A 135922-nucleotide genomic window follows, 5' to 3' on the forward strand; every position below is an offset into this window, starting at 1 on the left:
AACAAGTTTTGGTGTTGGAGAAGACTCATTAGAGTCCCTTGGACTGTAAGGAGATCCAACCAGTCCATTCTAAAAGAGATCAGTCCTGGGGGTTCTTTGGAAGGACTGATGCTAAAGCTGAAACTCCAATACTTTGGCCATCTCATGTGAAGAGTTGACTCACTGGAAAAGATTCTGATGCTGGAAGGGATTGGGGGCAGGAGGAGAAAGGGGCAACAGAGGATGAGATGGCATCACCAACTCGATGGACATGAGTTTGGGTAAACTCTGGGAGCTGGTGATGGACAGGGAGGCCTGGCGTGCTGCAATTCATGGGGTCGCAAAGAGTTGGACACGACTGAGCGACTGAACTGAACTGAACTGAAGTTCATTTGTATCTTTTTTTTTTTTTTTTAGATTGCACATAAAACAATGTGATAGTTGTCTTTCTCTGTATTCCTTATTCACTTAGTATGATACTGCCAGGTTTATCTGTGCTGCTGCAATATTTTGGAGATTAATCCCTTGTCAGTTTCTTCATTTGCAAATATTTCCTCCCACTCTAATGGTTGCCTTCCCATTTTGCTTATGTTCTGCTTTGCTGTGCAACAGCTTTTGAGTTTAATTTGATCCCATATGTTAGTTTTGTTTTCATTTCCATTACTCTAGGAAATAGATAAAAAAAAAGATATCATTGTAATTTATTCAGAGAATGTTTTGGTGTTCAGTCTTACATTGGTCTTTAATCCATTTTGAGTTTATTTTTTTGTGTGATGTCAAATAATGTTCTTTCATTCCTTTACATGTATTTATCCAGTTTCCCCAGTGCCACTTATTGAATAGCCAGTCTGTTCTCCATTGTAGTCTTGCTCCTTTGTCATAGATTAATTAACAATAGGTCTGTTGGGTTATTTTTGAACTTTCTATCCTGTTTCATTGGTCTATGCCTCAGTACCATACTGTCTTGATTCTGTAGCTTTGTAGTCTGAAGCTTTGAGCCTGAAGTCAGGGAGTCATCTTATTCCTCCACCTCTGTTTTTCTTTCTCAAAATTGCTTTGACCATTCAGGGACTTTTCTGTATGTATAATTTTTTAAATTGCTCTAGTTTATGAAAAATATGCTTGGTAATTTGGTAGGGATTGCATTGAATCTGTAGATTACCTTGAGTACTATAGTAATTTTGATAATATTGATTCTTCCAATTCTTTCCATCTTATTGTGTCATCTTTATTTCATCAGTGTCTTATCCTGTTCAGAGCACAGGTCTTTTGCTTCCTTGGTAGGATTATTCCTAGATATTTTATTCTTTTTGATGAAATGATAATGGGATTTTTTCTTTAATTTCTTTCTGATCATTCATTGCTGGTGTATAGAAATACAACAAATTTCTGTGTGTTAATTCTGTATCTTGTTTATTTAACAAATTCATTCCTAAGATCTAGTAGCTTTGCATAGCATCTTTAGGAGTTTCTATACATAGTATCATGTTTTCCATAAACAGTGATAGTTTTATTTCTTTTCCAAAATTTTTATTGGTGTATAGTTGTTTTATATTGTTGTGTTAGTTTTTGTTGTACAATAAAGTGAACCAGCTATATTTATACATATGTTCCCTCCCTCTTGGACCTCTTTGTGAACCCCCATCCCACCATCTAAGTCACAGCAGAGAACCAAGCTGACCCCCCTACACTATACAACAGGTTCCCACTATTTATCTGTTTTACACATGTTAGGGTACATAAGTCAAACCCAATCTCCCAATTCATCCCCCTCCCAAGTCCATGTGTCTATTCTCTATGTCTGCATCTCTACCCCTGGCCTGCAAATAGATTAATCTGTACCATTTTTTTTTTTTTAGATTCCACATGTATGCATTAATATATGATATTTATTTTTTCTCTGTATTACTTCACTCCGAATGACATACTCCAGGTCAACCCACCTTTCTACAAATGATCCAGTTACATGTCTTTTTGTGGTTGAGTAATATTCCATTATATATATATGTACCACACCTTCTTTATCCATTCATCTGCTGATGGGCATTTAGGTTGCTTCTATGTTCTGGGTATTGTATTAGTAAATAGTGCTGCAATGACATTTGAGGTGCATATATCTTTTTCACATATGCTTTTCTTAGAATATATGATCAATGTGGAATTGCTGATCTTATGGGAATTCTATTTTTAGTATTTTAAGGAACATGTATATTGCTCTCCATAGTGTCCGTATCAACTTACATTCCAACCACAGTGCAAGAGGGCTCTCTTTTCTTCATTCTCTCTCCAGCATTTATTGCTTGTAGATTTTCTGATGATAGCCATTCTGAATGGTGTGAGGTGATGCTGTTTTTCAGTTGAGCAGTCCTGTCTGACTCCTTGCAACCCCATGAACTGCAGCACACCAGGCCTCACTGTTCTTCCCTATCTCTTGGACTTTGCTCAAACACATGTCTACTGAGTCACTGATGTCAATCAGCCATCTCATCCTCTGTCACTCCCTACTCCTCCTGCCCTCAGTCTTTTCCAAAGAGTAAACTCTTCACATTAAGTGGCTAAAGTATTGGAGTTGCACCTTCAGCATCAATCATTCCAATGAATACTCAGGGTTGATTTCCTTTAGGTTTGACTGGTTTTATCTCTTTGCTGTCCAAGAGACTCTCAAAAGTCTTCTCCAGCACTAGAGTTAGAAAGCTTTCATTCTTCAGTGTTCAGCCTTCTTCATGTACAACCATGCTGCTGCTGCTAAGTCCCTTCAATTGTGTCTGACTCTGTGCGACCCCATAGACGGCAGCCCACCAGGCTCCCCCGTCCCTGGAATCCTCCAGGCAAGAACACTGGAGTGGGTTGCCATTTCCTTCTCCAATGCATGAAAGTGAAAAGTGAAAGGGAAGTCGCTCAGTCATGTCCGACTCTTAGCAACCCCATGGACTACAGCCCACCAGGTTCCTCCATCCATGGGATTTTCCAGGCAAGAGTACTGGAGTGGGGTGCCATCACCTTCTCCAGGGACAACCATAGCTTTGACTATATGGACCTTTGTCAGCAAAGTGATGTCTTCACTTTTTAATACACTGTCTAGGTTTGTCATAGCTTTACACTCAAAGAGCAAGCATCGTTTAATTTCATGACTGAAGTCACCATCTTCATTGATTTGGGAGCCCAAGAAAATAAAATCTACACTGTTTCCACTTTTCTGTTTGAAATGAAGTTATGGGACCAGATGCCATGATCCTAGTTTCTTGAATGTTGAGTTTTAAGCCAGCATTTTCACTCTCTTCTTCCACCTTCGTCAAGAGGTTCTTTATTTCCTCTTTGCTTTCTGTCATTATGAGTTAAAACTTAAACAGAACTTATATTTTATTAAGCATAGTGAGGAAATGAAAGCATTTATAGCTTGTAAATCAAAATTTCTCAACCATTATAGAGAGTTTGTAGAAATAAACTTTCTTTATAAAATATTATACACATGGAATGAATATTTTCTCTATGGATGGAAAGAAATCCTGGTGAATCTGCATCAATATAGAGGGCACTTACACAGCTGTTGTGGCTTCCCTCCATGAAGAATCATGGTTTACATCTGAAAATTACATTAAGTGTGAAAGGTAGATAACTGAATTTCATGGTGTCATTTTGACACTGATATTATATATGAAGGAAATACATCTAACTGTATGAAGGACTATTTTTGGGGAAAATAAATGGCAGGAACTGAGAATGAGAGATAGGATCTCAGTATATCTGGCAAAGTTTAGAGAAAGAATCTAGAACCATGGTAGAGCTGGAATGAGATTCAGAAGCAAAGAACCTGGGGAGAAAATAAAATTGAAAAGCAGAGGAAGGTAGGCAGCAATTCATGTACCCTGCAGAACTTATGTTTTCTGCTCTACAGGCAGCAGATCCTTCTAAATCCCAACTCTATTACCATTTAGAATATCACAGTTGATACTCCCATTAATTTAGGCAATATGATCGATCTGAGTCTGCAGGTAAATTATCTTTGGTAAAATATATAGAACATAGTAGAAGCAAATATTTCCCTTATCATAAAAGGCAAGTAAGTTTAACAATCAAAGCATGACACTGCATGAATAACTTTTTTTATAGCATATACAGCATGATCTTGTGGTTTTATATATATATATATATATATATATATATATGTGTGTGTGTGTGTGTGTGTGTGTGTACACACAGGAGCAAAGAAACTTGTGTCTACCTATTAGCATTTTAGATTATCATGATCCAGAAAAACTTGAGCAGGATTTCATAATATAATCACATGTGAATTGTTAAATAAAGATATTTTAAAGCATGTGACTTTAACTATGAGAGCCAGAGGTCATGAAACTCCAAATAAATAGTTTTTATTAGCACTTAAACTTGAAAAATGTAAATTTTACAAAGGTTTAGCCTTTGCATACCTAAAATTATTGTCAGATTTTTAATATAATGAATATAATGATGCATATATATGCTAAGTCACTTCAGTCATGTCTGAGTCTTTGCAACCCTGTGGACTATAGCCAGCCAAGCTCTTCAGTCCATAGGATTCTCCATGCAAGAATACTGGAGTGGGTTGCCATGCTCTCCTTAAGGCAATCTTCCCGACCCAGCAATCAAACCCATTTCTGTCTCCTGCATTGACAGGCAGGTTATCTATCACCAGCACCACCTGAAAAGCCCCATAATGATATATCAAAAAGTAAATATTTGTGTTTAAGAAAAGCTTTGGCTAGAAGATAGAATATATGCATTTAGTTGTCAGAGTGATTCTTTTGAATAAACTCAGAAAATTCAGAAAAGAGGTATCTAAATCCTGAGTTACTTAAATTCTTTTATGTTAACACTATTGTATATTAATGAAAAGCAAAGAGATATCTTGAGTTTGGCATAAAATGACCAAAGATTAAACTATGATTTAAAGGCTATTATAGAGATGGAGTACAAGATGGAGGAGGAGTAGGTAGGCGAGGAGTACATCTCTCTCCGTAGTACATCAGGAATGTACCTTCAGACATGGCAGTGCATGCAGAACACCAGCTGAGAGTGGACAGGAGTACCTGACCAGAGGGAAAGAATATATAGAACCACGCAAAACTCGGTAGGATGAAGAAACTAGGGAGAAAAACAGGAGTGTTAGTAGGACTGCGCTTGCCCTTAGTGGGTGGAGGAACTGAAGCAGGGGTCTGATCCCCACAATTGTCTGGGTCGGAGGAAACATATTTAAGGCTGAGAGTGAAACAGCTGATCTGTGGCAGCCTAAATGGAATGAGAATCAGACAGCCCTTGCTGCAGCCATACATACCCAGACAGGGATGCAGGGCCCCTGGAAGGTGCAGCGGCTGGGAGATGGGGTTTAGGGATTGTGGAGCAATCCCAGGGCTAGGGTTGCTGTTGACTGTGGAGAGATTGAATGAGGGGATATGAGGGAGGAGATTGTGGTGGGAAATGCCTGTGGAGGAAAGCCGGGCAGCCATGGAAGCAAGGCGATACTGCTGGATCATGCATAGGCGGGTGGAGCCATCACCATAGCTTCTCTCTCCCCACATGCCAGCATCAGCAGCTAAACAATAGAGAGTCTGTCACATCAAATGCCTGATGCACTGAACTACAGAGTAGGATCCCACCCAGGGTGCTCCTTTGAGTGATGCACCGAACTATAGAGTAGGAACTCACCTAGGGTTCCACTTTAAGTGCCTGATGCACAGATCTGCTGAGTAGGACCCCAGCCAGGGGGGCCACTCTATGTGCCTGACGTGTCAAACAACAGAGAAGGACCCTAGGCAAGGGAACCCTCTAAGTGCCTGAATGGACAGAGCTACAGAGAAAGACTTCTGAGGCCTTCTGATCACCAGCTATAAGAGGCTCTAAAAAACACTCTGATGGGGCCATAACTCCAGTGGCGGAGGCAGTCCATGTCCCTGCATACTTGGTGCCCCCTGGGTCCCTGCAAACTAAGCAGCTGTGCCACCTTTATGCTTAACCCTCACTGAGGCACAGCTGTCACAGGCAAAAAAAAAATCTTGTGTGTATGCACACAGTGTTGCTTTGGTTGTCTCCAACTCTTTGTGACTCTGTGGACTGTGGCCTGCCACACTACTCTGTCGGGGTTGGGGGGAGGGGGTTCTCCAGGCAAGAATCCTGGAGTGTATTGGCCAATACTGGTCGCCATACCCTTCTGCTACTGCTGCTAAGTCGCTTCAGTCGTGTCTGACTCTGTGTGACCCCATAGACAGCAGCCCAACAGGCTCTGCCGTCCCTGGGATTCTCCAGGCAAGAACACTGGAGTGGGTTGCCATTTTCTTCTCCAATGCCTGAAAGTGAAAAGTGAAAGTGAAGTCATACTCTTCTAGAGCATTATATTTCCTGCTTCCCTAGCCAGCAATTCCCCTGCGTACCTGCTGCAGCCAGAACCCCAGCAACCCAAGCAGCAGCACTGCCTCCACACCTGGTCCTCATGGAGGCAGACACAATCCTCCAGGGAAGCCTCAGGAGCAAACTCCAGTGGCTGACCCACATGCAGAGGTGGAAATAAAACCACAGTTGAAACCCAGGGGGTAGTGTGGCTAAGGAAGAAGGCCCAAAACCTTCCCACCAGCTGTGCAAATGCCAGATTAAATCCACACGATCAACTAGGCAGACTCTGTGTCTGTGGAATATATTAAAGGACATTGAGAGCTCCCACAAAAGAAAATGCACTAGTTCTGATAGCTGTGGACATTGGAGGCAAGAACGCACAGGACTGGTACCAGATTAGAATCTGAACTGCCCCCACAGCAGGTCCAGAGACCAGCACAATGTTGGAGAGCACCCTAAGAAGGTGAGTTGGACTGTGACTCCCAGCAAGGGAAAGGAGTCCGGCAGTTATTGGCACTATGAAATCTAATTAAGATTTTGAGCTTTTTAATGTTTTTTTTTAAGCCACATTTTTTTTTTTTTTTTTTTTTATTGCTGGTATAAAACTCTTCTTCTACATTGGGCTTTTGCAGTTCTGTGGAGCTTTCCTTTTTTGTTGTTTTCTTTCTTCCTTTTTTTTTTTTTTTCTCTCTTCTTTAATTTTAATTTCTTAAATATATATTTTTTACATTTATTTCTTTGTTTGATTTTCTATTGTTATTTTCCCCTTGCAGTTAATTTTTAATGTATACAAATCTTTATCTACCTCTATTTAACTTTGCATATCTATTCTTTCTTTCTCTTCTTTCTTCCCTTTCCTCCCAACATATTTGTTAGTTTTGTATTCATTTATTCCCCTCTTGGCACCTTGCTTTAGTTTTGCTTTCCAGTTTGTGCTTTATTTAGTTTTGCTCTTAACTGGTAGATGTAATTTTTAGTTTCCTTTGTTTGCTGGGTCAATCTACTGTACTTTATTTAGTTGGACTGTTTTGATTTTGCTTATGGGTGTATATGTATATATGTATATTCCGTTATTTTAAATATTATTTGCCTGATTTTGTAACTGCCATCCATCAGGGATTCATTTTTTATTTCTTTTTTTTGGGTATTTGTTTTAATCTTACTTAATGCCATAACAAACCACTTGTGGAATCTTCATTCCTGACCAGAGATCAAGCCCTGAGCCTTTGGAGTGGGAGCATTGACTCCAAGACCCTAGACTACCAGAGAACTAACCTTAGGGAGTTTCAAATAGTGAGAACTCACACAAAGGAAACCACCTGAATGCAAGACCCGGCATCACCCAACCACCAGTAGCACCCTGTACATCTAAACAACAAGCAAAACAAAAATACAAACCCAGTCATCAGCAGACAGGATTAACACCTCCCTCAGCCTTGTCCATCAGAGGAAAAGCAAACAAACCAAAAAACAATTCAGCACAAATCTCACTCTATAAGCTTACACAAACCACTGGACCAAGCCTAGGATGGAAGAAACCAAAAGGAAGAAAGAATTCAATCTTGAAGCTGGGGAAAAGAAGACCTCAAACACAATGAGCTAAAAAAAGAAAAAAAAGAGGAAAAGGCAGAGAAATACTACACAATGAAGGAAAAAACTAGAAACACAGAAGTCCAAATAAATGCTGAGGAAATAGGCAAACTACCTGAAAAAGAATTCAGAATAATCAGTAAAGATGATCAAAAACGTTGAAAACAAGATGGAGAAAGTAAAAGAATCAAATAACAAAGAACTAGAAGGATTAAAGGATAATCATACAGGGAAAAACAGCACAATTACTGAAATTAAAAATATTCTAGAAAGAATAAATAACAGAATATCTGAAACAGAAGAAAGAAGTAGTGAGTTGGAAGGTAAAATGGTGGAAATAACTTCTGAAGAGCAGTATAAAGTAAAAAGAATGAAAAGAAGTGAACATTCCTATACATTAATAATGAGAAAATAGAAAGAGAAATTAAGGAAACAATTCCATTCACCATTGCAACAAAAAGAATAAAATACTTAGGAATATATTTACCTAAGGAAACTAAAGACCTGTATATAGAAAACTATAAACACTGATGAAAGAAATCCAAGTGGACACTAATAGATGGAGAAATATATCATGTTCATGGATCAGAAGAATCAATATAGTGAAAATGAGTATACTACCCAAAGCAATCTATAGATTCAATGCAATCTATATCAAGCTACCAACGGTATTTTTCACAGAGCTAGAACAAATAATTTCACAATTTGTATGGAAATACAAAAAAAAAAAAAAAAAAAAAAAACAAAACTCAAATAGCCAAAGCAATCTTGAGAAAGAAGAATGGAACTGGAGGAATCAACCTACCTGACTTCAGGCTCTACTACAAAGCCACAGTCATCAAGACAGTATGGTACTGACACAAAGACAGAAATATAGATAAGTGGAACAAAATATAAAGCCCAGAGATAAATCCATGCACCTATGGACACCTTATCTTTGACAAAGGAGGCAAGAATATACAAAGGAGAAAAGACAATCTCTTTAACAAGTGGTGCTGGGAAAACTGGTCAACCACTTGTAAAAGAATGAAACTAGAACACTTTCTAACACCATACACAAAAATAAACTCAAAATGGATTGAAGATCTAAACATAAGACCAGAAACTATAAAATTCCTAGAGGAGAATATAGGCAAAACACTCTCCGACATACATCACAGCAGGATCCTCTATGACCCACCTCCCAGAATATTGGAAATAAAAGAAAAAATAAACAAATGGGATCTAATTGAAATTAAAAGCTTCTGCACAACAAAAGAAACTATAAGCAAGGTGAAAAGACAGCCTTCAGAATGGGAGAAAATAATAGCAAATGAAGCAACTGACAAACAACTAATCTCAAAAATATACAAGCAACTCCTATGGCTCAATTCTAGAAAAATAAATGACCCAATCAAAAAATGGGCCAAAGAACTAAATAGACATTTCTGCAAAGAAGACATACAGATGGCTAACAAACACATGAAAAGACGCTCAACATCACTCATTATCAGAGAAATGTAAATCAAAACCACAATGAGGTACCATTTCACACCAGTCAGAATGGCTGCGATCCAAAAGTCTATAAGCAATAAATGCTGGAGAGGATGTGAAGAAAAGGGAACCCTCTTACACTGTTGTTGGGAATGCAAACTAGTACAGCCACTATGGAGAACAGTGTGGAGATTCCTTAAAAAACTGGAAATAGAACTGCCATATGACCCACCAATCCCAATACTGGGCATACACACCAAGGAAACCAGAATTGAAAGAGACACGTGTACCCCATTGTTCATCGCAGCACTTTATAATAGCCAGGACATGGAAGCTACCAAATGTCCATTAGCAGATGAATGGATAAGAAAGCTGTGGTACATATACACAATGGAGTATTGCTGCTGTGTTGCTTCAGTCATGTCTGACTCTGTGCGACCCTATAGACGGCAGCCCACCAGGCTCCCCGTCCCTGGGATTCTCCAGGCAAGAACACTGGAGTGGGTTGCCATTTCCTTCTCCAGTGCATGAAAGTGAAAATGAAAGTGAAGTCACTCAGTCATGTCCGACTGTAGCGACCCCATGAACTGCAGCCTACCGGGCTCCTCCGTCCATGGGATTTTCTAGGCAAAAGTACTGGAGTGGGGTGTCATTGCCTTCTCCAAAATGGAGTATTACTCAGCCATTAAAAAGAATACATTTGAATCAGTTCTAATGAGGCGGATGAAACTGGAGCCTATTATACAGAGTGAAGTAAGCCAGAAAGAAAAACACCAATACAGTATACTAACTCATATATATGGAATTTAGAAAGAAGATAATGACAACCCTGTATGCGAGATAGCAAAAAAGACACAGATGTTTAGAACAGTCTTTTGGCCTCTATGGGAGGGTGTGGGGAGGTGGAGATGATTTGTGAGAATGGCACTGAAACATGTATAATATCATATAAGAAACGAATCACCAGTCCAGGTTCGATGCAGGATACAGGAAGCTTGGGGCTGGTGCACTGGGATGACCCAGAGGGATGGTATGGGAAGGGAGGTGGGAAGGGAGTTCAGGATGGGGAACACGTGTACACCTGTGGCAGATGCATATTGATGTATGGCAAAACTAATACAATATTGTAAAGTAAATAATAATAAATAAATAAATAAAAGAAAAAAGAAAAAAAAGAAGTGAGGATAATCTCAGAGACCTCAGGGACAATATCAAATACACCAACATTCGAAGTAAAGGGGTCCCAGAAGAAGAAGAGAAAAAGAAAGGGTGTGAGAAAATTTTTGAAGAGATTATAGTTGAAAATTTCCCCAACATGGAAAAGGAAAGAGTCAATCAAGTTCAAGAGACACAGAGTCACTCAGGATAAACCCAAGGAGAGACATGCCAGGACACATGCTAATCAAACTAACAAAGACTAAACACAAAGAAAGACTATTAAAAGCAGCAAGAGAAAAGCAACAAGTAACATACAAGGGAAATCCCATACATTTAATAGTTGATCTTTCAGCAGAAACTCTTGCAGGCCAGAAGGGAATGGCAGGATATATTTAAAGTACAGAAAGGTAAAAACCTACAGCCAAGATTATTGTACCTGACAAGGATCTAATTCAAAATTGATGGAGAAATAAAAAGCTTTTTAGACAAGCAAAAGTTAAGAGAATTCAATAGCACCAAACCAATTTTACAACAAATGTTGAAGGGACTTATATAGTCAAGAAATACAAGAGAAGAAAAAGATCTACAAAATCAGCTCCAAATAATTAAGAAAATGGCAATAGGAATATGCATATCAATAATTGCTTTAAATGTAAGTGGATTAAATCCTCAAACCAAAAGACACAGACTTTCTGAATGGATATAAAAACAAGACTCATATATATGCTGTTTACAAGAAACCCACTTCAGATCTAAAGACACATATAAATTGAAAGTAAGAGGATGGAAAAATATCTTCCATCAAATGAGAAGTAAAAGAAAGCTGGAGTAGCAATGCTCATATCAGACAAAATAGACCTTAAAATGAAGAATACTACAAGAGATAAGGAAAGACACTACATAGTGATCAAGGGATCAATCCAAGAGGAAGACATAACAACTGTAAATATCTATGCACCCAACATAGGAGCACCTCAATAAATAAGACAAACACTAACAGACATAAAAGGAGAAATTGAAGTAACACAATAGTAGGAGAATTTAACACCCCACTCACACCAAAGGACAGATCATCAAAACAGAAAATTAATAAGGAAACATAAGTCTTAAATGATACATTGGATGAGATGGATCTCATTGATATCTTCAAGACATTCCATCCAAATGCAGTGCATGTGGAACTTCCTCCAAGTGCACGTGCATCCTTCTCAAGTGCACGTGGAACATCCTCCAAGATAGAGAACATCTTGGGTCACAAATCAAACCTCAGTAAATTTAAGAAAATTGAAATCATATCAGGCATCTTCTCTGACCACAGCACTAAGAGACTAGGTATCAATTAGAAGAAAAAAGCTGTAAGAAACACAAACACATGGAGATTAAACAACACGTTTCTAAATAATTAACAGCTTACTGAAGAAATCAAAAGGGAAATAAAAAAAATTCTAGAAACAAATGACAATGAAAACATGACAACTCAAAACCTATGTGATGCAGCAAAAGCAGTTCTAAGAGGGAAGTTTATAGCAATACAACTGTACCTCAAGAAACAGGAAAAACATCAAATAGACAATCTAGCTTCACACCTAAAACAACTGGAAAAAGAAGAAGAAGAAGAAGAAATTAATAAAAGGAAAAAAATCATAAAGATCACAACAGAAATATGTGAAAAAAAACATGAAAGAAACAATAATAAAGATTAATAAAACTAAAAACTGGTTATTTGAGAAGATAAACAAAATGACAAACCTTTAGCAAGACTCATCAAGAAAAAAAGAGAAGAATCAAATCAACAAAATTAGAAATGAAAAAAGAGAGGTTACAACAGACAATGCAGAAACACAAAGGGTTGTAAGAGACTATTAGGAACAACTATATGGTAAAAAAGTAGATAGTCTGGAAGAAATGGACAGATTCTTAGAAAAATTCAATCTTCCAAGACTGAACCAGGAAGAAATAGAAATTATGAACAACCCCATTACAAGCACTGAAATTGAAGCTGGGATTAAAAAAAAAAAAAAAAAAATTCCCCAAAATCAAAAGCCCAGGACCAGATGGCTTTACAGGAAAGTTCTATCAAACATTTGAAGAAGAGATAATGCCTGTCCTCCTAAAACTCCTTCAAAAAATTGCAGAGGAAGGACCACTTACAAACTCATTCTACAAGGTATCACCTTGATACCAAAACCAAACAAAGACAACACAGAAAAAGAAAACTATAGGCCAATATCACTGATGAACATAGATGCAAAAATCCTCAACAAAATTTTAGCAGACAGAATTCAGCAAAATATCAAAAAGCTCATACACCATTATCAAGTTGGGTTTATTCCAGGGATGCAAGGATTCTACAATATACAGAAATCAATCAATGTGATACATCATATTAACAAATTGAGACATAAAAGCCATATGATAATCTCAATAGATGCAGAAAAAGTCTTTGACAAAATTTAGCACCCATTTATAATGAAAACTCTTTTAAAAATGGGCATAGAAGGAATCTACCTCAACATAGTAAAGGCCATATATGATAAGCTTATAGCAAACATTGTTTTCAATGGTGAAAAACTGAAAGCATTCCCTCTAAGATCAGGAAAAAGAGAAGGGTGTCCACTCTCATCACTATTATTCAACATAGTTCTGGAAGTCCTAGCTATAGCAATCAGAGTAGAAAAAAATAGATAAATAAAAGGCATCCAGATCAGAAAAAAAGAAGTAAAACTCTCACTGTTTGCAGATGACATGATACTGTACATGGAAAACTCTAAAGATAGTATCAGAAAATTACTAGAGCTAATCAGTGAATTTAGCAAAGTTGCAAAATCAATACACAGAAATCATTTGCATTTTATGTAATAACATTGAGAAATCAGAAAGAGAAATTAAGGAATCAACCCAATTACCATTTCAACAAAAAGAATAAAATATCAAGGAATAAACTTACCCAAAGAGACAAAAGAACTGTACACAGAAAATTTTAAGACACTGATGAAAGAAATCAAAGATGACATAAATAGATGGAGAGAAAGTCCATACTTCTGGATAGGAAGAATCAATATTATGAAAATGACTATACTACCAAATGCAATCTACAGTTTCAATGCAATCCTTATTGAATCACCAATGGCATTTTTCACAGAAAAAGAACAAAAAAATTCACAATTCATATGGAACCACAAAAGACCCCAAATAGCCAAAGCAGTCTTAAGAAAGAAAAATGGACCTGGAGGAATCAAGCTTCCTGACTTCAGATTATACTACAAAGTTACAGTTATCAAGACAGCATGGTGCAGGCACAAAAACAGAAATACAGACCAATGGAACAAGATAGAAAGCCCAGAAATAACCCATGCACATATGGGTACCTTATTCTTGACAAAGGAGGCAAGAATATACAATGGGACAAAAACAGCCTCTTCAATAAATGGTTCTGGAAAAACCGGACAGCTACATGTAACAGAATTAATTTAGAACACTTTCTTTTTTTTTTTTAATTTTATTTTATTTTTAAACTTTACATAATTGTATTGGTTTTGCCAAATATTGAAATGAATCCGCCACACATAAGCTCAAAATTGGTTAAAGAGCTCCATGTAAGACAAGAAACTATAAAACTCTAAGAGGAAAACATAGGCAGAGCCTCGAATACATAAATCAAAGCAAGATCCTCTATGACCCACCTCCTAGAGTAATGGAAATAAAAACAAAAGTAAATAAGTGGGACCGATTAAACTTAAAAGCTTTTGCACAGCAAAGGAAACTATAAGCAAGGTGAAAAGACAACCCTCAGAATGGGAGAAAATAATAGTAAATGAAACAACTGACAAAGGATTACTTTCCAAAATATACAAGCAGCTCATACAATTCAATACAAGAAAAACAAACGACCCAATGAAAAAGTGGGAAAAAGACCTAAAGAGACATTTCTCCAAAGAAGACATACAGATGGCTAACAAACACATGAAAAGACGCTTCACATCACTCATTATTCAATACAGTTCAGTTCAGTTCAGTTCAGTCGCTCAGTCGTGCCCGACTCTTTGCGACCCCATGAATCGCAGCATGCCAGGCCTCCCTGTCCACCACCAACTCCCAGAGTTCACTCAGACTCAAGTCCATCGAGTCAGTGATGCCATCCAGCCATCTCATCCTCTGTCGCCCTCTTCTCCTCCTGCCCCCAATCCCTCCCAGCATCAGGGTCTTTTCCAACGAGTCAAGTCTTCGCATGAGGTGGCCAAAGTATTGGAGTTTCAGCTTTAGCATCATTCCTTCCAATGAACACCCAGGACTGATCTCCTTTAGAATGGACTGGTTGGCTCTCCTTGCAGTCCAAGGGACTCTCAAGAGTCTTCTCCAACACCATACATCAGAAGCATCAATTCTTCGGCACTCAGCTTTCTTCACAGTTCAACTCTCACATCCATACATGACCACTGGAAAAACCATAGCCTTGACTATATGGACATTTGTTGGCAAAGTAATGGCTCTACTTTTCAATATGCTATCTAGGTTGGTCATAACTTTCCTTCCAAGGAGTGTCTTTTAATTTCATGGCTGCAGTCACCATCTGCAATGATTTTGGAGCCCAAAAAACAAAGTCTGACACTGTTTCCACTGTTTCCCCATCTATTTCCCATGAAATGATGGGCCAGATGCCATGATCTTCGTTTTCTGAATGTTGAGCTTTAAGCCAACTTTTTCACTCTCTTCTTTCACTTTCATCAAGAGGCTTTTTAGTTTCTCCTCAGTTTCTGCCATAAGGGTGGTGTCATCTGCATATCTGAGGTTATTGATATTTCTCCTGGCAATCGTGATTCCAGCTTGTGTTTCTTCCAGCCCAGTGTTTCTCATGATATACTCTGCATATAAGTTAAATAAGCAGGGGGACAATACACAGCCTTGATGTACTCCTTTTCCTATTTGGAACCAGTCTGTTGTTCCATGTCCAGTTTTAACTGTTGCTTCCTGACCTGCACACAGGTTTCTCAAGAGGCAGGTCAGGTGGTCCAGTATTCCCATCTCAATGGCCATCATCAAAAAGTGTACAAACAATAAGTCCTAGAGAGAGTGTGGAGAAAAGGGAATGCTTTTGCACTGTTGATGGGAATGTAAATTGAAAATCCACTATGGAAGATGGTGTGGAGATTCCTTTAAAAACTAAGAATAAAACCACCACATGATTTAGCAAATCCACTTTTAGGCCTATATCTTGAGAAAACCAAAATTGAAAAAGACACATGTATCCCATTGTTTATTGCAGCACTATTTACAATATCTAGAACATGGAAGCAACCTAGATGTCCATCAACAAATAAATTGATAAATAAATTGTGGTACATACACACAATGGAATATTACTCATCCATAAAAAGGAGCACATTTGAGTCAGTTCTAATGAAGTGGATGAACCTAGAGCCTATTCTTCAGAGTGAAGTAAGTCAGAAAGAGAAAGATACATATCATATTCTAACACACACACATATATATATGGAATATATAAAAAATGGTACTGAAGAATTTGTTTGCAGGGCAGCAATGGAGAAACAGACATAGAGAATAGACTTATGGACATGGGGAGAGGGGAGGAGAGGGTGAGATGTATGGAAAGAGTAACATGGAAACTTACATTACCATATGTAAAATAGATAACCAGAGGGAATTTGCTATATGGCTCAGGAAACTCAAGCAGGGCCTCTGTATCAACCTAGTGGTGTGGAATGGGGAGGGAGATGGGAGAGAGGTTCAAATGGGAGGGGATATATGTATACCTAAACCTGATTCATGTTGAGGTTTGACAGAAAACAACAAAATTCTGTAAAACAATTATCTTTTAATTGAAAAAATAAAGACTATTATAAGAAAGGTCATTATCATATTTTCTATGATAATTAGGATTATGGTATATTATTGCTTTAATTGCATGCATAATATCTTTAAGCAAGTTCCATCTGCACTTGCATTTTTAAGCTCTATTCCTTAAAGCAATATAATTATTTAATTATTCAAAACTTCATAAAATTGAGAAAACATATTTTTAGCTCCTATATTTAACTACTCAGCTAATAATAAATTATGATTACTTTGTTCTAATACCTGTAAAAAGACAAATAATTGCCCAAATCATTTCTATTTATCCTGATAGTTTTATATTTGCTCTATTTTTATATTTGGTAGACATATTTGTTCTTAGTTATTTTCAGTCTATTTTTTAAGTTATAGATATCAAAGTCCGTGGTAAACTGTTACTGAACTTGGTTAATACATAACATCATCTGAGTTAGAATGAATTTTTTTTTCTTTGTCAACAAATTATTGGAAAGCATATTGAAGATAGGTTTTTTAGAAAATAAATGAAGAGATATTTTTAAGCGGAGAATTTGGTGGAATTTCAAAGCAAAGACATGAGCAGAACCCCCCGCATTCACCTACAGGATTACAGAAGGAAAGAAAAAGAATATTCTGTTGTTAGACACAACTTTACTTTTTAAATTCAACTGTCTTCATATTTACTGCAGGTTTCAGGCTGATGCTAGTTGATAAGAAGCCAGTACTTGTGCTTAGAATAGTGCTCACAGAACAGGTCATGAGAGGACCAGGAGAAATACTGAGACCAAGGAAAAGAAAGAAATGGATGAACTCTTGAGTTTCTGATGGAGAAATCAACCCCATAGAAAACAGCATTTATTAGAAGTGCATTTTCTGTCCAAAGTATCTGCAGTGGAAACTCTAAACAATTTGCTTCTTCTTTGCAATATTTATATTGTAAGTAAAATTAATGAAGGATTAAAATTAAGTAATTTTTTGTGTGTGTGGTTGTTCATGTCCAACTCTTGTGACCATATGGACTGCAACACATCAATCTCTTCCATCCTTCACTGTTTCCCATTGTTGTTGTTTGGTTGCTAAGTCATGTCTAACTCTGTGCAATCTCATGGACTGTAGCCTGCTAGGCTCCTCTGTCCATGGGATTTCCCAACAAGAATACTGGAGTGGGTTGCAATTTCTTCCTCTGGGAGATCTGCCTGGTGCAGGAATCAAACACAAGTCTTCTACATTGGCAGGCAGATTCTTTACCACTAAGCCACCAGGGAAGCCTGATGGCTTACAAAAATCTTACAGTGTTTTCTCAAATTTATGTCCATTGAGTCAGTGATGCTATTTAATCATCTCATCCTCTGCCAACCCCTTCTCCTTTTTCCCTCCATCTTTCCCATAGTCAGGGCCTTTTCCAATGAATTGGCTCTTCTTACCAAATGGCTAAAGTATTGGAGATTCAACTTCAGCATCAGTCCTTCCAGTCAATATTCAGGGTTGATTTCCTTTAGGATTGACTGGTTGGATCTCCTTGCAGTTCAAGGGACTCTCAAGAATCTTCTCCAGCACTACAATTCTAAAGCATCAATTCTTCACTGCTAGGCCTTCTTTATGGTCCAACTCTCACATATATGCATGCCTATGTGGAAAACCTGACTACATAGACCTTTGTCTAGGTTTGTCATAGCTTTTCTTCTGAGAAGCAAATGTCTTTTAATTTCATGTCACCACCAGCAATGGTTTTGGAGGACAAAAAAAAAAAAAAAAAAAAAAAAATACTGTTTCCACTTTTCCTCTTTCTATTTGTGTGAAGTGATGGACCAAACGCCATGATTTTCTCCTTTTTTAAAGCTGAGTTTCATGCCAACCTTTTCCTCTTTCACCCTCATTAAAAGGGCCTTTAGTTCCTTTTTACTTTCTGCCATTAGAAAGGTATCATCTGTGTATCTGAAGTTGATATTTCTGTAGTAATCTTGATTCCAGCTTGTGATTCAACCAGGCCAATATTTCACATGATGCACTCTGCATATAAGTTAAATAAGCAGGATGACGATATACAGGCTTATTGTACTTGTTAATTTAAAAGTGTAGGTATTAAATTCAAGTTATTTACTTTGACCCATCATCCCAATAGCCATGCCAACATGCAATAAACAGCTAGATCTCTGCAGCCAAGAAGCATTACAATAAAAATGAAGTACTATCATTATTAATATCCAAAGGAAGGATAGTCTTCAAATGAAAGACAAAAAAATAGTGTTTTATATTCCAAGAAGGAGAAAGTCTAATGTGTGATATGGAAGAAAATTGGTGGTGTAAAATGTGCTTTACAGCAGAGTAGAAATCCTAACAGGCTTCTGGTTTTCCTGACTGGTAAAGAAGCTCTGGCTAGAGTGTGTTCTACATTAGTTCTTGTATAGTTCTTTTAGAGAGTATGAAATAATTATTGCATATTGAACCCTAAATTATGTTAGATATTCAGGAAATATTCAACTTGATCAGTATGGAAATAGAATTAATCATTATGTTCCTGAGGCCTCAAACAACATCTCAACTGGTTGAACTAAAAGCAATGAATAAAGGAAAGCACTAAGTTTTTAATGGTAACAATTTCCATATGTTTATTCATTTGTCATATCTTTTTAAAGAATAGATTATTTTAAACCTTAATTCTGAATCATGTGGTAAATTTTTGGAGTGAGTATTTGATCTTTGACATGATAATTTTAGGAATGGACAAGAACCCAAAAGAACAGGAGAGAAATCTTTTCAAATCAGTGGCTGGATTATTCAGATGGACTCTTTCAAGGTTTCTAGCACTGGGATGACCCAGAGGGATGGTATGGGGAGGGAGGAGGGAGGGGGGTTCGGGATGGGGAACACACATATACCTGTGGCAGATTCATGTTGAAGTATGGCAAAACCAATACAATATTATAAAGTAATTAACCTCCAATTAAAATAAAGAAATTTATATTAAAAAAAAAAAAAAAGCAGAAGGCTACTCTCTCTTTTTCTTCTTTGCAGTCTTACCAAACTTCCAGCAGCAAAACAGGCAACATTTAGTGACCAGGAATGCAACAGTTGCCACACAAGCTAGCAGGAAGCCAATCACATCCAAAGAGTGGTACTGGAACCAGTTGAGGTCATGGAAAGCTGGTCGAAGGTGCTTGGCTCCTTTGTGGTGCATGACAAACTCAACCCAGAAGACTGCTTGGTCCAGGGGTTTCACAGGCTGATCATGGTGAATTCTTGATAACTTCATCGCATTCTCTTTATAGCTAAAATTGAATATATAAATAGCAACTTATATTTTTAAAAATATATTGCATAATTAATTATATGATAAGTTGTGTCATAAATGATATCATCAAGAATATGAAAAGCGTATGAAAACTTGTTTCCTCTTGAGATATTTCTAGCTGTGATGGTTCATCAGTTTGAAAGTGTTGGACGCTTTATAGTCTCAGTAATTACTAGAAGCGGGAGAGAACAGAATTACCAATTGAAAATAGCATTCTGAAAGTACAGAAATAGGATTATTATTAGAATGTGTAGCTTGAGAATACAGAATTTTGATTTAACTTGCTGAGTGTAGTATTGGGAACATGATAGTAAGAGCAAGCAGCATGGAGGGAAAGGTCTATGAAAAAGGAACTCTTTCCCCACTCCTTCAATCTTCCCCAGGTTTGGGATGGAGTGTCAGTGTTAACAAGACTTCAGCAGTAACAGGAAATGGTTTCAGTCTGTAATCTTCATGGTCCTGACATGTCAAATGAAAGCAAAAAAGATTCATGCAACCCTCTGGGCAAGAAGTAGGGCCTGAGACTGAACAGATGCTGGCATTTTTGCCTCAGGCTAAAGAGGGCTGTGTGTTGAAAACCAGAAACATTACTCTGCCAACAAAGATCTGAATAGTCAAGGCTATGGTCTTCCTAGTGGTTCCATACCATTGTGAGAGCTGGACCATAAAGAAGGTAAAATGCCAAATAACTGATGCCTTCAACTGTGGTGCTAGAGAAGACTCCTGAAAGTCCCTTGGATAGCAAGGAGATCAAACCAGTCAATCATAAGGCAGATCAACCCTGAATATTCACTAGAAGGACTGATGTTGAAGCGGAAGCTCCAGTATATTGGTCATCTGATGAGAACAGACAACTCATTGGAAAAGTCTATGATACTGGGAAAGATTGAGGGCAGAAGGAGAAGAGGGCATCAGAGGATGAGACAGTTGGATGGCAACACTTAAAATGAACATGAACTTGGGCAAACTCTGGGAGATGGTGAGGAACAGAGAGCCCCGGTATGCTGCAGTTCATGGGGTTGCAAAGAGTAGACACGACTGGGTGACTGAACAACAATAACAGAGGGCTGCACATGCGGTGGTGAGATGGGAGGATGGCAATGCATAGAACACTACCCCTTCTAACTTCTGTCAAGGAACAGAAGACCCCACCAGGATTTTGGTTGAAGGCTTTGAATGGCTGACTTAGAAGCAAGATTTCCTTGGTATTGTGAAGGAGGGAAGTTATTTACCCACACCAAAGTGCAGTCATCATTGATAGAGAATACAGAACATTATATTGTAGAAAATCATGGGAAAGTATGTAAAAAGTTTTGAGGAGGAGAACTATACAACATAAAAAAATAAACAAAGCCCTGCTTCCCTTTCATTAAAAAAAAAAGGCAAACCTTTCCTAATACACAGGAATATAAGGAATAAGTACCTCTGAATATATCTCAGGAAAACAAATAATACTGACAGAAGTTCCAAGACAGATGCAGAAACAAAATATCAGATAAAAATTCAATAAAAGAAATAGATATACTCTATTAAAACATAAACTGCATCATTAAGTACATATAAATATGAAATTAATGCTAGATGATATTGGAAATTGTGGTCATGGACAAGATAAGTACATTGTAAGCTTTGATAACATTGCACTGATAATAGAGCAAAGAAATAAGATGTGATGTTTAAGAGACACTGATGGAACCTGGTGCTTATTTAATTTCATGGCTGTAGTCATATCTACAGTGATTTTGGAGCCCCCAAAAATGAAGTCTGTCACCATTTCCATTGTTTCCCCATCTATTTGCCATGGTCCTTCTAGTGAAAGCTATGATTCTTCCAGTAGTCAAGCATGGATGGAAGAATTGGATCATAAAGAGAGCTGAGCACTGAAGAGTTGATGCTTTTGAACTGTGGAGTCGGAAAAGACTTGTGAAAGTCTCTTAGATTGCCAAGAGATCCAACCAGTCCATCCTAAAGGAGATCAGTCCTGGGTTTTCATTGGAAGGACTGATGTTGAAGCTGAAACTACAATACTTTGGACCACCTGATGCGAAGAGCTGACTCATTAGAAAGACCCTGATTCTGGGAAAGATTGAAGGCAGGAGGAGTAGGTATGACAGAGGGTGAGGTGGATGGATGGCATCACCGACTCGATGGACATGAGTTTGAGTGAACTCCAGGAGTTGGTGATGGACAGGGAGGCCTGGTGTGCTGCCGTTTATGGGGTCACAAAGAATCGGACATGACTGAGCAACTGAACTAACCTGAACTGGTGGTGAAAATAAAGTCCAATGCTGTAAAGAACAATATTGCATAGGAACCTGGAATGTTAGGCCTATGAATCAAGGTAAATTGGAAGAGATGGAACAGGAGATGACAAGCGTGAACACTGACATTTTAGGAATCAATTGACTAAAATGCACTGCAGCAGGTGAATTTAATTTAGCTGACCATTACATCTAATACTGTGGGAAAGAAGCACTTAGAGAAATACAATAGCCCTCATAGTCAACAAAAGAGTCCAAAATGCAAAACTTACCTGTAATCTCAAAAATGACAGAAAGATCCTGTGGTTTCGAAGGCAAACCATTCAAAACCATAGTAATCCAAGTATATGCCCCAACCAATAATGCCAAAGAAGCTGAATTTGAAGACCTACAATACCTTCTAGAACTAACACCAAAAAAAGATATCCTTTTCATCATAATGGACTGGAATCCAAAAATAGGAAGGTAAGAGATACTTGGAGTAACAGGCAAGATTGTCCTTGGTGTACAAAACAAAGGACAAAGGCTAACAGGGTTTTGCCCAGACAATGCACACTGGTCATAGCAAACACCCTCTTCCAACAACACAATTGACAACTCTACACATGGACATCACCAGATGGTCAACACCAAAATCAGATTGATTCTATTCTTTGCAGCCAAAGATGGAGAAGCTATATACAGTCAGCAAAAAACAAGACCAGGAGGTGACTGTGGCTCAGATCATGAATTCCCTATTGCCAAATTCAGACTTAAATTGATGAAAGTAGGGAAAACCACTAGATCATTCAGGTATGACCTAAATCAAATACCTTATGATTATACAGAGGAAGTAAGAAATAGATTCAAGGGATTAGATCTGGTACACAGAGTGCCTGAATAACTATGGACAGAAATTCATAACATTGTTCAGGAGGCCATGATCAAAACCATCCCCAGGATATAGAAATGCAAACAGGCAAAATGGTAGTCTGAGGAGACCTTACAAATAGCTGAGAAAAGAAAAGAAGTGAAAGGCAATAGAGAAAAGGAAAGATATATCCATCTGAATGCAGAGTTCCAAAGAATAACAAAGAGAGATAAGATAGCTTTCCTAAGTGATCAATTCAAAGATAGAGGAAAACAGTAGAATGGGAAAGACTAGAGATTTCTTCAAGAAAATTAGAGATACCAAGGGAATACTACATGTAAATATGGGCAAAATAAAGGCAGAAACTGTATGGACCTAACAGAAGCAGAAGGTATTAAGAGGAGGTAGCAAGAACACACAGAAGAATTATACAAAAAGGATCTTAATGAACCAGATAACTACGATGGTGTGAGCACTCACCTAGAGCCAGAAATCCTGGAGTGCAAAGTCAAATTGGTCTTAAGAAGCATCACTATGAACAGAGCTAGTGGAGGTGATGAAATTTCAGCTGAGCTATTTCTAATCCCAAGGAGCCTGGCATTCTATAGTCATTGTGGTCACAAAGAGTCAGACAAGATTGAGCGATTAAGCACAGCACAAAAGATGATACTATTAAAGTTATGCACTTAATATGCCAACAAACTTAGAAAACTCACCAGTGGTCATAGGACTAGAAACGGTCAATTTTCATTCCAATCACAAAGAAATAAAATGCCAAAGAATGTTCAAACTACTGCAGAATTGTACTCTTCTCACAATTCTACCAAAGTAATGCTCAAAGTTCTCCAAGCTTGGCTTCAACAGTTTATGAACCGAGAATCTCCAGATGCTCTAAATGTATTTAGAAAGGCAGAGGAAACAGAGATCATTGCTAACATCTGCTGGATCATAGAAAGAGCAAGGGAATTCCAGAAAAACATCAATTTCTGCTTCATTGACTATGTTAAAGACTTTACTGTGTGGATCACAAGAAACTGTGGAAAATTCTTAAAGAGATGGAAATACCAGTTCACCATACCTGCCTCCTGCAAAACCTATATGTGGGTCAAGAAACAACAGTTAGAACCAGACATGGAATAACAGACTGGTTGCAAATTGGGAAAGTAATATGTCAAGTCTGTATATTGTAACCCTGTTTATTTAACTTGCATGCAGACTACATCATGAGAAATGCCAGGCTGGATGAAGTTCAAGGTGGAATCAAGAGTGCTAGGACATTGTACAGGAGACAGGGATCAAGACCATCCCCATGGAAAAGAAATGCAAAAAAGCAAAATGGCTGTCCGAGGAGGCCTTACAAATAGCTGTGAAAAGAAGAGAAGCGAAAATCAAAGGAGAAAAGGAAAGATAGAAACATCTGAATGCAGAGTTCCAAAGAATAGCAAGAAGACATAAAGCCTTCTTCAGTGATCAATGCAAAGAAGTAGAGGAAAACAACAGAATGGGAAAGACTAGAGATCTCTTCAAGAAAATGAGCGATACCAGAGGAACATTTCATGCAAAGATGGGCTCGATAAAGAACAGAAATGCTATGGACCTAACAGAAGCAGAAGATATTAAGAACAGGTGGCAAGAATACACAGAAGAACTGTACAAAAAAGACCTTCACGACCCAGATAATCACGATGGTGTGATCACTCACCTAGAGCCAGACACCCTGGAATGTGAAGTCAAGTGGGCCTTAGAAAGCATCACTATGAACAAAGTTAGTGGAGGTGATGGAATTCCAGTTGAGCTATTCCAAATCCTGATAGATGATGCTGTGAAAGTGCTGCACTCAATATGCCAGCAAATTTGGAAAACTCAGCAGTGGCCACAGGACTGGAAAAGGTCAGTTTTCATTCCAATCCCAAAGAAAGCCAATGCCAAAGAATGCTTAAACTACCGCACAATTGCACTCATCTCACACGCTAGTAAAGTAATGCTCAAAATTCTCCAAACCAGGCTTCAGCAATATGTGAACCGTGAACTTCCTGATGTTCAAGCTGGTTTTAGAAAAGGCAGAGGAACCAGAGATCAAATTGCCAACATGCACTGGAACATGGAAAAAGCAAGAGAGTTCCAGAAAAATATCTATTTCTGCTTTATTGACTATGCCAAAGCCTTTGACTGTGTGGATCACAATAAACTGTGGAAAATTCTGAAAGAGCTGGGAATACCAGACCACGTGATCTGCCTCTTGAGAAATTTGTATGCAGGTCAGGAAGCAACAGTTAGAACTGGACATGGAACAACAGACTGGCTCCAAATAGGAAATGGAGTATGTCAAGGCTATATATTGTCACCCTGTTTATTTAACTTATATGCAGAGTACATCATGAGAAACGCTGGGCTGGAAGAAGAACAAGCTGGAATCAAGATTGCTGGGAGAAATATCAATAACCTCTGATATGCAGATGACACCACCCTTATGGCAGAAAGTGAAGAGGAACTAAAAAGCCTCTTGATGAAAGTGAAAGTGGAGAGTGAAAAAGTTGGCTTAAAGCTCAACATTCAGAATATGAAGATCATGGCATCTGGTCCCATCACTTCATGGGAAATAGATGGGGAAACAGTGTCAGACTTTATTTTTCTGGGCTCCATAATCACTGCAGATGGTGACTGCAGCCTTGAAATTAAAAGACGCTTACTCCTTGGAAAGAAAGTTATGACCAACCTAGACAGCATATTAAAAAGCAGAGACATTACTTTGCCAACAAATGTCTCTGTAGTCAAGGCTATGGTTTTTCCTGTGGTCATGTATGGATGTGAGAGTTGGACTGTGTAGAAGGCTGAGCGCCGAAGAATTGATGCTTTTGAACTGTGGTGTTGGAGAAGACTCTTGAGAGTCCCTTGGACTGCAAGGAGATCCAACCAGTTCATTCTGAAGGAGATCAGCCCTGGGATTTCTTTGGAAGGAATGATGTTAAAGCTGAAACTCCAGTACTTTGGCCACCTCATGCGAAGAGTTGACTCATTGGAAAAGACTCTTATACTGGGAGGGATTGGGGGCAAGAGGAGAAGGGGACGACAGAGGATGAGATGGCTGGATGGCATCACTGAGTCGATGGACGTTAATCTCAGTGAACTCCGGGAATTGGTGATGGACAGAGGCCTGGCGTGCTGCGCTTCATGGGGTTGCAAGGAGTCGAACACGACTGAACGACTGATCTGATCTGATGTAGATGACACCAGTCATATGGCAGAAAGCAAAGAGGAATTAAAGAGCCTCTTGATGAAGACGAAGGAGGAGAATGAGATAGCTGGCTTCAAACTCAACATTCAACAAGTGAAAATTTTGGCATCCAGTTGCATCCATTCAGTTCAGTCACTCAGGAGATCCCTGTCTCCTGACAGACATTGTGTCCAACTCTGCGACCCCATGGACTGTAAAAATCCAGGTTTCCCTGTCCATCATCATCTCCTAGAACTTGCTCAAACTCATGTCCATCGTGTCTGTGTAGTCATCCAACCATCTCATCCTGTCTTCCCCTTCTCCTCCTGCAGGTGTTAATAATCAGCTGCCTGTTGCTCTGGCTAAACCATAAGAAACACACCATGGGAAAAGAATAAAAACAAAATATAGCAATACTGTGTAATCTAAACAAAAGTACATCAAGTTATTAGTTGGGTCGTAATGGCCTGCTAAACTAAGGAAAAACAGTGTGGACCTTGAAATGCTGGTCAGTGAAAGTTCAGAATTCTGCTTGTGCACACACCAAGATGTTTTCCCAAGGTATATTCGGGTATATGATCTCCAGCTGGGGATACTCCTTGTATAAGAACATAACAAAGACAGTTCAAAGTAATCAGTAAAATGAGAGATGTTATCAGGGACATGGGACATTGTGGCACAACAGATACTTTCTGCATGCCAAGACACTAAATAAAAGTGATGTGACTCTGAAGAACAGGGTTCTTGATTCAGAAGGTCTTGAGTTTTCCATTCCCATCTTTAAATCTTTAATTCTGTCCCTAGTTTCTTTTCCCCAAACTGTTTGTCAACCACTTTCAAGTCCTATCTGCTGGGCAACAGGGTCTTTTCTAATGAGTCAGTTCTTAGCAAAAGGTGGCCAAAGTATCAGAGCTTCAGCTTCAGCATCAGTCCTTTCAATGAAAATTCAGGACTGATTTCCTTTAGGATTGACTGGTTGGAACTCTGCAGTCTAAGTGACTTTCTCGAGTCTTTTCCAACTCCACAGTTCAAAAGCATCAACTCTTCAGTGCTCAGCTCTCTTTATGGTCCAACTCTTCCATCCACACTTGACTACTGGAAGAATCATAGCTTTCACTAGAAGGACCATGGCAAATAGATGGGGAAACAATGGAAACAGTGACAGACATTATTTGTTGGGGGGGGGGCTACAAAATCACTGTAGATATGACTGCAGCCATGAAATTAAAAGACGATTGCTCCTTGGAAGAATTTCTATGACAGATTTAGGTAGCACATTAAAAATCAGAGACATCACTTTGCTGACAAAGGTCCATCTAGTCAAAGCTAATTTTTTTCCAGTAATCATACAGATGTGAGAGGTGGACCATAAAGAAGGCTGAGTGCTGAAAAAATGATGTTTTTCATCTGTGGTGTTGGAGAGAACTCTTGAGAGTCCCTTGAACCCCAAGGAAATCAAACCAGTCAATCCTTAAGGGAAATCAACCCAGAATATTCATTAGAAGTATTGATGTTGAAGCTGAAGCTCCAGAACTTTGGCCACTTGATGGTGGAGCGAATTCATCTGAAAAGACTCAGATTCTGAAAAAGATTGAAGGCAGGAGGAGAAGATGGCAACAGTGGATGAGACAGTTGGAGGGTGTCACTGATTCACTGAACATGAGACCAAAGGCCTGGATATAGTTTAGGATGGGGAAGCCTAGAGTGCTGCAGTCCATGAAATCGCAACGAGTCGGACACGACTGAGCAACTTAACAACAATAAGTTGTTGCATGGTAGAAACCAAGGCAACATTTTAAATTAGTTATATCCCAATTAAAAATAAGTTAAACAAACAAGAGAGACACTGATAAGTGACTTAATAGTGAAAAGTCATTCAATATTTTAAAATTTACATGTTTAAAAAATAATTTTAAACTCGAATGTCAATGCATGTTTATAGACTTACACAAAATTTCTGGTAAGAATTGATCTGATATATAGAAGCATTTACAACTCTGGCAAATATTTTAATATAGTTTCTTTTTTCCAAAGAATATATTTGTTTTATTTATATGAAATATAGTTACATAATAAATGTACTCCTTCATTACTGAGAATTTATTTGTCTGTGATCACAGCTAACTACCATGTTGTACAAAATTCCCCAGAACTTATTTTATTACTCAAAGTTTGTTCCCTATTACTCAAAGCTTGTCTCTCCATTCTTCCAACTCCTAGACCCTGGAAAACACCAATCTACTCTCTACTTCTGGAGAAGGCAATGGCACCCCACTCCAGTACTTTTGCCTGGAAAATCCAATGTATGGAGGAGCCTGGTAGGGTGCAGTCCATGGGGTCGCTAAGAGTCAGACACGACTGAGTGACTTCATTTTCACTTTTCACTTTCCACTTTCATGCATTGGAGAAGGAGATGGCAACCCACTTCAGTGTTCTTGCCTGGAGAATCCCAGGGATGGGGAAGCCTGGTGGGCTGCCGTCTATGGGGTCACACAGAGTCGGACACGACTGAAGCGACTTAGCTGCAGCAGCACTCTCTACTTCTATGAGTTTCAATTATTAGGCTGCCATGTATAAGTGATTCTAAATAATATTTGTCATTCACTGACTTACTTCACCTAGGACAATACCATGTTCTCAAATATGGAAGTATTTCCTTTGTGTTCTTTGCTAAATAATATTCTTTCATTACATACACCACATTGTCTTTATCTATTCATTCACTGAAAGACACTAAGGTTTAATTCATGCCTTGATTTTTGTGAATAATACAGCAATTAGCACTGGGGTGAAGCTATCAAATTGTCAACATCCGTCAGATCATTGAAAAAGCAAGAAAGTTCCAGAAAATCATCTACTTCTGCTTTATTGACTATGCCAAAGCCTTTGACTGTGTGGACCACAACAAACTCTAGAAAATTCTTAAAGAGATGGGAATACCAGAACACCTGACCTGCCTCCTGAGAAATCTGTATGCAAGTCAGGAAGTAACAGTTAGAACTGGACATGGTACAACAGACTGTTTCCAAATTGGAAAAGGAGTATGTCAAGGCCGTATATTGTCACCCTTATTTAACTTATTTAATTTATAGGCAGAGTACATCATGAGAAAAACTGGGCTGGAGGGAGCACAAGCTGGAATCAAGATTGCTGGGAGAAACAGCAATAACCTGAGGTATGCAGATGACACCACCCTTATGGCAGAAAGCAAAGAAGAACTAAAGAGCTTCTTGTTGAAATGAAAGAGGAGAGGGAAAAAATTGGCTTAAACTCAACATTCAGAAAACTAAGATCATGACATCCGGTCCCATCTTTCACGGCAAATAGATGAGGAAACAGTGGAAACAGTGACAGACTACTTTTGAGGGGCTCCAAAATCACTGGAGATGGTGACTGCAGCCACAAAATTAAAAGACACTTGCTCCTTGGAAGAAAAGTTATGACCAAACTAGACAGCATATAAAAAGCAGAGATATTACTTTGCTAACAAAGATCCATCTAGTCAAAGCTATGGTTTTTCCAGTAGTCATGTATGAATGTGAGAGCTTGACTATAAAGAAAGCTGAGTGCTGAAGAATTGATGTTTTTAAACTCTGGTATTGGAGAAGACATCTTTTTTTGGGTGTTAGTTCTAAAACGTCTTGTACGTCTTCATAGAACCTTCAACCTCAGCTTCTTCAGCATTACTGGTTGGGGCATAGACTTGGATTACTGTGATATTGAATGGTTTGCCTTGGAAACGAACAGAGATCATTCTGTCGTTTTTGAGATTGCATCCAAGTACTGCATTTCAGACTCTTTTGTTGACCATGATGGCTACTCCATTTCTTCTGAGGGATTCCTGCCTGCAGTAGTAGATATAATGGTCATCTGAGTTAAATTCACCCAATCCAGTCCATTTCAGTTCGCTGATTCCTAGAATGCTGACATTCACTCTTGCCATCTCTTGTTTGACCACTTCCAATTTGCCTTGATTCATGGAACTGACATTCCAGGTTCCTATGCAATATTGCTCTTTACAGCATCAGATCTTGCTTCTATCACCAGTCACATCCACAGCTGGGTATTGTTTTTGCTTTGGTTCCATCCCTTCATTCTTTCTGGAGTTATTTCTCCACTGATCTCCAGTAGCATATTGGAGAACTAACACCCAAAAAAGATGTCCTTTTCATTATAGGGGACTGGAATGCAAAAGTAGGAAGTCAAGAAACACCTGGAGTAACAGGCAAATTTGGCCTTGGAATACGGGATGAAGCAGGGCAAAGACTAATAGAGTTTTGCCAAGAAAATGCACTGGTCATAACAAACAGCCTCTTCCAACAACACAAGAGAAGACTCTATACATGGACATCACCAGATGGTCAACACCGAAATCAGACTGATTATATTCTTTGCAGCCAAAGATGGAGAAGCTCTATACAGTCAACAAAAACAAGACCAGGAGCTGACTGTGGCTCAGACCATGAACTCCTTATTGCCAAATTCAGACTTAAACTGAAGAAAGTAGGGAAAACTCATGTCCATAGAATCGGTGATGCTATCCAGCCGTCTCAGCCTCTGTCATCCCCTTCTCCTCCTGCCTTCAATCTTTCCCAGCATCACGGTCTTTTCAAATGCATCAGCTCTTCATATTGGTGGCCAAAGTATTGGAGTTTCAGCTTCAAAATCTGTCCTTTCAGTGAATATTCAGGACTGATTTCCTTTAGGATGGACTGGTTGGATCTCCTTGCAATCCAAGGGATTCACATTAGTCTCCTCCAATCAGATCAGATTAGTCGCTCAGTCGTGTCCAACTCTTTGTGACCCCATGAACCGCAGCATGCCAGGCCTCCCTGTCCATCACCAACTCCCGGAGTTCGCCCAAACCCATGTCCATCGAGTCAGTGATGCCATCCAACCATCTCATCCTCTGTTGTCCCCTTCTCCTCCTGCCCTCAATCTTTCCCAGAATCAGGGTCTTTTCAAATGAGTCAGCTCTTCACATCAGGTGGCCAAAGTATTGGAGTTTCAGCTTTAGCATCAGTCCTTCCAATGAACACCCAGGACTGATTTCCATTAGGATGGACTACGTGGATCTCCTGCTGTCCAAAGACTCTCAAGAGTCTTATCCAACACCACAGTTCATAAGCATCAATTCTTCAGCACTCAGCTTTGTTTAAAGTCCAACTCTCACAGCCATACATGACCACTGGAAAAACCATAGCCTTGACTAGACAGACCTTTGTTGACAAGTAATGTCTCTGCTTTTTAATATGCTGTCTAGGTTGGTCATAACTCTCCTTCCAATGAGTAAGTGTCTCTTTATTTCATGGCTGCAATCACCATCTGCAGTGATTTTGGAGCCCAGAAAAATAAAGTCTGACACTGTTTCCACTGTTTCCCCATCTATTTCCCATGAAGTGATAGGACCGGATGCCACGATCTTCGTTTTCTGAATGTTGAGCTTTAAGCCAACTTTTTCACTCGCCACTTTCACTTTCATCAAGAGGCTCTTTAGTTCTTCTTCACTTTCTGCCATAAGGGTGGTGTCATCTGCATATTTGAGGTTATTGATAGTTCTTCTGGCAATCTTCATTCCAGCTTGTGCTTCCTGCAGCCCAGCGTTTCTCATGATGTACTCTTTATATAAGTTAAATAAGCAAGGTGACAATATACAGCCTTGACGTACTCTTTTTCCTATTTGGAACCAGTCTGTTGTTCCATGTCCAGTTTTAACTGTTGTTTCCTGACCTGCATACAGTTTTCTCAAGAGGCAGGTCACGTGGTCTGGTATTCTCATCTCTTTCAGAATTTTCCACAGTTTATTTTGGTCCACACAGTACCTAGAGAGCATATTAAAAAGCATAGAAATTACTCTGCTGACAAAGATCTATATAGTAAAACTATCGTTTTTCCAGCAGTCAGGTATGGATGTGAGATTTGGACCATAAAGTAAGCGAAGTGTCAGAAAATTGATGCTTTTGAGGTGTGGTGTTGGATAAAGCTTTTGGGAATGCCTTGAACTGCAAGGAGATCAAACCAGTCTATCCTAAAGGAAATAAACCCTGAATATTCACTGGAAAGACTGATGCTGAAGCTGAAGCTCCAATATTTTGGCCACTTGATGTGAAGTGCTGACTCATTAAAACATACCCTGACTATGGGAAAGATTGAAGGCAGGAGGAGAAGGGGACGAAGAGGACTAGATGCTTAGATAGCATCACTGTCTGGATGGACATGAATTTGAGTGAGCTTGGGAGATGGTGATGGGCAGGAAAGCCTGGTATGCTGCAGTCCATGGGGTCACAAGGAGTCAGACACAACTGAGTGACTGAACAATTCCAGGGGATCTCCTCACTCAGGAATCGAACCTGCATCTCCTGTAGCAACTGCATTGGCATGTAGTTTCTTTACCACTGAACCATAAAGAAGGCTGAGCACCAAAGATTTGATGCTTTCTGATTGTGGTGCTGGAGAAGACTCTTGAGAGTTCCTTGGAGAGCAAGGAGATCAAATCAATCAATCCTGAAGGAAATTAACTCTGAATATTCATGAAAGGACTGATGCTGAAGCTGAAACTCCAATACTTTGGCCACCTCATGTGAAGAACTGACTCACTTCAAAAAACCTGATGCTGGAGCAGATTGAAGGGAAAACGAGAAGGGGGCAGCAGAGGATGAGATGGTTAGATAGTATCACCACCTCAATGGGCATGTATTTATTTGAGCAAACTCTAGGACATAGTGGAGAATGGAGGAGCTTGTCATGCTGTAGTCAGTGGGGCCATAGTGTCAGACAAAACTTAGTGATTGAACAACATCAACAATTCTCATAGGTGTGAGGTGGGATTTTGATTTGCATTTCATGATGCTTAGTAGTATCAAGCCCCTTTTCAATTACCTGTTGGCCATGTATATGTCTTCTTCGGGCAAATATGTATTCAGTAACTACATTCATTTAAAATTTTTTTTTTGCTATTGAGTAATATGGGTTACTTATATCTTTTGTATATTAGTCTCTTATCAGTGTGTAATTTTCAAAATATTCTCCAATTTTGTACATTGCCTTTCATTTTGTAAATCATTTATTTTGCTGTGTAGAAGCTTTTGAGCTTGATATAGCCCCACCTTTTGGTTTGCATTGGTTCCTTGTATTTTTGGTGTCATATCCCAGAATTTGATGCCAAAACCCTTATCAAGAAACTTTCCCTCCTGTTTTATAATAGGAGTTTTATAAACCATAAAAGGTCTTCTTATGTTTAAGTCTTTAGTCCATTTCTAGTCAAACTGTGTAAGTAATGCAATGTGGTGGTTTAGTACTAAGTCATGTCTGTCTCTTGTGACACCATGGACTGTAGCCAGCCAGGCTCCTCTGTCGATGGGATTCTCCAGGTAAGAATACTGGAGTGGGATGCCATTTCCTTCTCCAGGGGCTCTTCCTGACCCCAGGTTTGAACTTGGGTCTCTTGCATTGAAAACAGATCTTTACCAACTGAACTCTGAGGGAAGTAATGTAATATAAGGGTCCAAATTTTATTCTCCTGGATATAAATATCTAGTTTCCCTAGTACTACTTATTGAAAAGATAACACTTTTCCTATTGAGTATTCTTCACATTTGTCAAATATTATTCAACTTTACATAGAGGGGTTTGTATCAGGACTCTAAATCCTGTACATTGGTCTGCATGTCTATTTTTATGACAATATCATCTTTTTAAAATTGCTATAAGTTTGTAGTACAGTTTTAAATAAGAATTGGGATGCCTCCAATGTCATTATTTCTTGGGACTGGTTTGGCTGTCTGAGATCTCTTATAGCTTGACACAAATTTAGAATTTGTTTTTATCTTTCTATGCTCCAGAAGGCCTTAAAAATTTGTAATTCAATCCATTCTTCTTTTTCTGCCAAGGAACTCTTTCTAGCTGAAAGTTCTCTCTTGGTGATGAGTAATGCTGGCTTGGGAATGATGCTGGTAAAATAAAACTGTCATCATTCTGTTCTTGTGTGATTTAGCTCAGATTTTTTGTTCTACTGTGTTGCTAAAATTTCTTACATGGACTTTGGAGCATTCCCAGAGATGATTTTGCTCATGGATAGTGTCCAATTATTACTCTCTGTCAAGGAACAGGGAGGCTGGGGTCTTCTTTCTATTTATAAATTAACACAACGAAAGAGCAGAAGTAAGTTTCTAAACTGGTATTGGTTATAACTACCCAGATGGTGACTGCAGTCATGAAATTAAAAGATGCTTGCTGCTTGGAAGAAAAGCTATGACTACCTAGACAACATATTAAAAAGCAGAGACATAACTTTACCAACAAAGATCTATCTAGTCAATGCTGTGGTTTTTCCAGTAGTCATGTATGGATATGAGAGTTGAACTATAAAGAAAGCTGAGCATCAAAGAATTTATGCTTTTGAACTGTGATGTTGAAGAAGAGGCTTGAGAGTTACTTGGACTGCAAGGAGATCCAACCAGTCCATCCTAAAGGAATTCAGTCCTGAATATTCATAGGAAGGACTGATGCTAAAACTGAAATTCCAATACTTTGGTCACCTGATGCGAAGAACTGACTCATGGAAAAGACCTTGATGCTGGAAAAAATTGAAGGCAGGAGGAGAAGGGGAAGACAGAGGATGGCATCACCGACTCAATGGATATGAGTTTGAGCACGCTCCGAGAGTTGACGTTGGACAGAGAAGCCTGGCGTGCTGCAGTCCATGGGGTCACAAAGAGTTGGACACGACTGAGCGACTGAACTGAACTGAACTGACATGAGGGAAGCTGAGTGGTTTTTCATTTTTACTTTTATGATTTTGTTGTAGTCGCTAAATTCTTTATAGTGGTAATATCTGCAATTTTTAAGAAATAAAAGTATTATTGTTAATTTAAAAATTCATCTTTTTAACAATAAATTATTTTCTTTAAATAAATGTAGTATTTCTTTGAGGTTATAATCTATCACCCAGAAGGGGTAGGTGACAAAATACTTTCACAAAATTTAGGAAGTATAAAATAACCTTATTTGATATTAGGCGCACTGTAAATTATGGGAAATTTGTCAATTTCAAATTATATAAAGCTGATTATTCCTTCAAAAACAAAATGCTTCTTAGTTAAGAATATATTCTCTACTCATGAAGTATTGTTAATAACTGCTTTCAAAGCATTAAGCAGATCTGCACTTGTCATTCTTTGCATGTCTACTTCAACAGCTGTCCCTTTGGCTTTCATATGAACAAGATTATCATGCTGATCACCAAACATAGGAATTCCAACCATAGGGACCCCGTGGTAAATAGCTTCATAGATCCCATTGGTTCCACAGTGAGTGATAAAAGCTCTGGTTTTGGGATGACCTAAAAATTGAAAGAAAAAATAAATAATTATTCTAAGTTGTAAGAGTGTCCAAAACAGAAAATCATGACACCTGCATAAACCAAATTCTATTAGGTAACATTTTCTATATAATTCTGTGTCATGAGAACACATATAAATTCTTATAGGCTCTGAAGTAGCAGCAATTAATTACTCCAGGCTAAGTATAATTACTGATTCCAGCAATTAAGTCATTCCACAGACAACTAAGACGTTTCCTGCAAAATATATGGTGAGAGTACTTGCCATTTGACAAATTATTGCAAGAAGAATACATCAATAAAAAAGAATGGAGGGACTGAAGAAACTAATCTTTTTGTAGATGGGAAAGAGGAGGTGACGTGTGCAGGGTTTCAATATGAAAATGTTGGCATAACAAGCTAGAAAGATAGGCTACATTAGTTCATGGTGTACTCTGTTTAAGAAAATAGGATTTGCATTTGACTTTATACTAATATGCAGCCATTTATATTATATATGAAATGTAGGTGAAATGGTTTGCCACATTTTTTTTTTTTCCATAGAGAAGAGAGGTGTGAGAAAATGGTGAAGAGAATCAGGAGTGTGTTGCAATACTGTATACAAAAGTTAACGAAAGCCTCATCTAAAGGTAATTTCTCTGATTTGATCCTGAAGAGGGAGAGATTATGTCATAAATGGGAGAGTCACCAAGGTATAGTCTGGTTTCTCTGAACTCTTCTCAACTAGATTTTGATTTTGTGGCACCACTATCTCCACATTGCCCAATTTTAGCAAGCATTCTACTAAGTCAGTTGAACTCTGCACTTTTCCATCCAATGAACTTCCACTATGTTCTTTTGTGATAAATTCCCCATTTTTCTTTCTGTGTACAAATTGTTTCCAGTCTCTCTGTTTTATTGTAAAAGTCCATTGCACTAATAACTATACTTATGGTGATGGTCTTGAATAAATGTGCCTTACAGTCTTTAACAAGTGTCATGAACAATCCTTTCTTTCAAAACTCCTGAAGCAACGTGAAGAACACATTAAAGTTGTTTTTTTTTCCTTATTTTAAATACAAATTTGTTGATATCTGTTATTGAATAATCATTCAGATTATACCTCATTCAGCTCTGTTTATTTTTCTTCTCTTTGGTCTTACCAAGAAGATCATTCTGTGGAATCCATTTATATAGCCGGGTATTGGCTCCTAGTGTTTCTGGTTTCTTTCCTGTGTATCTCCACAGAACCTATTAAGATAAATGTCTTTATTAGAAGATTTTAGAATCACATCCTGCCAGAAGAAGTTAACCTACCCTGATGACTCAGATCGTAAAGAATCTTCCCACAGTACTGGAGACAGGGGTTTGATCCCTGGATCGGGAAGATCCCCTGAAGAAGGAAATGGCAACCCACTCCAGTATCCTTGCCTGGAATATCCCATGGATGGAGGAACCTGGCAGGCTATAGTCCATGGGGTTGCAAAGAGTCAGACACGACTAAGAGACTTCACTTCAATCAAATTTGATGCCTCCAGGTAATGCACAAGTAAACTGAGTCCATACGTGATTAGGTAATGAATGTTTTTAAACCATAAACACTACAGCTGTGTTTTCAAAGGCTTGCAATGATCCTAGTCAATAGCCTTTCATCTTCGGGTTAATTCTAACTTAACCCAAAGAAGAAAAATAATGAAGAGGTAGATGAAGAAAAATGACAATCTGTATCTGAAAGAACTACATATGGTGTTACTAAGCCACTCTGGTAAAGAGGATTTTTGAGACAAAGATTTCAGAGGCAAAGGGGAGGGATGTTATTTACCTCTTCTGAACTATTTTTTACATACTTACTAGTAATGTAGACTCATATGGTAAAATATTCATAATCATATTTATCATTTTAAAGTATTCTAAGTTTAGAGTTTGGTGGCATTAAAAACATCCACATTGTGTAACCGTCATGGCATCCAGTCACACAGTTGTGTCCGACTCTTTGTGACCCCATGGACTGCAGCCTGCCAGGCTCCTCTGTCCATGGGGATTCTCCAGGTAAGATTACTGGAGTGGGTTACCATGCTGTCCTCCAGGGGACCTTCCTGACCCATTGTAGTTGGTGATGGACAGTGAGGCCTGGCATGCTGCAGCTCATGGGGTCGCAAAGAGTTGGACATGACTGAGCGACTGAACTGAGAACAAAGATGTCACTCAGGTAAAACCCAGAATGGTATCAATAAAAAATGATAGTTTGCTGGAACATTGTAAAGTATACTCCTAAATATTTTACTGTATTGTTAGTGTTTTAAATGTTGAAGAATCACTATTTAGGATTTCATTTAGGATTATTTTTAGGATTCATTATTTAGCATTATTAGAAGAATCATTATTTAGGATTATTTTTAACCTAAGCTCTTATTTCCAGGTTCAATTATGACAATGCTCAAAATCAGTAATTACTAGAAAATATAGTCCCAAGACATTCTGAGAATCAAGCCTATTATTTTGAATATCTTTTCCTTTATTCTCTGTTATGTTATTTGTTGCTTGTTTATATGCTTCAGATTTAAAGAAATATAAGAATAGCAAAAAGCGTTAGGTTACATGGATGCCTTAAAACCTAATACACAAAGCTGACTGATGGTTTAACAGTAGCAAATTATTAATTTTAATTTATTATTTAAAGAAAATACTGTAATAGAATATCCTGTTAAAAATGCCAGGTTTAAAGCAAGATATCAATCAAATATCCCCTTTTATCATTTATACATTTTCTTTAGAGCTCACTTAAGTTGCAACTAACAATATCAATACCCTTTCCTAAATTTTACAAGTATTCTTTTACTGTGAACTTCATGGATTTTAAAACAGCTATCCCAGAAAAAATAAATAAAATAAAATGACCTTCTGAGGAATCTGGGCAAGGGCTGATGCAATCATATTAGACTTTTCTTCTGAGAGGTTTTTGATCATTGACCCCAGAGTAAAAACCACAACTCCATCTTCTCCAGAGCTTTGAACAAACTCTTCGAACTCCTGTGAAAAAAACAGTCTTTATAATATAAAAGTTTACAGTTATAATAGATGTCACATGCTTCTCAATGTGTCTGAATTATTAGAGCAATTCTGTACTTTCATATGTTAATGATTTCACTGTATAATCAGTTCAGTTCAGTTCAGTCACTCAGTCGTGTCCGACTGTTTGCGACCTCATGAATCACAGCACACCAGGCCTACCTGTCCATCACCAACTCCCGGAGTTCACCCAGACCCACGTCCATCGAGTCAGTGATGCCATCCAGCCATCTCATCCTCTGTCGTCCCCTTCTCCTCCTGCCCCCAATCCCTCCCAGCATCAGAGTCTTTTCCAATGAGTCAACTCTTCCAATGGGGTGGCCAAAGTACTGGAGTTTCATCCTTAACATCATTCCTTCCAAAGAAATCCCAGGGCTGATCTCCTTCAGAATGGACTGGTTGGATCTCCTTGCAGTCCAAGGGACTCTCAAGAGTCTTCTTCAACACCACAGTTCAAAAGCATCAATTCTTCAGTGCTCAGCCTTCTTCACAGTCCAACTCTCACATCCATACATGACCACTGGAAAAACCATAGCCTTGACTAGACGGACCTTTGTTGGCAAAGTAATGTCTCTGCTTTTGAATATGCTCTCTAGGTTGGTCATAACTTTCCTTCCAAAGGGTAAGCGTCTTTTAATTTCATGGCTGCAATCACCATCTGCAGTGATTTTGGGGCCCAGAAAAATAAAGTCTGACACTGTTTCCACTGTTTCCCCATCTATTTCCCATGAAATAATGGGACCAGATGCCATGATCTTCGTTTTCTGAATGTTGAGCTTTAAGCCAACTTTTTCACTCTCCACTTTCACTTTCATCAAGAGGCTTTTTAGTTCCTCTTCACTTTCTGCCATAAGGGTGGTGTCATCTTCATATCTGAGGCTATTGATATTTCTCCTGGCAATCTTGATTCCAGCTTGTGTTTCTTCTGGTCCAGCGTTTCTCATGATGTATTCTGCATATAAGTTAAATAAGCAGGGTGACAATATACAGCCTTGATGTACTCCTTTTCCTATTTGGAACCAGTCTGTTGTTCCAGTGTATAATAGATGACCTGAAATCCTTATTAGGTGAATTAAAAATTATTGTTACTAAAAGCTCATTTGGCAAAGCATATTGAGGTATGAATGTGTCTTTGTGCATGTGTGTTTGTGTTTACATGTTATTGACTGCCTGTTATCTTTTGCCATTTGCTGAACTCTTTACATGTATCATTTAACTTAGATATATGGTGATTTTATGAGATATGTATACATTTACAGATGGGAAATCTATCTCCATAAGGTTAAGTAATTTGTCCAAGTCTACACAGCAGTAGCTGGCAGAGAAAATTTCTACCTTTAAGTTAAATAGTTCTGGTGCTGCAGTTTTTATTTAGCCTTAGATGCTAATAAGGTTGTTTTCATTTTTTTCTACTGAATTATGGTCAGTACAATGATACAACTTTGGTATATTTTCTTTTCTCTGTTTTCTAAACTTCTATTTTTTTTTATTTTGATTAGATTTATTTTTTTATATGACCTTCCACATATAGAATTAGGAATGAAGTAGCCATGTAACTCCTGACCAGAAAAGTAATGCAGAAATACCTATAAAGCATATTCTGAGGGTTATAGGAATATAGTAGAAATATATAGCTTTGAATTAAAAATAAAGACAACATATTTAATCATACTGAAATAAATCTTTTTATCCTCTGTTTAAATACTAGCAAAACTAAGCCAATTAAGTAAGACAAAAAAAAATGTGTTTTTGAGGCGTGAAATGGAAAAACAGGGAAGAAATTTATATTAAGGGATTTCTCACATGGTTATTGGAGAAGGAAAAGGCAACCAACTCCATTCTTGCCTGGAGAATCCCATGAACAGAGAAGTCTGGCAGGTTGCAATCTATGGGGTCTGAAAGAGTCAGATAAGACTGAAGCGACTTAGCACTCATGCCCATGGTTATGGAGACTGTCAAGTTTAATCTGCAGAACAGCACATTAGGCTGGAGACTCAGAGAAGAGTCACTGCTGTAGTTCAAGTCTGAAGGCAGCCTACGGGCAGAATTCAGACTTTTGTTCTAGTCACATCTTCAACTAATGGAATGAGGCTCACTCACATATTGGAGAATAATTTGTTTAATCAAGGTCCACATATTTCAAAGTTGATTTCATCTAAAAATAGCCTCTTAATAACTTCTAGAAAAATGTTTGTCTAAATACCTGGGTACCCAGCCAGGCAAGTTGACACTTAAAATTAACCATTACACTATGTTTAGAGATGATAGAATGATATCTTTATGTTCAATTATAGCATAGTATTTGTAAGATACTAGGAAATATTTTTAAATTTATAGAAAACACATTTTCATGAATAGTTAATGGACTTTGAACAAGAAAATAAAACATTGAGGACTACTTCATTAGATAATAATACATAATCCAAAATAAAGGCTACTCACCTTCTTACTGTATTGTATAGTCTAAGAAAATAATGACCATTAAATTCTATGTCTGTTTTCTCCATTTGGGGATCAAACACTGTTAACAATAAACCAGAAATCATTTTGAGATAAATACTCATAGCTGGGTCAGGAAGATCCCCTGGAGAAGGGAATGGCAATTCCATTCCCGTATTCTTGACTGGAAAATTCCATGGACAGAGGAGCTTGGGAGGCTACAGTCCATGGGGTCACAAAGAGTCAGATACGACTGAGTGACTAACACTTCATGCTTCATTCATGTAGGACAATAATAAGCACATTTAACTACCTTAGGCAGGGGCTTTGCAGGCTTGCAGTGCAGTCCTCCGACAAATTCAGTATTAGGTAAGTAAGGTTGAGGAAATTCAAAATCCCAGTAACTTCGAAACAACCATATGTCAGCTTTCCCCATAATCTCACATAGTGTGGTAGGTTTTCCTGAATAAAAATGAAGGATAAGAGAGGGAAAGGAATCTGATATGTTAAATGAGAGATATATCTTCACCTAATTTTCTAAGTAAATTCTTAAAGACCAATACCGAGCCTATGCAACCCAAGTTAAATCAATTGAATCAGTTAAATCAGTTGAAAAACTTTTACCCTGAAGAGTACACATAGTCAGATTATGAATAAGTAAACACATTTGGGCTTCTTTTGTGGCTCAGCTGGTAGTGAATCTGCCTGAAATGCTGGAGACCTGGGCTTGATCCCTGGGTTGTAAACATCCCCTTGAGAAGGGAAAGGCTACCCATTCTAGTATTCTGGTCTGGAGAATTCCATGGACTGTATAGTCCAAGGGGTCACAAAGAATCCAACAGGACTGAGTGACTTTCGCTTTCACTTTCAAATATAGATTTAAGTATGGAGTGAAGCCAAAAGCCTGTTGCTTTCTCTCTGTCAATGGAGTCTTTCATCTTGATCTAAGCCTGAGCCCACTCAGTGCTCCTATAAGTACAAGAAACTTAGGGAGCGATTCTCAGCCTTCTATGGTAGAGTCACAACTTCTTCTCTGGAATTCCAATTTATCTCATCCTCATTGCTCCAAAAGCCTCTGATTATGTTGAAAAACAACTTGTCTTTTGCCCATCTTTTTTTCTATTATTTTCAAGTGTGTTGTCGCAACTAATTACATCCTGAATACTTTTAATACAATTCTTAAAATGATTGTCTCCTTTGCTATAGTAAATGAAATTTCCTATTTTACAAGATTTTCTCCTCTTTGGTGAAAATATTGCACTGCATAATAATCTCTGGTGGTGAAATAGTTTCTCTTTTATAGCGAATCTTATCCAGAGTTTTGGTGTCCTTTTGAAATATGTGCTCTGTGTCACTGATGGGAGGAAATAATAGCCATCTGGTTTCTCACTTCATGGCTTTGTGACTATTCTCCTTGATGTTCTAAGTGTGCTAAGGTTTTTATTAGACAAATATAAGGGATTTTGCACTCCTAGGAAGATCTATCTGCAATTAGAGATCAAGGCAAATCTCAGCAAATGAGGGCCTTGACTCTGGTGATTACAATACCCAGTTTCATACTCAGCACATATCTTTTGGAAAATGTGTGCACGTTTTATGTTTGTTTGTTTATTTGTTTGTTTGTTTTACTTTTCTCTAACTTTTGAGTTAAAATACATTGAAATTAATTGTTAACTGGTATATTTATGTCTGGTAGAAATTATCATTTCCAAATTATGATTTTATTGCCCTATAGGATTTTTTTGGACCATTTTTGTGTCTAACCTAGTGCTCTTATCCTAAAATTCCTTTACCCCTCAAGAGGTTTATAAATAGTTTCTCAATTTTTTTAATGAATATTTTCTTATTTTCTCATCAATTATTTGAACATAACTATGACATGCTTTAATGAATAATTTTATAAATTATTTATTAATTTATAATTATATATAAATTTATATTCATTGCAGCCAAAAATTAAAAGACGCTTACTCCTTGGAAGAAAAGTTATGACCAACCTAGGTAGCATATTAAAAAGCAGAGACATTACTTTGCCAACAAAGGTCCGTCTAGTCAAGGCTATGGTTTTTCCAGTGGTCATGTATGGATGTGAGAGTTGGACTGTGAAGAAAGCTGAGCACTGAAGAATCGATGCTTTTGAACTGTGGTGTTGGAGAAGACTCTTGAGAGTCCCTTGGACTGCAAGGAGATCAATCAAGTCAATCCTAAAGGAAATCAATCCTGACTCTTCATTGGAAGGACTGATGCTGAAGCTGAAACTCCAATACTTTGGCCACCTGATGTGAAGAACTGACTCACTGGAAATGAATCTGATGTTGGGCAAGACTAAAGGCAGGAGAAGAAAGGGATGACAGAGGATGAGGTGGTTGGATGGCCTCACCGACTCAATGGACATGAGTTTGAGTAGGCTAAGAGAGTTGGTGATGTACAGGGAAGTCTGGCAAGCTGTTATCCATGGGGTTTCAAAGAATCGGACGTGACTGAGTGACTGAACTGAACTGAAAGTATAAGGAAAAATGAACTAGTTGAACTAATTCCAAATAACAGCCACTGCACACTTCACAGTAAGAGAAATGATCAACAAAACAAGAAGGCAGCCTATGAAAACAGAAAAAGTATTTGCAAACCATATGTCTGTGTAGGTGTGGTTATTGTTGTTGTTCAGTCATTTGTTCACGTCCTACATTTTGCAGTACCATGGACTGCAGCAACTCAGGCTTTCCTATCCTTCACCATCTCCCGGAGCCTGCTCAAACTCATATCCACTGAGACAGTAGTTCCATCCAAACAGCTGATCCTCTGTCATCCCTATTTCCTCCTGCCTTAAATCCTGCCAGGATCAGGATCTTTTCTAGTAAGATAGCTTTTCATATCAACTGGCCAAAATTTTAGTGCTTCAGCTTCATCATCAATCCTTCCAATGAATACTCAGGATTGATTTCCTTTAGGATTGACTGGTTTGATCTCCTTGCAGTCTAAGGGACTCTCAAGAGGCTTCTCCAACACCACAGTTCAAAAGCATCAGTTCTTCCGTGCTCGGCCTTCTTTATGGTCCAACTGTTGCATCAACAAAAAACTACTGGTTCAAACCATAGCTTTGACTATATGGATCTTTGTTGCCTAGGTAATGTCTCTGCTTTTTAATATGCTGTCTAGGTTTGTAATAGCTTTTCTTCCAATGTGTAAGGATCTTTTAATTTCATGTCTGCAGTCATCATTTGCAGTGATTTTGGAGCCCAAGGAAATAAAGTCTCTCACTGTTTCCATTGCTTCCCCATCTTTTTCTATGAAGTGATGGGACTGGATGCCATGATATTCATTTTTTGAATGTTGCGTTAAACCAATTTTTCACTCTTCTCTTTCACTTTCATCAAGTGTCTCTGCTGTTCCTCTTCACTTTCTGCCATAATGGTGGTATCATCTGCATATCTGAGGTTATTGGTATTTCTCTTGGCAATCTAGATTCCAGTTTGTGCTTCATCCATCCTGGCATTTTGCATGATGTACTCTGCATATAAATTAAATAAGCAGGGGGTGGTTACACCTGATATACGTCAGCCTTGACATATATCTTTCCCAATTTGGAACCAGTCTGTTGTTCCAGGTTCAGTTATTACTGTTGCTTTTGACCTCCATACAAGCTTTGCAGGAGTCAGGTAAGGTGGTCTGGTATACCCATCTCTTGAAGAATTTTTCCATTATTTTGTAATCCACACAGTCAAAGGCTTTGGCACAGTCAATAAAGCAGAAGTAGATGTTTTTTTCTGGAACTCTCTTTCTTTTTCTATGATCCAACATATGATGGCAATTGATCTCTGGTTCCTTGGCCTTTTCTAAATCCAGCTTGAACAACTTGTATTTCTCAGTTCACGTAGTGTTGCAGCCTGGCTTTGAGAATATTCAGCATTACTTTGCTAGTGTGTGAGATGACTGCAATTTTGCAGTAGTTTGAATATTCTTTGGCATAGCTTTTCTTTGGGATTGCAATGAAACCTGATCTTATGCAGTCCTGTTATCACTGCTGAGTTTTCCAAATTTGCTGGCTTACTGACTGCAGCACTTTCAGAGCATCATCTTTTTGGACTTGAAATAGCTCAACTGGAATTCCATCTCCTCCTCTAGCTTTGTTCATAGTGATGCTTCCTAAGGTCCACTTAACTTCAGACTCCAGGATATCTGGCTCTATGTGAATGATCACAACATCATAGTTATCTGGGTCATGAGGATCTTTCTTGTATAGTTCTTCCATGTATTCTTGCCACCTCTTCTTAATTTCTTCTGTTATGTCCATAACGTTTCTGTTCTTTATTGTGCCCATCTTTGCATTAAATGTTCCCTTAGCGTCTCTAATTTTCTTGAAGGGATCTCTAGTCTTTCCCATTAAATTTTTTTCCCTCTATTTCTTTGCATTTGTCACTTAAGAAGGCTTTCTTATCTCTCCTGGCTTTTCTTTGGAACTCTGCATTCAGATGGCTATAGCTTTCCTTTTCTCTTTTGCCTTTAGCTTCTCTTCTTTTCTCAGCTAATTGTTAGGACTCCTCAGATGTTTTGCCTTTTGTATTTCTTTTTGCTGGGGATAGTTTTGATCACTGCCTCCTGTACAATGTCATGAACTTCTGTGCATAGTTCTTCAAGCACTCTATCTATTAGATCTCATTCCTTAAGCCTATTTGTCATTTCCACTGTATAATCATATGGGATGTGATTTAGGTCATACCTAAATGGTCTAGTGGTTTTTCCTACTTTCTTCAATTAAAGTCTGAATTGGGCAATAAGGAGTTTATGGTCTGTGCCACAGTCAGCTCCCGATATTGTTTTTGCTGACTGTATAGTTATTCTCCATCTTTGACTCCAAAGAATATAACCAATCTGATTTCAGTGTTGAACATCTGATCATGTCCATGCATAGAGTCTTCTCTTGTGCTGATGAGGAGGGTGTTTGCTATGACCAGTTCCTTCTCTTGACTAAACTCTGTTAGCCTTTGCCCTGCTTCATTTTGTACTCCATGGCCAAGTTCGTTTGTTACTCCAGGTATCTCTTAACTTTCTGCTTTTGCCTTCCAGTCCCCTATGATGAAAAGGACATCAACAAACAAGACAGAAGAGTAAAAGGTTATGTGCTCATCTTCTCCTGTGTGAACTCCAAATTTGCAACTAGCTGCTGAACAACAGGAGAATGTTGGAGTCCACCAAAAAAAAAGATATCCCAATTCCAAGGGCAAAGGAGAAGCCCAAGTAAGACGGTAGGAGGGGCAAAATTGCATTTAGAATCAAGCCCCATACTTACCAGAGATGCTTGAAAAACTCAAGCAAAATCTTATGCCCACCAAGACCCAGACGTCCCTGCCACAGAGACTGAGCCAGACTTGCCTTTGATTGTTTGAGTGTCTCGTGCACAGGTACGGGTCAGCGTGGTTTGCGGTGGGAACAGGGACTGACTGTGGCAAACCTGGATTACCCAGCGTGTGGCATGAGCCTCATGGAGGAGGTCGCCATTAGCCCCACCATAGAGCCACTGAGCACATGACATACAAACTGCAGAACAATTATAAAAAAGAAATTCTCACACTGGTAAGAAAGTTCTAGGACCCAGAACAGATTTTCCAACCTGGGAATCCAGCAAATCCAACTGAGAACCCCTAGGAAATTTGACTTTGGAGGCCGTGGGAGACTGAGCCAGACTTGCCTTTGAGTGTTCAGGAGTCTCTGGTAGAGGCATGGGTTGAAAGTTTTGCCTCAGGCTAAACAACAGGGAAGGAACCCAGCCACACCTATCAGCAGAAAATTGGATTAAAGATTCACTGAACATGGCCCCTCCCATCAGAACAAAACCCAGTTTCCCCCACAGATAGTCTCTCTCATCAGGAAACTTCCACAAGCCTCTTATCCTTTTCATCAGAGGGCAGACAGAATGAAAACCACAGTCACAGAAAACTAACCACACTGATCACATGGACCACAGCCTTGTCTAACTCAGTGAAACTGTGAGCCATGCCTTGTAGGGCCTCCCAAGACTAATGGGTCACGGCAGAAAGTTCTGGCAAAATCTGGTACACTGGAGAAGACAATGCCAAATCACTTCAGTATTCTTGCCTTGAGAACCCCACAAACAGCATAAAAAGGCAAAAAGATATGACACTGAAAGATGAAATCTCTAGGTCGGTAGATGCCCAATATGCTACTGGGGAAGAGTGGAGAAATAATTCCGGATATAATGAAGAGATGGAGCAAAAGCAAAAATAATGCCCAGGTGTAGATGTGACTGGTGATGGAAGTAAAGTCCGATGCTGTAAGAATATTGCATAGGAACTTGGAATGTTCGGTCCATGAATCAGCATAAATTGAAAGTGATTAAAAAGGCAATAGCAAGAGCGAATATAGAGATTTTAGGAATCAGTGAACTAAAATGAACTGGAATGTGAGAATTTAATTCAGTTGACCATTATGTCTACTACCGTGGGCAAGAATCATTTAGAAGAAATGGGAGGATCGCTCATAGTCAAGAAAAGAGTGTGAAATGAAGTACTTAGGTCCAACCTCAAAAATGACAGAAGTAGAAATTAGAAGTTCTCAAATAAATACTATTTGTATTTATGTGTAGTGATAGATATTATGGAGAGCTATTTGGTGATTATTTCACAATAGGTACAAATATCTAATCATCTTGTTTTATACCTGTGTTGAAACAAAATTATTTTAAGTCTGGGGAAGCAAAATTTTGCATAAAAATTTCTCTACCAGTTGAGCCACTACCCGGCACTCCCTGTTTTAGTGTGCGATGTGCTTCTGCATTATACATTAACTAGATCCCCTCAGAAGACACAAGGAAGTTTACTCTACAGAAAAACGAATTTCCTCCTTGCACAAGCAAGGTAACTCATTATAAGCTAACATTCTTTCCTTACTCTTTTAAGGAGTCACAATGACCCACTACTCATTTTTTAGGACTACATAAACTGGCAATATAATGTTCTGATGTATAACACTTTCAAGAATAACCCCTTCCCTCAAAAACATATATGACAGTTCTTTAACTTCTAATGGGCAGAGCATTCCTCAGAGCTTCCTGACAGATTTTCTCCAGGGTTATAATTCTCAGATTGGCTCAAATGAAATCTTCCATACTATTCTAGGTTGACTATTGATTAATTTTTTTGTCACCATCTGAAACTAATACAGTGTTGCATGTTAGTAATACCTTAAAAAATCTAACTAAATAATACATGAAAGGGACTGCTTTCTCAAAGGTAATTTGCCTTTTGTGCAAAATTTCCTTACCATAATCACGTAAACATAATAAAAAATAAATTAGTCAAAAGCAAAAAAAAAAAAAAGGGGGGGTAAATGGGCTTGTTCAAATAGAGAATAAATTTATGCTCAGGGTCAAAAGTCACTGGTTGACTTCTAATGACCTCTAACCTTAAATAGAACAAGAACAAAACACTGAAGTGAGGTAAAAATCTAGAAACTTGGTCCTATAGGAAAAAGTCTTCTTTCATTTTTACACTTTGAAAACAAGACCAAATGAAACCAAACTACATTATTTATTTTCTAGTTTCATGCTCATCACATTGCAAACCATTCCTTCATAGAACACAAATATAAAGCCTTAGGAAGAGCAAGTTAATCAGAAAGAAAACAGGTTGTGAAACAGGAGAAGCAAGAACACAGAGTAGTCCAAGGTTATGGAAATTAAGCACACTGTCAGATTTGGGTTTTCCAGACACTCCAAAAACTTAAGCTTAAATATAGAGAATATTCCTTCTTGGATATATACCAGGGTTCCCCTAGTGGCTTAGATGGTAAAGAATCAACCTGAAATGCAGGAGACCCGGGTACGATCTGTGAGCTGGGAAGATCCCTTAGAAGAGGGAATTTTATGATTCAATCATATAACACAAAACCAAAAAAAAAGAGTGTTATTAACATATTCAAAACAGTGTAGCCACCTTAAAATACCATTTGTAAGTTTTCATACAGTTAGATAAATGTTTATTTATAGAATATAAGAATATATATATTTTTTTATTTTATTTTATTTTTAAACTTTACATAACTGTATTAGTTTTGCCAAATATCTAAATGAATCCGCCACAGGTAGAATATTTATTATATACATATTATTCTTACCTAAAACCTTGCTGTAATATTCATCCCATTCTGGAAATACATAATATGAACATATCATGTCACTCACTGTATACAGTAACCAGTTCTCCAGCCTCTGTCTAAAAGTCATCTTGTCTGTCAGTCTTGATGTGATACCAGGAACATATGAAGAAGGCATAGGAAGCCCAGCACACAGTCTTTCAATGGCATTCCCATAGAAAAACCGAAAAGTGAATATAAATGGAATATTCAGGACTTCAGCCACCAATTCCCCACAAAAACTTAAAGGGTGAGCAATACAGACATCAAACTTGGCTGCCTGTAGCCTGCTGAGTAACTCCTTGTTTGTGATAGCACTGTCACACACTCTGTTTTTGTTTTGTAAATACGTTTGTTTTTTTTTTTTTTTTTCACATATAAGCAATGTGGTACTTATCTTTCTCTGTATTCCTTATTCACTTAGTATGATAACTTCCACATCTATCTGTGTTGCTGCAATGGGTTGCCTTCCTATTTTGATTATGTTCTGTTTTGTTATGCAACAGCTTTAGAGTTCAATTTGATCCCATTTGTAGTTTTGTTTTCTTTTCCAATACTCTTGGAAATGGATCAAAAAAAAGATATCATTGTGATTTATTCAAAGAATGTTTTGGTGTTTGGTCTTACATTTAGGTGTCTAATCCATTTTGAGTTAACTTTTGTGTATGGTGTTAAATTATGTTCTATTTTCATTCCTTTACATGTATCTTTCCAGTTTTCCCAGCACCACCTATTGAAGATCCTGGTTTTTTATCCACAGTTAGAGATTGATAATAGGTCTGTGGGTTTATTTCTGGACTTTCTATACTGTTCCAGTGATCTATATCTGTTTTGTGCCAGTACCATACTGTCTTGATGACTATAGCTTTGTAGTGTTGTCTGGGCAAGCTTATTTCTCCACTTCATTTTTTCTTTCTCAAAATTGCTTTCATCATTCAGGGTCTTTTGTGTCTCCCTATTTTTTTTTTTTTTTAATTGTGATAGTTTATGAAAAATTCCATTGGTAATTTGGTAGGGATTACTTTGTATCTGCAGATTGCCTTGAATACTGTAGAAATTTTGCTAATATTGATTCTTCCAATTCCAGACTATGGTATGTCTTTCCATACGAACAGCTGACTCATTGGGAAAGACCCTAATGCCAGGAAAGATTGAGGGCATGAGGAGAAGGGGATGACAGAGGATGAGATGGTTGGATGCCATCATCGACACAATGAACATGGGTTTGGATGAACTCGGGGAGTTGGTGATGGACAGGGAGGCCTGGCATGCTGAGCTTCATGGGGTTGCAAAGAGTCAGACACGACTGAGGGAATAAACTGAACTGAACTAGGTTTTTCATAGCTTTTCTTCTGAGGAGCAAGCGTCTTTTAATATTATTGATACAGTCACCATCCACAGTGATTTTGGAGGACAAGAAAGCACTGTTTCCACTTTTCCTCCTTCTATTTGCCATAAAATGATGGGACCAGATGCCATGATTTTCATTCTTTTTTTTTTTTTTTTTTTTTTTGCACTCAGCTTTAAGCCAGCTTTCCCCTCTTTTACCCTCATCAAAAAGCTCTTTATTACCTTTTTACTTTCTGTCATTAGAGAGGTATCAACTGTGTATCACCTGAGGTTGATATTTCTGCAGCAATCTCAATTTCTGCTTGTGATTCATCCAGACCAGCATTTCACATGATGTACTCTGCATACAGTTAAATAAACAGAATAACAATATACAGCCTTATTGTACTTAAGTTATTTTAAAAAGAGTGGGTATTAAATTCTAGTCATTTACTTTGGTCTATCATACCAATAACCATGCAAACATACAAGAGTCAGCTAGTTCTCTGAAGCCAAGAAGTGTTACAATACAAATGAAGTACTATCATTATTAATATCCAAATGAAGGATAATCTTCAAATGAGAAACAACAACAACAACAAAAAAAAAAACAGTGCTTTATATTCCAAAGGGGACAAAGTCTAATGTGGAATGATATGGAAGGATATAGATGGTGTAAAATGTGCTTTATAGCAGAGTAGAAATGCTAACAGGCTTCAATATTCCTGACTGGCAAAGAAGCTCTGTCTGGAGTGTGTTCTGCATTAGTCCTTGTATAGTTCTTTTAGAGAATATGAAATAATTATTGATTATTGAACCCTAAATTATGTTAGATACTTAAGAAATATTCAACCTGATCAGCATTGAAATAGAATAAATCATTATGTTCCTGAGGCCTCAAACAGCATCTCAACTGGTTGAACTAAAAGCAATGAATAAAATAAAGCACTAAGTCTTTAATGGTAACAATTTCCATGTGTTTATTCATCTGTCGTATCTTTGTAAAGAATAGATTATTTTAAACTTTAATTCTGAATCATGTGGCATATTTTTGGAATGAGTCTTTGATCTTTAACATGATAAGTTGAAGAATAGAGAAGAACCCAGAAGAACAGGAGAGAAATCTTTCCAAATCAGTGTCTGGATTATTCAGATAGACTCTGTCAAAGTTTCTAGTTCAACTGTATAAAAAAAAAAAAAAAGAAAAAAAGAAAAAGGCAGAAAAAGACTACTCTCTCTTTTTCTTCTTTGCAGTCTTACCAAACTTCCGGTAACAAAACAGGCAACATTTAGTGACCAGGAATGCAACAGTTGCCACACAAGCTAGCAGGAAGCCAATCACATCCAAAGAGTGGTACTGGAACCAGTTGAGGTCATGGAAGGCTGGTCGAAGGTGCTTGGCTCCTTTGTGGCGCATGACAAACTCAACCCAGAAGACTGCTCGGTCCAGGGGTTTCATAGGCTGATCATGGTGAATTCTTGATAACTTCATCGTATTCTCTTTATACCTAAAATTGAATAAATAAATAGCAACTTGAAAAGTTCGTTAAGGACATGATATACCTAAAGCAGTTATATATTATAAAAATATATTGTGTAATTAATTACATGATAAGTTGTGTCATAAATGATATCACCAAGAATATGAAAAGCATATGAAATTTTGTTTCCTCTTGAGATATTTCTAGATGTGATGGCTCATCAGTTTGAATGTGTTGGATGCTTTATAGTCTCAGTAATTATTGGAAGTGGGAGAGAAAATAATTTCCAGTTGGATATAGCATTCTGAAAGTACAGAAATAGGAATGATTATTAGAATGTGTAGCTTGAGAATACAGAATTTTGATCTAACTTGCTGAGTGTGGTATTGGGAACATGATAGTGACAGGAAGCAGCATGGAGGGGAAGGTCTATGTAAAAGGAACCTTTTCCCCACTCCTTCACTCTTCCCCAGTTTTGGGATGGAGTGTCAGCGTTAACAAGACTTCCGAAGTAACAGGAAATGGTTTCGGTCTGTGATCTTCATGGTCCTGACATTTCAGATGAAAGCAAAAAAAGCTTCATGTGACCCTCTGGGCAAGAAGTAGGGCCTGAGACTGAATAGATGCTGGCATTTTTGCTTCAGGCTAAAGAGGGTTGTGTGTTGAAAATCAGAAACATTACTCTGCCAAAAAAGGTCTGAATAGTCAAGGTTATAATCTTCCTAAGGTAAAATGCCAAATAACTGATGCTTTCAACTGTGGTGCTAGAGAAGACTCCTGAAAGTCCCTTGGATAGCAAGGAGATCAAACCAGTCAATCATAAGGCAGATCAACCCTGAATATTCACTAGAAGGACTGATGTTGAAGCTGAAGCTCCAGTATTTTGGTCATCTGATGAGAACAGACAACTCATTGGAAAAGTCTATGATACTGGGAAAGATTGAGGGCAGAAGGAGAAGAGGGCATCAGAGGATGAGACAGTTGGATGGCAACACTTAAAATGAACATGAACTTGGGCAAACTCTGGGAGATGGTGAGGAACAGAGAGCCCCGGTATGCTGCAGTTCATGGGGTTGCAAAGAGTAGACACGACTGGGTGACTGAACAACAATAACAGAGGGCTGCACATGCGGTGGTGAGATGGGAGGACGGCAATGCATAGAACACTACCGCTTCTAACTTCTGTCAAGGAACAGAAGACCCCACCAGGATTTGGTTGAAGGCTTTGAGTGGTTGACATAGAAGCAAGATTTCCTTGGGTTTGTGAAAGAGGAAGTTATTTACCCACACCAAAGTGGAATCATCATTGATAGAGATTCAACTGATAATGACAGAACATTATATTGTAGAAAATCATGGGAAAGTATGTAAAAAGTTTTGAGGAGGAGAACTATACAACATAAAAAAATAAACAAAGCCCTGCTGCCCTTTTGTTTTTAAAAAAAGGCAGGCCTTTACTAATACACAGGAATATAAGCAATAAGTACCTTTGAATATATCTCAGGAAAACAAATAATAGTGACAGAAGTTCCAAGACAGACACAGAAACAAAATACCAGATAAAAAGTCAATAAAAGAAATAGATATACTCTATTAAAACATAAACTGCATCATTAAGTACATATAAATATGAAATTAATGCTAAATGTTATTGGAAATTGTGGTCATGGACAAGATAAGTACATTGTAAGCTTTGATAACATTGCACTGATAATATAGCAAAGAAATAAGGTATGATGTTTACGAGACACTGATGGAACCTGTTGCCTATTTAATTTCATGACTGCAGTCATATCCACAGTGATTTTGGAGCCCCCAAAAATGAAGTCTGTCACTGTTTTCATTGTTTCCCCATCTATTTGCCATGGTCCTTCTAGTGAAAGCTATGATTCTTCCAGTAGTCAAGAATGGATGGAAGAGTTGGACCATAAAGAGAGGTGAGCACTGAAGAGCTAATGCTTTTGAACTGTGGAATTGGAAAAGACTTGTGAAAGTCACTGAGATTGCCAAGAGATCCAACCAGTCCATCCTAAAGGAGATCAGTCCTGGGTTTTCATTGGAAGGACTGATGTTGAAGCTGAAACTACAATACTTTGGACCACCTGATGCGAAGAGCTGACTCATTAGAAAGACCCTGATTCTGGGAAAGATTGAAGGCAGGAGGAGAAGGGACAACAGAGGATGAGATGGCTGGATGGCATCACCAACTCTATGGATGTGAGTCTAAGTGAACTCTGGGAGTTGGTGATGGACAGGGAGGCCTGGAGTGCTGAGGTTCATAGGGTTGCAAAGAATCGGATATGACGGAGCAACTGAACTGACCTGAACTGGTGGTGAAAGTGAAGTCCAATGCTGTAAAGAACAATATTGCATAGGAACCTGGAATGTTAGGCCTATGAATCAAGCTAAATTAGAAGAGATCAAACAGGAAATGACAAGCGTGAACACTGACATTTTAGGAATCAATTGACTAAAATGCACTGCAACAGGTGAATTTAATTTAGCTGACCATTACATCTACTACTGTGGGAAAGAAGTACTTAGAGAAATACAATAGCCCTCATAGTCAACAAAAGAGTCCAAAATGCAAAACTTACCTGTAATCTCAAAAATGACAGAAAGATCCTGTGGTTTCGAAGGCAAACCATTCAAAACCATAGTAATCCAAGTATATGCCCCAACCAATAATGCCAAAGAAGCTGAATTTGAAGACCTACAATACCTTCTAGAACTAACACCAAAAAAAGATATCCTTTTCATCATAATGGACTGGAATCCAAAAATAGGAAGGTAAGAGATACTTGGAGTAACAGGCAAGATTGTCCTTGGTGTACAAAACAAAGGACAAAGGCTAACAGGGTTTTGCCCAGACAATGCACACTGGTCATAGCAAACACCCTCTTCCAACAACACAATTGACAACTCTACACATGGATATCACCAGATGGTCAACACCAAAATCAGATTGATTCTATTCTTTGCAGCCAAAGATGGAGAAGCTATATACAGTCAGCAAAAAACAAGACCAGGAGGTGACTGTGGCTCAGATCATGAATTCCCTATTGCCAAATTCAGACTTAAATTGACGAAAGTGGGAAAAACCACTAGACCATTCAGGTATGACCTAAACCAAATACCTTATGATTATACAGAGGAAGTAAGAAATAGATTCAAGGGATTAGATCTGGTACACAGAGTGCCTGAATAACTATGGACAGAAATTCATAACACTGTACAGGAGGCCATGATCAAAACCATCCCCAGGATATAGAAATGCAAACAGGCAAAATGGTAGTCTGAGGAGACCTTACAAATAGCTGAGAAAAGAAGAGAAGTGAAAGGCAATAGAGAAAAGGAAAGATATATCCATCTGAATGCAGAGTTCCAAAGAATAGCAAAGAGAGATAAGATAGCTTTCCTAAGTGATCAATTCAAAGATAGAGGAAAACAGTAGAATGGGAAAGACTAGAGATCTCTTCAAGAAAATTAGAGATACTAAGGGAATATTACATGTAAATATGGGCAAAATAAAGACAGAAACTGTATGGACCTAACAGAAACAGAAGGTATTAAGAGGAGGTGGCAAGAATACACAGAAGAATTATACAAAAAGGATCTTAATGAACCAGATAACCACGATGGTGTGAGCACTCACCTAGAGCCAGAAATCCTGGAGTGCAAAGTCAAATGGGTCTTAGGAAGCATCACTATGAACAGAGCTAGTGGAGGTGATGAAATTCCAGCTGAGCTATTTCTAATCCCAAGGAGCCTGGCATGCTTATAGTCATTGGGGTCACAAAGAGTCAGACAAGATTGAGCGACTAAGCACAGCAGAAAAGATAATACTATTAAAGTTATGCATTTAATATGCCAGCAAACTTGGAAAACTCACTAGTGGTCACAGGACTAGAAAAGGTCAATTTTCATTCCAATACCAAAGAAATAAAATACAAAAGAATGTTCAAACTACTGCAGAATTGTACTCATCTCACATGCTACCAAAGTAATGCTCAAAGTTCTCCAAGCTTGGCTTCAACAGTTTATGAACCGAGAATCTCCAGATACTCAAAATGTATTTAGAAAGGCAGAGGAAACAGAGATCATTGCTAACATCTGCTGGATCATAGAAAGAGCAAGGGAAATCCAGAAAAACATCAATTTCTGCTTCATTGACTACGTTAAAGACTTTACTGTGTGGATCACAAGAAACTGTGGAAAATTCTTAAAGAGATGGAAATACCAGTTCTCCATACTTGCCTTCTGCAAAACCTATATGTGGGTCAAGAAGCAACAGTTAGAACCAGACATGGAACAACAGACTGGTTCCAAATTGGGAAAGGAATATGTCAAGCCTGTATATTGTAACCCTGCTTATTTAACTTGAATGCAGACTACATCATGAAAAATGCCAAGTTAGATGAAGTTCAAGGTGGAATCAAGAGTGCCAGGAGAAATATCAATAACCTCAGGTATGCAGATTACACCAGTCTTATGGCAGAAAGCAAAGAAGAATTAAAGAGCCTCTTGATGAAGATGGAGGAGAGTGAGATAGCTGGCTTCAAACTCAACATTCAACTAGTGAAAATCATGGCATCCAGTCGCATCCATTCAGTTCAGTCACTCAGTTGTGTCCAACTCTGCGACCCCGTGGACTGCAACAATCCAGGTTTCCCTGTCCATCATCATCTCCCAGAACTTGCTCAAACTCATATCCATCGTGTCTGTGAAGTCATCCAACCATCTCATCCTCTGTCTTCCCCTTCTCCTCTTGCAGGTGTTAATAATCAGCTGCCTGTTGCTCTGGCTAAGCCATAAGAAACACACCATGGGAAAAGAATAAAAGTAAAATATAGCAATACCATATAATCTAAACAAAAGTAGATCAAGTTATTAGTTGGGGTCTTCATGGCCTGCTAAACTAAGGAAAAACAGTATGGACCTTGAAATGCTGGTCAGTGAAAGTTCACAACCCTGCTTCTGCACACACCAAGATGTTTTCCCAAGGCATATTCAGGTCTATTATCTCCAGCTGGGGATACTCCTTGTATAAGAACATAACAAAGACAGCTCAAAGTAATCAGTAAAATGAGAGATGTTATCAGGGACACAGGAGGTTGATTTTATTGTGGCACAACAGATACTTTCTGCATGCCAAGACACTAAATAAAAGTGATGTGACTCTGAAGAACAGGGTTCTTGATTCAGAAGGTCTTGAGTTTTCCATTCCCATCTTTAAATCTTTAATTCTGTCTCTAGTTTCTTTTTCCCAAACTGTTTGCCAACCACTTTCGAGCCCTATCTTCTGGGCAACAGGGTCTTTTCTAATGAGTCAGTTCTTAGCAAAAGGTGGCCAAAGTATCAGAGCTTCAGCTTCAGCATCAGTCCTTTCAATGAAAATTCAGGACTGATTTCCTTTAGGATTGACTGGTTGGATCTCTTTGCAGTCTAAGTGACTTTCACAAGTCTTTTCCGATTCCACAGTTCAAAAGCATCAACTCTTCAGTGCTCAGCTCTCTTTATGGTCCAACTCTTCCATCCATGCTTGACTACTGGAAGAATCATAGCTTTCACTAGAAGGACCATGGCAAATAGATGGGGAAACAATGGAAACAGTGACAGACATTATTTTTTTTTTTTGGGGGGGGGCTACAAAATCACTGTAGATATGACTGCAGCCATGAAATTAAAAGACGATTGCTCCTTGGAAGAAAATCTATGACAGATTTAGGTAGCACATTAAAAATCAGAGACATCACTTTGCTGACAAATGTCCATCTAGTCAAAGCTATTTTTTTCCAGTAATCATACAGATGTGAGAGGTGGACCATAAAGAAGGCTGAGTGCTGAAAAAATGATGTTTTTCATCTGTGGTGTTGGAGAAAACTCTTGAGAGTCCCTTGAACTCCAAGGAAATCAAACCAGTCAATCCTTAAGGGAAATCAACCCAGAATATTCATTAGAAGTATTGATGTTGAAGTTGAAGCTCCAGAACTTTGGCAATTGATGGCGGAGCGAATTCATCTGAAAGACTCAGATTCTGAAAAAGACTGAAGGCCGGAGGAGAAGATGGCAACAGTGGATGAGATAGTTGGAGGGTGTCACTGATTCAATGAACATGAGACCAAAGGCCTGAAAATAGTTTAGGTTGGGAAAGCCTAGAGTGCTGCAGTCCATGAGATCGCAAAGAGTCAGACACGACTGAGCAACTTAACAACAACACGTTGTTGCAGGGTAGAAACCAATGCAACATTTTAAATTAGTTATATCCCAATTAAAAATAAGTTAAACAAGAGAGACACTGATAAGTGACTTAATAGTGAAAAGTCATTCAATATTTTAAAAATTTAAATGCTTAAAAAATAATTTTAAACTCGAATGTCAATGCATGTTTATAGACATACACAAAATTTCTGGTAAGAATTTATCTGATATATAGAAGCATTTACAACTCTGGCAAATATTTTAATTTTAATATAGTTTCTTTTTTCCAAAGAATATATTTGTTTTATTTATATGAAATATAGTTACATAATAAATGTACTCCTTCATTACTGAGAATTTATTTATTTGTCTGTGATCACAGTTGGACTGTGAGGAAGACTGAGCGCTGAAGAATTGATGCTTTTGAACTGTGGTGTTGGAGAAGTCTCTTGAGAGCCCCTTGGACTGCAAGGAGATCCAACCAGTCCATTCTGAAGGAGATCAGCCCTGGGATTTCTTTGGAAGGAATGATGCTAAAGCTGAAAGTCCAGTACTTTGGCCACCTCATGTGAAGAGTTGACTCATTGGAAAAGACACTGATGCTGGGAGGGATTGGGGGTGGGAGGAGAAGGGGACGACAGAGGATGAGATGGCTGGATGGCATCATTGATTCGATGGACGTGAGTCTGAGTGATCTCCAGGAGTTGGTGATGGAAAGGGAGGCCTGGCGTGCTGTGATTCATGGGTCGCAAAGAGTCGGACATGACTGAGCTACTGATCTGATCTGATCTGATCACAACTAACTACCATATTGTACAAAGTTCCTCAGAACTTATTTACTACTCAAAGTTTGTTCCCTATTATTAAAGCTTGTCTCTCCATTCTTCCAACTCCTAGACCCTGGAAAATACCAATCTACTCTCTACTTCTATGAGTTTCAATTATTAGGCTGCATGTATAAGTGATTCTAAATAATATTTATCATTCACTGACTTACTTCACCTAGGACAATACCATGTTTTCAAATATGAAAGTATTTCCTTTGTGTTCTTTGCTAAATAATATGCTTTCACTACATACACCACATTGTTTTTATCTTTTCATTCATTGAAAGACACTAAGGTTTAATTCACGCCTTGATTTTTGTGAATAATACAGCAGTTAGCACTGGGGTGAAGCTATCAAATTGTCAACATCCGTTGGATCATCGAAAAAGCAAGAGAGTTCCAGAAAACACCTACTTCTGCTTTATTGACTATGCCAAAGCCTTTGACTGTGTGGACCACAACAAACTCTAGAAAATTCTTAAAGAGATGGGAATACCAGAACACCTGACCTGCCTCCTGAGAAATCTGTATACAGGTCAGGAAGTAACAGTTAGAACTGGACATGGTACAACAGACTGTTTCCAAATTGGAAAAGGAGTATGTCAAGGCTGTATATTGTCACCCTTATTTAACTTATTTAATTTATAGGCAGAGTACATCATGAGAAACGCTGGGCTGGAGGAAGCACAAGCTGGAATCAAGATTGCTGGGAGAAACAGCAATAACCTGAGATATGCAGATGACACCACCCTTATGGCAGAAAGCAAAGAAGAACTAACGAGCCTCTTGATGAAATGAAAGAGGAGAGTGAAAAAATTGGCTTAAAACTCAACATTCAGAAAACTAAGATCATGACATCTGGTCCCATCTTTCATGGCAAATAGATTGGGAAACAGTGGAAACAGTGACAAACTATTTTGGGGGGGCTCCAAAATCACTGCAGGTAGTGACTGCAGCCACAAAATTAAAAGACACTTGCTCCTTGGAAGAAAAGTTATGACCAAACTAGGCAGCATACTAAAAAGCAGAGACATTACTTTGCTAACAAAGGTCCATCTAAGTCAAAGCTATGGTTTTTCCAGTAGTCATGTATGAATGTGAGAGCTTGACTATAAAGAAAGCTGAGTGCTGAAGAATTGATGTTTTTAAACTGTGGTCTTGGAGGAGACTAATGTGAATCCCTTGGACTGCAAGGAGATTCAACCAGTCCATCCTAAAGGAAATCAGTCCTGAATATTTGCTGAAAGGACGAATTTTGAAGCTGAAACTCCAATACTTTGGCCACCTGATATGAAGAGCTGATGCATTTGAAAAGACCCGAATGCTGGGAAAGATTGAAGGCAGGAGGAGAAGGGGATGACAGAGGATGAGACAGCTGGATGGCATCACCGACTCTATGGATATGAGTTTTAGTAAACACTGGGAGTTGGCAATGGACAGGAAGGCCTGGCATGCTGCAGTCCATGAGTTTGCAAATAGTCCCACATGATTGAGAGACTGAACTGAACTGAACTGAAGATATTCTTCCATATTCTGTTTTAATTTTTTTAGATATATACCCAGAAGTGAGATCACTGGATAGTGGAGTAGTTCTATTGCTGATCTTTTGAAAAGCTTCCATACTGTTTTCCATAGTGGCTACAGCAATTTACATTGTCACCTGGAGTGCAGTTCAATTTTTCTTTTTCTACATCCTCATCTCTTAGACCATGTCTTTTAATGATGGCCTTTCTGAAAGTTCCATGCTGGCTTGATACTCAACACTCAAAAAACTGAAACCATGTCATCTGGTCCCATCACTTCATGGGAAATAGAAGGGGAAAAATTGGAAGCAGTAATAGATTTTATTTTGTTGGGCTCCAAAATCACTGCAGATGGTGACTGCTGCCATGAAATTAAAAGATACTTGCAAGTAAAACTATGATAAACCTATACAGCACATTAAAAAGCAAGGATATCAGTTTGCTGACAATGGTCCATATAGTCAAAGATATGGTTCTCCAGTAGTCATGTTTGAATGTCATTTCATGATGCATGCTCAGTTGTGTCCCACTCTTTGGGACTCCATAGACTAAAGTAGACCAGGCTCCTCTGTACATGGGATTTTCCAAGCAATTCTAGAGTGAGTTGCCATTTCCTAAACCAGGGGAAGATTTTCCAAGCAAGAATGCTGAAATGGATTCCCATTTACACTCCATGGTGTGATCACTGACCTAGAGCCAGACATTCTGGAATGTGAAGTCAAGTGGGCCTTAGGAAGCATCACTATGAACAAAGCTAGTGGAGATGATGGAATTCCCATTGAGTTATTTCGAAATCTAAAAGATGATGCTGTTAAAGTGCTGCACTCAACATGCCAGCAAATTTGGAAAACTCAGCAGTGCCCACAGGACTTCAAAAGGCCTGTTTTCATTCCAATCCCAAAGAAAGGCAGTGCCAAAGAATGTTCAAACTACTGTACAATTGCACTTATTTCACACACTAGCAAAGTAATGCTCAAAGTTCTCCAAGCTTGACTTCAACAGTACATGAACTGAGAATTTCCAGATGTTCAAGCTGGATTAAAATAAAAAGGCAGAAGAATGAGAGATGAAATTGCCAGCATCCATTGGATGCTAGAAAAAAAAGAGGATTTCAGAGAAAAATCTACTTCTACTTCATTGACTACACTAAAGCCTTTGACAATGTGGATCATAACAAACTATGGAAAATTCTTCAAGAGATGGGAGTACCAGACTGCCTACCTGCCTCCTGAAAAACCTGTATACAGGTCAAAAAGCAGCAATGAGAACTGGACATGGAACAATGGAAAGGTTCCAAATTGGGAAAAGAGTACTTCAAAGATGCATGCAATTTAACTTGCATGCATAGTACATCATGCAAAATGCTGGGCTGGATGAAGTACAAGCTGGAATCAAGATTTCCAGGAGAAATATCAATAACCTCAGATATGCAGATGACACCACCCAAATGGCAGAAAGCAAAGAGGAAATAGTCTATTGATGAAGGTGAAAGAGGAGAGAGAAAAAGCTGGCTTAAAGCTCAACATTCAAAAAATGAAGATTATGCCAGCAAGTCCCATCACTTCATGGCAAATGGGGGAAAAGTGACAGACTTTATTTTCTTGAGCTGCAAAATCACTGTGGGTGATGACTGCAGCCATGAAATTAAAGGAGTCTTGCTCCTTGGAAGAAAATCTATGACAAACCTCAGTCAGTCAGTTCAGTTGCTCAGTCATGTCCAACTCTTTGTGACCCCATGAACCTCAGCACGCCTCCCTGTCCATCACCAACTCTGGGAGTTCACCCAAATCCATGTCCATCGAGTCACTGATGCCATCCAACCATCTCATCCTCTGTGGTCCCCTTCTCTTCCTGCCCTCAATCTTTCCCAGCAACAGGGTTTTTTCAAATGAGTCAGCTCTTCGCATGACGTGGCCAAAGTATTGGAGTTTCAGCTTTATCATCAGTCCTTTCAACGAACACCCAGGACTGATCTCCTTTAGGATAGACTGCTTGGATCTCCTTGCTGTCCAAGGACTCTCAAGAGTCTTCTCCAACACCACAGTTCAAAGGCATCAATTCTTCAGCACTCAGCTTTCTTTATAGTCCAACTCTCATGGCCATATATGACCACTGGAAAAACCATAGCCTTGACTAGATGGACCTTTGTTGACAAGTAATGTCTCTGCTTTTGAATATGCTGTCTAGGTTGATCATAACTCTCCTTCCAATGAGTAAGCGTCTCTTAATTTCATGGCTGCAATCACCATCTGCAGTGACTTTGGAGCCCAGAAAAATAAAGTCAGCCACGGCTTTCACTGTTTCCCCATCTATTTTCCATGAAGTGATGGGACCAGATACCATGATCTTCATTTTCTGAATGTTGAGCTTTAAGCCAACTTTTTCATGCTCCTCTTTCACTTTCAGCAAGAGGCTGTTTAGTTCCTCTTCACTTTCTGCCATAAGGATGGTGTCATCTGCATATCTGATGTTACTGATATTTCTCCCGGCAATCTTGATTGCAGCTTGTGCTTCCTGCAGCCCAGTGTTTCTCATGATGTACACTTCATATAAGTTAAATAAGCAGGGTGTCAATATACAGCCTTGATGTACTCTTTTTCCTATTTGCAACCGGTCTGTTGTTCCATGTCCAGTTTTAACTGTTGCTTCCTGACCTGCATACAGTTTTCTCAAGAGGCAGGTCAGGTGGTCTGGTATTCTCATCTCTTTCAGAATTTTCCAAAGTTTATTTTGGTCCACACAGTACCTAGAGAGCATATTAAAAAGCATAGAAATTACTCTGCTGACAAAGATCTATATAGTAAAACTCATTTTTTCTAGCAGTCAGGTATGGATATGAGATTTGGACCATGAAGTAAGCTGAGCATCAGAAAATTGATGCTTTTGAGCTGTGGTGTTGGATAAGGCTTTTGGGAATGCCTTGGACTGCAAAGATATCAAACCAGTCTATCCTAAAGGAAATCAACCCTGAATATTCACTGGAAGTATTGATGCTGAAGCTGAAGCTCCAATATTTTGGCCACCTGATGTGAAGTGCTGACTCATTAGAAAATACCCTGACTATGGGAAAGATTGAAGGTAGGAGGAGAAGGGGATGAAGAGGACTAGATGCCTAGATGGCATCACTGTCTCGATGGACATGAATTTGAGTGAGCTTGGGAGATGGTGATGGGCAGGAAAGCCTGGCATGCTGCAGTCCATGGGGTCACAAAGAGTCAGACACAAGTGAGTGACTGAACAATTCCAGGGGATCTCCTCACTCAGGAATCGAACCTGCATCTCCTGTAGCAACTGCATCTGCATGTGGTTTCTTTATCACTGAACCATAAAGAAGGCTGAGCACCAAAGATTTGATGCTTTCTGATTGTGGTGCTGGAGAAGACTCTTGAGAGTTCCTTGGAGAGCAAGGAGATCAAATCAATTAATCCTGAAGGAAATCAACTCTGAATATTCATGAAAGGACTGATGCTGAAGCTGAAATTCCAGTACTTTGGCCACCTCACGTGAAGAACTGACTCACTGCAAAAAAAACCTGATGCTGGAGCAGATTGAAGGGAAAAGGAGAAGGGGGCGGCAGAGGATGAGATGGTTAGATAGCATCGCCACTTCAATGGGCATGTATTTGAGCAAACTCTAGGACATAGTGGAGAATGGAGGAGCTTGTCATGCTGTAGTCAGTGGGGTCATAGTGTCAGACAAAACTTAGTGACTGAACAACACCAACAATTCTCATAGGTGTGAGGTGGGATCTTGATTTGCATTTCATGATGCTTAGAAGTGTCAAGCCCCTTTTCAAGTACCTGTTGACCATGTATATGTCTTCTTTGGGCAAATATGTATTCAGTAACTACATTCATTTAAAACTTTTTTTGCTATTGAGTAATATGGGTTACTTATATCTTTTGTATATTAGTCTCTTATCAGATGTGTGATTTTCAAAATGTGCTCCAATTTTGTACATTGCCTTTCATTTTGTAAATCATTTATTTTGCTGTGTAGAAGCTTTTGAGCTTGATATAGCCCCACCTTTTGGTTTGCATTGGTTCCTTGTATTGTTGGTGTTATATCCCAAAATTTGGTGCCAACACCCTTATGGCAAAACCAATACAATATTGTAAAGTAATTAACCTCCAATTAAAATAAATAAATTTATATTTAAAAAAAAAAGAAACTTTCCCTCCTGTTTTATAATAGGAGTTTTATAAACCATAAAAGGTCTTCTTATGTTTAAGTCTTTAGTCCATTTCTAGTCAAATTGTGTAAGTAATGCAATGTGGTGGTTTAGTCACTAAGTCGTGTCTGTCTCTTGTGACACCATGGACTGTAGCCAGCCAGGCTCCTCTGTCGATGGGATTCTCCAGGTAAGAATACTGGAGTGGGTTGCCATTTCCTTCTCAAGGGGCTCTTGCTGACCCCATAATTGAACCTGGGTCTCTTGCATTGAAAACAGATCTTTACCAACTGTGCTCTGAGGAAAGCAATGTAATATATGGGTCCAAATTTTATTCTCCTGCATATAATTATCTAGATTCCCTAATACTACTTATTGAAAAGATAACACTTTTCCTATTGAGTATTCTTCACTTTTGTCAAATATTATTCAACTTAGAACGGTTTGTATCAGGGCTCTCAATCCTGTCCATTGGTCTGTATGTCTATTTTTATGACAATATAATCTTTTTAAAATTGCTATAAGTTTGTAGTACAGCTTTAAATAAGAAGTGGGATGCCTCCAATGTCATTATTTCTTGGGACCGGTTTGGCTGATTGAGATCTCTTGTGGCTTCACACAAATTTAGAATTTGTTTTTCTCTTTCTATGCTCCAGAAGGCCTTAAAAATTTGTGATTCAATCCATTCTTCTTTTTCTGCCAAGGAACTCTTTCTAGCTGAAAGTTCTCTCTTAGTGATGAGTAATGCTGGTTTGGGGATGATGCTGGTAAAATAAAACTGTCATCATTCTGTTCTTGTGTGATTTAGCTCAGATTTTTTGTTCTACTGTGTTGCTAAAATTTCTTACGTGGCCTTTAGAGCATCCCAGAGATGATTTTGCTCATGGATAGTGTCCAATTGTTACTCTCTGTCAGGGAACAGGGAGGCTGGGGTCTTCTTTCTATTTATAAATTAACACAACGAAAGAGCAGAAGTAAGTTTCTAAACTGGTATTGGTTATAACTACCCAGATGGTGACTGCAGCCATGAAGTTAAAAGATGCTTGCTGCTTGAAAGAAAAGCTATGACTACCTAGACAACATATTAAAAAGCAGAGACATAACTTTACCAACAAAGATCTATCTAGTCAATGCTGTGGTTTTTCCAGTAGTCATGTATGGATATGAGAGTTGAACTATAAAGAAAGCTGAGCATCAAAGAATTGATGCTTTTGAACTGTTGTGTTGGAGAAGAGGCTTGAGAGTCGCTTGGACTGCAAGGAGATCCAACCAGTCCATCCTAAAGGAAATCAGTCCTGAATGTTCATGGGAAGGACTGATGCTGAAATTGAAACTCCAATACTTTGGTCACCTGATGTGAAGAACTGACGCATTGGAAAAGACCCTGATGCTGGGAAAAATTGAAAGCAGGAGGAGAAGGGGACAACAGAGGATGGCATCACCGACTCAATGGACATGAGTTTGAGCATGCTCCGAGAGTTGATGTTGGACAGGGAAGCCTGGCGTGCTGCAGTCCATGGGGTCACAAAGAGTTGGACACGACTGAGCAACTGAACTGAACTGAACTGACATGAGGGAAGCTGAGTGGTTTTTCATTTTTATTTTTATGATTTTGTTGTAGTCCCTAAATTCTTTATAGTGGTAATATCTTTAATTTTTAAGAAATAAAAAGTATTATTGTTAATTTAACAATTCATCTCTTTAACAATATATTATTTTCTTTAAATAAATGTAGTATTTCTTTGAGGTTATAATCTATCACCCAGTAGTGGTAGGTGACAAAATACTTTCACAAAATTTAGGAAGTATAAAATAATCTTTGATTATTGATTTAATTATTCAGTTCAGTTCAGTTCAGTTCAGTCACTCAGTCATGCCCAACCCTTTGCGACCCCATGAATCACAGCACGCCAGGCCTCCCTGTCCATCACCAACTCCTGGAGTTCACTCAGACTCATGTCCATCGAGTCAGTGATACCATCCAGCCATCTCATCCTCTGTCGTCCCCTTCTCCTCCTGCCCCCAATCCCTCCCAGCATCAGAGTCTTTTCTGATGAGTCAACTCTGTGCATGAGGTGGCCAAAATACTGGAGTTTCAGCTTTAGCATCATTCCTTCCAAAGAAATCCCAGGGCTGATCTCCTTCAGAATGGGCTGGTTGGATCTCCTTGCAGTCTAAGGGACTCTCAAGAGTCTTCTCCAACACCACAGTTCAAAAGCATCAATTCTTCGGTGCTCATCCTTCTTCACAGTCCAACTCTCACATCCACACATGACCACAGGAAAAACCATAGCCTCGACTAGATGGACCTTTGTTGGCAAAGTAATGTCTCTGCTTTTGAATATGCTGTCTAGGTTGGTCATAACTTTTCTTCCAAGGAGTAAGCATCTTTGGGGCTTCCCTGGTGGGTCAGAGGTTAAAGCGTCTGCCTCCAATGCGGGAGACCTGGGTTCAATCCCTGGGTCGGGAAGTTCCCCTGGAGAAGGAAATGGAAACCCACTCCAGTATTCTTGCCTGGAGAATCCCATGGATGGAGAAGCCTGGTAGGCTACAGTCCACGGGGTCACAAAGAGTCGGACACGACTGAGTGACTTCACCTTCACCTTTAAGCGTCTTTTAATTTCATGGCTGCAGTCACCATCTGCAGTTATTTTGGAGCCCAAAATAATAAAATCTGACACTGTTTCCACTGTTTCCCCATCTATTTCCCATGAAGTGATGGGACCAGATGCCATGATCTTCATTTTCTGAATATTGAGCTTTAAGCCAACTTTTCACTCTCCTCTTTCACTTTCATCAAGAGGCTTTTTAGTTCCTCTTCCCTTTCTGCCATAAGGGTGGTGTCATCTGCATATTATTTGATAATCTTTGATTATAAAATAATATTTGATATTAGGCACACTCTAAATTATGGAAAATTGGTCAATTTCCAATTATATAAAGCTGATTATTCCTTCAAAAACAAAATGCTTCTTAGTTAAGAATATATTCTCTACTCACGAAGTATTGTTAATAACAGCTTTCAAAGCATTAAGCAGATCTGCACTTGTCATTCTTTGCAAGTCTACTTTGATAGCTGCCCCTTTGGCTTTCATACGAGCAAGATTATCATGCTGATCACCAAACATAGGAATTCCAACCATAGGGACCCCGTGGTAAATAGCTTCATAGATCCCATTGGTTCCACAGTGAGTTATAAAAGCTCTGGTTTTGGGATGACCTAAAAATTAAAGGAAAAAAAATATCATTTTAAGTTGCAAGAGTGTCAGAAACAGAAAATCATGACACCTGCATAAACCAAATTCTATTAGGTAACATTTTCTATATAATTCTGTGTCATGAGAACACATATAAATTCTTTTAGGCTCTGAAGAAAGCAGCAATTAATTACTCCATGCTAAGTGTAATTAGTGATTCCAGCAATTAAGTCATTCCATAGACAACTAAGAAATTTCCTGCAAAATATATGGTAGAGAGTACTTGCCCATTTGACAAGTTGTTGCAAGAAGAATACATCAATAAAAAAGAATAGAGGGACTGAAGAAAATAATCTATTTGTAGATGGGAAAGAGGAGGTGACGTGTAGGGTTTCAATATGAAAATGTTGTCATAACAAGCTAGAAAGATAGGCTACATTAGTTCATGGTATACTCTGTTTAAGAAAACAGGATTGCATTTGACTTTACACTAATAGCAGCCATTTATATTATATATGAAATATAGGAGAAATGGTTTGACAGATTTTTTTTTTCATAGAGAAGAGAGGTGTGAGAAAATGGTGAAGAGAATCAGGAGTGTGTTGCAATACTGTATACAAAAGTTAATGAAAGCCTCATCTAAAGGTAATTTCTCTGATTTGATCCTGAAGAGGGAGAGATTATGTCATAAATGGGAGAGTCACCAAGATCTAGTCAGGTTCCTCTGAACTCTTCTCAACTAGAATTTGATTCTGTGGCTCCACTATCTCCGCATTGCCCAATTTTAGCAAGCATTCTACTAGGTCAGTTGAGCTCTGCACTTTTCCATCCAATGAACTTCCACTATGTTCTTTTGTGATAAATTCCCCATTTTTCTTTCTGCGTACAAATTGTTTCCAGTCTCTCTGTTTTATTGTAAAAGTCCATTGCACTAATAACTATACTTATGGTGATGGTCTTGAATAAATGTGCCTTACAGTCTTTAACAAGTGTCATGAACAATCCTTTCTTTCAAAACTCCTGAAGCAACGTGAAGAACACATTAAAGTTGTTTTTTTTTCCTTATTTTAAATACAAATTTGTTGATATCTGTTATTGAATAATCATTCAGATTATACCTCATTCAGCTCTGTTTATTTTTCTTCTCTTTGGTCTTACCAAGAAGATCATTCTGTGGAATCCATTTATATAGCCGGGTATTGGCTCCTAGTGTTTCTGGTTTCTTTCCTGTGTATCTCCACAGAACCTATTAAGATAAATGTCTTTATTAGAAGATTTTAGAATCACATCCTGTCAGAAGAAGTTAACCTACCCTGATGACTCAGATCGTAAAGAATCTTCCCACAGTACTGGAGACAGGGGTTTGATCCCTGGATCGGGAAGATCCCCTGAAGAAGGAAATGGCAACCCACTCCAGTATCCTTGCCTGGAATATCCCATGGATGGAGGAACCTGGCAGGCTATAGTCCATGGGGTTGCAAAGAGTCAGACACGACTAAGAGACTTCACTTCAATCAAATTTGATGCCTCCAGGTAATGCACAAGTAAACTGAGTCCATACGTGATTAGGTAATGAATGTTTTTAAACCATAAACACTACAGCTGTGTTTTCAAAGGCTTGCAATGATCGTAGTCAATAGCCTTTCATCTTCAGGTTAATTCTAACTTAACCCAATGAAGAAAAATGTTGAAGATATAGATGAAGAAAAATGACAATCTGTATCTGAAAGAACTACATATGGTGTTACTAAGCCACTCTGGTAAAGAGGATTTTTGAGACAAAGATTTCAGAGGCAAAGGGGAGGGATGTTATTTACCTCTTCTGAACTATTTTTTACATACTTACTAGTAATGTAGACTCACACAGTAAAATATTCATAATCATATTTATCATTTTAAAGTATTCTAAGTCTAGAGTTTGGTAGCATTAAAAACATCCACATTATGTAACCGTCATGGCATCCAGTCACACAGTCATGTCCGACTCTTTGCGACCCCATGGAAAGCAGCCTGCCAGGCTCCTCTGTCCATGGGGATTCTCCAGGTAAGATTACTGGAGTGGGTTACCATGCTGTCCCCCAGGGAATCTTCCTGACCCATTGGAGTTGGTGATGGACAGTGAGGTCTGGCGTGCTGCAGCTCATGGGATCACAAAGAGTTGGACATGACTGAGCGCCTGACTTGGGAAAAAAGATTTCACTGAGGTAAAACCCAGAATGGTATCAATAAAAAATGATAGTTTGCTGGAATATTGTATACTCCTAAATATTTTACTGTATTGTTAGTGTTTTAAATGTTGAAGAATCACTATTTAGGATTTCATTTAGGATTATTTTTAGGATACATTATTTAGCATTATTAGAAGAATCATTATTTAGGATTATTTTTAACCTAAGCTCTTATTTCCAGGTTCAATTATGACAATGCTCAAAATCAGTAATTACTAGAAAATATAGTCCCAAGACATTCTGAGAATCAAGCCTATTATTTTGAATATCTTTTCCTTTATTCTCTGTTATATTATTTGTTACTTATTTATATGCTTCAGATTTAAAGAAATATAAGAATAACAAAAATCACTGCAGATGGTGACTGCAGCCATGAAATTAAAAGACACTTACTCCTTGGAAGAAAAGTTATGACCAACCTAGATAGCATATTAAAAAACAGAGACATTACTTTGCCAACAAAGGTCCATCTAGTCAAGGCTATGGTTTTTCCAGTGGTCATGTATGGATGTGAGAGTTGGACTGTGAAGAAAGCTGAGTGCCGAAGAATTGATGCTTTTGAACTGTGGTGTTGGAGAAGACTCTTGAGAGTCCCTTGGATGCAGGGAGATCCAACCAGTCCACTCTGAAGAGATCAGCCCTGGGATTTCTTTGGAAGGACTGATGCTAAAGCTGAAACGCCAGTACTTTGGCCACCTCATGCGAAGAGTTGACTTATTGGAAAAGACTCTGATGCTGGGAGGGATTGGGGGTAGGAGGAGAAGGGGATGACAGAGGATGAGATGGCTGGATGGCCTCACTGACTCGATGAACGTGAATCTGGGTGAACTCCGGGAGTTGGTTATGTACAGGGAGGCCTGGCGTGCTGTGATTCATGGGGTCGCAAAGAGTCGGACACGACTGAACTGAACTGAAAAAGTGTTAGGTTACATGGATGCGTTAAAACCTAAAGCACAAAGTTGACTGATGGTTTAACAGTAGCAAATGATTAATTTTCATTTATTATTTAAAGAAAATACTGCAATAGAATTTCCTTAATAATGCCAAGTTTAAAGCAAGATAGCAATCAAATATCCCCTTTTATCATTTATACATTTTCTTTAGAGCTCACTTAAGTTGCAACTAACAATATCAATACCCTTTCCTAAATTTTACAAGTATACTTTTACTGTGAACTTCATGGATTTTAAAACAGCTGTCACTGAAAAAAAAAAAAAAAATGACCTTCTGAGGAATCTGGGCAAGAGCTGATGCGATCATATTAGACTTTTCTTCTGAGAGGTTTTTGATCATTGACCCCAGAGTAAACACAACGACTCCATCTTCTCCAGAGCTTTGAACAAACTCTTCGAACTCCTGTGAAAAAAACAGTCTTTGTAATATAAAAGCTTACAGTTATAATAGATGTCACACGCTTTTCAATGTGTCTGAATTATTAAAGCATATTTCATATGTTAATGATTTCAGTGTATAATAGATGACCTGAAATCCTTATTAGGTGAATTAAAAATTATCATTCCTAAAAGCTCATTTGGTAAAGCATATTGAGGTATGAATGTGTCTTTGTGCATGTGTGTTTGTGTTTACAAGTTATTGACTGCCTGTTATCTTTTGCCATTTGCTCAACTCTTTACATGTATCATTTAACTTAGATATATGGTGATTTTATGAGATACGTATACATTTACAGATGGGAAATCTATCTCCGTAAGGTTAAGTAATTTGTCCAAGTCTACACAGCAGTAGCTGGCAGAGGAAATTTCTACCTTTATGTTAAATAGTTCTGGTGCTGCAGTTTTTATTTAGCCTTAGATGCTAATAAGGTTGTTTTCATTTTTTCTGCTGAATTATGGTCAGTACAATGACACAATTTTGGTATATTTACTTTTCTCTGTTTTCTAAACTTCTATTTTCTTTTACTTTGATTAGATATGGTTTTTTATATAAGCTTCCACATATACGATTAGGAATGAAGTAGCCATGTAACTCCTGACCAGACAAGTAATGTAGAAATACATATAAAGCATACTCTGAGGGTTATAGGAATATAGAAGAAATATATAGCTTTGAATTACAAATAAAGACAACATATTTAATCATACTGAAATAAATCTTTTCATCCTCTGTTTAAATACTAGCAAAACTAAGCCAATTAAGTAAGACAAAAAAAAAAGGGGGGGTTTTGAGGCATGAAATGGAACAAGGAAGAAATTTATTTTAAGGGATTTCTCACATGGTTATTGGAGAAGGAAAAGGCAACCAACTCCATTCTTGCCTGGAGAATCCCATGAACAGAGAAGTCTGGCAGGTTGCAGTCTATGGGGTCTGAAAGAGTCAGATAAGACTGAAGCAACTTAGCACTCATGCCCATGGTTATGGAGACTGTCAAGTTTAATCTGCAGAACAGCACATTAGGCTGGAGACTCAGAAGAGCCACTGCTGTAGTTCAAGTCTGAAGGCTGCCTACGGGCAGAATTCAGACTTTTGTTCTAGTCACATCTTCAACTAATGGAATGAGGCTTACTCACATAATGGAGAGTAATTTGTTTAATCAAGGTCCACATATTTCAAAGTTGATTTCATCTAAATATAGCCTCTCAATAACTTCTAGAAAAATGTTAGTCTAAATACCTGGGTACCCGGCCAGGCAAGTTGACACTTAAAATTAACCATTACACTATGTTTAGAGATGATAGAATGATATCTTTATGTTCAATTATAGCATAGTATTTGTAAGATACTAGGAAATATTTTTAAATTTATAGAAAACACATTTTCACGTATAGTTAAATGACTTTGATCAAGAAAATAAAACATTGAGGACTACTTCATTAGATAATAATACATAATCCAAAATAAAGGCTACTCACCTTCTTACTGTACTGTATAGTCTAAGAAAATAATGACCATTAAATTCTATGTATGTTTTCTCCATTTGGGGATCAAACACTGTTAACAATAAACCAGAAATCATTTTGAGATAAATACTCATAGTTGGGTCAGGAAGATCCCCTGGAGAAGGGAATGGCAATTCCATTCCCGTATTCTTGACTGGAAAATTCCATGGACAGAGGAGCTTGGGAGGCTACAGTCCATGGGGTCGCAAAGAGTCAGATACGACTGAGTGACTAACACTTCACGCTTCATTCATGTAGGACAATAATAAGCACATTTAACTACCTTAGGCAGGGGCTTTGCAGGCTTGCAGTGCAGTCCTCCAACAAATTCAGTATTAGGTAAGTAAGGTTGAGGAAATTCAAAATCCCAGTAACTTCGAAACAACCATATGTCAGCTTTCCCCATAATCTCACATAGTGTGGTAGGTTTTCCTGAATAAAAATGAAGGATAAGAGAGGGAAAGGAATCTGATATGTTAAATGAGAGATATATCTTCACCTAATTCTACGTAAATTCTTAAAGACCAATACCGAGCCTATGCAACCCAAGTTAAATCAATTGAATCAGTTAAATCAGTTGAAAAACTTTTACCCTGAAGAGTACACATAGTCAGATTATGAATAAGTAAACACATTTGGGCTTCTTTTGTGGCTCAGCTGGTAGTGAATCTGCCTGAAATGCTGGAGACCTGGGTTCAATCCCTGGGTTGTGAACATCCCATTAAGAAGGGAAAGGCTACCCATTTTAGTATTCTGGTCTGGAGAATTCCATGGACTGTATAGTCCAAGGGGTCACAAAGAATCCAACAGGACTGAGCAACTTTCACTTTCACTTTCAAACACAGATTTAAGTATGGAGTGAAGCCAAAGCCTGTTGCTTTCTCTCTGTCAATGGAGTCTTTCATCTTGATCTAAGCCTGAGCCCACTCAGTGCTCCTATAAGTACAAGAAACTTAGGGAGCGATTCTCAGCCTTCTATGGTAGAGTCACAACTTCTTCTCTAGAATTCCAATTTATCTCATCCTCATTGCTCCAAAAGCCTCTGATTATGTTGAAAAACAACTTGTCTTTTGCCCATCTTTTTTTCTATTATTTTCAAGTGTGTTGTCGCAACTAATTACATCCTGAATACTTTTAAAACAATTCTTAAAATGATTGTCTCCTTTGCTATAGTAAAGGAAATTTCCTATTTTACAAGATTTTGTCCTCTTTGCTGAAAATATTGCACTGCATAATAATCTCTGGTGGTGAAATAGTTTCTATTTTATAGTGAATCTTACCCAGAGTTTTGGTGTCCTTTTGAAATATGTGCTCTGTGTCACTGATGGGAGGAAATAATAGCCATCTGGTTTCTCACTTCATGGCTTTGTGAATATTCTCCTTGATGTTCTAAGTGTGCTGAAGTTTTTATTAGAAAAATAGAAAGGATTTTGCACTCCTAGGAAGATCTATCTGCAATTAGAGATCAAGGCAAATCTCAGCAAAAGAGGGCCTTGACTCTGGTGATTACAATATCCACTTTCATACTCAGCACATATCTTTCGGAAAATGTGTGCATGTTTTATTTTTTATTTTTTTACTTTTCTCTAACTTTTGAGTTAAAATACATTGAAATTAATTGTTAACTGGTATATTTATGTCTGGTAGAAATTATCATTTCCAAATTATGATTTTATTGCCCTATGGGATTTTTTGGGACCATTTTTGTGTCTAACCTAGTGCTCTTATCCTAAAATTCCTTTACCCCTCAAGAGGTTTATAAATAGTTTCTCGATTTTTTTAATGAATATTTTCTTATTTTCTCATCAATTATTTGAACATAACTATGACATGCTTTAATGAATAATTTTATAAATTATTTATTAATTTATAATTATATATAAATTTACATTCATTGCAGCCAAAAATTAAAAGACGCTTACTCCTTGGAAGAAAAGTTATGACCAACCTAGATAGCATATTCAAAAGCAGAGACATTACTTTGCCAACAAAGGTCCGTCTAGTCAAGGCTATGGTTTTTCCAGTGGTCATGTATGGATGTGAGAGTTGGAATGTGAAGAAAGCTGAGCACTGAAGAATCGATGCTTTTGAACTGTGGTGTTGGAGAAGACTCTTGAGAGTCCCTTGGACTGCAAGGAGATCAATCAAGTCAATCCTAAAAGAAATCAATCCTGACTCTTCATGGAAGGACTGATGCTGAAGCTGAAACTCCAATACTTTGGCCACCTGATGTGAAGAACTGACTCACTGGAAATGAAACTGATGTTGGGCAAGACTGAAGGCAGGAGAAGGGGATGACAGAGGATGAGGTGGTTGGATGGCCTCACCGACTCAATGGACATGAGTTTGAGTAGGCTAAGGGAGTTGGTGATGTACAGAGAAGCCTGGCAGGCTGTTATCCATGGGGTTTCAAAGAATTGGACGTGACTGAGTGACTGAACTGAACTGAAAGTATAAGGAAAAATGAACTAGTTGAACTAATTCCAAATAACAGCCACTGCACACTTCACAGTAAGAGAAATGATCAACAAAACAAGAAGGCAGCCTATGAAAACAGAAAAAGTATTTGCAAACCATATGTCTGTGTAGGTGTGGTTATTGTTGTTGTTCAGTCATTTGTTCATGTCCTACATTTTGCAGTACCATGGACTGCAGCAACTCAGGCTTTCCTATCCTTCACCATCTCCCGGAGCCTGCTCAAACTCATATCCACTGAGACAGTAGTTCCATCCAAACAGCTGATCTTCTGTCATCCCTATTTCCTCCTGCCTTAAATCCTGCCCAGCATCAGGATCTTTTCTAGTAAGATGGCTCTTCATATCAACTGGCCAAAATTTTGGTGCTTCAGCTTCAGCATCAATCCTTCCAATGAATACTCAGGATTGATTTCCTTTAGGATTGACTGGTTTGATCTCCTTGCAGTCTAAGGGACTCTCAAGAGGCTTCTCCAACACCACAGTTCAAAAGCATCAGTTCTTCCGTGCTCGGCCTTCTTTATGGTCCAACTGTGGCATCAACAAAAAACTACCGGTTCAAACCATAGCTTTGACTATATGGACATTTGTTGCCTAGGTAATGTCTCTGCTTTTTAATATGCTGTCTAGGTTTGTAATAGCTTTTCTTCCAATGTGTAAGGATCTTTTAATTTCATGTCTGCAGTCATCATTTGCAGTGATTTTGGAGCCCAAGGAAATAAAGTCTCTCACTGTTTCCATTGCTTCCCCATCTTTTTCTATGAAGTGATGGGACTGGATGCCATGATATTCATTTTTTGAACGTTGTGTTAAACCAATTTTTCACTCTCCTCTTTCACTTTCATTAAGTGTCTCTGTTGTTCCTCTTCACTTTCTGCCATAATGGTGGTATCATCTGCATATCTGAGGTTATTGGTATTTCTCTTGGCAATCTAGATTCCAGTTTGTGCTTCATCCATCCTGGCATTTTGCATGATGTACTCTGCATATAAGTTAAATAAGCAAGAAGTGGTTATACCTGATATACGTCAGCCTTGACATATATCTTTCCCAATTTGGAACCAGTCTGTTGTTCCAGGTCCAGTTCTTACTGTTGATTTTGACCTCCATACAAGCTTTGCAGGAGTCAGGTAAGGTGGTCTGGTATTCCTATCTCTTGAAGAATTTTTCCATTATTTTGTAATCCACACAGTCAAAGGCTTTGGCACAGTCAATAAAGTAGAAGTAGATGTTTTTCTGGAACTCTCTTTCTTTTTCTATGATCCAACATATGATGGCAATTGATCTCTGGTTCCTTGGCCTTTTCTAAATCCAGCTTGAACATCTGATATTTCTCAGTTCATCTAGTGTTCCAGCCTGGCTTTGAGAATATTCAGCATTAGTTTGCTAGTGTGTGAGATGAGTGCAATTTTGAGGTACTTTGAACATTCTTTGGCATAGCTTTTCTTTGGGATTGCAATGAAACCTAATCTTATGCAGTCCTGTTGTCACTGCTGAGTTTTCCAAATTTGCTGGCTTACTGACTGCAGCACTTTCACAGCATCATCTTTTAGGACTTGAAATAGCTCAACCGGAATTTCATCACCTCCACTAGCTTTGTTCAGAGTGATGCTTCCTAAGGCCCACTTAACTTCGGACTCCAGGATGTCTGGCTCTATGTGAATGATCACAACATCATAGTTATCTGGGTCATGAAGATCTTTTTTGTATAGTTCTTCCATGTATTCTTGCCACCTCTTCTTAATTTGTTCTGTTATGTCCATACCATTTCTGTTCTTTATTGTGCCCATCTTTGCATGAAATGTTCCCTTAGCATCTCTAATTTTCTTGAAGAGATCTCTAGTCTTTTCCATTCTATTTTTTTTTTTTTCTACTTCTTTGCATTTGTCACTTAAGATGGCTTTCTTATCTCTCCTTGCTATTCTTTGGAACTCTGTGTTCAGATGAATATAGCTTTCCTTTTCTCTTTCACCTTTAGCTTCTCTTCTTTTCTCAGCTAATTGTTAGGACTCTTCAGATGTTTTGCCTTTTGTATTTCCTTTTGTTGGGGATAGTCTTGATCACTTCCTCCTGTACAATGTCATGAACCTCTGTCCATAGTTCTTCAAGCACTCTATCAGATCTCATTCCTTAAACCTATTTGTCATTTCCACTGTATAATCGTATGGGATTTGACTTAGGTCATACCTGAATGGTCTAGTGGTTTTCCCTACTTTCTTCAATTAAAGTCTGAATTGGGCAATAAGGAGTTCATGGTCTGTGCCACAGTCAGCTCCCGATATTGTTTTTGCTGACTGTATTCTCTGTCTTTGACTCTAAAGAATATAACCAATCTGATTCCAGTGTTGAACATCTGGTCATGTCCATGCATAGAGTCTTCTCTTGTGCTGATGAGGAGGGTGTTTGCTATGACCAGTTCCTTCTCTTGACTAAACTCTGTTAGCCTTTGCCCTGCTTCATTTTGTACTCCATGGCCAAGTTCGTTTGTTACTCCAGGTATCTCTTAACCTCCTGCTTTTGCCTTCCAGTCCCCTATGATGAAAAGGACATCAACAAACAAGACAGAAGAGTAAAAGGTTTTGTGCTCATCTTCTCCCGTGTGAATTCCAAAGTTGCAACTAGCTGCTGAACAACCATGGACAGGAGAATGTTGGAGTCCACCAAAAAAAAGATATCCCAATTCCAAGGGCAAAGGAGAAGTCCAAGTAAGATGGTAGGAGGGGCAAAATTGCATTTATAATCAAGCCCCATACTTGCCAGAGATGTTTGGAGGACTCAAGCAAAATCTTGTGCCCACCAAGACCCAGACGTCCCTGCCACAGAGACTGAGCCAGACTTGCCTTTGATTGTTTGAGTGTCTCGTGCACAGGTACGGGTCAGCGTGGTTTGCGGTGGGAACAGGGACTGACTGTGGCAAACCTGGATTACCCAGCGTGTGGCATGAGCCTCATGGAGGAGGTCGCCATTAGCCCCACCATAGAGCCACTGAGCACATGACATACAAACTGCAGAACAATTATAAAAAAGAAATTCTCACACTGGTAAGAAAGTTCTAGGACCCAGAACAGATTTTCCAACCTGGGAATCCAGCAAATCCAACTGAGAACCCCTAGGAAATTTGACTTTGGAGGCCGTGGGAGACTGAGCCAGACTTGCCTTTGAGTGTTCAGGAGTCTCTGGTAGAGGCATGGGTTGAAAGTTTTGCCTCAGGCTAAACAACAGGGAAGGAACCCAGCCACACCTATCAGCAGAAAATTGGATTAAAGATTCACTGAACATGGCCCCTCCCATCAGAACAAAACCCAGTTTCCCCCACAGATAGTCTCTCTCATCAGGAAACTTCCACAAGCCTCTTATCCTTTTCATCAGAGGGCAGACAGAATGAAAACCACAGTCACAGAAAACTAACCACACTGATCACATGGACCATAGCCTTGTCTAACTCAGTGAAACTGTGAGCCATGCCTTGTAGGGCCTCCCAAGACTAATGGGTCACGGTGGAAAGTTCTGACAAAACCTGGTACACTGGAGAAGACAATGCCAAATCACTTCAGTATTTTTGCCTTCAGAACCCCACAAACAGTATGAAAAGGCAAAAAGATATGACACTGAAAGATGAAATCCCGAGTTCGGTAGATGCCCAATATGCTACTGGGGAAGAGTGGAGGAATAACTCCAGATATAATGAAGAGATGGAGCAAAAGCAAAAATAATGCCCAGGTGTAGATGTGACTGGTGATGGAAGTAAAGTCCGATGCTGTAAGAAGAATATTGCATAGGAACTTGGAATGTTCAGTCCATGAATCAGCATAAATTGGAAGTGATCAAAAAGACAATAGCAAGAGTGAATATAGACATTTTAGGAATCAGTGAACTAAAATGAACTGGAATGGGTGAATTTAATTCAGCTGACCATTATGTCTACTATCATGGGCAAGGATCACTTAGAAGAAATGGGAGGGTCTCTCATAGTCAAGAAAGAAGTGTGAAATGCAGTACTTGGGTCCAGTCTCAAAAAGGACAGAAGTAGAAATTAGAAGTTCTCAAATAAATACTATCTGTATTTATGCATAGTGATAGATATTATGGAGAGATAATATTAATATGTGATAGGTATTATAATATGTGATAGATATTATGTGATATAGATATTATGTGATAGATATTATGTGATAATATAGATATCACATAGATAATATGTGATAGATATTATGTGATAGATATAGTGATAATATCTATCACTATATTAAATAGTGATAGATATTATGGAGTGATAATATTAATATCTATAATATTATAGAAATTATTTGGTGATTATTTCACAATAGATACAAATATCTAATCATCTTGTTGTATACCTGTGTTGAAACAAAATTATTTTTAGTCTGGGGAAGCAAAATTTTGCATTGAGCCACTGCCTGACACTCCCTTTTTTAGTGTGCAATGTGCTTCTGCATTATACATTAACTAGATCCCCTCAGAAGACACAGGGAAGTTTACTCTACAAAAAAAATTTCATCCTGGCACCAGCAAGGTAACTCATTATAAGCTAACATTCTTTCCTTAATCTTTTAAGGGGTCACAATGACCCACTTCTCATTTTTTAGGACTACATAAACTGGCAATATAATGTTCTGATGTATAACACTTTCAAGAATAACCCCTTCCCTCAAAAACGTATATGACAGTTCTTTAACTTCTAATGGGCAGAGCATTCCTCAGAGCTTCCTAACAGATTTTCTCCAGGGTTATAATCCTCATATTGGCTCAAATGAAATCTTCCATACTATTCTAGGTTGACTATTGACTAATTTTTTGTCACCATCTGAAACTAATACAATGCTGCATGTTAGTAATACCTTAAAAAATCTAACTAAATAATACATGAAAGGTACTGTTTTCTATAAGGTAATTTGCCTCTTATGCAAAATTTCCTTATCATAATCACGTAAACATAATAAAAAATAAATTATTCAAAAGCAAATTATAAAGGGTAAATGGGCTTGTTCAAATAGAGAAAAAATTAATGCTCAGGGTCAAAAGTCACTAGTTGACGTCTAATGACCTCTAACCTTAAATAGAACAAGAACAAATCACTGAAGTGAGGTAAAAATCTAGAAACTTGGTCCTATAGGAAAAAGTCTTCTTTCATTTTTACACTATTGAAAACAAGACCAAATGAAACCAAACTACATTATTATTTTCTAGTTTCATGCTCATCACATTGCAAACCTTGTCATAAATTAACCATTCCTTCATAGAACACAAATATAAGGCCTTAGGAAGAGCAAGTTAATCAGAAAGACAACAGGTTGTGAAACAGGAGAAGCAAGAACACAGAGTAGTCCAAGGTTATGGAAATTAAGCAGACTGTCAGATTTGGGTTTTCCAGACACTCCAAAAACTTAAGCTTAAATATAGAGAATATTCCTTCTTGGATATATATCAGGGTTCCCCTGGTGGCTCAGATGGTAAAGAATCAATCTGAAATACAGGAGACCCGGGTTTGATCTGTGGATTGGGAAGATCCCCTAGAAGAGGGAATTTTATGATTCAATCATATAGCACAAAACCAAAAAAAAAAAAAAAAGAGAGAGAGAGAGAGACAGAGTGTTATTAATTTTTACATTCAAAACAGTGTAGCCACCCTAAAATACCATTTGTAAGTTTTCATACAGTTAGATAAATGTTTACAATATTTATAGAATATAAGAATATTTATTATATACATATTATTCTTACCTAAAACCTTGCTGTAATATTCATCCCATTCTGGAAATATATAATATGAATATATCATGTCACTCACTGTATACAGTAACCAGTTCTCCAGCCTTTGTCTAAAAGTCATCTTGTCTGTCAGTCTTGATGTGACACCAGGAACATATGAAGAAGGCATAGGAAGCCCAGCACACAGTCTTTCAATGACATTCCCATAGAAAAACCGAAAAGTGAATATAAATGGAATATTCAGGAGTTCAGCCACCAATTCCCCACAAAAACTTAAAGGGTCAGCAATACAGACATCAAACTTGGCTGCCTGTAGCCTGCTGAGTAACTCCTTGTTTGTGATAGCACTGTCACACACTCTTTTGTTTATTAATAAAAATTTTCTGACTAAGTCTGCCAGTTTTATTTGCATTTCCCACCATGAGAGTTTTGGCAGTTCAAAAATTTCTTCATAGAGAATGGTACTGAACTCTTCCATGAAAGTTTCTTTAGTTACTGAAAGCTGGAGGATCTCCACATGATAGGGAGTCTTGGTATGATCAATCAGAAGATTTTGTGAAGGTACCAGGACAGTTATCTCATGCCCACGAAGGTGAAGCTCTTCTAGAATAACTTGTAAATTAATCCAGTGACTAAAATCCACAGGCCATACAAGAACTTTTCCCGTCCTCCCGGAGTCAAGGAGACATAGATGCAGCATGAAAAGGACGCAGAAGCCTTTCACAGTCTTCATGGTTAACTCTTGCTTGAATTAAATCTTAAACCAAGTGCATGAAACTCACAATCCAAAGATCTCTCCTTAACAATCTCTATCAGTTTATAGCAGGTTGGACTGAACTTTGAAGTGTGTACTTTGTATTATGGATTAAAATGGAAAGCAACTGCTTTGAAGTGAGAGAAAAAAAAAACCTTGATAAAATACAATACACTGAGTTAGGAAATATATACTCAGGCTTAAACACAAATCCGTAATAATTTCTAAGTAATATTTGAAAACCCAACATTATGTGATTTCATATTCTATTAAGGCTAGATTATTTGGATTGTTTTTCCTGGTTTTATTTTTGTGCTCATTTGAACAGGAAGATCTCTGTAGTGTTTCTTTTACTGATAACTCTTCTAGATATTTTAGGTACAGAAGAGATCATCACTTAATGCCAGAAATACGCACAGTTTAAGAGATGTTAAGGCAAGGAGATTTATTTTATTTTTAATTTTATATTGGATTGTAGTTGATTAACAATGTGTTAGTTTCAGGTGTACAGCAAAGTGATTCAGTTACACATGTACATATATCTGCTCTTTTCAAAATTCTTTTCACATTTACATTGCTACAGAATATTGAGCAGAATTTCCTCTGCTATATATATATATATATATAGTAAGTTCTTGTTGGTTCAACTATTTGAAATATAGTAGTCTATATCTGCTAATCCCTTTTGTAACCTTAAGTTTGTTTATAGTGTGTAAGTCTGTTTTCATTTTGTAAATAAGGTTTTTGTTTTTTGTTTTTTTTTTTATTTTGTTTTGTTTTGCACAAATAAGCAACATGGTACCTATCTTTCTCTGTATTCCTTATACACTTAGTATGATAACTTCCAGATCTATCTGTGTTGCTGCAATATTTTGAAGATTAATCCCTGTCTATTTCTTCATCTGTAAATGTTTTTTTCCCACTCCAAAGGTTGTCTTCCTATTTTGATCATGTTCCGTTTTGTTGTGCAACAGCCTTTGAGTTCAATTTGATCCCAGTTTTGTTTTCATTTCCAATACTCTTGGAAATGAATCAAAAAAAAGATATCATTGTGATTTATTCAAAGAATGTTTTGGTGTTTGGTCTTACATTTAGGTCTTTAATCCATTTTGAGTTAACTTTTGTGTATGGTGTTAAATTGTGTTCTATTTTCATTCCTTTACATGTATCTTTCCAGTTTTCCCAGCACCACCTATTGAAGATCCTGGTTTTTTATCCACAGTTAGAGATTGATGATAGGTCTGTGGGTTTATTTCTGGACTTTCTATACTGTTCCAGTGATCTATATCTGTTTTGTGCCAATACCATACTGTCTTGATGACTACAGCTTTGTAGTGTTGTCTGGGCAAGCTTATTTCTCCACCTTGTTTTTTCTTTCTCAAAATTGTTTTCATCATTCAGGGTCTTTCGTGTCTCCCTAATTTTTTTTTTTTAATTGTGATAGTTTATGAAAAATTCCATTGGTAATTTGGTAGGGAGTACTTTGAATCTGCAGATTGCCTTGAATACTGTAGAAATTTTGATAATATTGATCCTTCCAATTCCAGGCTATGGTATGTCTTTCCATGCGAAGAGCTTCATTGGGAAAGACCCTGGGAAAGATTGAGGGTTGGCAGAGAAGGGTACGACAGAGGATGAGACGGTTGGATGACATAACCGGCTAAATGAACATGGGTTTGGGTGAACTCCAGGAGTTGGTGATGGACAGGGAGGCCTGGCCTGCTGAGCTTCATGGGGTCGCAAAGAGTCGGACATGACTGAGCGACTGAACTAAACTAGATTTTTCATAGCTTTTCTTCTGAGGAGCAAGAGTCTTTTAATTTTATGGCTACAGTCACCATCCACAGTGATTTTCGAAGACAAGAAAGCACTGTTTCCACTTTTCCTCCTTCTATTTGCCATGAAATGATTGGACCAGATGCCATGATTTTCATTTTTTTTTTTAAACGCTCAGCTTTAAGCCTCTTTTACCCTCTTTTACCTCTTTTACCCTCTTTTACCCTCTTTTACCCTCTTTTACCCTCATCAAAAGGCTATTTAGTTCTTTTTTACTTTCTGTCATTAGAGAGGTATCAACTGTGTATCACCTGAGGTTGATATTTCTGCAGCAATCTCAATTCCTACTTGTGATTCATCCAGACCAGCATTTCACATGATGCACTCTGCATACAGTTAAATAAACAGAATGACAATATACAGCCTTATTGTACTTAAGTTATTTTAAAAGAGTGGATATTAAATTCCAGTCATTTACTTTGGTCTATCATATCAATAACCATGAAAACATACAAGAGTCAGCTAGTTCTCTGAAGCCAAGAAGTGTTACAACACAAATGAAGTACTATCATTATTAATATCCAAATGAAGGATAATCTTCAAATGAGAAACACCACCAACACACACAAAAACAATGTTTTGTATTCCAAAGGGGACAAAGTCTAATGTGGAATAATATGGAAGGAAATTGATGGTGTAAAATGTGCTTTACAACAGAGTAGAAACCCTAACAGGCTTCAATATTCCTTACTGGCAAAGAAGCTCTGTCTAGAGTGTGTTCTGCATTAGTTCTTGTATACTTCTTTTAGAGAATATGAAATAATTATTGAGTATTGAACCCTAAATTATGTTATATATTTAAGAAATATTCAACCTGATCAGTATGGAAATAGAATAAATCATTATGTTCCTGAGGCCTCAAACAGCATCTCAACTGGTTGAACTAAAAGCAATGAATAAAATAAAGCATGAAGTCTTTAATGGTAACAATTTCCATGTGTTTATTCATCTGTCATATCTTTGTAAAGAATAGATTATTTTAAACCTTAATTCTGAATCATGTGGCATATTTTTGGAGTGAGTCTTTGATCTTTAACATGATAAGTTGAAGAATAGAGAAGAACCCAGAAGAACAGGAGAGAAATTTTTCCAAATCAGTGGCTGGATTATTCAGATAGACTCTGTCAAGTTTTCTAGTTCAACTGTTTAAAAAAAAAAAAAAAAAGGCAGAAAAACTACTCTCTCTTTTTCTTCTTTGAAGTCTTACCAAGCTTCCAGTAACAAAACAGACAACATTTAGTGACCAGGAATGCAACACTTGCCACACAGGCTAGCAGGAAGCCAATCACATCCAAAGAGTGGTACTGGAACCAGTTGAGGTCATGGAAGGCTGGTCGAAGGTGCTTGGCTCCTTTGTGGCGCATGACAAACTCAACCCAGAAGACTGCTCGGTTCAGGGGTTTCACAGGCTGATCATGGTGAATCCTTGATAACTTCATAGCATTCTCTTTATACCTAAAATTGAATAAATAAACAGCAACTTGAAAAGTTCATTAAGGACATGATATACCTAAAGCAGTTATATATTATAAAAATATATTGTGTAATTAATTATATGATAAATTGTATCATAAATGATATCACCAAGAATATGAAAATCATACGAAATTTTGTTTCCTCGAGATATTTCTAGATGTGATGGCTCATCAGTTTGAATGTGTTGGATGCTTTATAGTCTCAGTAATTATTGGAAGTGGGAGAGAAAATAATTTCCAGTTGGATATAGCATTCTGAAAGTACAGAAATAGGAATGATTATTAGAATGTGTAGCTTGAGAATACAGAATTTTGATCTAACTTGCTGAGTGTGGTATTGGGAACATGATAGTGACAGGAAGCAGCATGGAGGGGAAGGTCTATGAAAAAGGAACCCTTTCTCCACTCCTTCACTCTTCCCCAGTTTTGGGCTGGAGTGTCAGTGTTAACAAGACTTCAGCAGTAACAGGAAATGGTTTCAGTCTGTTATCTTCATGGTCCTGACATTTCAGATGAAAGCAAAAAAAGCTTCATGTGACCCTCTGGGCAAGAAGTATGGCCTGAGACTCAATAGATGCTGGCATTTTTGCTTCATTCTAAAGAGGGCTGGGAGAAGGCAATGGCACCCCACTCCAGTGCCATTTTCCTTGCCTGGAAAATCCCATGGACGGAGGAGCCTGGAAGGCTGCAGTCCATGGGGTCACTGAAGGTCGGACATGACTGAGCAACTTCACTTTCACTTTTCACTTTCATGCATTGAGAAGGAAATGGCAACCCACTCCAGTGTTCTTGCCTGGAGAATCACAGGGATGGGGGAGCCTGGTGGGCTGCCATCTGTGGGGTCGCACAGAGCCAGACACGACTGAAGTGACTTAGCAGCAGCAGCAAAGAGGGCTGTGTGTTGAAAACCAGAAACATTACTCTGCCAACAAAGGTCTGAATAGTCAAGGCTATGGTCTTCCTAAGGTAAAATGCCAAATAACTGATGCCTTCAACTGTGGTGCTAGAGAAGACTCCTGAAAGTCTCTTGGATAGCAAGGAGATCAAACCAGTCAATCATAAGGGAGATCAACCCTGAATATTCACTGGAAGTACTGATGTTGAAGCTGAAGCTCCTGTATTTTGGTCATCTGATAACAGACAACTCATTGGAAAAGTATATGATACTGGGAAAGATTAAGGATAGAAGAAGAGGGCATCAGAGGATGAGACAGTTGGATGGCAACACTTAAAATGAACATGAACTTGGGCAAACTCTGGGAGATGGTGAGGAACAGAGAGCCCCGGTATGCTGCAGTTCATGGGGTTGCAAAGAGTAGACACGACTGGGTGACTGAACAACAATAACAGAGGGCTGCACATGCGGTGGTGAGATGGGAGGATGGCAATGCATAGAACACTACCCCTTCTAACTTCTGTCAAGGAACAGAAGACCCCACCAGGATTTGGTTGAAGGCTTTGAGTGGTTGACATAGAAGCAAAATTTCCTTGGGTTTGTGAAGGAGGAAGTTATTTACCCACACCAAAGTGCAATCATCATTGACAGAGAATACACAATATTAAATTGTCGAAAATCATGGGAAAGCATGTAAAAAGTTTTGAGGAAAAGAACTATACACCATAAAAAAAAAAAAAAAAAAGCCCTGCTGCCCTTTCATTAAAAAAAAAAAAAAAAAAATAGGCAGACCTTTCCTAATACACAGGAATTAAGAAATGAGTACTTCTGAATATATCTCAGGGAAACAAATAATCGTGACAGAAGTTCCATGACAGACACAGAAACATAATATTTATCAGATAAAAAATCAATAAAATAAATAGATGTACTCTATCAGGACATAAACTGCTTCATTAAGTACATATAAATATGAAACTAATGCTAAATGATATTGGAAATTGTGGTCATGGACAAGATTAGTACATTGTAAGCTTTGATAACATTGCACTGTTAATATAGCAAAAAAATAAGATGTGATGTTAAGAGACACTGATGGAACCTGGTGTTGTTTTAAAGAGTAAAGTGAGTCAGAAAGAGAAAAACGAACATCATATATTAATATTGTAACCTAGAAAAAAAATAGTACTGATAACCCCATTTGTAGGGTAGGAATAGAAGTACAGATGTAGAGAACAGATTTGTGGACACAGCAGGAGTAGTACCCAGTTGGACGAATTGAGTGAGTAGTCCTAACATACATACACTATCATGTGTAAAGTAGACAGGCAGTTAGAAGTTGCTGTATACCACAAGCAGCTCAGCCTGGTGCTCTGGGTCTTCCTAGGTGGCACAGTGGTAAAGAATCTGCAGGAGAAGCACAGACACAAGTTTCATCCCTGGTTCAGGGAGATCCTCAGGAGGAAGAAATAGCAAACCACTCCAGCATTCTGCACTGGAAAATCCTACTAACAGAGGAGCCTAGCAGGCAACAGTTGATGGGGTCAAAAAGACGTGGACACCTTAGAGATTGCCACAAAAACAGAGAGGGGTGGGATGGGATGCAGGTCAGAGACAGGCTCATGAGGGAGGGATATATATATACTTAGCATGATTCATGTTGTACTTGAGAAGGGAATGGCAAACCACTTCAGCATTCTGCTTTGAGAAACCCATAAACAGTATGAAAAGGCAAAACAATATAACACCTAAAGAGGAACCCTCCCCAGGTCTGTAGGTGTCCAATATGTGACTGAAGAAGTCAGAGAAACAGCCCCAAAAGGAATGAAGAGGCTGACCCATAGTGAAAATGACAGCTATTTGTGGATGTCTCTGGTGGTGAAAGGGAGTACGTCAAGGCTGTATATTGTCACCCTACTTATTTAACTTATATGCAGAGTACATCATGAGAAACACTGGGCTGGAAGAAGCACAAGCTGGAATCAAGATTGCCAGGAAAAATATCAATAACCTCAGATATGCAGATGACACCACCCTTATGGCAGAAAGTGAAGAAGAACTAAAGAACCTCTTGATGAAAGTGAAAGAGGAGAGTGAAAAAGTTGGCTTAAAGCTCAACATTCAGAAAATGAAGATCATGGCATCTGGCCCCATCACTTTATGGGAAATAGATGGGGAAACAGTGGAAACAGTGGCAGACTTTATTTTTCTGGGCTCCAAAATCACTCCAGATGGTGATTGCAGCCATGAAATTAAAAGACGCTTACTCCTTGGAAGGAAAGTTATGACCAACCTAGATAGCATATTCAAAAGCAGAGACATTACTTTGCCAACAAAGGTCCATCTAGTCAAGGCTGTTGAGAAGGCAATGGCAACCACTTCAGTACTCTTGCTGGAAAATCCCATGGATGGAGAGGCCTGATGGGCCGCAGTCCATGGGGTCACTAGGAGTGGGACGTGACTGAGCGACTTCACTTTCACTTTTCACTTTGATGCATTGGAGAAGGAAATGGCAGCCCACTCCAGTGTTCTTGCCTGGAGAATCCCAGGGATGGGGGAGCCTGGTGGGCTGCCCTCTATGGGGTCTCACAGAGTTGGACACGACTGAAGCGACTTAGCAGCAGCAGTCAAGGCTATGGTTTTTCCTATGGTCATATATGGATGTGAGAGTTGGACTGTGAGGAAAGCTGAGTGCCAAAGAATTGATGCTTTTGAACTGTGATGTTGGAGAAGACTCTTGAGAGTCCCTGGGAGTGCAAGGAGATACATCCAGTCCGTTCTAAAGGAGATCGGTCATGGGTGTTCTTTGAAAGGAATGATGTTAAAGCTGAAACTCCAGTACTTTGGCCACCTCATGCGAAGAGTTGACTCATTGCAAAAGACTCTGAAGCTGGGAGGGATTGGGGGCAGGAGGAGAAGGGGACTTCAGAGGATGAGATGGTTGGATGGCATCACCGACTCAATGGACATGGAATTGGGTGGACTCCGGAAGTTGGTGATGCAGAGGGGAGCCTGGAGTGCTGCAATTCACAAAGAGTTGGACATGACTGAGCAATTGAACTGACCTGAACTGGTGGTGAAAGTAAAGTCCAATGCTGTAAAGAGCAATATTGCATAGGAACCTGGAATGTTAGGCCTACGAATCAATGTAAATTGGAAGAGATCAAACAGGAGATGGGAAGCGTGACACTGACATTTTAGGAATCAGTGAACTAAAATGGACTGCAATAGGTGAATTTAATTTAGCTGACCATTACATCTACTACTGTGGGAAAGAATCACTTAGAGAAATACAGTAGCCCTCATAGTCAACAAAGGAGTTCAAAATGCAAAACTTGGGTACAATCTCAAAAATGACAGAAACATCTCTGTTGGTTTCCAAGGCAAACCATTCAAAATCACAATAATCCAAGTATATGCCCCAACCAATAATGCCAAAGAAGCTGCATTTGATGACCTACAAGACTTTCTAGAACTAACACCAAAAAAAAGATGTCCTTTTTACCATAAGGGACCAGCATGCAAAAGAAGGAAGGCAAGATACCAGGAGTAACAGGCAAAGTTGGCCTTGGAATACAAAATGAAGCAGGGCAAAGACTAACAGAGTTTTGCCAAGAGAATACACACTGGTCATGGCAAACACCCTCTTCCAACAACACGAGACGACTCTATACATGGACAACACCAGATGGTCAATACTAAAGTCAGATTGATTAAATTCTTTGCATCCAAAGATGGAGAAGCTCTATACAGTCAGCAAAAAACAAGACTGGGAGCTGACTGTGGCTCAGATCTAAAACTTCTTATTGCCAAATTCAGACTTAAATTGAAGAAAGTAGGGGAAACCACTAGACAATTCAGGTATGACCTAAATCAAATCCCTTATGATGATTATACAGAGGAAGTGACAATTAGAGTCAAGGGTTTAGATCTGATAGACCAAGTGCCTGAAGAACTATGGACAGAAATTCATAATATGGTACAGGAGGCCATGATTAAAACCATCCCCAGGAAATAGAAATGCAAACAAGCAAAATGTTTGACAAGAAATAGGTCTGAGGGGCCTTACAAATAGCTGAGAAAAGAAGAGAAGTGAAAGACAAATGGAGAAAAGAAAAGATATATCCATCTGAATGCAGAGTTTCAAAGAATAACAAGGAGAGATAAGATAGCTTTCCTAAGTGATCAATGCAAAGATAGAAGAAAACAATAGAATGGTAAAGACTAGAGATCTCTTCAAGAAAGTTAGAGTACCAAAGAAACATTTCATGCAAATATGAACAAAATAAAGGCAGAAATTGTAGAAACCTAAGAGAAGACTCTTGTGAGTCCCTTGGACTGCAAGGAGATCCAACCAGTCCATTCTGAAGGAGATCAGCCCTGGGATTTCTTTGGAAGGAATGATGCTAAAGCTGAAACTCCAGTACTTTGGCCACCTCATGCGGAGAGTTGACTCATTGGAAAAGACTCTGATGCTGGGAGGGATTGGGGGCAAGAGGAGAAGGGGAGGACAGAGGATGAGATGGCTGGATGGCATCACTGACTTGATGGACGTGAGTCTCAGTGAACTCCGGGAGTTGGTGATGGACAGGGAGGCCTGGCATGCTGCGATTCATGGGGTCGCAAAGAGTCGGACATGACTGAGTGACTGATCTGATCTGATATGAACAGAAGCAAACAGTATTAAGTGGAGGTGGCAAGAATACACAGAAGAATTATACAAAAAAGATCTTAATGAACCAGATAGCCACGATGGTGTGAACACTCATCTAGAGCCAGAAATCCTGGAGTGCAAAGTCAAATGGGTCTTAGGAAGCATCACTATGAACAGAGCTAGTGGAGGTGATGAAATTCCAGCTGAGCTATTTGTAATCCCAAGGAGGCTGGCATGCTACAGTCATTGGGGTCACAAAGAGTGAGACAATTTGAGTGACTAAGCATAGCACAAAAGATGATACTATTAAAGTTATGCACTTAATATGCCAGCAAACTTGGAAAACTCACCAGTGGTCATAGGACTAGAAAATGTCAGTTTTCATTCCAATCTCAAAGAAAGAAAATACCAAAGAATGTTCAAACTACTGCAGAATTGTACTCATCTCACATTCTACCAAAGTAATGCTCAAAGTTCTCCAAGCTTGGCTTCAACAGTTTGTGAACTGAGAACTTCCAGATGCTCAAAGTGAATTTAGAAAAGGAAGAGGAACCAGAGATCAAATTGCTAACATCTGCTGGATCATAGAAAGAGCAAGGGAATTCCAGAAGAACATCAATTTCTGCTTCATTGACTACATTAAAGACTTTATTGTGTGGATCACAACAAACTGTGGAAAATTCTTAAAGAGATGAAAATACCAGGTCACCATACCTGCCTCCTGCAAAACCTGTATGAAGCAACAGTTAGAACCAGACATGGAACAACAGACTGGTTTTAAACTGGGAAAGGAATATGTCAAGCCTGTGTATTGTAACCCTGCTTATTTAACTTGCATGCAGAGTACCTCATGAGAAATGCCAGGCTGGATGAAGCTCAAGGTGGAATCAAGAGTGCTAGGAGAAATAGCAAAAACCTCAGGTATGCAGATGACACCAGTCTTATGGCAGAAAGCAAAGAGGAACTAAAGAGCATCTTGATGAAGATGAAGGAGGAGAGTGAGATAGCTGGCTTCAAACTCAACATTCAGCAAGCAAAGATCACGGCATCCAGTCTCATTAGTTCAGTTCAGTAGCTCAGTTGTGTCTGACTCTGCAACCCCATGGACTGCACTGTGCCAGGCTTCCCTGTCTATCATCATATCCCACAACTTGCTCAAACTCATGTCCATCATGTCTGTGAATTCATCCAATCATCTCTTCCTCTGTCTTCCCCTTCTGCTCTTGCAGGGATTAACAATCAGCTGCCTGTTGCTCTGGCTAAGCCATAAGAAACACACCATGGGAAAAGAATAAAAGCAAAATATAGCAATACCATAATCTAAACAAAAGTACATCAGTTTATTAGTTGGGATCATCATGGTCTGCTAAACTAAGTAGAAACATAATGTGGACCTGGGAACGCAGGTCGGCACAAGTTCAGAACGCTGCTTGTGCACACAAGATGTTTTCCCAAGGCATATTCGGGTCTAAGACCTCCAGCTGGGGATATTCCTTGTACAAGAACATAACAAAGATAGTTCAAAGTAATCAATAAAATGAGAGATGTGACCAGGGACACAGGAGGCTGATTTTATCATGGCCCAACAAATACTTTCTGCATGCCAAGACACTAAATAAAAGTGATGTGACTCTGAGGAACAGGTGGCCAAAGTATTGGAGCTTCAGCTTCAGCATCAGTCATTCCAATGAAAATTCAGGACTAATTTCCCTTAGGACTGACTGATTTGATCGCTTTGTAGTCCAAGTGACTCTCACCAGTCTTCTGCAACTCCACATTCAAAAGCATCAAATCTTCAGTTCTCAGCTCTCTTTATGGTCCAACTCTTCCATCCATACATGACTTCACTAGAAGGACCATGGCAAATAGATGGGGAAACAATGGAAAGAGTGACCAGCTTTATTTTGGGGGGCTCCAAAATCACTGTGGATATGACTGTAGCCATGAAATTAAAAGACGATTGCTCTTTGGAAGAAAATCTATGACAGAATTAGGTAGCATATTAAAAATCAGAGACATCACTTTGCCAACAAAGGTCCAACTAGTCAAAGCTAAATTTTTTTCCAGTAATCATATACAGATGTGAGAGGTGGACCATAAAGAAGGCTGAGCACTGAAAAAATTAAGCTTTTCATCTGTGGCATTGGAGAAGACTCTTGAAATTCCCTTGAACTGCAAGGAAGTCAAACCAGTCAATCCTAAAGGAAGTCAATCCTGAATATTCATTAGAAGTATTGATGCAGAAGCTGAAGTTCCAGTACTTTGGCCACCTGATGGAGGAGCCAACTCATCTGAAAAGACTCAGATTCTGAGAAAGACTGAAGGCAGGAAGAGAAGGGGGCAACAGTGGATGAAATGGTTGGAGGGTGTCACTGATTCAACGAACATGAGACCAAAGGCCTGGAAATAGTTTAGGATGGGGATGCCTGGTGTGGTGCAGTCCATGGGATTGCAGAGTCAGACACAACTGAGTGACTTAACAACAAAACGTTGTTGCATGGTAGAAACTAATGTAACATTTTAAAACAGTTATCTCCAATTAAAAATAAGTTAAACATAAAAGAGAGACTCTGGTAAGTGACTTCATAGTGAAAAGTCATTCAATATTTAAAAAATTTAAATGTTTATAAAATAATTTTAATCTCTAATGTCAATGCATGTTTATAGATTTACACAAAATTTCTAGTAAGAATTTATCTGACATATAGTAACATTTGTCCAACACTGGGAAATATTTTAATTTTAATATAGCTTCTTTTTTCCAAAGAATATATTTGTTTTATTTATGTGAAGCAGAGTTACATAATAAATGTAATCCTTCATTATTGAGAATTTATTTATTTGTCTATGATCACAGCTAACTACCATGTTGTACAATGTTCCCAAGAACTTATTTATTTGATTACTCAGAGCCTGTTCCCTATTACTCAAAGCTTGTCTCTCCACTCTTTCAACTCCTAAACCCTGGAAAACACCAGTCTACTCTCTACTTCTATGAATTTGAATTATTAGGCTGCATGTATAAGTGATGCTAAATAATATTTGTCATTCACTGACTTACTTCACCTAGCACAATAACAAGTTTTCAAATATGGAAGTATTTCTTTTGTCTTCTTTGCTAAATAATATTCCTTCACATACATACACCACATTTTCTTTATCTATTCATTCATTTAAAGACACTAAGTTTTAATTCATACCTTGACTTTTGTGAATAATACAGCAATTAGCACTAGGGTGAAGCTATAAAATTGCCAGCATCTGTTCGATCATCGAAAAAGCAAGAGAGTTCCAGAAAATCATCTACTTCTCTTTTATTGACTATGTCAAAGCCTTTGACTGTGTGGACCACAAAAAAACTCTGGAAATTCTTAAAGATATGGGAAAACCAGACCATCTAACCTGTCTCTTTAGAAATCTGTATGCAGGTCAGGAAGCAATGGTTAGAACTGGACATGGAACAACAGACTGGTTCCAAATAGGAAAAGGAGTATGTCAGGCTGTATATTGTCACCCTTATGTAAACTTATATGCTCAGTACATCATGAGAAATGCTGGGCTGGATGAAGCACAGCTGGAATCAAGATTGCTGGGAGAAATATCAATAACCTCAGATATGTAGATGACACCAAGCTTTTGGCAGAAAGTGAAGAACCAAAGAGCATCTTGATGAAAGTGAAAGTGGAGAGTGAAAAAGTTGGCTTAAAGCTCAGCATTCAGAAAACTAACATCATGGCATCCAGTCCCATCACTTCATGGCAAATAGATGGGGAAACAGTGGAAACAGTGACAGACTATTTTTTGGGAATCCAAAATCACCACAGATGGTGACTGCAGCCATGAAATTAAAAGACGCTTGCACCTTGGAAGAAAAGTTGTGACCAACCCAGACAGCATATTGAAAAGCAGAGACATTACTTTGCCAACGAAGTCCATCTAGTCAAAGCTATGATTTTTCCAGTAGTCATGTATGGATGTGAGAGTTGGACTATAAAGAAAGCTGAGCTCAGAAGAATTGATGCTTTTGAACTGTGGTGTTGCAGAAGACTTTTGAGAGTCCCTGGGAGTGCAAGGAGATCCAACCAGTCCATCCTAAAGGAAATCAGTCCTGAATATTCATTGGAAGGACTGATGCTGATGCTGAAACTCCATTACTTTGGCCACCTGATACAAAGAACTAAGTCATTGGAAAAGACCTTGATGCTGGGCAAGATTGAAGGTAGGAGGAGAAGGGGACGACAGAGGATGAGATGGCTGCATGGCATCACCGACTCAATGGACTTGAGTTTGAGTAAACTCCAGGAGTTGGCAATGGACAAAGTGGCTTGCTGTACTGCACTCCATAAGGTTGCAAAGAGTCTCACATGACTGAGCGACTGAACTGAACTGAACTGAAGATGTCTCATCCATATTCTGCTTTCATTTCTTTAAATATATAGCAGAAAGAGAGATCACTGGATAGTGGCGTAGTTCTACTGGTGATCTTTTGAAAAACTTCCATACCGTTTTCCACAGTGGCTGCACCAATTTACATTCTCACCTGGAGTGCAGTGGAATTTTTCTTTTTCTAAATCCTCACCTCTTCAGTTCAGTTCAGTTCAGTTCAGTCAATCAGTCGTGTCCGACTCTTTGCCACCCCATGTATCACAGCACACCAGGCCTCCCTGTCCATCACCAACTCTCAGAGTTCACTCAAACTCATGTCCATCGAGTCGGTGATGCCATCCAGCCATCTCATCCTCTGACGTCCCCTTCTCCTCCTGCCCCCAATCCTTCTCAGCATCAGAGTCTTTTCCAATGAGTCAACTCTTCACATGAGGTGGCCAAAGTACTGGAGTTTCAGCTTCAGCCTCACTCCTTCCAATGGGCACCCAGGACTGATCTCCTTTAGGATGGACTGGTTGGATCTCCTTGCACTCCCAGGGACTCACGAGTCTTCTCCAACACCACAGTTCAAAAGCATCAATTCTTCTGAGCTCAGCTTTCTTCACAGTCCAACTTTCACATCCATACATGACCACTGGAAAAACCATAGCCTTGACTAGATGGACCTTTGTTGGCAAAGTAATATCTTTGCTTTTGAATATGCTATCTAGGTTGGTCATAACTTTCCTTCCAAGGAGTAAGCGTCTTTTAGTTTCATGGCTGCAATCACCATCTGCAGTGATTTTGAAGCACAAAAAAATAAAATCAGCCACTGTTTCCACTGTTTCCCCATCTATTTCCCATAAAGTGATGGGACCAGATGCCATGATCTTCGTTTTCTGAATGTTGAGCTTGAAGCCAACTTTTTCACTCTCCTCTTTCAGTTTCAACAAGAGGCTTTTTAGTTCCTCTTCACTTTCTGCCATAAGGGTGGTGTCATCTGCATATCTGAGGTTCTTGATATTTCTCCAAGCAATCTTGATTCCAGCTTGTTCTTCTTCCAGCCCAGCGTTTCTCATGATGTACTCTGCATATAAGTTAAATAAGCAGGGTGACAATATACAGCCTTGACGTACTCCTTTACCTATTTGGAACCAGTCTGTTGTTCCATGTCCAGTTCTAACTGTTGCTTCCTGACCTGCATATAGGTTTCTCAAGAGGCAGATCAGGTGGTCTGGTATTCCCATCTCTTTCAGAATTTTCCACAGTTTATTGTGGTCCACACAGTCAAAGGCTTTAACATAGTCAATAAAGCAGAAATAGATGTTTCTCTGGAACTCTTTTGCTTTTTCCATGATCCAGTGCATGTTGGCAATTTGATCTCTGGTTCCTCTCCCTTTTCTAAAACCAGCTTGAACATCTGGAAGTTCATGGTTCACGTACTGCCGAAGCCTGGTTGGACAATTTTAAGCATTACTTTACTAGCATGTGAGATGAGTGCAATTGTGCGATAGTTTGAACATTCTTTGGCATTGGCTTTCTTTGGGATTGGAATGAAAACTGACCTTTTCCAATCTTGTGGCCACTGCTGAGTTTTCCAAATTTGCTGGCATATTGAGTGCAGCACTTTCACAGCATCATCTTTCAGGATTTGAAACAGCTCAACTGGAATTCCATCACCTCCACTAGCTTTGTTCGTAGTAATGCTTTCTAAGGCCCACTGGACTTCACATTCCAGGATGTCTGGCTCTAGGTGAGTGATCACACCATTGTGATTATCTGGGTCGTAAAGCTCTTTTTTTGTACAGTTCTTCTGTGTATTCTTGCCACCTGTTCTTAATATCTTCTGCTTCTGTTAGGTCCATACCATTTCTGTCCTTTATTGAGCCCATCTTTGCCTGAAATATTCCCTTGGTATCTCTAACTTTATTGAAGAGATCTCTAGATTTTCCCACTCTGTTTTCCTCTATTTCTTTGCATTGATCACTGAGGAAGGCCTTCTTATCTCTCCTTGCTATTCTTTGGAACTCTGCATTCAGATGCTTATATCTTTCCTTTTCTGCTTTGCTTTTTGCTTCTCTTCTTTCCACAGCTATTTGTATGGCCTTCTCAGACAGCCATTTTACTTTTTTGCTTTTTTTTTCCATGCAGATGTGCTCCGGCCGAGACAGACCTCGCAGAAGCGTGGCTGAGAGGAGCTACCCCATGTCCGAGGTCAGGGGTGGTTGCAGAGAGGAGCTACCCCATGTCCAAGGTCAGGGGAGGCGGCCAAGAGGAGCAACTCCACATCCAAGGACCGGCTGCACAGGCAAAGGAGGGTGGAGAGGAGCTACTCCTCACGTCTTAGACCATGTCTTTTAATGATGACCATTATGAAAGTTCCAAGCTGGCTTGAAATTCATTCAAAAAACTAAGACCATGGTATATAGTCCATCACTCCAAGGCAAATAGAAGGGGAAAAATTGGAAGCAGTGATAGATTTTATTTTCTTGGGCTCCAAAATCACTGCAGATTGTGACTGCTGCCATGAAATTAAAAGACACTTGTTCATTGCAAGGAAAACTATGATAAACCTAAACAGCACATTAAAAAGCAAGGATATCAGTTTGCTGACAATGGTCCATATAGTCAAAGATATAGTTCTGCAGTAATCATGTTTGAATGTTATTTCATACATGCATGCTCAGTTGTGTCCTGCTCTTTCGGACTCCACAGACTAAAGTAGTCCAGGCTCCTCCATACATGGGATTTTCCAAACAAGAATACTAGAGTGGGTTGCTATTTTCTTAAACCAGGGGAAGATTTTCCAAACAAGAACGCTGAAATGGGTTCCCATTTCCTACACTATGGTTTGATCACTCTCCTAGAGCCAGACATCGTGGAGTGTGAAGTCAAGTGGGCTTTAGGAAGCATCACTATGAACAAAGCTAGTGGAGGTGATGGAATTCCAGTTGAGTTACTTCAAAACCTAAAAGATGATGCTGTAAAAGTGCTGCACTCAATATGCCAGCAAATTTGGAAAACTCAGCAGTGGCCACAGGACTGGAAAAGGTCAGTTTTCATTCCAATCCCAAAGAAAGGCTGCCAAAGAATGTGCAAACTAGTGCACAATTGTACTCACCTCACACACTAGCAAAGTAATGCTCAATGTTCTCCAAGCTTGGCTTCAATGGTATATAAACTGAGATTTTCCAGATGTTCAAGCTGGATTTAAAAAAGGAAGAGAATGAGAGATGAAATTGCCAACATCCATTGGATGCTAGAAAAACAAGAGAATTCCAGAAAAAAATTTACTTCTGCTTCATTGATTACACTAAAGCCTTTGACTGTACGGATCAAATCAAACTATGGAAAATTCTTCAAGAGATGGGAGTACCAGACTACCTACCTGCCTCCTGCAAAACCTATATGCAAGTCGAAAAACAATAGTAAGAACCACACATGGAAAAATGGACTGGTTCCAAACTGGGAAAAAGAGTACTTTGAGGATGTATATTGTAAACCTGCTTATTTAACTTGTATGCATAGTATATCATGCAAAATGCTAAGCTGGATGAAGAACAAGCTGGAATCAAGATTTCCAGGAGAAATACCTATAACCTTAGATATGCAAATGACACCACCAGAATGGCAGAAAGCAAAGAGGAAATAGTCTATTGATGAAGGTGAAAGAGGAGAGAGAAAGCGCTGGCTTAAAGCTCAACATTCAAAAAATGAAGATCATGCTATCTAGTCCCGTCACTTGATGGCAAATTGATGGGGAAACAGTGACAGACTTTATTTTCTTGGACACCAAAATCACAGTGGATGATGAGTGCAGCCATGAAATTAAAAGAATCTTGGTCCTGGAAGAAAAGCTAAGACAAACCTAGAGCATGTATTAAAAAGCATAGTAATTACTTTGCTGACAAAGTCTATATAGTCAAACTATGGCTTTTCCCAGCAGTCAGGTATGGATGTGAGAGTTGGACCATAAAGAAGGCTGAGAGTCAAAGAATTGCTTTTTCACTGTGGTGTTGGACAAGGCTTTTGGGAGTCCCTTGGTCTGCAAGGATATCAAATTTGTCAATCATAAAGGAAATCAACCCTGAATATTCACTGGAAGGACTGATGCTGAAGCTGAAGCTCCAATATTTTGGCCATCTGATGTGAAGTGCTGACTCATTAGAAAAGACCCTGATTATGGGAAAGATTGAAGGCAGGAGGAGAAGGGGACGAAGAGGATTAGATGCTTAGATGGCATCACTGTCTTGATGATATGAATTTGAGCAAGCTCAGGAGATGGTGATGGGCAGAAAAGTCTGGCCTACTACAGGCCATGGGGTCGCAGAGCTGGATGCAACTGAGTGACTGAAAAATACCATGGGATCTCCTGACTCAGGAATCAAACCTACACCTCCCACAACAACTGCATCGGCAACTGGTTTCTTTACCACTGAGCCATAAAGAAGGCTGAGCACCAAAGATTTGGTGCTTTCTGATTGTGGTGCTGGAGAAGACTCTTGAGAGTCCCTTGGAGAGCAAGGAGGTCAAATCAATCAATCCTGAAGGAAATCAACTCCAACTATTCCTGGAAGGAGTGATGCTGAAGCTGAAACCCCAATACTTTGGCCATCTCATGTGAAGAACTGACTCACTGCAAAAAACCTGATGCTGGAGCAGATTGAAGGGAAAAGGAGAAGGGGGCGGCAGAGGATGAGATGGTTACATAGCATCACACTTCAAACTCTAGGAGACAGTGGCGAATGGAGGAACTTGTCATGCTGTAGTCAATGGGTCACAGCATCAGACACAACTTAGTGACTGAACAACATCAACAACAATTCTAATAGGTGTGAGGTGGAATTTTGATTTGCATTTCATGATGCTTAGTAACATCAATCCCCTTTTCAAGTACCTGTTGACCTGTCTTCTTTGGGCAAATATGTATTCAGTAACTCCATTCATTTAAAAAAAAATTGCTATTGAGTAATATGTGTTACTTATATCTTTTGTATATCAGTCTATATCAGATGTGCAATTTTCAAAATATTCTCCAATTTTGTACATTGACCTTCATTTTGTAAATCATTTATTTTTCTGTGTAGAAGCTTTTGAGCTTGATAAACCCCACCTTTTGTTTTGCACTGGTTCCTTGTATTGTTGGTATCATATCCCAACATTTCTTGCCAATACCCTTGTCAAGAAACTTTTCCTCCAGTTTTATAATAAGACATTTATGGCTTCAGGTCTTATCTTCAAGTCTGTAGTCCATTTCTAGTCAAGTTTTGTTAAGTAATGCAATGCGGTGGTTTAGTCTCTAAGTCGTGTCTGTCTCTTGTGACACCATGGACTGTATCCAACCAGGCTCCTCTGTAGATGGGATTCTCCAGGAAAGAATACTGGAGTGGGTTGCTAATTCCTTCTCCAGGAGTTCTTCCTGACCCCAGAATTGAACCTTGGTCTCCTGCATTGAAAACAGATCTTTACCAACTGAGCTATGAGGGAAGTAATGTAATATAAGGATCCAAGTTTTATTCTCCTCCATATGATTTTTTAGTTTCCCTAGTCCTACTTATTGAAGAGATAACACTTTTCCTATTGAGTATTCTTCACTTTTGTCAAATATTATTCAACTTTACATATAAGGGTTTGTATCTGGGCTCTCAATCCTGTGTATTGGTCTGTATGTCTATTTTTATGACAATATCATCTTTTTTAGATTGCTATAACTTTGTAGTATAGCTTTAAATAACAAGTTGGATGTCTCCAATGTCATTATTTCTTGGGACTGCTTTGACTGTTTGAGATCTCTTGTGACTTTACACAAATTTAGAATTTGTTTTTCAATTTCTATGCCCCAGAAGGACTTAGATATGGGTCATTCAATCCATTCTTCTTTTTCTGCCAAGGAACTCTTTCTAGCTGAAAGTTCTCTCTTGGTGATGAGTAATGCTGGCTTGGGGATGATGTTGGTAAAATAAAGCTGCCATCATTCTGTTCTTGTGTGATTTATCTCAGATTTTTTTGTTCTACTGTGTTGCTAAAATTTCTTACATGGCCTTTAGGACACTCCCAGAGATAATTTTGCTCATGGATAGTGTCCAGTTTTTATTCTCTGTCAGGAAATGAGGAGGCTGGGATCTTCCTCCTATTTATAAATTAGCAGAAGTAAGTTTCTAAACTGGTAATGGTTATAACTACGCAGATTGTGACTGCAGCCATGAAGTTAAGACACTTGTTCCTTGGAAGAAAAGCTATGACCAACCTAGACAGCAATTAAAAAGCAGAGACTTCACTTTGTCAATAAAGGTCCATCTAGTCAAGGCTATGGTTTTTCCAGTGGTCATGTGTGGATGTGAGAGTTGGATTATAAAGAAAGCTGAGCGCTGAGGAATTGATGTTTTTGAACTGTGGTGTTTGAGAAGACTCTTGAGAGTCCCTTGGAGTGCAAGGAAATCCAACCAATCCATCCTAAAGGAAATCAGTCCTGAATATTCATTGGAAAGACTGATGGTGAAGCTGAAACTCCAATACTTTGGTCACCTGATGCGAAGAACTGACTCATTGGAAAAGACTCTGATGCTGGGAAAAATTGAAGGTTGAGGAGAAGGGGACAACACAGGATGGCATCACTGACTTAGTGGACCTGAGTTTGAGCAAGCTCTGAGAGTTGATGTTGGACAGGGAAGCCTGGTGTGCTGCGGTCCATGGGGTCACAAAGAGTCAGACATGACTGAGCAACTGATCTGAACTGAACTGACATGAGGAAAGCTAAGTGGTTTTTCCGTTTTATTTCTATGATTTTATTGTATTCCCTAAATTCTTTATAGTGGAAATATCTGGAAATTTTTAAAAATAGTAAGTACCATTGTTAATTTAAAAATTAATATAGTTTTAACAATAGATCATTTTCTTTAAATAAATGTAGTAATTCTTTGAGGTTATAATTTATCACCAAGTAGTGGTAGGTGACAAAATACCTTCACAAAATTTAGGAAGTATAAAATAATCTTATTTGATATTAGGTGTGCTCTAAATTATGCAAAATTTATCAATTCAAAATTATATAAAGCTGATTATTCCTTCAAAAACAAATGATTCTTAGAAAAGAATATATTCTCTACTCACGAAGGGTTGTTAATAACTGTTTTCAATGCATTAAGCAGATCTGCACTTGTCATTCTTTGCAAGTCTACTGCAACAGCTGCGCCTTTGGCTTTCATATGAGCAACATTATCATGCTGGTCACCAAACATAGGAATTCCAACCATAGGGACCCCATGGTAAATAGCTTCATAGATTCCATTGGTTCCACAGTGAGTGATAAAAGCTCTGGTTTTGGGATGACCTAAAAATTAAAAATAAATAAATAAATAAATATTATTCTAAGTTGTAAGAGTGTCAGAAACAGAAAATCATGATACCTACATAAGCCAAATTCTATTAGGTAACATCTTCTATGTAATTCTGTGCCATGAGAACACATATATATTCTTATAGGCTCTGAAGAAAGCAGCAATTAATTACTCCAGGCTAAGGTCCCATCACTTCATGGGAAATAGATGGGGAAACAGTGGAAATAGTGTCCGACTATTTTTTGGGCTCCAAAATCACTCCAGATGGTGATTGCAGCCATGAAATTAAAAGATACTTACTCCTTGGAAGGAAAGTTATGACCAACCTAGATAGCATATTCAAAAGCAGAGACATTACTTTGCCAGCAAAGGTCTGTCTAGTCAAGGCTATGGTTTTTCCTGTGGTCATGTACGGATGTGAGAGTCGGACTGTGAGGAAAGCTGAGCACCGAAGAATTGATGCTTTTGAACTGTGGTGTTGGAGAAGACTCTTGAGAGTCCCTTGGACTGCAAGGCGATCCAACCAGTCCATTCTAAAGGAGCTTGGTCCTGGATATTCTTTGGAAGGAATGATGCTAAAGCTGAAACTCCAGTATTTTGGCCACCTCATGCTAAGAGTTGACTCTTTGGAAAAGACTCTGATTCTGGGAGGGATTGGGGGCAGAAGGAGAATGGGACAACAGAGGATGAGATTGTTGGATGGCATCACCAACTCGATGGAGGTTGAGTTTGAATGAACTCTGGGAGTTGGTGATGGACAGGGAGGCCTGGAGTGCTGCAATTCATGGGGTTGCAAAGAGTCGGACACAACTGAGCGACTGAACTGAACTGAACTGAAGTATAATTAGTGATTCCAGTAATTAAGTCATTCCACAGACAACTAAGAAGTTTTCTGCAGAATATATGGTGGAGAGTACTTGTCATTTGACAAGTTGTTGCAGGAAAAATATAATAATAAAAAAGAAGGGAGGGACTGAAGAAATTAATATTTTTGTTGATGGGAAAGGGGAGGTGAGATGTTCAGGGTTTCAATATGAGAATGTTGACATAACAAGCTAGAAAGATAGGCTACCTTAGTTCATGGTGTACTCTGTTTAAGAAAATAGGATTTGCACTTGACTTTATACTAATATGCAGCCTTTATTATACATGAAATATAGGTGAAATGGCTGCCAGATTTTATTTTTTCCATAGAGAAGAGAGGTGTGAGAAAATTGGTGAAGAAAATCAGGAGTGTGTTGCAGTATTCTATACAAAAGTTAATGAAAGCCTGATCTAAAGGTACTTTCTCTGACCTTGATCCTGAGGAGGGAGAGATTATATCATAAATGAGAGAGCCATAAATGTGATATTTATGTTAGAGTTTGATAAAGATCCTTGACCAAGGTTTAGTCAGGTTTCTTTGAACTCTTCTCAACTAGAATTTGATTTTGTGGCTCCACTATCTCTGCATTGCCCAATTTTAGCAAGCATTCTACTAGGTCAGTTGAACTCTGCACTTTTCCATCCAATGAACTTCCACTATGTTCTTTTTTTTTTTTTTTTTGCACAGTAAAATTACATTTTGTAGTATTTCTCTGCCCAAATACATATATAAATTATCAATAAAATATAGAGCACCAAAATACACAGCCAGATTAAAAAGGAAAATAACTTTGCAAAGTAAAAGCTTAAAAAATGCAAATCAACAAGAGTCTGTTTATTTTTTTTTTTTAATTTTATTTTTAAACTTAACATAACTGTATTAGATTTGCCAAATATCAAAATGAATCCGCCACAGGTATACATGTGTTCCCTATCCTGAACCCTCCTCCCTCCTCCCTCCCCATTCCATCCCTCTGGGTCGTCCCAGTGCACCAGCCCCAAGCATCCAGTATCGTGCATCGAACCTGGACTGGCAACTCATTTCATACATGATATTTTACATGTTTCAATGCCATTCTCCCAAATCTTCCCACCCTCTCCCTCTCCCACAGAGTCCATAAGACTGTTCTATACATCAGTGTCTCTTTTGCTGTCTCGTACACAGGGTTATTGTTAGCATCTTTGTAAATTCCATATATATGCGTTAGTATACTGTATTGGTGTTTTTCTTTCTGGCTTACTTCACTCTGTATAATAGGCTCCAGTTTCATCCACCTCATTAGAACTGATTCAAATGTATTCTTTTTAATGGCTGAATAATACTCCATTGTGTATATGTACCACTGCTTTCTTATCCATTCATCTGCTGATGGACATCTAGGTTGCTTCCATGTCCTGGCTATTATAAACAGTGCTGCGATGAACATTGGGGTACTCGTGTCTCTTTCCCTTCTGGTTTTCTCAGTGTGTATGCCCAGCAGTGGGATTGCTGGATCATAAGGCATGTCTATTTCCAGTTTTTTAAGGAATCTCCACACTGTTCTCCATAGTGGCTGCACTAGTTTGCATTCCCACCAACAGTGTAAGAGGGTTCCCTTTTCTCCACACCCTCTCCAGCATTTATTACTTGTAGACTTTTGGATCGCAGCCATTCTGACTGGTGTGAAATGGTACCTCATAGTGGTTTTGATTTGCATTTCTCTGATAATGAGTGATGTTGAGCATCTTTTCATGTGTTTGTTAGCCATCTGTATGTCTTCTTTGGAGAAATGTCTATTTAGTTCTTTGGCCCATTTTTTGATTGGGTCATTTATTTTTCTGGAGTTGAGCTGTAGGAGTTGCTTGTATATTCTCGAGATTAGTTGTTTGTCAGTTGCTTCATTTGCTATTATCTTCTCCCATTCTGAAGGCTGTCTTTTCACCTTGCTAATAGTTTCCTTTGATGTGCAGAAGCTTTTAAGGTTAATTAGGTCCCATTTGTTTATTTTTGCTTTTATTTCCAATATTCTGGGAGGTGGGTCATAGAGGATCCTGCTGTGATGTATGTCAGAGAGTGTTTTGCCTATGTTCTCCTCTAGGAGTTTTATAGTTTCTGGTCTTACGTTTAGATCTTTAATCCATTTTGAGTTTATTTTTGTGTATGGTGTTAGAAAGTGTTCTAGTTTCATTCTTTTACAAGTGGTTGACCAGAGTTCCCAGCACCACTTGTTAAAGAGATTGTCTTTAATCCATTGTATATTCTTGCCTCCTTTGTCGAAGATAAGGTGTCCATATGTGCGTGGATTTATCTCTGGGCTTTCTATTTTGTTCCATTGATCTATATTTCTGTCTTTGTGCCAGTACCATACTGTCTTGATAACTGTGGCTTTGTAGTAGAGCCTGAAGTCAGGTAGGTTAATTCCTCCAGTTCCATTCTTCTTTCTCAAGATCGCTTTGGCTATTCGAGGTTTTTTGTATTTCCATACAAATTGTGAAATTATTTGTTCTAGCTCTGTGAAGAATGCTGTTGGTAGCTTGATAGGGATTGCATTGAATCTATAGATTGCTTTGGGTAGTATACTCATTTTCACTACATTGATTCTTCCAATCCATGAACATGGTATATTTCTCCATCTGTTAGTGTCCTCTTTGATTTCTTTCACCAGTGTTTTATAGTTTTCTATATATAGGTCTTTAGATTCTTTAGGTAGATATATTCCTAAGTATTTTATTCTTTCCGTTGCAATGGTGAATGGAATTGTTTCCTTAATTTCTCTTTCTGTTTTCTCATTATTAGTGTATAGGAATGCAAGGGATTTCTGGGTGTTGATTTTATATCCTGCAACTTTACTATAGTCATTGATTAGTTCTAGTAATTTTCTGGTGGAGTCTTTAGGGTTTTCTATGTAGAGGATCATGTCATCTGCAAACAGTGAGAGCTTTACTTCTTCTTTTCCAATTTGGATTCCTTTTATTTCTTTTTCTGTTCTGATTGCTGTGGCCAAAACTTCCACAACTATGTTGAATAGTAATGGTGAAAGTGGGCACCCTTGTCTTGTTCCTGACTTTAGAGGAAATGCTTTCAATTTTTCACCATTGAGGATAATGTTTGCTGTGGGTTTGTCATATATAGCTTTGATTAAGTTGAGGTATGTTCCTTCTATTCCTGCTTTCTGGAGAGTTTTGATCATAAATGGATGTTGAATTTTGTCAAAGGCTTTCTCTGCATCTATTGAGATAATCATATGGTTTTTATTTTTCAATTTGTTAATGTGGTGTATTACATTGATTGATTTGCGGATATTGAAGAATCCTTGCATCCCTGGGATAAAGCCCACTTGGTCATGGTGTATGATCTTTTTAATGTGTTGTTGGATTCTGATTGCTAGAATTTTGTTAAGGATTTTTGCATCTATGTTCATCAGTGATATTGGCCTGTAGTTTTCTTTTTTTGTGGGATCTTTGTCAGGTTTTGGTATTAGGGTGATGGTGGCCTCATAGAATGAGTTTGGAAGTTTACCATCCTCTGCAATTTTCTGGAAGAGTTTGAGCAGGATAGGTGTTAGCTCTTCTCTAAATTTTTGGTAGAATTCAGCTGTGAAGCCGTCTGGACCTGGGCTTTTGTTTCCTGGAAGATTTTTTATTACAGTTTCAATTTGATTTTGTGGCTCCACTATCTCTGCATTGCCCAATTTTAGCAAGCATTCTACTAGGTCAGTTGAACTCTGCACTTTTCCATCCAATGAACTTCCACTATGTTCTTTTGTGATAAATTACCCATTTTTCTTTCTGCATACAAATTGTTTCCAGTCTCTCTGTTTTATTGTAAAAGTCCATTGCACTAATTACTATACTTATGGTGATGGTCTTGAATAAATGTGCCTTACAGTCTTTAACATGTGTCATGAATAATCCTTTCTTTCAAAACTCCTGAAGCAATGTGAAGATTTATTAAAGTTTTTTTTTCTTATTTTAAATACAAATTTGTTGAAATCTGTTATTGAATATTCATTCAGATTATACCTCATTCAGCTCTGTTTATTTTTCTTCTCTTTGGTCTTACCAAGAAGATCATTCTGTGGAATCCATTTATATAGCTGGGTATTGGCTCCTAGTGTTTCTGGTTTCTTTCCTGTGTATCTCCACAGAACCTATTAAGATAAATGTCTTTATTAGAAGGTTTTAGAATCGCATCCTGTCAGAAGAAGTTAACCTACCCTGATGACTCAAATGGTAAAGAATTTGCCCACAGTACTGAAGACCAGGGTTTGATCCCTGGATCAGGGAGATCCCCTGAAGAAGGAAATGGCAATCCACTTTAGTATACTTGCCTGGAATACTCCATGGATGGAGGAACATGGCAGGCTATACCATGGGGTTGAGAAGAGTCAGACACGACTGAGTGACTTCACTTCAATCAAATTTGATGCCTCCAGGTAATGCACAAGCAAACTGAGTCCCTAAGTGATTAGGTAATGAATGTTTTTAAACCATGAACACCACAGCCATGTTTTCAAAGGCTTGGAATGATCCTAGTCAATAGCCTTTCATCTTCGGGTTAATTCTAACAATCCAATGAAGAAAAATGATGAAGAAGTAGATGAAGAATGACAATCTGAATCTGAAAGAACTACATACTGGTGTTACTAGGCCACTCTGGTAAAGGGGTTTTTTGAAACAATGTTTTCAGAGGCAAGGGGAGGGATGTTATTTACCTCTTTTGAACTATTTTTTACATACTTACCATTAATGTAGACTCATACAGTAAAATATTCATAATCATATTTATCATTTTAAAGTATTCTAAGTCTAGAGTTTGGTTGCATTAACAACATACACAAGGTGTAACCATCAACTATATGGCATGGCATCCAGTCACACAGTCGTGTCCGACTCTTTGCGACCCCATGGACTGCAGCCTACCAGACTCCTCTGTCCATAGGGAGTCTCTAGGTAAGACTACTGGAGTGAGTTGCCATGCCCTCCTCCAGGGGATCTTCCTGACCCATTGGAGTTGGTGATGGACAGGGAGGCTTAGTGTGCTGCAGTCCATGGAGCCACAAAGAGTTGAACATGACTGAGCGACTGAACTGAACTGAGAAAAAAGATGTCACTCAGTTAAAACCTAGAATGGTATCAATAAAAAATTATAGTTTGCTGGAACATTGTAAAGTATACTCCTAAATCTTTTACTGTATTGTGAGTTTTAAATGTTGAAGAATCACTATTTAGGATTTCATTTAGGATTACTTTTAGGATTCATTATTTAGCATTATTAGAAGAATCATTATTCAGGATTATTTTTAGAATCTAAGCTTTTATTTCCAGGTTCAATTATGACAATGCTAAAAATCAGTAATTACTAGAAAATATAGTCCCAAGACATTCTGAGAATCAAACCTATTATTTTGAATATCTTTTCCTTTATTCTCTGTCATGTTATTTGCAACTTGTTTATATGCTTCAGATTTAAAGAAATATAAGAATAGCAAAAAGTGTTATGTTACATGGATGCCTTAAAACCTAATGCACAAAGCTGACTGATGGTTTAACAGTAGCAAATGATTAATTTTAATTTATTATTTAAAGAAAATACTGCAGTAGAATTTCCTTAATAATGCCAGGTTTAAAGCAAGATAGCAATCAAATATCCCCTTTTATCATTTACACACTTTCATTAGAGCTCACTTGATACTAGCAATATCAATGCCCTTTCCTACATTTTATAAGTATACATTTATTATGAATTTCATGGATTTTAAAACAGCTGTCCCTGAAAAAAAAAATATTATCTGACCTTCTGTGGAATCTGGGCAAGGGCTGATGCAATCATATTAGACTTTTCTTCTGAGAGGTTTTTGATCATTGACCCCAGAGTAAACACCACAACTCCATCTTCTCCAGAGCTTTGAACAAACTCTTCGAGCTCCTATGAAGAAAACAGGCTTTGTAATATGAAAGCTTACAGTTATAATCGATGCCACATTCTTCCCAATGTGTCTGAATTATTAGAACAATTCTGTACTTTCATATGTTAATGATTTCAGTGTATAATAGATGGCAAATTAAAAATTATTATTACTAAAGGCTCATTTAGTAAAGCATATTTGAGGTATGAGTGTGTCTTTGTGCATGTGTGTTTGTATTTACAAATTATTGACTGCCTGTTATCTTTTGCCATTTGCTGAACTCTTTACATGTATCATTTGACTTAGATATATGGTGATTTTATGAGATATGTATACATTTTCAGATGGGAAATCTATCTCCGTAAGGTTAAGTAATTTGTTCAAGTCTACACAGCAGTAGCTGGCAGAGAAAATTTCTACCTTTAAGTTAAATAGCTCTGGTGCTGCAATTTTTATTTAGCCTTAGATGCTAATAAGGTTGTTTTCATTTTTTCTACTGAATTATGGTCAGTACAATGACACAATTTTGGTATATTTACTTTTCTCTGTTTTCTAAACTTCTATTTTCTTTTACTTTGATTAGATTTGTGTTTTTTTTTTTATATAAGCTTCCATATATACAGTTAGGAATGAGGTAGCCATGTAACTCCTGACCAGACAAGTAATGCAGAAATACCTATAAAGCATACTCTGAGGATTATAGGAATATAGTAGTAGAAATATATAGCTTTGAATTGAAAATAAAAACAACCTATATAATCGTACTGAAATAAATCTTTCCATCCTCTGTTTAAATACTAGCAAAACTAAGCCAATTAAGTACAACAGAAAAAAAAAAAAAAGTGTGTGAGGCATGAAATGGAAAGACAGGGAAGATATTTATATTAAGGGACTTCTCACATGTTTATGGAGAAGGAAATGGCAACCAATTCCAATAATCTTGCCTGGAAAATCCCATAAACAGAGAAGTCTGTCAGATTGCAGTATATGAGGTCGCAAAGTGTCAGACAACACTGAAGTGACTTAGCACTCACACACATGGTTATGGAGGATGTCAAGTTTAATCTGCAGAACAGTACATTAGGCTGGAGACTCAGAAAGCCACTGCTGTAGTTCGTCTGAAGGCTGCTTACTGGCAAAATTCAGTCTTTTGTTCTAGTCATATCTTCAACTAATTGAAAGAGGCTTACCCACATAATGGAGAGTAATTTGTTTAACCAAGGTCCACATCTTTAAAAGTTGATTTCATCTAAAAATAGCCTCTTAGAAAGTTCTGAAAAATGTTTGTCTAAATACCTGGGTACCTGGCCAGGCAAGTTGACACTTAAAGTTAACCATTACACTATGTTGGGAGATGATTTGACTTGAGATATAATGATATCTTTATGTTCAATTATAGCATAGTATTTGTAAGATACTAGGAAATATTTTTAAATTTATATAAAACACATTTTCATGAATAGTTAATGGACTTTGAACAAGAAAAGAAAATATTGAGGACTACTTCATTAGATAATAATACATAATCCAAAATAAAGGCTACTCACCTTCTTACTGTAGTGTATAGTCTAAGAAAATAATGACCATTAAATTCTATGTCTGTTTTCTCTGTTTGGGGATCAAATATTGTTAACAATAAACCAGAAATCATTTTAAGAGATAAATACTCATCGCTGGGTGGGGAAGATCCCCTGGAGAAGGGAATGGCAATTCCACTCCAGTATTCTTGCCTAGAAAATTCCATGAACAGAAGATGCTGGCAGGCTATAGTCCATGGGGTCGCAAAGAGTCAGATATGACTGAGTGACTAACACTTCACACTTCATTCATGTAGGACAATAATAAGCACATTTAATTACCTTGGGTAGGGGCTTTGCAGGCTTGCAGTGCAGTCCTCCAACAAATTCAGTATTAGGTAAGTAAGGTTGAGAAATTCAAAATCCCAGTAACTTCGAAACAACCACATGTCAGCTTTCCCCATAATCTCACACAGTGTGGTAGGCTTTCCTGAATAAAAATGAAGGATTATAGAGGGAAAACAATCTGATATGTTAAATGAGAGATATATCTTCACCTAATTTTCTAAGTAAATTCTTAAAGACCAATATGCAGCCTGTGCAACCCAGGTTAAATCAATTGGCCTTTTACCCTGAAGAGTACACATAGTCAGATTATGAATAAGGAAGCGCAGATTTGGGCTTCCCTTGTGATTCAGCTAGTCAAGAATCCACCTGAAATGCCAGAGACCTGGGTTTGATCCCTGGGTTGGGAACATCCCCTTAAGAAGGAAAAAGCTACCCATTCCAGTATTCTGGCCTGGAGAATTCCATGGACTTGTATAGTCCAAGGGGTCGCAAAGAATCCCACAGGACTGAGCTACTTTCACTTTCAAACACAGATTTAAGTATGGAGCAAAGCCAAAAGCCTATTGCTCTCTTTCTCTGTCAATGGAGTCTTTCATCTTGATCTAAGCCTGAGCCCACTCAGGTGCTCCTATAAGTACAAGAAACTTAGGTAGCAATTCTCAGCCTTCTGTGGTAGAGTTACACCTTCTTCTCTGGAATTCCAATTTATCTCATCCTCATTGCTCCAAAAGCCTCTGATTATGTTGAAAAACAACTTGCGTTTTACCCATCTTTTTTTCTATTATTTTCAAGTGTGTTGTCACAACTAATTACATCCTGAATACTTTTAATACAATTCTTAAAATGATTGTCTCCTTTGCTATAGGAAATGAAATTTCCTATTTTATAAGATTTTATCCTCTTGGTGAAAATATTGCACTGCATAATAATCTGGTGGTGAAATAATTTCTATTTTATAGTGAATCTTACCCAGAGTTTTGGTGTCCTTTTGAAATATGTGCTCCATGTCACTGAGAGGAGGAAACCATAGCCATCTGGTTTCTCACTACATGGCTTTTTGAATATTTTCCATGATGTTCTAAGTGCACTAAAGTTTTGACTAGAAAATATAAGGGATTTTGAACTCCTAGGAAGATGTATCTGCATAACAGATCAAGGCAAATCTCAGTAAATGAGGGGTTTTATTCTGGTAATGGCAATATCCACTTTCATACTCAGCACATATCTTTAGGAAAATGTGCATAGGTTTTACTTTGTCATTTATTTTTTAATTTACTCTGAACTTTTGAGATAATATACTTTGAAGTTAATTGTTAACTGTTATATGTCTGTCTGGTAGAAAATACCATCTCCCAAATCATGATTCTATTGCTCTATAGGCTATTTTTTTTTGACCATTGTTTTGTCTAGCCTACTACTCTTATCCTAAAATCCTTTTGTCTCTTGAAAGTTTTATAATGAGTTTCACAAGTTTTTGAAATGAAGGCTGTCTTTCTTGGTTATTTTCTCATCAATTATTTGAACATAACTATGACATTCTTTAATAAATAATTTTATAAATTATTTTTAATGTATATTTTATACATAAATTTATATTCATTCATATATTTATTATATGTTTATATATTTTATAATATGTATAAATGTATATTAATATAATATATTTTTATAGATAAAAGTTGTTAATTATGCATTATATTTTTAAAATTTGAAAAACATACTTGTAATATATAATATAATGAAAATTTTAAATTCTGAATAGCCAAATTATATCTATAACTTATAGAATTTTAACATTGATGAGAATAAAAAAAAATGTGTTTCTTCTATTTACCAAGTATTTACTCTTCCTCTCAGATTATTGGTATACTCCACCAAAGGATATTCTAAATTGCTAAGAATTATGGAAGAATCAGGGACAGAGTAACATTCTTATCATTGGAAAAGAAGTTCCTAAACTGAGTGTCAGACTGCTGGGATCAGAAGTAAACAAACAGCTTCAGTCCAATTGTAGATCATTCAAGGCTTAATCCATGACTCAGAAAATGTCGCTTTGATGACATTTTAAGTTATCTTTACTCAATGTTGCCTTTTGTAGCTTGAACTCTCAACATGGATGTGTGATAGTTTCTCCCCACATTTTATAGGGCCATTTCTAGAGATATAAGCACCTGTTTCCATCACAAAATGCCCAGAAGAAGTTTCAGTGCAACATATTGACCTTGATTAAGTCATATGCCTTTTTCAACATATTACATATTGCTAGAAAGCAGAGTTCGTTAGATGCACTCATGTTGTTTGTGAGTTGTTGAGTAATTTCTCAGAGGAAATATTGAATAGACCTATGGTCACTTCCTTTTTTCCAGTGACGTGAAAGTTGTTCAGTCATGTGCAACTCTTAGTGATCCCATGGACTATACAGTCCATGGAAATCTCCAGGCCAAAATACTGGAGTGGGTAGCCTTTCCCCTCTCCAGAGGATCTTCCCAATCCAGGGATCGAACCCAGGTCTCCCGCATTTTAGGCAGATTCTTTACCAGACAAGCCATAAGGGAAGCCCAAGAATACTGGAGTGGGTAGCTTATCCCTTCTCCAGCAGATCTTCTCAACCCAGGAATTGAACTGGGATCTCCTACACTGCAGATGAATTCTTGACCAAATGAGCTATACACTTCAATCCTATATCTTTTTTATGTTTTTAGGAATAAACAAAATTTTTAGTAATGATAGGGTAGTAAAGATAAATCTGTTAAAACTAGTAACAAGGAAAATAATAAAAATTCAGATTAAAATGAAAAAGTTCCAAATAGACAAATCAATCCTGAGAAAGAAAAACAAAGATGTAGGCATCACACACTCTGATTTTAAGAAATATTATAAAGCTATATTAATCAAAACAATACATGCAGGTTTAAAAACAGTCACATGTTCCATTAGAATAGAAGCAAAAGCCCAAAGATAAGCTCATGCATATGTGGTCAAAAAATATTTCATAAGAAAGCCAAAAATACTCAATGAAAGAAGATAGTCTTTTAAATAATTCTTACAAAAAAAAAATAAATTAATAAAAGGATAGTCACATAGAAAAGAATAAAACTAAACTCTGATCTTACCCCACTACAAAATTATATTAAAATGGATAAGAGGCTTAAATATAAGACCTAAAACCATAAAATTACTCAAAGAAAACAAAGGGAAATAATTCTTGACATTCACAGTGGCAGTGAATTTAGATATGATACCTAAAGTATAAGTGGGCTTCCCTGGTGGCTCAGCTGGTAAAGAATCCGGCTACAATGTGGGAGAACCGGGTTTGATCCCTGGGTTAGGAAGATCCTCTGGAGAAGGGAAAGGCTACCCACTCCAATATTGTGGCTTGGAGAATTCATGGACTGTATCTTGATATTAACATGGTGAAGTAGAAGGATGTGTGCTCATCTTCTCCTGTGTGAACTCCAAAATTGCAACTAGCTGTTAAACAACCAACGACCAGGAAAAGGTTAGATTCCCCCTAAAAAGATACCCCAGGCCCAAGAGCAAAGGAGAAGCCCCAACAAGATAGTAGGAGGGGGGGAATTGCAGTTAGAATCAAACGCCATAGTCGCCAGAGATGCTTGGAGGGCTCAAACAAAATCTGCACACCAAAACCCAGAGATCCCAATGAAACTGAGTCAGAACTGCCCTTAATTGTTTGATTGTCTCCTGAAGAGGTACGGGTCAGCAGTGGCCTGCCGCAGTGACAGGGGCTATGACTGAAGCAGACCTGTGTCATGAACCATGTGGCATAAGCCCTCTTGGAGGAAGTCGCCATTAGCCTCACCATAGAGTTGGTGAGCAGATGAGAACCCCCAGGGAATATGACTTTGGAGGCTAGTGAGGCATCATTATAGAACTTTCTATAATGTTCTTCCACAGGATTGGAGAATCAGACACTTGGAGAGCTCAAAAAACAATCTTGCACACACCAGCAGCCAGGAGAAATGAGCAGTGTCCCCACAAGAGACTGAGTCAGACTTGCCTATGAGTGTTGAGGAGTCTCCAGTGGAGGCATGGGTTTGATGACCAGTAATGTTGAGGATTTTGGCCACCTGATGTGAAGAGCTGACTCATTTGAAAAGACCCTGATGCCATGGAAGATTACAGGTGAGAGGAGAAGGGGACGGCAGAGGATGGGATGGTTGGATTGCATCGCTGATGCAATGGACATGAGTTTGAGTAACTCCAGGACTTGGTGATAGACAGGGAGGCCTGGCATGCTGCAGGCCATGGGGTGGCAAAGAGTCTGACACGACTGAGTGACTGAACTGACTGACTGACAATGCTGAGGAAGATGAATTTGAACGGTTCTATGAAGACCTACAAGACCTTCTAGAACTAACACCCAAAAAAGATGTTCTTTTCATTATAGGGGACTGGAATGCAAAAGTAGGAGGTAAAGAAATATCTGGAGTAGCAGGCAAGTTTGGCGTTGGAGTACAGAATGAAGCAGGGCAAAGGCTAATAGAGTTCTGCCAAGAGAATGCACTGTTCATAGCAAACACCCTCTTCCAACAACACAAGAAAAGACTCTACACATGCATAACACCAGATGGTCAAAACCAAAATCAGATTATTATATTCTCTGCAGTGAAAGATGGAGAAGCTCTATACAGTCAGCAAAAACAAGACTGGGAGCTGACTGTGACTAAGATCATGAATTCCTTATGGCCAAATTCAGATAAATTGAAGAAAGTAGGGAAAGCCACTAGACCATTCAGATATGACCTAAAACAAATCCCTTACTATACAGTGGAAGTGAGAAATAGATTCAAGGGATTAAATATGATAGACAGAGTGCCTGATGAACTATGCTTGGAGATTCCTGACATTGTACATGAGACAGGGATCAAGACCATCACCAAGAAAAGAGATGCAAAATAGCAAAATGGTAGTCTGAGGAGGCCTTACAAATAGCTGTGAACAGAAGAGAAGCAAAAAAAAAAAAAAAAAAGGAGAAAAAGAAAGATATATCCATTTAAATGCAGAGTTCCAAAGAATAACCGGTAGAGATAAGAAAGACTTCCTCAAGGATCAGTGAAAAGAAATAGAGGAAAACAAAATAACGGGAAAGACTAGAGATCTTTTCAGGAAAATTAGAGATACTAAGGGAACATTTCATGTAAAGATGGGCTCGATATAGACAAAAAATGGTATGAACCTAATAGAAGAAGAATTTATTAAGAGGAGGCAAGAATATACAGAAGAAGTATACAAAAAAGATCTTCATGACCCAGATAATCATGATGGTATGATCACTCATCTAGAGCCAGATAATCTGGAATGTGAAGTCAAGTGGGCCTTAGGAAGCATCACTATGAATAAAGCTAATGGAGGTGATGGAATTCCAGTTGAGCTATTTCAAATCCTGAAAGATGATTCTGTGAAAGTGCTGCCCTCAATATGCCAGCAAATTCAGAAAACTCAGCAGTGGCCACAGGACTGGAAAAGACCAGTTCTCATTCCAATCCCAAAGAAAGGCAATGACAAAGAATGCTCAAACTACCACACCATTGCATTCATCTCACATTCTAGCAAAGTAATGCTCAAAATTCTCAAAGCTAGGCTTCAATAGTAAATGAACCGTGAACTTTGAGATGTTCAAGCTGGTTTTAGAAAAGGCAGAGGAGCCAGAGATCAAATTGCCAACATTCCTTGGATCATCGAAAAAGCAAGAGAGTTCCAGAAAAACACCTATTTATGCCTTATTGACTATGTCAAAGCCTTTAATTGCGTGGATCACAACAAACTGTGGACTATTCTTAAACAGATGGGAATAGCAGATCACCTGACCTGCCTGTTGAGAAATATGTATGCAGATCAGGAAGCAGCAGTTAGAACTGGACATGGAACAACAGACTGGTTCCAAATAGGAAAAGGAGTATGTCAAAGATGTATGTGTCTAACCACTTACTTAACTTATATGCAGAGTACATCATTAGAAATGCTGGACTGAATGAAGCACAAGCTGGAATCAAGATTGACAGGAGAAATATCAATAACCTCAGATATGCAGATGACACCACCCTTATGGCAGAAAGTGAAGAAGAACTAAAAAGCCTCCTGATGAAAGTGAAAGAGGAGAGTGAAAACGTTGCCTTAAAGCTCAACATTCAGATAACTAACATCATGACATCTGGTCCCATCACTTCATCACAAATAGATAGGGAAACAGTGGAAACAGTGAGAGATTTAATTTTGGGGGCTCCAAAATCATTGCATATGGTGATTACAGCCTTGAAATTAAAAGACACTTGCTCCTTGGAAGAAAAGTTATGACCAACCTGCTGCTGCTGATAAGTCGCTTCAGTCATGTCCGACTCTGTGCGACCCCATGGACTGCAGCCAACCAGGCTTCTCCATCCATGGGATTCTCCAGGCAAGCACACTGGAGTGGGTTCCCATTTCCTTCTCCAATGCATGAAAGTGGAAAGTGAAAGTGATGTCGCTCAGTTGTGTCTGACTCTTAGCGACCCCATGGACTGCAGCCTACCAGGCTCCTCCATCCATGGGATTTTCCAGGCAACAGTACTGGAGTGGGGTGCCATTGCCTTCTCCAATGACCAACCTAAACAGCATATTAAAAAGCAGAGATGTTTCTTTGCCAAAAAAAGGCCCATCTAGTCAAGGTTATGATTTTTTCCAGGAGTCATGCATGGATGTGAGAGTTGTACTATAAAGAAAGTTGAGTGCTGAAGAATTGATAATTTTGAACTGTGGTGTTGAGAAGGCTCTTGAGAGTCCCTTGGACTACATGGAGATCCAACCAGTCCATCCTAAAGGAAATCAATCACAAATATTCATTGGAAGGACTGATGCTGAAGCTGAAACTCCAATACTTTGGTCACATGATGTGAAAACTGGCTCATTTGAAAAGACCCTGATGCTGGGAAAGATTGAAGGCAGGAAGAGAAAAAGACAACAGAGGATGAGATGGTTGGATGGCATCACCGACTCAATGGACATGAGTTTGAGTAAACTCCAGGAGGTTGAATGAACAGGGAGTCATGGCATGCTGCAGTCCATGGGGTTGCAAAGAGTCAGACATGACTGAGCCACTGAACTGAAGTAAACTGAACTGAAACAACGGGGAGGTAACACAGCCCCACCCATCAGAAGAAAATTGGATTAAAGATTGACTGAGCATGGCCCTACCCATTAGAACAAGACCCAGTTTCCCCCACAATTAGGCTCTCCCATCAGTTCAGTTCAGTTCAGTCCCTCAGTCGTGCCCAATTCTTTGCGACCCCACGAACCACAGCACGCCAGGCCTCCCTGTCCATCATCAACTCGTGGAGTCCACCCAAACCCATGTCCGTTGAGTAGGTGATGCCATCCAACCATCAATTTGAGATTGATGCAATCTCAAAAACGACAGAATGATCTCTGTTCATTTCCAAGGCAAACCATTCAATATGGTAATCCAAGACTCTCCCATCAGGAAGCTTCATAAGCTTCTTATTCTTATTCATCAGAGGGCAGGCAGAATGAAAACCACCATCATACAAAATTAATAAAAGTGATCACATGGACCACAGCCTCGTCTAACTCAATGAAACTGTGAGCCATTACATTTAGGGCTGCACAGATGGAGAGGTCATGATGGAAAGTTCTAACAAAATGCAGTCCACTGAAGAAGAGAATGGCAAACCACATCAATATTCTTTCCTTGAGAATGCCACAAGCAATATGAAAAGGCAAAAAGATATGACACTGAAAGATGAATACCTCAGGCTGGTAGGTGCCCAATATGCTACTGGAGAAGAGTGGAGAAATAACTCCAGAAAGAATGAAGTGATGGACCAAAAGCCAAAACAAGGCCCAGGTGTAAATGTGACTGGTGACCGAAGTAAGTCTGATGCTGTAAAGAACAATATTGCACCAGCTCAGTTCAGTTCAGTCGGTCAGTCATGTCTGACTCTTTGTGACTCCATGGACTTCAGCACACCAGGCTTCCCTGTCCATCACCAACTCACAGAGATACTCAAACTCATGTCCATTGAATCAGTGATGCCACCCAACCATCTCATCCTCTGGCATCCCCTTCTCCTCCTGCCTTCAATCTTTCCCAACATCAGGGTCTTTTCAAATGAGCCAGTTTATCACATCATGTGACCAAAATATTGGAGTTTCAGCTTGAGCATCAGTCCTTCCAACGAATATTCAGGACTGATTTCCTTTAAGATAGACTGGTTGGATCTCCATGTAGTCCAAGGGACTCTCAAGAGTCTTCTCCAACACCACAGTTCAAAAGCATCAATTCTTCGTGCTCAGATTTCTTTATAGTCCAACTCTTACATCCATACATTACTACTGGAAAACCCATAGTTTTGACTAGATGGGCCTTTGTGGGCAAAGCAATGTCTCTGCATTTTAATAAGCTGTCTAGGTTGATCATAATTTATCTTCCAAGGAGCAAGCGTTCTTTTAATTTCATGGCTGCAGTCACCACCTGCAGTGATTTTGAAGCCCCCCAAATTAAAGTCTGTCACTGTTTCCATTGTTTTCCTATCTATTTGCCATGAAGTGATGGAATTGGATGCCATGATCTTAGTTTACTGAATGTTGAGTTTTAAACAAACTTTTTCACTCTCCTCTACTACTACATCTACTTCTGCTTTATTGACTACCTCAAAGCCCTTGACTGTGTGGATTACAAAATAATGGAAAAATTCTTCAAGAGATGGGACTATCAGACCAATGTACTTGCCTCCTGAGAAATCCATGTGCAGATCAAGAAGCAACAGTTAGAACTGGATATGGAACAACAGACTTGTTCCAAATAGGGAAAAGAGTATGTCAAAGTTGTATATTGTCACACTGCTTATTTAACTTATATGAAGAGTACATATTGAAAAATGCCAGGATGGATGAAGCACAAGCTGGAATGAAGATGGCAGGGACATATATCAGTAACCTCAGATGTGCAGATGACAACACCATCCTGGCAGAAAGCCAACAGTAGCTGAGGATCCTCTTGATGAAAATGAATGAGGAGAGTGAAAAAGTTGTCTTAAAACTCAATATTCAAAAAATGAGGATCATAGCATCTGGTCCCATGACTTAATGACAAATTGATGGTGAAACAATGGAAACACTGAGAGACTTTATTTTGGGGAGCTCCTAAATCACTGTAGATCGTGGATGCAGCCATGAAGTTAAAAGATGCTTGCTCATTGGAAGAAAAGCTATGAACAACCTAGACAGCATATTAAATTCCAGAGACATTACTTTTCTGATAAAGGGCCATCTAATCAAAGCTATGGTTTTTCCAGTAGTCATGTATGAATGGATTTGGACTGTAAAGAAAACTGAGCGCTGAAGAATGGATGCTTTTGAACTGTGCTGTTGGAACAAACTCTTGAGGGTACCTTGGATTGCAAGGAGATCAAACCCGTCATTCCTAAAAGAAATCAGTCCTGAATATTCATTGGAAGAAGTGATGCTGAAGCTGAAGCGCCAATACATTGGCCATCTGATGCAAAGAACTGACTCATTGGAAATGAACCTGATGCTGGGCAAGACTGAAGGCAGGAGAAGAAGTGGATGACAGAGGATGAGATAGTTGGATGGCATCACTGACCCTATGGACATGAGTTTGTGCAGGCTAAGGGAGTTGGTGATGTACAGGGAAGCCTGGCATGCTGCTATCCATGGGGTTTCAAGGAATAAGACATGATTGAGCTACTGAACTGAACTGAAAGTATAAGTAACAATATAAAAAAAAATGAACTAGGTGAACTACTTTCAACTAGCGGCCGCTGCACACTGCACAGTAAGAGAAATGATCAACAAACAAGAAGGCAGCCTATGAAAATAGAAAAAAATATTTGCAAACTCTATGTCTGCGTAGGTGTGGTTATTGTTCTTGTTCAGTCACTCATTCATGTTCTACATTTCGTGGCACCATGGACTACAGCAATCCAGGCTTTCCTATCCTTCATCATCTCCTGGAGCCTGCTCAAACTCATGTCCACTGAGACGGTAGTCCCATCCAAACAGCTGGTCCTCTGTCATCCCCATTTCCTCCTGCCTTAAATCTTGCCCAGCATCAGGATCTTTTCTAGTAAGTCGGTTCTTCACATTAGGTGGCCAAAATATTGGAGCTTCAGCTTCAGCATCAGTCCTTCCAGTGAATCTTAAGGATTGATTTCCTTTAGGATTGACTGGTTTGATCTCCTTGCAGTCTAAGGGAGTCTCAAGATGTTTCTCCAACACCACAGTTCAAAAGGATCAGTTCTTCCATGATCAACCTTCTTTATGGTCCAACTGTTGCATCAATATAAAATTACTGATCAAACCATAGCTTTGACTATATGGATCTTTGTTGCCTAAGTAATGTCTCTGCTTTTTAATATGCTGTCTAGGTTTGTCACAGCTTTTCTTCCAAAGTGAAAGGTCTTTTAATTTCATGGTTGCAATCATTATTTGCAGTGATTTTGGAGCCCAAGAAAATAAAATCTCTTATTCTTTCCATTGTTTTCCCCATCTTTTTTCATTGAGTGATGGGACCGTATGCCATGATCTTCATTTTTTGAATGTTGTGTTAAACCAATTTTTCACTCTCCTTTTTCACCTTCATCAAGTCTCTGTTGTTCCTCTTCACTTTCTACCATAAGGGTAGTGTCATTTGCATATCTGAGGTTACTGGTATTTCTCTTGGCAATCTAGATTTCAGCTTGTGCTTCATCCACCCTGGCATTTTTCATGATGTACTCTGCATATAATTTAAATAAGACAGGGAGAGGATATACAGCCTTGATGTACTCCTTTCCCTATTTGGAACCAGTCTGTTGTTCCATTTCCAGTTCTTACTGTTCCTTTTGACCTCCATACAAGCTTTGCAGGAGTCAGGTAAGATAGTCTGGTATTCCCATCTCTTGAAGAATTTTTCCATTATTTTGTAATCCACACAGTCAAAGTTTTTGACATTTCAATAAAGTGGTACTAGATGTTTTTCTGGAGCTCTCAATTTTTCTACGATCCAACAGTTGTTGACAATTTGATCTCTGGTTCTTTGCCCTTTTCTAAATCCAGCTTGAATATCCGCAGTGTTGCAGCATGGCTTTGAGAATATTCAGCATTACTTTGCTAGCGTGTGAGATGAGTGCAATTGTGTGGTAGTTTGAGCTTTCTTTGGCATTGCCTTTCTTTGGGAATGGAATGAAACTGCTCTTTCTGAGTCCTGTTGCCAATGCTGATTTTTCCGAATTTGCTGGCATATTGAGTGCAGCACTTTCACAGCATCATCTTTTAGAACTTGAAATAGCTCAGCTGGAATTTCATCACCTCCACTAGCTTTGTTCGTAGTGATGCTTCCTAAGGCCCACTTAACTTCAGACTCCAGGATGTCTGACTCTATGTGCGTGACCACACCATCGTGGTTATCTGGGTCATGAAGATGTTTTTTATACAGTTCTTCTGTGTATTCTTGCCACCTCTTCTTAATATCTTCTGCTTCTATTAGGTCCATACCATATCTGTCCTTTATTGTGCCCATCTTTGCATGAAATGTTCCCTTGGTATCTCTAATTTTCTTGAAGAGATCTCTAGTCTTTCCCATTGTATTATCTTTCTCTATTTCTTTGCTCTGATCACTTAGGAAGATTTTCTTATCTCTCCTTGCTATTCTTTGGAACTCTGCATTCAGATGGATATATCTTTCCTTTTCTCCTTTGCCTTTAGCTTCTCTTCTTTTGTCAGCTAATTGTGAGGACTCCTCAGACATTTTGCCTTTTGCATTTCTTTTTCTTGGAGATAGTCTTGATCACTGCCTCCTGTACAATGTTATGAACCTCCATCCTTAGTTTGTCAGGAACTCTGTCTATCAGATCTCATTCTTTAAATCTATTTGTCATTTCTACTGTATAATCACACTGGATTTGATTTAGGTCATACCTGAATGGTCCAGTGGTTTTCTCTACTTTCTTTAATTAAAGTCTGAATTGGGTAATAAGGAGTTCATGATCTGAGCCAGAATCAACTCCCTGTCTTGTTTTTCTGACTGTATAGTTCTTCTCCATCTTCAACTCCAAGGAATATAATCAATCTGATTTCGGTGTTGACCATCTGGTGATGTCCACGTCTAAAGACTTCTCTTGTGCTGTTGAAGAGGGTGTTTGCTATGACCATTGCCTTCTCTTGACAAAACTCTGTTAGCCTTTGCCCCGCTTCATTTTGTACCCCATAGTCAATTTGCCTGTTACTCCAGCTATCTATTGACTTCCTGCTTTTGCCTTCCAGTCCCTTATGATGAAAAGGACATCAACAAACAAGATGGCAGACTAAAAGGTCATGTGCTCATCTTCTCCTGTGTGAACTCCAAAGTTGCAACTAGCTGATGTACAACCACGGACAGAATGTTAGATTCCACAAAAAAAAAAAAAAAAAAAAAAAAAAGATACCCCAATTCCAAGGGCAAAGGAGAAGCCTCAATAAGATGGTAGGAGGGGCAAAATTGTCTTTATAATCAAACCTCATACTCACCAGAGATGCTTGGAGGACTCAAACAAACTCTTGTGCACACCAAGACCCAGATGTCCCATAGAGACTGAGCAAGACCTACCTTTGATTATTTGAGTATCTCCTGCAGAGGTATGGGTCAGCAGTGGCCTCCTGTGGGGACAGGGACTCTAACTGCAGCAGGTCTCGATTATCCAATGAGAGGCCTGAGCCTCATGGTGGAGGTCGTCATTAACCCCACCATAGAGCTGCTGAGCAGATGACCCACAAACTGCAGAACAATTATACTAAAGATTTTCCCACACTGTTAAGAAAGTTCAGATTTTCTTAGAACAGATTTTCCAATCTGGGAATCTGGCAATGTAACTGAGAACCCACAGGGAATTTGACTTTGGAGGCCAGTGGGAGACCGAGCCAGACTTGCCTTTGAGTGTCCAAGAGTCTCTGGTGGAGGCATGGGTTGAAAGTTTGGCCTCAGGCCAAACAACAGGGAAGGAACCTAGCCCCGCCCATCAGCAGAAAATTGGATTAAAGATTCACTGTGCATGGCCCTGCCCATCAGAACAAAACCGGTTCTCCCACAACAGGCTCTCCCATCAGAAAACTTGCATAAGCCTCTTATCTTTTTCATCAGAGGGCAGACAGAATGAAAACCACAATGAAAAACACAGAAAGCTAACCAAACTGATCACATGGACCACAGCCTTGTCTAACTCAGTGAAACTGTGAGCCATGCCTTGTAGGGCCACCCAAGACGAGTGGGTCACGGCAGAAATTTCTGGCAAAATCTGGTACACTGGAGAAGACAATGCCAAATCACTTCAGTATTCTTGCCTTAAGAACCCCACGAACAGTATGAAAAGGCAAAAAGATATGACACTGAAAGATGAAATCCCTAGGACAGTAGATGCCCAATATGCTACTGGAGAAGAGTGGAGAAATAACTCCAGATACAATGAAGAGATGGAGCGAAAGCAAAAATAACTGTCCAGGTTTAGATGTAACTGGTGTCAGAAGTAAAGTCCGATGCTGTAAGGGAATATTGCATAGGAACCTGGAATGTTCAGCCCACAAATCAACATAAATTGGAAGTGATCAAAAAGGAGATAGCAAGAGTGAACATAGACATTTTAGGAATCAGTGAACTAAAATGAACTGGAGTGGGTGAATTTAATTCAGATGACCACTGTATCTACTACCATGGGCAAGAATAACTTAGAAGAAATGGGAGTGTTCCTCATAGTCAAGAAAAGTGTGTGAAATGCAATACTTGGGTCCAATCTCAAAAATAACCAAAGTAGAAATTAAGAGTTTTCAAATAAATACCATTTGTGTTTATGTGTAGCAATGGATATTATCTAGAGTTATTTGGTGATTATTTCACAATAGGTGCAAATATCTATTCATTTTGTTGCATACCTGTGTTGAAACAAAATTATTTTAAGTCTGGAGAAGCAAAATTTTGCATGAAAATTTTTCTACCAGTTGAGCCACTGCCCAGCACTCCCTGTTTTAGTGTGCAATGTGCTTCCGCATTACACATTAACTAGATCCCCTCAGAAGACACAGGGAAATTTACTCTACAGAAAAACTAATTTCCTCCTGGCACCAGCAACGTAACTCATTAAAAGCTAACATTCTTTCCTTAATCTTTTAAGGGGTCACAGTGACCCACCGCTCACTTTTTAGGACTACATAAACTGGCAATATAATGTTCTGATGTATAACTCTTTCATGTATAACCCCTTCCCTCAAAAACTTATATGACAATTCTTTAACTTCTAATGGGCAGAGCATTCTTCAGAGCTTCCTGACAGATTTTCTCCAGGGTTATAATCTTCATATTGGCTCAAATGAAATCTTCCATACTATTCTAGGTTGACTATTGACTAATTTTTTGTCACCATCTGAAACTAATACAGTGTTGCATGTTAATAATACCTCAAAAAAATCTAACTAAATAATATATGAAAGGTATTGTTTTCTCAAAAATAAGTTACCTCTTATGCAAAACTTCCTTATCATAATCACATAAACATAATAAAAAATAAATTAGTCAAAAGCAAAATAGAAGGGGTACATGGGCTTGCTAAAATAGAGAAAAAATTTGTACTCAGGGTCAAAAGTCACTAGTTGACTTCTAATGACCTCTAACCTTAAATAGAAGAAGAACAAACCACTAAAGTGAGTTAAAAAATCTAGAAGCATGGTCCTATAGGAAAAAAAATCTTCTTTTGTTTTTACACTTTTGAAGACAAGAACAAATGAAACCAAACCACATTATTTATTTTCTAGTTTCATGCTCACCACATTGCAAACCTGGTCATCAATTAACTATTCTTTCATAGCATACAAATATAAAGCCTTAAGAAGAACAGGTTAATCAGAAAGAAATCAGGTTGTGAAAAAGGAGAAGCAGAACACAAGAGTAGTCCAAGGTTATGGAAATTAAGCACACTGTCAGATTTGGGTTTTCCAGACACTCCAAAAACTTAAGCTTAAATATAGAGAATATTCCTTCTTGGATATATACCAGGGTTCCCCTGGTGGCTCTGATGGTAAAGAATCAATCTGAAATACAGGAGACCTGGATTCGATCTCTGGGTTGGGAAGATCCTCTAGAAGATGGAATGTTATCATTATTCAATCATATAACTCAAAACAACAAAAAAAAAATTAGAGTGTTATTAATTTTTACATTCAAAACAGTGTAGCCACCCTAAAATAGCATTTGTAAGTTTTCATACAGTTAGATAAATGTTTACATTATTTATAGAATATAAGAATATTTATTATATACATATTATTCTTACCTAAAACCTTGCTGTAATATTCATCCCATTCTGGAAATATATAATATGAATATATCATGTCACTCACTGTATACAGTAACCAGTTCTCCAGCCTCTGTCTAAAAGTCATCTTGTCTGTCAGTCTTGATGTGACACCAGGAACATATGAAGAAGGCATAGGAAGCCCAGCACACAGTCTTTCAATGACATTCCCACAGAAAAACCTAAAAGTGAGTATAAATGGAATATTCAGGACTTCAGCCACCAATTCCCCACAAAAACTTAAAGGGTCAGCAATACAGACATCAAACTTGGCTGCCTGTAGCCTGCTGAGTAACCCCTTGTTTGTGATAGCACTGTCACACACTCTTCTGTTTATTAATAAAAATTTTCTCTCTAAGTCTGCCAGTTTTATTTGCATTTCCCACCATGAGAGCTTTGGCAGTTCAAAAATTTCTTCATAGAGAATGGTATTGAGCTCTTCTATCAAAGTTTCTTTAGTTACTGAAATATGGAGGATCTCCACATGATAGGGAATCTTGGTATGATCAATCACAAGATTTTGTGAAGGTACCAGGACAGTTATCTCATGCCCACGAAGGTGAAGCTCTTCTAGAATAACTTGTAAATTAATCCAGTGACTAAAATCCGCAGGCCATACAAGAACTTTGCCCATCCTCCCGGAGTCAAGGAGACATAGATGCAGCATGAAAAGGATGCAGAAGACTTTCACAGTCTTCATGGTTAACTCTTGCTTGAATTAAATCTTAAACCAAATGCATGAAACTCACAATCCAAAGATCTCTCCTTAACAATTCCAATGAGTTCATAGTAGGTTGGGCTGAACTTTGAAATGTGTACTTTGTATAATGGATTAAAATGGAAAGCAACTGCTTTGAAGTGAAAAAAAAAAAAAAACTTGATAAAACACAATACACTGAGTTAGGAAATATTTACTCAGGCTTAAACACAAATCCATAATAATTTCTAAGTAATATTTTAAAATCTGAGATTATGTGATTGCATATTCTATTAGGGCTAGATTTTTTGGAATTTTTTTTCTGGTTTTATTTTTAAGATCATTTGAACAGGAAGATCTCTGTAGTGTTTTTTTTTTTTTTACTGATAACTCTTCTAGATATTTTAGGTACAGAAGAGATTATCACTTAATGCCAGAAATACGCACACTTTAAGAGATGTTAAGGCAAGGAGATTTATTTTATTTTTAATTTTATACTGGATTATAGTTGATTAACAATGTGTTAGTTTCAGGTGTACAGCAAAGTGATTCAGTTATACATATACATATATCTGCTCTTTTCAAAATTCTTTTCACATTTATGTTGTTACAGAATATTGAGCAGAATTTCCTGTGGTTTATAGTAAGTATAGTAAGCCCTTGTTGGTTCAACTACTTTAAATATAGTAGTCTATATCTGCTAATCTGAACTTTCAATTTATTTTTCCCCATACCTTGCCCATTTTGTAACCATAAGTTTGTTTTTAGTGTGTATCTGTTTTTGTTTTGTAAATAAGTTCTTTTTTTCTTTTTTTAGATTGCACATATAAGCTCTGTGATAGTTATCTTTCTCTGTATTCCTTATTCACTTAGTATGATCACTTTCAGGTCTATCTGTGTTGATGCAATATTTTGGAGATTAATCCCTTGTCAATTTATTCATCTGTAAATATTTTTTCCCACTCTGAGGGTTGCCTTCCTATTTTGCTTATGTTCTGCTTTGCTGTGCAACAGCTTTTGAGTTTAATTTTATCCCATTTGTTAGTTTTGTTTTCATTTCCAATACTCTTGGAAATGAATCAAAAAGGATATTATTGTGATTTATTCAAATGTTTTGGTCTTCCATTTAGGTCTTTAATCCATTTTGAGTTAATTTTTGTATATGATGTTAAATAATGTTCTACTTTCATTCTTTTACATATATCTTTCCAGTTTTCCCAGCACCACCTATTGAAGATCCTGTTTTTTTCTCCACAGTTAGAGATTAATTGAATATAAGTCTGTGGGTTTATTTCTGGACTTTCTATTCTATTCCAGTGATCTATATCTGTTTTGTGCCAGTACCATCTGCCTTGTTGACTATAGCTTTGTAGTGCAGTCTGGGAGAGCTTATTCCTCCACCTTTGTTTTTCTTTCCCAAAATTGCTTTCACCATTCAGGGTCATTTGTGTCTCTATAATTTTTTTTTTAAATTGTGTTAGTTTATAAAAAATACCATTGGTAATTTGGTAGGGATTGCATTGAATCTGTAGATTGCCTTGAGTACTGTAGAAATTTTGATAATATTGATTCTTCCAATTCAAGACTATGGTATGTATTTCCATCTGATTGTGTCATCTTTGATTTATTTCATCAGGGTCTTATCCTGTTCAGAGCACGTCTTTGGCTTCCTTGGTACGATTATTCCTAGATATTTTATTCTTTTTGATGCAATGGTAATGGGGATTTTTTTTCTTTAATTTCTTTCTGGTCATTCATTGCTGGTGTATAGAAATACAACAAATTTCTGTATTAATTTTGTATCCTGTTTACTTACCAAATTCATTCATGAGATCTAGTAGTTTTGTGCATCATCTTTAGGATTTTCTATGGGTAGTATCATGTTTTCCATAAACAGTGATAGTTGTTTTTTTTTTTTTTCCAGATCTTTTATTGGTGTATAGCTGCTTTACATTGTTGTGTTAGTTTCTGTTGTACAACAAAGTGATCAGCTGTACGTATACATATGTACCCTCCCTCTTGGACCTCTTTGTGAACCCCCATCCCACCATCTAAGTCACCAAAGAGCAACAAGCAGAGCTCCATAAACTATACAGGAGGTTTCTACCATTTATCTGTTTTGCACATGGTAGGTTATATACATCAAACCCAATCTCCCAATTCATTCCCCCTCCCAAGTCCACATATCTGTACTCTATGTCTGCATCTATACCCTTGCCCTGCTAATAGATTAATCTGTACCATTTTTTTTTCAGATTCCACATGTATGCATTAATATATGTTATTCATTTATCTGCTGATGGACATTTATGTCACTTCTATGTTCTGGCTATTGCATTAATAAATAGTACTGAAATGACATTTGAGGTGCATATATCTTTTTGACATATGGTTTTCTTAGAGTACATGACCAGTTAGGAATTGCTGATCTTCTGGTAGTTCTACTTTTAGTATTTTAGGGAACATCTTTACTGTTCTCCATGTGGCTATACCAATTTGCATTCCAACCAACAGTGCAAGAAGGCTCCCTTTTCTTCATTCTTTCTCCAACGTTTATTGCTTGTAGATTTTTTGATGATAGCCATTCTGAGTGGTGTGAGGTGATGTTGTTGTTCAGTTGAGCAGTTGTGTCTGACTCCTGCAACCCCATGAATTGCAGCATGCCAGGCATCACTGTCCTTCGCTATCTCCTAGACTTTGCCCAAACTCATGTCCACTGATTCAGTGATGCCAATCAACCATCTCATCTTCTGTCACTCCATACTCCTCTTGCCTTCAAACTTTCCAAAGAGTCAGCTCTTCACATCAGGTAGCCGAAGTATTTGAGATTCAGCTTCTGCATCAATCCTTCCAATGAATATTCAGGGTTGATTTCCTTTAGGATTGACTGGTTTGATCTCTTTGCTGTCCAATGGTTTCTCAAGAATCTTCACCAGCACTACAGTTAGAAAGCATTCATTCTTCAGCATTCAGCCTTCTTTATGTTCCAAATATCACATCCATACATGACTACTGGAAAAACCATAACCTTGACTATAGAGACCTTTATCAGCAAAGTGATGTCTCCACTTTTTAATGCTCTGTTTAGGTTTGTCATGGGCTTCCTTCATAGTGTGGTTGGTAAAGAATCTGCCTGCAATGCAAGAGACCTAGGTTCGATCCCCGGGTCAGGAAGACACCCTGGAGAAGGAACTGGCAACCCACTCCTATATACTCACCTGGAGAATCCCATGGACAGAGGAGACTGGCTTGGGGTCACAAGAGACAGACACGACTTAGCACCTAAACCACAACTCCCACCAGGTTTGTCGTATCTTTCCTCTCAAGGAACAATCATCTTTTAACTTCGTGGCTGCAGTCATGGTCTGCAGTGATTTTCCAGCCCAAGAAAATAAAATGTCACTGTTTCCACTTTTTCCCCATCTATTTGCCATGACGTGTTGGGACTGGATGCCATGATCCTAGATTTTTTGAATGAGTTTTAAGTTGCCTCTTTCACTCTTCCACCTTCATCAAGTGGCTCCTTAAGTCCTCTTTACTATGTTTTAATGAGTTCAGATTTAAACAGATTTTATATTTTGTTAAGAGTACTGAGGAAATGGAAGTATTTATAGCCCCTAAGACAAAATTTCTCAACCACTATAGACAGCTTGTAGAAATAACCTTTCTTTATTAAATATTATACACATGGAATTAAATGTTTCACTGTGGATGGGAAGACTTGTTGATTCCTGCTGAGATTTGCATCATTACAGAGGGCTCTTACACAGCTGGGGTGGCTTCCCTCTGTGAAGAATAATGGTTTACATCTGAATATTGCATTAACTGTGAAAAGTAGATGTCTGAATTTCATGGTGTCATATGGACTGTTGATATCATATATGAGGGCATTACATCTAAATATATGAAGGACTATTTTTTCTTTGGAGAGAAAGTGAGTGGCAGTAACTGACAATGAGAATTAAAATCTCAGCCTGTTTGGCAAAGTTTAGATAAAAAATCTAGAATCATGGCAGAGGTGGAATGAGATTCAGAGGCAAAGAACCTGGGGAAAAATAAAATTGAAAAACAGAAAATGGTAGGTAGCTGCTGGGGTCCAGCCCCAGCAGGATCCAAGGGCACCCTCAGGATGGACTGCATCAGTTAATGGATGACACGGGAAGGCCAAGCTTCGGTGAGCGAGGCCCATAACTTTATTTTCAAAAGGCGCTTTTATACCCTGACTTGTACATAGAGGGAAATGAAAGATGCAAGGTCATGCAGAGACAGCCCAAACACTCCAGTAGTTTTGCCCTTATCGAAACCAGGATTTTTTTCTGTATGCCTTTCCATAAACAAGGGTCTTATGCTATGTACATTATCTTCTGGCCTGGAGGCCTGTTGACATTTTATGACCCCTTTTTTAATAAAGGTTGATCAACCAGAAAACTTGTTTTCCCTTGAAGTGTTTTTTCTTTATATTTCTAATCTGTGTCAGCCTCAGAAAGTACTGAACAGAGTTACATTCTCACGGAGAAAAGGTGCATGAGTCACAACAAAGAAAGAACTTATTAGCTCAAAGGTCTGATGTGGTTAATACCAAGGCTACTACTTGTTTTACTTACATTCCAACTACATTAACTAATGCACTCCCAGGTGCACAATGGACAAGGGATATGGGAACTTGGCAGCAAGCATTGGCCCAATAATGAAGCCCTTTACCAGTACTATTCTAATAATAATGGGCTTTATGCCCATTAGGACTTTTAGAATGTTTAGGCTTCTCATGCCTTTCATGGTTGGGAAGTTGTGAACAATCATGTGTGTTAGTTGTAAGAGTAAGGAAAAACCTGTCAAGCAAGCTAGAATGCCAACAGAGGGGTTAGAATAGAAATATTCCTTTCATGCCCAGGAGACTTATCAACTTAGAGCACTAAGTTGATTTTCTCCAGAGAAAGGTGGTCAGGGATAGCCCCCTGCTAATATCAGAAAAGTGGTTGAAAGGCATAATATAGTAAACAGTAGACAGACAGATTTTGGTTTCTGGGTAGGTGCTCGAGCAGGTCCAGGGAATCCTTCGAGTCCTGATCCGCCTTTACCTGTCAGGTCTTCTCCGCATGACCTTTGTCATGGGTGGGATCTCCCATGGTGGTTCCCGGCAGGTAGCAATTCATGTACACTGCAAAATTTATGTTTTCTGCTCCATAGGCAGCAGATCCTTCTAAACTCCAACTCTATTACCATTTAAAATATTACCATTGATACTCCCATTAATTTAGGCAATATGTTAGATTTCAGTAAGCAGGTGACTTATTATCTTTGGTAAAATATATAGAACATAATGGAAACAAACACTTCCCTTATCATAAAGGCAAGTAAATTTAATAATCAAAGTATAACACTGCATGAATAACATTGTTTATAACATATAGAACCTGATTCTGTGTTCATATATATATATATGAATGTACACACATGAACAAAAAACTTGCATCTACCTATAGTATTTTAGATTATCATGATCCAGAAAAACTTGAGCAGGACTACATAATATAATCACATATGAATTGTTAAAGAGTTTAAAATATATTTTATTTTATTTTTTAATATAAATTTATTTATTTTAATTGGAGGCTAATTACTTTACAATATTGTATTGGTTTTGCCATACATCAACATGAATCCACCACAGGTGTACACGTGTTCCCCATCCTGAACCCCTCTCCCACCTGCCTCCCCATACCGTCCCTCTTAAAAGATATTTTAAAGCATGTTACTTTAACTATAAGAGCCAGAGGTCATAAAACTCCAAAAGTAATGTTTATTAGTACTTAAACTAGAAAAATGTAACCTATTACAAAGGTTTAGCCTTTGTATACCTAAAATTATTATCATATTTTTAATACAATGATTTTAATCATGTATAGATGTGCTCAGTCTCTTCAGTCATATCTGAGTCATTGTGCCCTTGTGGACTGCAGCCAGCCAGGTTCCTTAGTCCATGGGGTTCTCCAGGCAAGAATACTGCAGTGGATTGCCATGCCCTCCTCTAGGGAATCTTTTCTGACCCATGGATCACACCCGTGTCTTTTATGTCTCCTGCATTGGCAGGCAGGTTCTTAACCACTGACACCACCTGGGAAGCCCCATAATGATATATAGATGACACAAATAGGTAAATATTATGGTTTAAGAAAAGCTTTGGTCCCTACAAGATAGAATATATGCATTTAGTTGTCAGAGTAATCTTTTTGAATAAACTCAGAAAATTCAGAAATAAAGTCTCTAAATCCTGAGTTACTTAAACTCCTTTATGTTAACATCATTGCATATTGATAAAAAATGAAGATATATCTTGAGTTTGGCATAAAATGACCAAAGATTAAACTATGATTTAAAGACTATTATAGGAAAGGATATTATCATATTACTAATATATGATTTAGGTTTATGGTGTATTACTGCTTTAATTACATGCATTATGTCTTTAGCAACATCAGTGCTTGCATTTTTAAGTTCTATTCCTTAAAGTAATATAATTATTTAATTATTCAAAGCCTCATAAAATTGAGAAAATATATTTTTAGCTCCTCTATTTCTTTACAGTTAATTCCCCAACTAATAATAAATTATGATTACCTTGTTCTCATACCTGTAAAAGACAGTAATTGCCCAAATCATTTATATTTATTCTGATAGTGTTATATTTGTTAAGTTTTTATATTTGGTAGGCTTACATTTGTATTTAGTTATTTTAGGTCTATTTAACTTGATTTATAGATGTCAAAGTCCATGGTGAATCGTTTACTGAACTTGGTTAATAGATAACATCATCTGAGTTAAACTGAATAACTTTTTTGACATCAAGGGCAAATTATTGACAAGCGTATTGAAGATAGACTTTTAGAAAAGAAAGGAAGAGATTGTTTTTAATGGAAAATTTGATGGAATTTCAAGACAAAATCATGGCCAGAACTCCCCATATTCACCTATAGGATTAGAGAAGAAGCATAAAAAAGAGAACATTCTATTTTTAGAGACATGTTTGTTTTATTAAAATTCAATTTATGTTTTCATATTTGCTGCAGATTTCAGGCCGATGCTAGTTAGTAAGATGCCTAGATACTTGTGCTTAGTATAGTAGTCACAGTACAGCTCATGAGAGGACCAGGAGAAATATTGAGACAAAGCGAAAGAAAGAAATGGATTAACTCCTGAATTTCTGAAGGAGAAATCATCCCCAAAGAAAGCAGCATTTATGGGAAGTGCATTTTCTGTCCAAAGTGTCTGCAGTGCAACTCTAAACAGTTTTTTTCTTCTTTGCAAATATTTATATTGTAAATAAAATTAATGTAGGATTCAAGTTAAGTAAACTTTTGATATAGTTGTTGGTATCTGACTCTTTGTGACCCCGTGGACTGCAGCACACCAGTGTCTTCTGTCCTTCACTATTTCCCAGTTGTTGTTTAGTTGCTAAGTCAGGTCCAACTCTTTGCGATCCCCTGGACTGTAGCCTGTCTGGCTCCTCTGTCTACAGGATTTCCCAGGCAAGAATACTGGAGTGGGTTGCCATTTCTTCCTCTGAGGGATCTTCCTGGGTCAGGGATCAAATGAGAGTCTTCTGCATTGGTAAGCATTTTCTTTACCAGTAACCCACTAGGGAAGCCCTTACTATCTCCCAGAGTTTTCTCAAATTTATGTCCATTGAGTCAGTGATGCTATCTAACCATCTTATCCTCTGCCACCTCCTTCTTCCAAAAGCAGGGTCTTCCCCAGTGAATCAGCTCTTCTCATCAGATGGCCAAAGTATTGAGATTCAATGGTAGCATCAGTCCTTCCAGTGAGTATTCACGGTTGATTTCCTTTAGTATTGACTGGTTTGATCTCCTTGCAGTTCAAAGGACCCTCAAGAGTCTTCTCCAGCACTACAATTTTAAGGCATCAATTCTTCACTGCTGGGCTTTCTTGGTCCAACTCTCATAAATATACAGGAAAAAGGATAACTTTGAGTACATAGACCTTTGTCTGCAAAGTGGTATCTGCTTTTTAACACACTGTCTAGGTTTGTCATAGCTTTTCTTCTGAGGAGCAAGCATCTTTTAATTTCATGGCTACAGTCAGCATCCACAGTGATTTTGGAGGATAAGAAAGCAGTTTCCACTTTTCCTCCTTCTATTTGTCATGAAATGATGGGACGAGGAGCCATGATTTTCTTTCTTTCTTTTTTTTTTTTTTAATGCTCAGCTTTAAGCTAGCTTTTCCCTCTTTTTCCCTCATCAAAAGGCTCTTTAGTTCCTTTTTACTTTCTGTCATTAGAGGGGTATCTGTGTATCACCTGAGGTTGATATTTCTGCGGCAATCTCGATTCCTGCTTGTCCAGGCCAACATTTCACATGATGCACTCTACATACAGTTAAATAAGCAAAATGACAATATACAGCCTTATTGTACTTAAGTTAGTTTAAAAGAGTGGACATTAAATTCCAATCATTTACTTTGGTCCATCATACCAATAACCATGAAAACATAGAATAATCAGCTAGTTCTCTGAAGCCAAGAAGTGTTACAATACAAATGAAGTACTATCATTATTAATATCCAGACTAAGGATAGTCTTGGAAAAACAAAAAAAACAGTGTTTTGTATTCCAAAGGGGACAAAGTCTAATGTGTGATATGAAAGGAAATTGATGATGTAAAATGTGATTTACAGCAGAGTAGAAATCCTATCAGGTTTCTGATATTCCTGACTGGCAAAGAAGCTCTGGCTAGAGTGTGTTCTGCATTAGTTCTTATATACTTCTTTTAGAGAATATGAAATAATTATTGAGTATTGAACCCAAAATTATGTTAGATATTTAAGAAATATTCAACCTGATCAGTATGGAAATAGGATTTATCATTATGTTCCTGAGGCCTCACCAGCATCTCAACTGGTTG

At 38.3% G+C, this 135922-nt stretch overlaps 2 protein-coding genes and 1 pseudogene across 2 annotated transcripts; all 3 read right to left on the bottom strand.

Moving 5' to 3' along the window:
* Positions 1–19381: 19381 nt before the first annotated feature.
* On the bottom strand, positions 19382–49830 carry LOC129657103 (UDP-glucuronosyltransferase 2C1-like). Its single transcript, XM_055587413.1, has 8 exons — positions 49793–49830; positions 48967–49313; positions 41150–41298; positions 38227–38358; positions 36492–36579; positions 35137–35349; positions 22771–22777; positions 19382–19661 (listed from the first exon to the last, which is right to left on the bottom strand). Exons 1-8 carry the CDS (start codon positions 49828–49830, stop codon positions 19382–19384), a joined length of 1254 nt encoding a protein of 417 aa, XP_055443388.1.
* A 1711-nt stretch (positions 49831–51541) lies between these two features.
* LOC129657944 (UDP-glucuronosyltransferase 2C1-like) lies at positions 51542–81775 on the bottom strand. Its single transcript, XM_055588728.1, has 6 exons — positions 81055–81775; positions 73122–73270; positions 71166–71297; positions 68872–68959; positions 67517–67736; positions 51542–51821 (listed from the first exon to the last, which is right to left on the bottom strand). The coding sequence occupies exons 1-6, from the start codon at positions 81773–81775 to the stop codon at positions 51542–51544; spliced, it is 1590 nt and encodes a 529-aa protein (XP_055444703.1).
* Positions 81776–84582: 2807 nt separating this feature from the next.
* Positions 84583–127007, bottom strand: LOC129657943 (UDP-glucuronosyltransferase 2C1-like; annotated as a pseudogene).
* Between the last annotated feature and the right edge of the window lie 8915 nt (positions 127008–135922).

Source organism: Bubalus kerabau, chromosome 7 (assembly GCF_029407905.1).
Source record: "Bubalus kerabau isolate K-KA32 ecotype Philippines breed swamp buffalo chromosome 7, PCC_UOA_SB_1v2, whole genome shotgun sequence".
Lineage (NCBI taxonomy): Eukaryota > Metazoa > Chordata > Mammalia > Artiodactyla > Bovidae > Bubalus > Bubalus kerabau.

Coding starts and splice junctions, on each gene's coding strand:
- LOC129657103 (XM_055587413.1), bottom strand. CDS start 49,830: ATGGTACTGGCACAAAACAGATATAGATCACTGGAACA. Junction 38,359..41,149: donor CTGCAAAGCCCCTGCCTAAG/GTAGTTAAATGT, acceptor TTTTTTTCACAG/GAGTTCGAAGAGTTTGTTCA. Junction 35,350..36,491: donor TCCACAGAATGATCTTCTTG/GTAAGACCAAAG, acceptor TTCAATTTTTAG/GTCATCCCAAAACCAGAGCT.
- LOC129657944 (XM_055588728.1), bottom strand. CDS start 81,775: ATGAAGACTGTGAAAGGCTTCTGCGTCCTTTTCATGCTGCATCTATGT. Junction 73,271..81,054: donor ATATTACAGCAAGGTTTTAG/GTAAGAATAATA, acceptor ATTTTTATTCAG/GAAAACCTACCACACTATGT. Junction 51,822..67,516: donor GCTGTTATTAACAATACTTC/GTGAGTAGAGAA, acceptor ATTCAATTTTAG/GTATAAAGAGAATACGATGA.